At 40.4% G+C, this 120,000-nt stretch overlaps 1 protein-coding gene across 1 annotated transcript; it reads right to left on the reverse strand.

The window, feature by feature from the left end:
• Window positions 1–15,705: 15,705 nt before the first annotated feature.
• On the reverse strand, window positions 15,706–117,958 carry IQGAP1 (IQ motif containing GTPase activating protein 1). Its single transcript, XM_067697490.1, has 38 exons — window positions 117,796–117,958; window positions 115,894–115,993; window positions 81,889–82,045; window positions 80,348–80,425; window positions 75,480–75,556; window positions 69,465–69,532; window positions 68,270–68,383; window positions 67,527–67,705; window positions 66,535–66,619; window positions 62,047–62,210; window positions 61,146–61,221; window positions 60,165–60,328; window positions 59,787–59,947; window positions 58,102–58,226; window positions 55,975–56,138; window positions 48,910–49,000; window positions 48,571–48,738; window positions 47,492–47,634; window positions 42,329–42,499; window positions 41,536–41,619; window positions 41,361–41,432; window positions 41,196–41,265; window positions 40,619–40,827; window positions 39,751–39,906; window positions 39,351–39,514; window positions 38,473–38,697; window positions 34,821–34,961; window positions 34,644–34,728; window positions 33,304–33,536; window positions 32,568–32,700; window positions 31,443–31,545; window positions 30,572–30,707; window positions 30,088–30,175; window positions 27,212–27,424; window positions 25,938–26,104; window positions 23,953–24,075; window positions 20,182–20,290; window positions 15,706–18,017 (listed from the first exon to the last, which is right to left on the reverse strand). Exons 1-38 carry the CDS (start codon window positions 117,848–117,850, stop codon window positions 17,904–17,906), a joined length of 4,965 nt encoding a protein of 1,654 aa, XP_067553591.1. The 5' UTR covers window positions 117,851–117,958; the 3' UTR covers window positions 15,706–17,903.
• Window positions 117,959–120,000: the final 2,042 nt, after the last annotated feature.

Below are 120,000 nucleotides of genomic sequence, written 5' to 3' on the forward strand. Positions count from 1 at the left end.
CTCTATTTAATTTTTTAATCAAATAAATACATGTGGATTTTTTTTTATTTTTTTATTTTTTTTTTGCGGTAGGCGGGCCTCTCAGTGTTGCGGCCTCTCCCGTTGCGGAGCACAGGCTCCGGACGCGCAGGCTCAGCGGCCATGGCTCACGGGCCTAGCCGCTCCGCGGCATGTGGGATCTTCCTGGACCGGGACACGAACCCATGTCCCCTGCATCGGCAGGCGGACTCTCAACCACTGCGCCACCAGGGAAGCCCCATGTGGATTTTTTTAACAATTGTTTTACAAGGCATACAATTTTAAAAAGAAGTAATGCCCAATCCCACTGTAATAAGTTTTTCCTGCTGTTTTGTGATTATTTTTCAGTTTTAGATGTTGACTATTCATTTTCTATTATGGGAAAGGATGCTTTGGCTCTTTTGTGCCCCCAACAAAAATATGATTTTCCCTGCTCCCATTCTTTCAATGTAGTTATATGATAATTCTTGGTAAGTCAATATTAAGTGTTTACACAGTGTACTATAGTTCCATTTTTATACAACTTTTCTGAGTACTGCCTTTGTTTTTTATTTGCTTAGATTTCTCTCAACTCATTAGAAATGCTTTCCCAAACTCTGATTTATAGTATTTGGATTTTCAGCCCTGTCCCTCCCCTCTTCTGGTGCCTCTGGTCTTCTTTCTAAAAAGTTCCTGGAACTGTGAAAGACATTACTGAACCCATGAACGATCAGTTTTGGGGGGGAACTTCTCTCCTAGAGCACTTTGCCTTCCTGCTGCATCCTGGACTGGTTGCTCTCCAGGCCTGCTGCACTGCTATCTGCTGGCTGACCTCACCATCATCCTGAGGGCTCCCTTCATCTCCTGTCTTCTGACCTCTGCCTCCTGCATCCCAAGTTGTCCTCTTGCTCCGTGTACTGCTTCATGTTAGTGGAGGACATTCTCCAATAGTTTCCTGAGAAAGAAAGAATACATAAAAGATAAAATCCTTGAGAATTTGTGTGTATGCAGATGTTTTTATTTTTCCCTCAGACTTAATTGATATTTCGGCTAAGAATACTCTTCTTCATCGGAAATCCTTTTCATTTAGTTCTTTGAATGCGTTGCTTCACTGTTTTCTCATGTCCAGTGTTGCTGTTGGGAAGGCCACTCACATTCTGTTTCCCTTTCCTTTGTAGATGATCTGTTTGTTTCGGTTTTTTTTTTTTTTTGAGGGCTGTTATTGTTTATTTATTTTCATTCCCCCCGCCCCCCATTCTCTGAAGACTTTGTGTTCTGATATTTTATGATGCCGTGCCTTGGTGTGAGGATTTTGTTGTTTGTTGTTCATTGCACTGGCATTAGGTATGTGTGTAGAACCTGGACACTCATGCCCTTTAGTTCTGGGAAATTGTCTTATCTTTTTGATAATTTTCTTCTCTTTATTTTCTTTATGTTCTTTCTTTCTGGAAATTCTGTTGGTCAGTTAATGGATCTCCTAGATTGCTCTTCTAATTTTCTCATCTTTTCTCTCCTATTTTCTATTTCTGTCTTTTGTTGTTGTTGTTCTATTTCCTGATAAATTTTCTCAACTTTGTCTTTCAACCCTTCTGTTAAACTTTTATTTCTGTTAGTGTATTTTTAATTACTGAATGCTCTTTCCTGATTTCTGAAATTAAAAAAAATAGCATCCTGTACTCATTTCATGGGTGTGCTATTAATTATAGGTTATTTCTGTTTTTACATTTTCTTCTACTCCTTGTATTTTCTGTCTCTGTTTTGTCTGAGTTTATTTTTCAGTTTGTTCATTTTGGTCTCCATCTAGAGGTTTTCCTCAAACCTCTGGTGATCCTGACTCCATTCATAATTAAGACAGAGATACTAAATATGTATAGATTCCTTGTTTCTGGAAATTAAAATGTTTTTAAATAAATATTTTATATATTCTGTAGCAGAGATTGCTGATTGTCTCCCAATATTCATTCTTCCCTCCTTCCTTTATTAAAAGAAATACTGAGCTTTAGCTGGGTGCTTCACTGCCCAGCGAAAGTCAGCTAAAGACTACATTTCCCATTCTCCCTTGCAACTAGGTATGGTCATGTGACTGTGTTCCACCCAACAGATGTTAGCAGAAGAAATATAGGCAACTTTGGGATCATGCCCTTAAATGTAAAGGAGAATGGCCTTTTTCCTCTTCTTCTCACTGGCTGGAATATGGATGTGGTAACTAGATCAAGGGCAGCTATCTTAGACCATTAGATGAAAACTATGTGTTGAGAATGACAGAATGATGGTAGCAAAGGCACCTGGGTTCCCAGCCCTGGGGAACCACAATGTTAGCTCTAAACTGCTTCTAGACTATAACATCACTGAGAGATAACCATTGGTTTTGTTTAAAGCCCTGTTATCTTGGTCTTTGTTACAGCAACCAAACCAGTACCTGTTATACTTAAATAGAAAAAATTTTGTAAACATATCAAGATATGGTTAACAACAGTTGTCTTTGGGGATGTAGGGACTACTGGGAAACTTACCTTCTACTTTACACATTTCTAAATTATATGCAATTCTAAAGACAAGTGTGTATTACTAGTAAAATCAGAAAAAAGAAAGATGGTACAAATATCAATTATTTTTATTTTTTAAAAAATATTTATCTATTTATTTTTGGCTGCTTTGGGTCTTCATTGCTGTACATGGGCTTTTTCTAGGTGCGGCAAGCGGGGGCCACTCTTTATTGCAGTGTGCGGGCTTCTCACTGTGGTGGCTTCTCTTGTTGCGGAGCATGGGCTCCAGGCGCATAGGCTTCAGTAGTTGTGGCATGTGGGCTCAGTAGTTGTGGCTTGCAGGCTCTAGAGCACAGGCTCAGCAGCTGTGGTGCATAGGCTTGGTTGCTCTGTGGCATGTGGGATCTTCCCAGACCAGGGTATGAACCCGTGTCCCCTGCATTGGCAGGCGGATTCTTAACCACTTCGCCACCAGGGAAGTCCCTGGGGAGTTTTTAAAATTTGTTTTGTTTTGTTTTTTCTCTTGGGCAGTTCAGTTTCTCCCGCCTAAAGAATCTTCCAGTTGACTATCCAGGAGTATAAATAAACTGCTGGCATTCTGAGAGTCATGTGGGAAAAAAGAAGAGCTAAGGGTCTCACTATTTGATGTGTTGACTTGCTGTTACTCTCTCTGTTTTCAGACAGCACCTCACTCTAGCTTTTTCTTTGCCTCACCCTGAGTCCAGAACATCTCTGGCTCTGCTTCCCCAGAGTTAACCTCCTGTTTACACTCCTGGTGGAAAGGAGTCATCAGGTTGCTTTGAGCAGTTGGGGAGGAGATCTGTGTGTCTAACTGCTCCTCGTATACACTTTTGACCAACATTTGTATTTTCAGCTCTATCCTTCCCCTCTTCTGGTGCCTCTAGTCCTCTTTCTGAAGTTCTTTGGTGTAAATCATCTTGCTTCTTATTAGTTTTTCCCCTTTCCCCTGGTTCTCAGGCACTTTGGTTTCAGCTTTTTATGTTCTGCTTTGTCAATTACAATTGGTCCATGGGATGGGGGGAGGGGAGCATGGCTAGGCCTGCTATGGGAAAGCCCCTAGCTGGACAAAACTTAAAAGTTATACATAGAAGTGCTGGGAGGGTTTTAAAAAAAAAAATTAAAAGTAAAGGCACAGGCAAGGAGAGATTGCATAATTTGGACACACTAAGAATTTCAGGACCATGAACCTGGACCCAGAATCAGGACCCAAGTGACCTGGCTTGCAGAGTGGCAAAATTATTTCCCTATGTGCTACCGTAACCTAAGTTGGTTCCAAGTGCTGATATGGCAGCTCTGGCAGGAGTAGAATTTAAAACTGGGAGCTTTAAATTGAAGCTCCTCAGGCCTGTTGACCATTGCTACCGCCATCTGAGCATCCCCTAAGAGGAATAGAAGGGAAACTGGGAATCCACACTCACTGAGAGGTATAATTTGTCTAAGTCAGGGATTGGTAAACTTTTTGCTGTAAAGGGCCAGATAGTAAACATTTTAGGTTTTGCAGGTCATCTGGTCTTGTCCCCTTGTAACTACTCACCTTTGCCATCGTATCATGAAAGCAGCCATAGACAACACATACATAAATGGACATGGCTGAATTCTAATGAAACTTTATTTAACAGTGGGACAGATTTGGCCCATTGACTATAGTTTTCTGACCCCTAGTTGTCTAAGTTGTTCTCATACCTCTTCATTTTTCATAGAGATTGTAGGACTTCCCTGGTGGCCCAATGGTTAAGAATCCGCCTGCCAATGCAGGGGACACAGTTTCGATCCCTGGTCTGGGAAGATCCCACATGCCATGGAGCAACTAAGTCTGTGCACCACAACTACTGAGCCCACACACCACAACTACTGAAGCCCACGCGCCCTAGGTCCTGCGTGCCGCAACTACTGAGCCTGTGTGCTGCAACTACTGAAGCCCATGCTTGTAGAGGCCATGCTCCGCAACAAGAGAAGCTACTGCAATGAGAAGGCCGCGCACCACAACAAACGGTAGCCCCTGCTCACCGCAACTAGGGAAAGCCTGTGTGCAGCAACAAAGACCCAATGCAACCAAAAAATAAAATAAAATAAAAAAATAAAGATTGTAAGAGAATTGCTCGTTATCTGTGAGTATCAGTTATTTTCAGGTCAAACTCAGAACTTAGAGTTGTTTTTTTTTTGGTCTTCTGGTCTCTTTTGTTGCTGTTGCTCTTAGCTTAATTTCTGTTCCTTTGTAGACAATCTGTCTCCTCTCCTTGGTTACTTTGCAGTTTTGTAACAATATGTCAAGATATGGATTTTTTGTTTATCTTGTTTGGAACTCAGTATATTTCAATCTGAATACCTATATCATTTAGAATTAGATTTAGCTGTAACAGAAAACCTCCCAAAAAGTAACCTTAGACAATACAAAAATTTATTTCTCTCTTGTGTAAAAGTCAAGGTACTATCCTGTTGCTCTGCCATTCACACCCTCACCTTCATGATACAAGATGGTAGTATCTCCACGCTAAGCAGCAATACACAGGAGGGTGAAAAGAAAGGGAGAAGGGCACATGCATTCTGTATCTTTAAGGAAGGTTCTCATAAGCTGCTACATGAACTTCCTTCTATATCCATTCCATTGAACAGAACTTAGTTACATGGCCATACCTAGATACAAGGTAGACATGTCCAACTAAAAATCAGGATTCTATTATGATGGAACAGTGGTTCTCAAACTTTAGCATTCATCAGAATCACTGGGGAGCTTCTTAAAACACAGATTGCTGACCACCTTCTGAGGCTCAAATTCTTCTGAGCTCAGAAACCTCTGAGTTTCTGACTCAGTATGTCTTGGATGGTGGGGAGAATTTGCATTTATTTAATATAAATTTATTTATTTATTTATTTTTGGCTGCATTGGATCTTCGTTGCTGCACACAGGCTTTCTCTAGTTGCAGCGAGCGGGGGCTACCCTTTGTTGCGGTGTGTGGGCTTCTCACTGTGGTGGCTTCTCTTGTTGCACAACATGGGCTCTAGGCACACGGGCTTCAGTAGTTGCAGCATGTGGGCTCAGTAGTTGTGGCTCACGGGCTCTAGAGCACAGGCTCAGTAGTTGTGGTGCACGGGCTTAGTTGCTCCGCGGCATGTGGGATCTTCCCGGGCCAGGGATCGAACCCGTGTCCCCTGCATTGGCAGGTGGATTCTCAACCACTGCACCACCAGGGAAGCCCAGAATTTGCATTTTTAACAAGTTCTCAGGTGATGCTGATGCTGCCTGCTCTGGGACCTCACTTTGAGGACCATAACTTTTAGATGCCAGGAGAAAAGATACTGAAGAACAACTGGAAGACCCTGCTACATGTCTTCCAAGTGTTCCAGAAATTTTTCTAAAATCTCTTTAAATATTGTTTCTTCTCCATATTTGTTCTTTCCCTGTAGAAGTTCAGTTAGATGCATATTAAACATTTCCATTCTATCCTTCATGTCTTTTTACCTCCCTTTTATATTTTTCTACTCTTTTTGTGTGTGTGTGTGTGCTACATTCTAGGTAATTTCATCAGATCTATCTTTCACTTTACTAACTTCTCTTTTCAGCCATGTCTAATCTGCTGTTTAACCTGTCTATTGAGTTTTTTCTTCCTCAAGGACTGTTTTCCCATCTACAAACTCCATTTAGTTCTTTTTCAAATCTGCCTACTCTTTACTCAGAGTCCTGTTTCTTATCTTTTTATTCCTTCTTTTATGCCTTTAGTTATACTAATTTTATATTTCCTTTCAGCATGTAGTTCTATTATTTCAAGTTTGGGGAGCTCTAATCCTGTTTGTTGTATTTGCTGGCTCTTGATTATGATGGATTGTTTCCTAATGTTTTTAACTATGCTTTCATCTTTAGGAAGGTTCAATTATCTTACCCCATGGGGATTCTGGGTAGTGGAAATAGGACTCAAATATTGTTTTGTTTTGTTCCATGAGCTGCATGGGAATCAATTACTAGACCTGAGAATTTTATTACATAGAGACCATAAATTCAGCCCCTAAACCCATGTAGGGCCAAGTTTTTGGCTTTTCAAGGGGCTTCCCATCCCCAACCCCCCAGAGCCCAGACAGAGATAGTCAAGCTTCCTTATTAACTTTACCTGTGGTAGAGTTTACCCTTTCAGGCTGGGATTTTACCCTACTTACAAACTAGTACATTAACCTGTTACTACTTCATGGATGCTGGCAGGAGGCATGAGATGCCTGGGTCAGAGACACTGCACAGCCAACAGCATGAGCATCATTTTTGTGTCAATTCCTCTTGCACACCAAGTCCCACAGGGGTGATGCAGAAGGGCCCAGATGGATGCCTACACATGCAGTGGCTTCTGTCACAAGAGAGGAACCAACCTGCTCTTTGATTCAGAAGAAGGCATTGCCTCATCCCTCAAAGTTGCTTGCTGCAAACACAGCCCTGAGAAATGCCCCAGTAAAGAATGATCAGAGCTTTGTATTTGTGGCATAACCAGCCAGAATGTCCAGGAATGCTCAGGGCCCATAGAAGATCAAAATCACAGAGGGTGATTTTTATATAGGTGGTTTATGGGTCAAACCTTAAGAAATGCTGCCATTAAGAATGAAATCACAGAGTGAATCAAAGAATTACTGTGGGCTATGGTTTTCAAATGGAAAGTAATCGACTTCTTGGTATGGCAAACCCTCCCTCCACTCTTCTTTCGCAGAGACCAGAAAGGCAGATGCCACTTCCAGGGCTCCCTCACAGATGGGCCTGGCCACATGACCAGCTTGGTTATTGAGACTTAAGGAAAAGCCAATTGGAAAGCTTCCCAGAAAACTCTGGTTTTCAGATAAAAGGGACATATTTAGCTGTAGCTAGCCCTTTCTCCTTTATACTTTGAATACAGACATGCTGCCTGGAGCTATGGAGCCTTCTTGCATCCATGAAAAGAGAAAGCATAAAAACAAATTCAATATTCAGAAAAATAGAAAACAACCTGATCAGTGTTAGTGTTGTGAGTAGCTAAACAAACACTTGCAACTGTTTTCTTCTAGACTTATGTGAAACAAAGATAACCCTATTTGTTTAAATCACTGGAAGTCTGTTTTCCATTTCTTGCAGCCAATTCCTGATGCACTTCGGTAAAGATCCTCATTTCTTTTTTTCCTTTTTTTTTTAACTTTTAATGTTTTCATAATTTCAGATTCACAGAAAAGTTGCAGATATGTAAAAAATTCCCATATACTCTTTACCCAGATTCCCAAATATTAACATTTTACTGCACTTGCTTTATTATTTCTTTTTCTATATATATGTTCATTTTTCCTAAACCATTTGAGAGTAAGTTGATATGATGCCCCTTTATCCCTAAATATTTCAGTGTTTATTGCATAAAAACAAGGGTATTCTCTTACATAACCACAGTATAATTACCAAATCAGGAAATAATCTTTGATATAGCACTGTTATCTAATCTGCAGATATTATTTAAATATTTTGCAAACTGTCCCAATATAATATTATGGCAAAAGAAAATCTAGGATAACTCCCAATATTCAGTTGTCATGTCTCTTTAGTATCCTTTAATCTGGAACAGTTGTTCAGTTTTTGTATGTCTTTCAGACTCTGAAAAGTTTTGAAGTTACAGGCCAGTTATTTTGTGGAATGTCCCTTAGTTAGGATTTGTCTTGTATGTCCTCATGATTAGTTTCACATTATGCATTTTTGGTAGGAATAGCACAGGAGCAATGTTGCATTCATAGTTTATCAATCAGGATGCACACGATGTCAACTTGTCCTATTACTGATGTTAAGTTTGGATCACTTAGTTAAGATGCTCTCTGCCAGGTTTCTCCACTGTAAAGTTTCCATTTTTTCCATTAGTAGTCAATACAACTCTTGAAGGGAGACAGTCTGAGACCGCATAAATATTTTGTTACTCAATAAACTTGCACCCAACTAGTTTTAGCACTCATTAATGATTCTTGCCTTTTCCCCATTTATTTGTTTATATTAGAATGGGCTCATGAATTCTTATTTTATCCAATTAGGTTATAATCCATTACTATTATTATTTTTATATTTAAATTATCCCAGCTTTAACCCTTAAGCTGGCTTCTGTATCCTTTTAATATGCCCCCATCCATTTTTTAGTATTTTTTTCTTTTGGGGCACAACAAGATATTCTGGCCATCTTGTACTTTTTCTTCCCAGCCCCAGATCCAGCCACTTCTCCAAGCAGTCCTGGTTTCTTTTAGTGGAAAAGCATGTTTGGGCACTGGTTCTTTTTATTTTTGGAAGCTAGTCTTTCTGAGTTGGCTTTTTGTGAGAGGAATTATCCTTTAATTTCTGTTACATCATCCTTTCAGTTGTATGCATTTTCAACCCCTACCTCCAGATTTCCCCTCACCATCCAGATCTCAGTGCCTCTGTACCTATAGGAACTGGGAATGTGTTTCTCCAGGGACAAAGGCCAGTGACTGTGAGCAATATAGTGAGTTTAGCAAGCATACATTTTTACATAATCATATCAAATTTATTTTCTAGAAAATGGGGCAAATTTTAGAATAAATAACTGCAATTTAAGGCCAAAAGTGTTTCACAAATAATTTCACCAAACTCATATTGTTGAATGGGATCCAAAACTCTTTAGCAAAGGTGATATACAAATACATATTTTTGATTTTTTGTTTCCTAAGTAATATTTAACAGTTACTGAGAGCTTAAAGTCAGGTTCTATTCTAGTCTCCTCTTTTTCCAGCATTTCACAGAGTGTGTTCCATGGAACATGAGTATCAGAGATGGCTAAGAGGAGCTTCCTGAAAAGTAGGAGGGGTGGGACTGCATAGTCAAATACATTTGGGGAAAGCTAGGCTACACAAAGTTAAGCTGGTCTCTTGACTGTGGGATTTCTGAAAGCTTTTTTATTTTTACTTCTTTTTATTTTTAAAATTTTGGCTGCTCTGGATCTTCATTGTGGCGTGAGGGATCTTCATTGCAATGCGTGGGCTTCTCCAGTTGCGGCAGGCGGGCTCCAGAGCACACGAACTCAGTAGTTGTGGTGTGTGGGCTTAGTTGCCCCGTGACATGTGGGATCTTAGTTTCCTGACCAGGGATAAAACCCACATTCCCTGCATTGGAAGGTGGATTCTTAACCACTGGACCACCAGGGAAGTCCCCTCAAAGCTTTTTAATACATTCATGTGTGTTTTGACTTCTAAGTAGAATGGTGGGATACAGCATTTCCCAAACTTTCCTGATCATAGAATATTTCCTATAGAGCACTGGCTGTCCCAGTGTTCCACAAGGTTCCACTCTTCCAACATCCAGTAAATCAACTCTGCTTCCTAAATATCTCTAGAATTTACCTACCTCTTTTCATCCTAACAACCACCAACCAATTCAGGCCACCAAATCTCTAACTGAGACCTTAATTGGTCAACTTGTGTATCAGTCAGGGTCCCAGCAGGAAACAAATGGCACGCTGAAACTGGTAATTTGAAGAAAAGTTAATAAAGAAACAGGGCAGGGTTTATGGATAATGCAGTACCTCCCGGGTCTAGTTACAGCAGGAATCATTAGCATTCTGGGCCTGAAGGGAATTGGGGAGGGATTGCTTACTGCAATAGGGAGAAGGTACTTATTTAGAGAGAGCAGCCTGATAGGAGCTCTGGCCTTTGGTAGGGAGAGGCAGCCAATTCACAGTGACCTGGAGGAATAAATCTTAACCTCACCTTATTTTAGACCTTTATTTTCCTTGTGGTGCCTGTTGTTGGCCAAACCCAACCAGAAGCTGGAGGGAGACACTGATGCAGTCCATGAGGCCAGCTTCCCAGGGCACACAGAATGGAAGGTAGACGGTGGATCTGGAGGGACAAACAGGAGATAGCTAGCACAACCTGTCTTGAGTTTTGACTCCTTATCGCCATCCAGCTCCACATTTCTAAGGCCCAAATCTGATCATTTCTTGCTCTTCTTAAAATCCATCAATTGCTCCCTATTATTATTCTTGGAATAAAATCAGTAGTTTAGCACCAGCTCATGAGAGCTGCTGGTTAGCACCTTTTCCCAACTCTACATTCAGTGACCAATGGCGTCAACTTGAAATCAGCTATGGGGAGGTATTTACACCATGGAACTGGCAAATGCTACTAATCATTATTTTTTTCTTTCATAGAGCTGCATATTTTAGAATAAAAGCATTTTATTAAAAGAAAATAATGAATTCAGGAAATGTTCTTAAAAAACTATCTCCATTGAAAACACTTAGAAACAATGACCAACCTAATAGTGATGAGGGCTCCTAGCACCCAGACTATATTCTCTAAATACCCTTTCCCACTAAAAGTAACAAGGGCTCCTTGGAGAAACAGCTGATTCTGGGGTGATGGGGGTGGGAGGAATTGGGAAGTTGGGACTGACACACATATACTATTGATACTATGTATAAAACAGACAACTAATGAAAACATACTGTACAGCGCAGGGAAGTCTACTTAGTGCACTGTGGTGACCTAAATGGGAAGGAAATCCAAAAAAGAGGGGGTGTATGTATATGTATAGCTAATTCATTTTGCTATATAGCAGAAACTAACACAACGTTGTAAAGCAACTGTACTCCAGTAAAAGTTAATTTAAAAAAAAAAGAATTCTGTGGTGAGAAAAGTAACAAGATGTGGCTGGAACACTGGGGTCATGACAAAAGAACTCAAGAGTCTCCACTAGAAGGTACTTCTACTGGCCCAAGAGGGGACAATTTGAGCATGTAAAAAATTAAAAAAATATATGTATATCTGCCATGAGTGGATTGAAAGACATCAAATATATCAAAAATCTAGGGCTTCCCTGCTGGCGCAGTGGCTGAGAGTCTGCCTGCCAATGCTCAAACACAGGTTCGAGCCCTGGTCCGGGAAGACCCCACATGCCATGGAGCAACTAAGCCCATGCGCCACAACTACTGAGCCCGTGCTCTGGAGCCCGCAAGCCACAACTACTGAAGCCTGCATGCCTAGAGCCCATGCACCACAACAAGAGAAGCCACCACAAGTGAGAAGCCCACGCACTGCAACAAAGAGTAGCCCCGCTCGCAGCCAAAAATGAATAAATAAATAAATAAATAGATAAATTTTTATTTAAAAAAAATCTAGGAGTCATGTGATTGAAAAAAACAAAACCTCATTGGTCAACTTTAGTAGATGTTAGGGAACAGTCTTATTCTGAAAACTGGTAAATAAAGGGAGAGAAACAGCATTCATTATCTTTCCTGTATAGTCTTCAAGGTAACCAAATAATTAATGATAGGACATTCTTTTTAGAAAAATTCTGATAAATGAAGAAGGAATGATAGAATATCACCATTTTGCAACCCCTAATGAAATAAAAAATCTAGTCAGTCATTATCAGTGGCTGCCGAATCCATGTGATATATGATGAAAAGCTCATGGGAAACTTTATAACAAATGGGTCAAGCTGACATTTGAACCTAATGATCAGACTTTACATCTCAAAAAGATAAATCCCTGATGTGCTGTAACAGGAATTCTGAAATATTTTTGCCAAAAGGTTGAAACTGAGTCCGACCCACAACAATGTAATAAGAAACACCAGAATATAGAAATTCTATAGGATCAATATCAAATACATTACAAGACTTAAAAAAAAGAGAGAATTCATAGATTAAGGGATTTAAGAGACCTATCAACTAATAGATGTAATGTGGGGATCTTGTTTGGCACCTGACTCCCATATATGAAATGTTTAAGCAATTGTTAAGATGTCTGGGGAAATGTAAACACTGACTGCATATTCGATATTTCAAATTTATTTTTTAGGTGTGATAATGGTTTGGGGATTTTTTTTTTTTAAGTGTAAGAGTGTGATTTCTCACCCTTGGTACTACTGACATTTTAGACTAGGTAGTTTTCTGTTGATGGGGCTGTTCTCAGCATTGTAAGACATGCATTAGCAGGAACCCTCGCCTCTACCCACTAGATGCCAGTAGCACCCCCTTAGTAAGGACAGCAAAAAATATCTCCAAATATTGCCAAATGTCTCATGGCGGGGGGGGACAATTGCTCCCTATTGAGAAACGCTGTGTTAGAGATACATACCAAAGTATTTGGTACGTATACATACCAAAGTGGTTGAAATGATACTGTATCTGATTTGTCAAAATAACCCAAGGGAATGTGGGTGACTGTAGAGATATGAGTTTGACCCTGTATTGGTAATTGTAGAGGCTAGACAGTGGACACGTGGGAGTTCATTATACCATTCCTTCTGTTTGTATGTTAGACGTTTTCTGTAATAAAAGTTAAAAAATTGTAGTGCCAAAGGAGTATTAAAATATTTCTATTTTCCCAAAGCATCATTAGCATATTAAGTTAAATAAGTTGTCTCTAAGTCAGAAGGTTTATGAGTATAGTTCACAGTTATTTGATGTCTTAGTAAAGCCCCTGGCCTACTTCCTAAGTCCCAAGTCCTGAAGAAGTAGATGATCTAAAGACTGGATAATAAACTCTTTTCCAAACTAGGTAACTTTTTTTTTTTTTTTGGCTTTCAACAAAACTAGAGGACCTAATCATGCTAATCATGTGATAATTTTTTATTATAATTCATTGAGATTTGGGAGCTATAACTAAGGAGTCCTAAGAAGTGCGTGACATTATCACAAAACACCTTCCATTCCATATACTTATTATGACAGCAAAGGTTCTCAAAGCTTACATTTATAAAAGTGAAAAATAGGAAGAGAATTGGTCATGAGCCCTATCTCATTATAGCAAGTAATAATACTTATCCATAAGTTTTTTAAACCTTCACTTTAAGAACTTTATTAAGAAATACATTTCAAATGTCTTAGAATTCTTTGTCAAGATAATATATAAGATTACTTTGATCAAAAATGCATTAACAATAATTATGATGCAAAGTATGTTTCTGGATTGAGTTAACAGCCTTATGGTCACAGGAAAAAAAACATTTTAATTTTTTTTTCTGCGGTACGCACGCAGGCCTCTCACTGTTGTGTCCTCTCCCGTTGCGGAGCACAGGCTCTGGACGCGCAGGCCCAGCGGCCATGGCTCACGGGCCCAGCCGCTCCACGGCATGTGGGATCCTCCCGGGCCGGGGCACGAACCCGCGTCCCCTGCATCGGCAGGCGGACTCTCAACCACTGCGCCACCAGGGAAGCCCCACATTTTTTTATTACACATAATGACAGGATGGTCAAAAGTAAGACTTAATACCGCAAAAAAAAAAAAAAAAGTAAGACTTAAGCTTAAAAATATTACATTAGAATAAAATTCTGAGGGAAGTGGAATAGACACTTTTTTTTGTTTTGTTTTTTGTGGTATGCGGGCCTCTCACTGTTGTGGCCTCTCCCGTTGCGGAACACAGGCTCCGAACGCGCAGGCTCAGCGGCCATGGCTCACGGGCCCAGCCGCTCTGCAGCATGTGAGATCCTCCCGGACCGGGGCACGAACCCGTGTCCCCTGCATCGGCAGACGGACTCTCAACCACTGCGCCACCAGGGAAACTCTAGACACATGAGTTTTAAAGAGAAAAAAAGATGTCAAGTTTCCAACTGACGAAGGGCTTTGTTCATGTGCCTTTTAAAATAGGGGGTTCCATTGCAGTGTTCTACTGAGGAGTTTCCTTCTCATACACAGTGGGGTGCTATCTTCAATTATAATAATAACACACAAGTATTAAAAAATAAAATAGGGGGTTCCATTGGATACCTTTAAGAGTGAGGTAATTTTTACCTGGAATTTCACAATGTTGGCAATTACACATTATACAATTTAAACAAAAAATTTGGATGCCAAATTTAAAATGTGTGGAGGGGTGTACTCTTCTGATTCTCTTTGCTTTACACAGGTTTACAAGGCGTCTACAGCACTGCTGAGGCACCCCAGCTCCTTTCTGCGAGGCCTCACGGTGGCCACTCTCTTCGAGCATCACCCCAGGTGCTATCCACCTTTCTCCTCTTATTTTCCTCTCGTCCTGGTCTCCTTACTTAACATCGTTATACTTGACAAGCACCTTCCTAACTCCCTCGATTTCTTTGCAGGACAATGTAGAGCATGTTGTTAACGTGTATTTCAGGTTTCAGTAACACACGTACTCGATGGCATCTCCCCATTTCGGAATGAGGAAACAGGCTCTGAAGGGGTAACTTCCAGAAGGGCCCACTGCCAGGAAAGCCCAGGTTCTTACCACGTCTCTCTTCCTCAGAGGCCTGTGGGATCTCCAGCCATGCACACAAACCATCACCTCCAATTTTGCACTTATGTTTACTTTAGAATTATTCCGTTTCCCCCCCTTGTTTCATATTGTCACTGATTTTCCAATATAGTCTGGCCACAATTTAAAAACACAACAGGATGGGACTTCCCTGGTGGCGCAGTGATTAAGAATCCACCTCCCAATGCAGGAGACGTGGGTTTGATCCCTGGTCTGGGAAGATCCCACATGCCGCGGAGCAACTAAGCCCACGCACCACAACTACTGAGCCTGCGCTCTACAGCCCGCGAGCCACAGCTACGGAAGCCCGTGCACCTGGAGCCCGTGCTCCGCAACAAGAGAAGTCCCTGCTCGCTGCAACTAGAGAAAGCCCACGCGTAGCAACGAAGACCCAACTCAGCCAAAAAAATAAAAACAAAACAAAAACACAACAGGATGTTTCCATATGAATTTGTATGTTAAGTAAGGGTGCCCCCCGGGGCCGTACTTAAAAGGAAACCATTTTTCCTCCCTTTTGCTGCTGTTTACTTTTTCCATATCCAACTTCCCCTAGTCTTTTCTGGTGACTTGTATGTAACATAGAAGTCCCCTGAGGGACACACTATGACCTAGGGTGCTACTGTCATAAAACATTTAATGCTGCTGTAATTTGAAACTTCCAGCCATTAGCTGACATTGAAGTGTCCACCAATAATGATTAAAAACAATTTTGGATTATTAAAAAAAAAACTAAGTGACATTATGTTAGTTCTCCACCTCCCCCCAACCCCCGCCCCAGTTCTTTTTATGTGGAGGCTACTTCAAGCATTTTACATTTAAGAAGGCTAAACTCACAAGTTAAAAATTGCTTTGAGATAGCTGACTTGCGTTTGTTCGTTCAAAAAGACTATGAAGGGGTTGTTTTTGTTGTGGTTTTCAATTATTAAATCTCACTCTAGTTAACACTGTTTTGCAGGAACTGCTAACAATGACACTGAGAAAAAGAAACACAAAAACGAACAAATGGCCTTTTATTTCATACAAAGATACAAAGGAAATTGTGTACGGCAACAATCTGATGGGCAGTCCAAATTCTTGAGGGAGGAAATTCATGGTAAATGTCACGATGGCTGGTTGAAGAGAACGTCAAAGAAGGAGAGAGTTGAGACAGAGATTGCTATAGCTAATAAATTAAAATAAGAGCTACAAGGTTTCAATGCCATGACTTGAGCTCGTCTGGGCATCCTCAACACTGTTAACACGGTTAATTCTACATAGTTACCATCAAACTTCTTGAAGTGTATTTTGTGCTATTTTGCATTAGAAGTTGTGTTAAGGGAACTATATCCTTACAAATAATTGAAACATCATATTTTGTTAAAGGAGTTGTGAACTTTGCTCACTGTCTGTCATGGATGTGGCCTTTGGGGCATGACATGCATTTGGGATGAGTATCATCTTTTAAGGTAAAAGGGTTGACAATTTGGTTGGTCCCAGTTTTTGAGGCAATGCTACTTATATAACATCTTCTTTTAATCTGAGGAAAATATTTACTAAAAAATTGTCTTCCAAAATACAACAAAAAACAAGGTGAAGGTAGTGGAGACTCCTTCCGTGGCACTCCACACCTCACCTCTTCACCTGCCTGTGGGCTGCCTGGAGTGTGTAGACTCCTACAACTATTACATTTGCACCCGTGGACCTGACTGAGTAAACAGTCCGTCATGAAATCCACATTTCCAACACTTACATTTGTAATTGGGACACATCACATGATTTGTTATTAATGAAACAGTTTATTGGCTTTAAATATACATCAGTAAATTTTTAAATGTTAGTTTATGTTTTACGATAAAAGAATACTGAACCAAAACATCAGAGAAAATAGAGGCTCAGTAGCATGATTTCAATATATTTTCCTGAATAAAAAGATTTTTTTTAAAAGCATATGACTTAATCTAAGAATGAAAGCTTCTTAAGCTCAATGTTTAGAATTGGACTGTTTGTGATTAAATTAAAAAACTGGAGTTCATAAAATAAAGGCACAGTGTGGGCAGCATGAGAAAAGAAAAAGAAATAGGGAAAAATAGATTTTAATATCAAGTATAACATCAGTTGGCTGGTTTTGTTTGTTTTTGTTTCAGTCTATTTAAGGCAAGATTATCTCTCTGCAACCCTGCAGATAAATCCTAGTGTTTTACCTATAAGAAAGTTTTAAGAGTTCAGATATACAGATAAGCCAATTAAAAAAAAACCCTTTTCTTACAGTATTCTAAAGGCTTTTGAAGCATTATATAAATCTTTAAAATTCCTATCACCCACATTTTAAGAAATAAATCTACACTTTAATAAGACACTCTTAAGATATAAAACAGTTTTGAAAACAATTACATTCTACGCTAGGGCTTACCCATTCCTTTGCCACAGGGACAGAGTGGACTGTCTGAATCTAGTCAATCTCTGCACTAACACAAATGAGCAGGCGCTCAGACCATTCCGAATTTACCTAAATAGCTTAATTTTATCAGTGGGACTCTCCCATCCACTGAGGAGAGAACTGCCCAAATTTAATGGTGAAACTTAAAAACAATATCCCCCTCTTTCTAGCAATGCTTCCTTTGAACACAGAACAGTGACTTCTATTAGCTCCCGCCCATAAAGGAAAACAGAATGGAAGAGAACCAATGACTCCCCGTATCCTTCCATTCTACGGATGAGACAGAAATATAAGGAACTTTACTTTTAAATGACAACCTAATAACTATGGATAACCTGACATTTTAATTATGTGTCTTATATGTATGCATGTTATCGGTGCTAATAGCTTCCACTTCTAAATAACAAGAATTCAAATCCCACCATCCCTATTGCTAATTGAAACAAACACGAAAGCTTACAATATAGTAATGCAACCTCTAAGACTGTAACAACATGAGAGATTTCAGGGGAGTTCTCACTCTTTCCTAAGGGACAGAAGAAAATGCAGGAATAAGAAGGGTCAGACTAAGCCTGAAATACAATTTCCCTACGAACAAGGGGCAACAAATGTCCCATTGAGCAGGAGGGGTTAAACATGTGGCACTGGGGGTGTATCAGATTGAGGCAATGGTGTGGGCTGGGTGTTTGCTTCCTACGAGTAGAGGAGCACCCCTAGAAAGGTAGCCGAGAGGTACTTCTTTCTTCATCCTTCTGGGCTGGCAGCAAATGATCAATTACTTCCCGTAGAACTTTTTGTTGAGAAGGAAGATCAGGAGGTTGACATTTACCTTCGCTCTATCAAATAATTTCATGACTGCGACGCCTTCATACTGTAGTTGCAGCAGGTCCTGTTCAAAAAATCATTCTGACAGTTAATCAGGTCTGTGGAACAAGAAAAGGAAGGACACAATGTAGGGAGGGATCCAGAAGGAATGAGGCATGCCTTGTGTGCCAGGTATGAACTGGGGTGAGAAACAAGTCCCCAACTATGGAACTGCCTGCCCGCAGCCTAGTTCTTCTACGTGATGTGTCACCTGGAGAAGGTGATGGCATTTCAATCCGTGACGAAATATACTAACAACTGAAAACAAGATAAGGCCAGTAATGTCTCAACACCATCTACTAGAGTCTTAATTTCTATTTCAAATGACAAAGCTTTTATACCCTGAACGCAAGGGGAAAGAGAGGACTAAATGTTTTTTATGTGTTTACTACGTGTTCCACAACATAGAAGCACGTTAGATAGTGTCTTTTCAAGTCCTGTCAAAAATCCTACCAGGTATGATTATCTCAAATTTAAAGATGAGGCTTCTGAGGCTCAGAGATGTTAAATGACCTGCCCGACAGTACAGAGCTGGATGTGGTGAATCTGGATCTGACTGCAAAGCCCCTGCTTTCCCCACTACCCTCCACTGTCCAGAACAAATTGAGGAAATCTGAGTGGTCGCACCCCTAAACTTTGGAAGAGTGGTGATGACAAAGCAAGAGTCAAAGGGCTTGAAGGGATCCCGAAAGTTCAACCAATTCATCTTTTGGAAAAATCTTAGCAGCTCTATGAGGACGAGGACCCTGGTGCATCACCTGCACCTAACATAATACCTTGCACCTGGCAGTCATTCTGCACTTAATGAATTTGTGCATGGAGGAATACACTACCTGAGGCAGACTGGGCGGCCTACATGAACTTGGTGAAACTGAGGGAATAATAGGATCTTTTCTGTGTAAGGACTTGAGTTAGCTATGTGCATCACAAAATCATTTCACATCTGTACAGTCAATGTGTTTTGAGGGTCAACTGGTCACTAAGAAGGAAACAAAGAAATACTACCTGTCCTTAAGGAGTCTGCAGTTTGGAAGTTAAGAGGAAAATAAGTCAATGCCTGTGGTGAACAGGGGTTGTCTCTACAGGTTATGGAAGTGAAGGAGAAAAAAACTGTGGCTTTGCTGGTGGGGCAAGCTTTAGGGGTTGTAACAACGTGAAAGTCCTCAATAAATGATGGAAGAATAAGGGGTTGGGAGGGAGAGCCCCCATTTAAGGGAGATCAATGTGTGCAAGAGCCCAAAGGCACGTTCAGAGAAAGGCCCCTGCCCAGCTTCACGGAGTGCAGCCCTGTGTGGGTACCACACAGGGGTTCATAAAACTAACAGAGGCTGGACATTACCTAGGAATCCTTCTGATGCACTGACATTTTTCGATGCAATAAAGAGAGAGATTTCAAAATAAAAATTAGGGACAGTTATGTTACAAAATGATTCACTGCAGAATTCTTTTTGAATTTAAAATGGGATTCGGATGAATTCCCTGGTGGTCCAGCGTTTAAGACTCCGTGCTTTAACTGCCAAGGGCCTGGGTTCAATCCCTGGTTGGGGAACTAAGATCCCACAAGCCATGCGGCATGGCAAGAAAAAAAATATCATGTTGCATAATAGTTTCAGATTGGAAATCCAGGTCCATCATTTCTTTTTTCATTCTGATGTAGCTCACGCTGTTGTTTGTTATTTGGTCTGTGATCCCTATTTATTAAGTCAGATTCCAGTAAAAAGTTGTTTTCTCTTAAAAAAAAAAATCCTCAAAAAATATATAAATAAATAAAATGGGATTCAGTTTTACAAAGATGCAATTTACACACATCTTGTCAGAAGTACACCTTTAAGCCCCTATATCAAACCAAAATGAGAGAGGAAAAAATATATAAGATTTCAAGCTACTGAGAAGGTTTATAATTTTGTACTGTCAAGATATGTACCTAAGCATTTTGTTCAAGCCCGAGGTATAAGCTCAATTTAGTGGCAACCTTAAGTGTAAGCTTCAGATATGCTTTCTGAAGATTTACACACCTGCAAAAGCCCTCCAGCCTGTACCGCTCAAATTAGACACACAAAACTCCTCAGCTCACTCACTGCTGACTGTGGGCAGCTTTCCCCACATGGGTCTCCTTTTCAGCCATTCTCCTGACAAGAACACAACTACCTCACACCCAAGGCTTTCGGTTTTACCTGGTGCAAACCCACCTGATAATGTAACATAAACGTCTCCATCTGAACTCCCATGAATTTGGCTTTCACTTCAAAGTCTCCAACTTCTTCTGTTGGACTGATCTCAAAGATAACATTTTTAAACCTGTTGGAACACAACATCGTAAGGGTATGATTTCCGTGTTCTCATGTAAAAATATTCTGTGAAATGCAGAAAGGAGATGAATAAAGTCTTCAAGAGTGAAAAGGCATACAAAATAAAGGTGCAAAGTACTTCTGCAGGTGAAGCAGTGTGGGATTGCTACTCTCAGTACCATCTACTTTGGGATCTGGAGAGAAGGGTGGCAGCCTCTCCTGGCAGCATTTGCTTTCCACTGGAAGAGGAACCACTGAGGAAGGCCACAAATGGCCTCTGAAGGGATGATGTCAGGAATCATGTTGGCCTTCCATGTGGCCACTGCTGAAACCTAATGATAAAAGGAGAATCAAGAGGAAATTGGGGGCTTCCCTGGTGGTGCAGTGGTTATGAATCCACTTGCAGGGGACATGGGTTCGAGCCCTGGTCTGGGAAGATCCCACATGTCGTGGAGCAACTAAGCCCGTGCACTACAACTACTGAGCCTGTGTGCCACAACTACTGAAGCCCGCTCACCTAGAGCCCGTGCTCCGCAACAAGAGAAGCCACTGCAATGAGAAGCCCGCACACCGCAATGAAGAGTAGCCCTGCTTGCCACAACTAGAGAAAGCCCACGCGCACAGCAACAAAGACCCGATGCAGCCCAAAAAAAAAAAAAAAAAAGTAAATAAATGAGAGAACTAATTATGTTCTGCAAGTAAAATGTTTAAAAAAATAAAGAGGACATTGGGCTAGAAGGAGGAGGAAAAGATGCATGTTTGAATCCATGCATGTCTGAGGACTGGAAGAGGTAAGTAAACAAAAGGCGGGGGGGGGGGGGTGGAGTGAGGATGGTCAGAATGAAAAGAACCAAGAGAGGAGGTTTTCTGAAAGGAGTAGGTGCTACAGAATAAACCTACTGAGTACCATCAAATATAAACTACTATTACTGAAAATATTTAGGGTATCACTCACTCTGGACGCCTTACATGCCCAGAAGTTTTAATACACGAGAAGGTGGGAGTATGCTGTTCCCCAGGTGATCAAAGTGTGTCACCCCAGATTTCCAGAACTCAACTACAGAGCAAACTGATCTATTGTGAACAGCGCTGAGAACCATGAAGGATGCAAGAGGGCCACTAAGAAGCTAAACGAGAGGTTACAAAATCCATGTACTAAAACGCATTTTACTCAATAGGAGACCCTTTATAAAGATGTTTATTTTATGTGATAAATAATTTTATTTTAACTGGTTTGGTTTGTCATCTGTTTCCTAAGCCCATGGTAGCAAATTAAAAAGAAGAGTCAAATAACAGTAGGCACTTGAACAGTAGTGGCAAATAATGACAAAAAAGAAGGGAGGAGATGATAAATTATAAAACAGATTTGAAAAATGGCACAAAGTGGTCAACTAAAAAAAAACCTCAAAAGACCAAGGTCCCCAATTGAAAAAATGATCAGAGAAAACATAGATAATAAGCCCTGTTTAAACACACACACACAGGGACTTCCCTGGCGGTCCAGTGGTAAAGAATCTACCTTCCAATGCAGCGGATTCGATCCTTGGTCGGGGAACTAAGATCCCACATGCTGCAGGGCAACCAAGCCCGCGTGCCGCAAACTACAGAGCCCATGCACTCTAGAGCCCCTGCGCCACATCTAGGGAAAGAAAACCCGCATGCCACTGCTAGAGAGAAGCCCCCACGCTGCAACTAGAGAGAAGCCCTTGCGCCACAACGAAGAGCCCACACGCAGCAACGCAAGATCCCGTGTGCCACAACTAAGACCCAACACAGCCAAAAATAAATAAAATAAATATTAAAAAACAAATAAACACACACTAAAAAACTCAACCAGAATTCTAAAAATGCTACCTTTTAATCTATTAATTCAAAAATATCAAAAACTGTTTTATTACTCAATGATGGCAAAGAAGTAGTGAGGTAAGTAAGCACTTTCATACACATTTTAGACACTGCTAGAAAATATATATATGAATTAAAAAATTTTTTCAACTGCTATGGAGAACAGTTCCTAAAAAAATTAAAAATAGAATTATCATATGATCCAGCAATCCCACTTCTGGGTATACATCAGAAAGAACTGAAAGCAGGGTCTCAAAGAGGTATTTATACTTCCATGTTCATTGTAACATTATTCATAATAGCAGAAAGTGGAAGGAACCCAAATGTCCATCAATGGATGAATGAATAAGCAAAATGTAGTACATGTACACAGTGGAAAACTATTCAGCCTTGAAAAGGAAGGAAATCTGTCACAGGTTACAACATGCATGAACCCTGAGGACATCATGCTAAGTGAAGGAAGCCAGACACAAAAAGACAAGCATTGTATGATCCCACTTATATGAAGCACCTAGGGAGTCAAATTCATAGAAACAGAGAGGAGAATGCTGGTTGCCCGGGGCTGGGGGGGAAGGGGAAATGGGGAGTTGTTATTTAATGGGTATAGTTTCAGTTTTATAAGATGAAAAGGTTCTGGATTGCACAACAATGTGAATATGCTTAACACTACTGAACTGTACAATTAAAAAATAGTTAAGATGGTAAATTTTATGTTTTGTGTTTTTTACAATAAAAAAATATTTTTATACTCTGACCAAAAATTACATTTTTAGGCATCTATGATACAAAAAAAATAATAATAATCTGAGGCAGAATCAAAGATGTACATATAAAGGTGTTATCACATGTGTAATAATGTAAAAAGTAAAATCAACTTAAAATGTTCTACAACAGGTAAATGGCTAAATTAAAACTACAATATGGAATATTATGTGGTCATTAAAAAGGATACTTTCAAACTATGTGAAAAATGCTCACAATGTTATGAGGAAAAAGCTGGATACATGACTATAAACAGTATCATCCCAATTTATGTTAAAAAAAGTAGGAAGGTAAGTAAGTAATCATAGATAATCTTTATGTGAATAGAGGCACAGAAGAAAATATACTAAAATGATTTCAGTGGCTATCTTTGGCTTGTTGGAGTATAGGTGCTTTTTCTTTTTCTTTATGCTTTACCACATTTTCAAAGTTCAACAGTGAATACATATTATTTTATAATCAGAAAAATATAAAAGTTTTTTGAAGCAAAATTAAAAAAAAAATTTAAACAGACACAGTAACAGAAAGCTCAGCTGCCTGAGATCACAGGGTTGACTGAGCAGGTACTCAATAAAATGCTTGTTAATGGCAGCTGGGCCAGGACCTGAGGGAGGATGGTCAGGTCAGGTCAGGTCCATGAACCACATGTAAAGCAAGCTGGTGCTTCCCAGAAAAGAAGATGAGGGTAAGCCCCTGGTTCATGCCTCAAGTGGAATAAAGTACACTCCTCTTCTTGTTATTCTTTATTTATCCTTGGTTTGGGCACAGAAAAAAAAAAAAAATGGAAGGAATGGCTTCCTGCTTTAAAGAGGAAAAGTAGGATGTCCTAAGACAAATGTTCCACAAACAAGGAAAAGAAATACCTCTCTTCTATGACAGGCAAATTAACTCTGAGTATTAGGTCAAATTCTGTACATAATTAATTAATTACTTATTTTAATTAATCAACTATAAACACATATAAAATATAAAAATGATTATCCAGATAAGAGAAATAAAGTCAATAAGATAAAGATATGACAAAAAAATCAACATATAAAACAAAGTTAAAAAGCAAATACTCACTGATTCACTTGCAGGTCCTCAATTTCCAGAAGAACTCCTTTTTCATGTAGTCTTGCTGCCGTGTATTTTAGAGAAATCTTTTTGCTTTTCTTTCCTTTCATTTCCCTAGGCTTTTTGGAGACCCTGTAAAAATCACATTATGTCATTTTCTATAGGTAACTATCTACTATGAATCTTTGTTGGTAACTCAAGGATATGAGGTCAGAAAACAAACTTCCCATACACAAGCGTAAGTAACAAACCAATTCTAAAATGGCAAATAAATGCTAGGATTCGCCTAAGCAATATCTCTGCAAAACAGGGAAACATTACTAAATTGCTTTTGCCTTTGATTTAAACTATACATTTGAGAACACAGGATGAATTTGACAGTGTCTGAATCCTTCTGTGTCCCTCTCAGAACCTAAGCACCTAAAGTAAGTGTGAGGGCTTCTAATGCCAGCCTGAGGGAACTGTACTGAACCCCAAGGAAGTCACTCTAAGTCCCTTGGCTGTGCAGAGAAAAAATAAAAATAGTTTAGAATACGAAATTTTTAAAAGCATTTAAGCCAGCATAGCAATTACAGAGGAATGGGAGCAAGGAAAAAGAAACAGATGTCAGAAGGCTGTTGGGATAATCAAGGCGAGAAATGGTAAGAAGAGTAAGCAAAGGAAGAATACAGATGAATGAGAATGGTATCTGGGACTCTCAAGGGAAGGGTCTCAAGAACTGGGGCAGAAGAGCTGGTAGTTGTGTAAAAGGTAATAAATCCCTATGGCTGGCAACTGAAATATCTATCAAAATCACAACTGCACAAAAATCTTAACCCAGCAATTACATTTCTAGAAATCTGTCTTCAAAAACATGCCTACAGGGGCTTCCCTGGTGGCGCAGTGGTTGAGAGTCCGCCTGCCGATGCAGGGGACACGGGTTCGTGCCCCGGTCCGGGAGGATCCCACATGCCCGCAGAGTGGCTGGGTCCGTGGGCCATGGCCGCTGGGCCTGCGCGTCCGGAGCCTGTGCTCCGCAACGGGAGAGGCCACAACAGTGAGAGGCCCGCGTACCGAAGAAAAAAAAAAAAAAAAGGAACCAGGGATGCTTGGAGAAATAGCTAATTCCAAGCCCAGGGAGGGAAAAGTACAAATTGAACCAGAAACATCTTGTGCCACAAAGTCAAGAAGGGCTCAAAGAATGATGGGGACATTTCAAAAGGACACAGGCACCAACTCTGCAAGATGGGTTAGGTGGACCTGATTTTCACCACTTCACAACAGCCCTGCCTCACTCCATGAAGCCTTCAGGGAGGAAGAGGAAAAGCACAGACACAAGAGTAAGCAAGCTATAGAGAGGGGAAGCTGATGTGGCAAAATGTTAAGTACAAGTGAATCTATATATGGGTGTTTATTGTTCTATTCACTGAAACTTTCTGGGGTTTCAAAATTCTCAAAATGAAAAGTGTGGAGTAAATAATAAACTAACCCTTCTAATAAGCAGAACCTGTGCTTAATCACGTCGCCTCTCTGGATTTTCAATTTCCCTCCCTATAAAATGGGCAGGCTGAATGGTTTGTGGCCAGCAACAAGGAGGCTGCATCAGATCTTCCTTGGCAGCTAAAAAAAAATCATGGTCTGGGAGCCTGTGTCCAGGAGGTGTAGAGGCCAGGGAATCTAATTGTTTATGATGTTCCTTAAGTGATTTTTGAGGCACAACCTGGTTTGGGGGCCACTAAATGATCCCTTTCCTAGATTCTTTAATTTCTAGAGCCAAGAAGGTATTTTGGAACACAGGATGCTTAGAAATAGGCATCCTTGAAATCCTCCACATTATTTATTTACACCATACCATAACAAATGGGACTAGGAAATTACACAAACAATGAGAAGAAAAATAAAGGACTATTGCAATAAATAGATCCAGTGTGTTGTAAATAAAATTTTCCTATGTCACTTCAGTTGCCTCTACTTCTTTTTCCCCTAACATTGACTCTTCAAAATAAAATACTCACTTGCCCTTGCTGGCTAAGTTATCCAAGCAGGTTTTGATGTAGCTTTTATAGTAGTCCACCTGCTCTCCATAAAAGGTGGCCTTAGAGTTCAGAGCAGCGTATGTCTGCTGCAGTTTCACCAGTTCAGCCTTTCTCCTCTGTCGGTATCTCCGCTGATTCCGAATATCCTGAGACATAATTATTAAAATTACAGAAATAATATCATGTGCTTCTTGAATCATTAACACTAGAACCCAGCAGCGCTTAACTTTGCCTTGCTTGACCACACATTTTTAATAGACAGCAATTCTTTTTTTCTTACTCACCTCGAAATTTTTTAAAGATTTTTGCCCATATATCTGGAGAAAACCATAATTCAAAAAGACACGTGCACCCCAATGTTCACTGCAGCACCGTCTACAATAGACAGGACATGGAAGCAACCCAGATGTCCATCAACAGAGGAATGGATAAAAAAGATGTGGCACATATATACAATGGAACACCACTCACCCATAAAAAAGAACGAAATAATGCCACCTGCAGCAACATGGATGGACTTAGAGACCATCATACTAAGTGAAGTAAGTCAGACATAGAAAAGCAAACATCATATGATATTGCTTATATGTGGTATCTAAAAATGTTAGCAATTTTATGTTCAAAAATTAACAAAGAAATTCAGATCTCATCAATTTTTTTCCCCATTTCTATTTAATGAGGCAGGGAAATGTGTTACTTTTACAGACCTCCACATTCTCATAATTGACTTGCAAAGCTGGTTTAAACCTCTTAAATATGTTGTTAGGAGAGGGAGAAAAAGATAACTTTAATATAACAATTACCAAGCTTGCAGTTGTGCATGGTGTGATTTTAGGGCGACAGCAGAGAATGCCTAAACTTCTCAGCCTGCGCCAGAGCCCCTTACTTGAGAAGATTCACACAAATCAAGATTTGATGATCAACTTGATGTTAATTTATATTTCACAGTAATCATTAAAAAGATCTGGAGGAATTCTTTAAGGCCAAAGACAAACTGAGACATAGGAAGCTCTAATTAAGGTTTTCTCCCTACTAATTTAATTTAGGCCATGAAATAAGCCATCAAAGGGCAGGCTAGGACCTCATGTTGGAAGAGTCAGAAACGATTCCCCAGAAGAGAGGACTCTAATCTCCTCTCCTGAAGGTACACTGAACTGAAGGTACGTTGTCACCGGAACAGCTACTGTCTCCTCATAAGCCTCTGAGACAGCTTTAAACATGGCCAGGCCGTCACTGTCCCCCAAATGCCGTACCCTGGCAATGTCGTTGATCAGTTCCTGGTATCTGTTCTTTGGGTCCACGGTGCCAAGCTCTGCTAGCTTCTTCAAGCCTGACTGGATCTTCTCCTTCTTCTCCTGAAGAGTGAGGTTGCTGTCTTCCTTTGCAGATTTTGACTTTTTCATCTTGTCAGGAGTTTTGGCGTCACGGATAGCACGTCTCTGCATGGCCCTCTGGTGTTCTGCTTCCTACAGTAAGAAAAAGAAGTTCGTGGCAAGGTCTCCACACTGAACCACACTTGAATTTATAAAGCTCTCAAACTCTATTCTGGGGGACTTCCCTGGTGGCGCAGTGGTTAAGACGCCACACTCCCAATGCAGGGGGCCTGGGTTCGATCCCTGGTCAGGGAACTAGACCCCATGTGCATGCCGCAACTAGGAGTTCACATGCCACAACTGTCTGACTCCAGTTTATGCATGCAGCAAAGGAGCCTGCATGCCACGACTAAGGAGCCCGCCTGCCACAACTAAGACCCGACGCAAGCAAGCAAATAAGTATTTAAAACAAACAAACAAACAACTCTATTCCGGAAATAGAGGGGAACAAACTTACCCCCACCCCCGACAACTGACAAAGAAACTGCATGAAGCAGAGACAGCTCTCTTTTCATCTAGAAGAGAAACATCTATGAAGTCAGATGTTGGCTTCTTAGGGCTTCTTTCCTGGACAGGAGATTGGACTCCACTGGGTACAAAATCCCTCGTTTTTTCCCTATCACACTGGGGACATGGAAATCATTTAATTTTATTTGAAACCCGGCTTGATGAACGTTATAACCACACCAATGCAACACCAGTGGTCAGTAAATTCTTGCTAATCCTTTTTGCTACCTCGTCCCAGTTGAATCACGCTCAAGCCTTCCCTCTTTCAAACATGCTGCAAACGCCAGTAAAGAGACCCTTCTCATATCTGCTCTGTCTCCTAGTCAGCAACCAACGTTTGTCTGTTATGTTCCCACCCAACAAACGATCCACACTTGCTGTTGCAGTCTTTCAGCACTTTCCTCGCAGTCTGGCTTCTCTCACCAATTCTCGTTACCATTCCGCCCATCCCCAATTCAGTGCCTTTTCTTAGTTGTTGCCTTGATCATCTTCTCTGCACTTTTTCCTTGCCCTAAGCATGCGCTGGTACCTCCAAGTGGCCCATGGTCATTTCTTTGTAAGTGTTCTCTCTCAAAACTTCAATGATCACCTCTATGCTGATAGATCCCAGCATATGGCTAAGGCTCTGGTACCACATTTTGAACTGTTTTGTACTGGGGATGTTTACATTTGGAAAGGTTTGTAGTTCAGACTTGTAATTTTTCCCGAACTGGAGCAATTCCTTTCCCAATATTCCCTTTTCTTCTAATGTCAAAATTACTCTTCATCAGATAACGCAAAGAGCATAAACTGGAGTCAGACAGAACCCGATTCAAGTTTGGTTCTGCCACTACAAGTGAATGATCTTGGGCGAGTTATTTAACCTCTAGGGGTCTTAGTTTTGTCATCTGTGAAAGGAGGATGAAAAGACTCACCTCATAGGGATAGTGCAAGGATTACAGGAAAGAACACAGGTGAAAGCACCAAACTAATAGCAGATTCTCAGTAAAGACCAGTTCCTTCTTCCCTACTTCAAATTTCCTTCCAAGTTTAACCAGTTGCAGTTACTGGTTATGCCTCTTTTCCTGCCCATCTCACACAACTAATGAGTAATTAGTCACAGCATCTAAAAGCTGACAATTCATTTAAAACTGGTTTTCAAATAGTCCTCCCTGCAGCCTTAAGGGTTTCCCAGGGATGCCACGAGTCCTGGAGGGTGGGATTCCAAGGGCCCATCCCTGGGGCTGCCAGAGTAGCTCCAATTTTACCTCTTTTATATGTTGGGATTCCAAATACATTGTTACTTAATGAAAAGGATTCCCATGCTCAAAAAATTGAAAACGAATGACTTGACTTACTTTTCTCATTTTATAAACATGAAACAGAAGCCTTAAACGTGACCCATCCGTCCCTCCCCACTGCCGTGCCACCCCTCACCCAATTGGACCTGGAACCCTGTCACACACACAGATGACTCAACTACCATCTGCTCTGACAGCACTGCAAAATTAATCAATGTCAAATGGTCCCAAAGGTTACAAAGGCCCTTTACTCCTATCTCTCTGGTGCAAAATTCCTAAGTTTTGGGTTCTACATAATTTGTCCTCACGTTTAATTTCTCACTACTCACCCTCACCCACACCTTCACTCTAGATATGTAGGTCTGGTCACATCATGCTCTGCCCTCCCTTGTGCCTCTGTTCACGGGGACTCCCCGGTCTAGAATGTCCCTCTTGTCATACATGCATGTTCTTTGTAAGCTTGGTTCAAGTCCCATACCTCCCTGATGCTTTGCTCCTCACTGGACTCCTGCTTTAATTTCTAGCATTTTTAGGGCCAAAACCATAGTGAATTTTCAGTGGTTTTCTAACTGTTTCAGGGGCATATGTCACACGTCTCCAACTAAGTTCACAGAACTTAGGAGACACATTCTATTCTTTTCTCCTATCTACCAAGGCACTTAACAAAATTCTAACTATATAGTATTCAATAAATTACTGGGCAGACTCACTGATTCTGCCTCAGGTTAAATTAAAGCACACACACGGACTGCATGTAAGTGCCAGTGAGCTCTGTGCCCTAGAAAAAACCGCCTCTGGATTTAGGAACCAACAACTTTCTCAATAAGCCCTAAATGCCACCACATCCAGGCCCACCTTCCAGTGACCACCTCTCGCCACCTATGTCCCACCTCCTCAGCCTTGTCACGTGCCTATCACAGGAGCACCTATGCATCTTACTGTGGTACCTGGTAAACCCCCAAACTTTACCTGTTCACTGGTGGCTGGTGTTTCTAGGATTTCAGTCAAGGTCTCTCCCGGCTGGAACCGGATGACATCCACAATCAAACGTTTTGTGCTGAAAGGAGGTGTGCGAAGCATTTAAACATTAGCAGGTGTCCTACTTCCTTCGAATGGACCTCAACAGGAGCAGAGCAAACACTACCTCACAGAGTCCCACTGGGCAGCCCTAATGCAAGGTACGCAAAGTCCCAGGCTTACTTACACAGTTATGACAGCGTGAGTACCAAGGTTAGGATTTCCAAGCTACAAATTCATTTCAGCATCTTATTAGCAAATAAGGCAAGTAAGCCCTGTGTCAAGTATAATACATGAGGTGACTGGAAATGTATGAGGCTTAAATGGCTGAGATGATCATTTTAGGGATGAACAAGAGGACTCATTCACCAAGACCAAGGGACAGAAGGGATCACTGGGTTACACTTACTCCGTTCCTCCTCCTTCCAATACTCACTTCAGTAAGATGGTCCGAGCGTCCATTTCTGCATTCTCATCTCCAGGCACATCAAACTTGTTGGTCAGTGTGAGGGACACTTCTGTCTTAGCGAGTGCCTCCTTATTTGGGTCATTTAAATTGCCAGAGCCTTCTCCTAAAGTTTTGGGACGGTAGAAAGAATCAATACCGTAAACAGAGGAGACATTGGAGAGCAGATAATAATTCAAGTAAAAGATAATGCAAGTTTAAGAAGGTAGTTGAATAAGCCTATATGTACACTGTGGTGAGGACACCTTTTACTGAGAAATAAAACATCATGCCAAATGGTAAAGGCAAAGGATCCATAATAAAATAACTTAACAAATGTTTGAGAAATCATTTCAACACTGTAACATTTCTCTCTCAAAATACTCTGTTCAGGGACTTCCCTGGTGGCACAGTGGTTGACATTCCACGCTCCCAATGCAGGGGGCCCAGGTTTGATCCCTGGTCAGGGAACTAGATCCCACATGCATGCTGCAACTGAGAGTTCGCATGCCACAACTGAGGAGCCCGCCTGCCACAACTGAGCCCGCCTGCCGCAACTGAGGAGCCTGCCTGCCACAACTAAGACCCAGTGCAACCAAATAAATAAATAAATATCAAAAAAAATACTCTGTTCATTTCCTTTATAGGACTTATAAATTTCTAGTTACATGATTATATGTATCTATGCATTTAAAATGATCTCTTCCACTGGACTTCAGTTCCTAACAGATAGGGATCACATCTGTTTTCTTCTCTGATGTGTATTCAGAGCTTGAACAGTGTAGAAACAGAGGAGGTGATAATTACAGCACTCCTGCCAATCTCCTCTCTCAGCTTCTGGGCAGTTAAGTCAGAACTTTACCTATTAGGGACTCGATGGTGGGCACATCGCCAAGGTCATCCAGCAGCTCATGGATTGGATCATTGTGCTCCGGGGCAATGGCATCCTGGTGATCTAACAGGAGCTGCATCCAACATCCAGAGATCAATTCCATTTACACACTCAACCCACTAGCCCCCGTCCCCATCCACAATGCCTAACAGCACAAAAGAGGTTAGATAACAAAACTCCCATATTCAAAGAACTGAAAAACCAATCCTCAACAAACTAACCCAAATAAACAATATGATATATAAAGCAACACATTGGCCTGTGATGAATGACATATGTTACGACATATGAAGAGGAAATACTGGTACTCTCTCAACCTTACAGATATAAAGGATTTAAACGTACCCTATATAAGAAAGAACAAGGAAACTCACAGACTTCAATATCCAAGTCATCAATATTCCCTACAACCAGTTCAAATGACTCACATTCATACTTTTACTTAAAGTTTCCAGTATATAATATCTTTTAATTCAGAAAAAAAGTGCATCAGATCAACATTATCATTATTTTAGGGGTATTCGGCAAAGCCTTAATAAGCTATTACCCCAGGTGACGTCGTCAGAAATGACAATCCCTGAAATTTCATTTTATTTCCTTATTTCCTGTTCTATATGCCCCCAAGGGGGGATGAATTATAAAAAATTGGGGAGGGGGGAAGAAGTACCCAAGGGAAAAAATCACTCAAAGGTGACACAGAGGAAAAAGCTGGTATTCTAGATCATGTTAGAAAAGTAAGACAGAGGGCCAGGGTAAAAAAAAGGACCAATAAAAACAGTATTTTATCAAGTCACTATATCAGGGGTCACAATGGAGATTCTGAAGCCCAGCCATGGGGATTTTGATTCAGCTGGCCTGTGGTGGGGTTCAGGAAACTTCGTTTTTAATAACCAGCCCAGATGATTCTGATGCAGGTGGCCTGGGGATCACTTCAAGAAAGTTAAGGATAATAAGCAAAGGAAGATAAACAACAAGGCAGATGTGATGTCAGTAAGATCAAACTGAGATCTCTGGCTTCCAGAGATAGCAGGCAGCAGCCGGAGAAGGCAATTAAGACAGAGCAATGAAATTAAATCATTAAAGAAAAATACTTACAGTGTGGGTGTTGATGATTTCACCAATGGAAATGTAGATCACAGGTTTGGTGAGGGTCACTAAATCAGAGTACTCATCCACATTAAATTTATCCTGAAGCTCTGGGACATCACAAGCAGTTTGGAAAAACCGTCTGAAAATAAACACAGGAGCCAGGCCCCAACAAGTGACACATGTGTGAGAAGTTGACGAAGGACATCCCACAAAACTCTGGGGCAGTGAGTTCAAAAGAAGCCAGTCAAGACAGTTAATTCTAGAGAAACTGCTGCACGTTCGTTGTGCTTGACAGCCTTGGGACTGGCTTGGTTCTGGTTGGTTCTCTTTCCACTTCGTTTTAGTTCTACCCACAAGAACTGCTCAACCATAATTTAAAACAGTTCTCAAACACCTGCGTTGTTAGCAGAACCAACTTTCTAAGACAACTTCCCGAACTCGAACTCTCAACTGAATGTTTAATTTACAAATATTAAAAGCACTCTCCAATTCTTCTCTGGTTACAAAGTAACACGTGCCTAACGCAGACCATTGTTTCTACGTGAAGTACAGTCTATTTCATAGGAATATATTTTAATAGCTCACACATCCTCTTCATCATCCCCTGGAGCTCTGAGCACATGAGATGTATACAACACTGCAGTCCAGGGAATGTTGGGTGTGGTATTTAATCTTGTCTTTACCTTCAGAGTTAGAAACACGCCCACAGAATCTTTCAAGTACCTTGTCCCTTTCCCCTTACCTGAATTTCTGGTAGGACTGGGAAAGATATTCGTTAATGATGCTTAAGTGAGCATTATCTCCCAGAAACATCTTATTGGAAGCTGCATGCTGAAGCATCTTTGCAATGGAGCCAAGATTTCGGCGTTGGTCTGTGGTAAGCTGGCCTCCTGCTGACAGGTCGATGATGTCAAAGGCATCAGGAGCAACAATGGCTGGATTCATGTATCGATAGTAAAGCAAGTTACCAATAATCTGGGAACAGAGGAAAAAGAAATGGGTGTTAAAAACCATTCCACCAAGTAAGCCATAAATGACTTTGCTAGCAAAGAAAACCAGAAAATGTGGTCCTGTGAGAAAAAATTAAACACTACACACACACACACACACAATTTCCCTCAAGGCCTGAAACTAAAATGACCAAACAGCCCTTGGCTGGATGCAGAAAAAAAGAAAATGAGAACAGAACTGAAAATCACGACAATGAAAGAGTAGATTCAGAAGGTAAAAATGATAGACTTAAAGTCTGTTACTGAGCATTTTAGGGCAGCCTTTGTTCACATACCATGGCAGCAAATAAGGCTGCTGTCAACCACATGCACTTTTCATTTTCAGGCAGATGGGCTTTCATTTTAAGAAGCTAATGAACATAGCTAAAATAAATCCTTGAACACGACCTAATTAGCAGAGCATAACCTGTCCAACCCCCATCATCCTCATGCTGAAGACTTCAAAGGTGCACAAGTTCATGCCTCTGAAATTAAAGTCACTCAACACACATCTCTTCCACAGAAGAATTCAAGGACAGTCACAGCATTTCCCCTAGAGTTTCATTCAGAAAAAAATAAAATTAATTCACCTGAACAGAAAGTCTAGAATCGAGGCCTCACTGTAGGAAAGCACAGAACTAGGAGAGAAAAAAAAGCGTTCAGATTAAAAAAAAAAAAGAAGAAGGAGGGAAAAAAAAAAGGAGGGAGCATAGCTGAGTAAGAAAGAATTATCAGCAACAGCCTTAGTGGAAACAACTGTGCTTGCTACCATTCACCTGGCCACCAGCAGAGGGAGCAATTCTTCAGCGAAAAGATAGGACTCAAAGAAATGTATCTCAAGACAGGAAAATCCATCTTCTCTACTTGTTTGAGGTCTGTGTGCCATTCAAACAACACAGGAACTATATAGGAACTAAAAGAGGTATGATTTACTATTTACAAACACTTTCAAAATCTCACAATCAACGGCAAGCTACTGACAAAATCTAGGTTAAGGTCCTTAACGAAAGTCTAAGGTCAGGCCTAGTCTTAGAACTTTTTCCTCAAAGGGCTATTATTGGTAGGGCAAGAATGTGCCAGCTTTCAGTCTTACCTTCAGCAGCTCATCTTCACCAGCATCAGGGAACTTCTCATGTAATGAGTCCTTCAGCACTTTGGCAATGAAGCGCATCCCGTAACTGTGGGGTGGACAAAACGTAGTGAGAAGGGCCAGGGAGCAGAAGGCCACTAATTCTGGGCTCAACAGGGGGTCACAGCTGACAGCACTCACGGGATTTTGTCCACAGAGCTGATGATGGCTGACAGGAACTTGTCCGTCACGGCCCGCATGTTCCTGATGGAGTTGTCTAACCGTGTCCTGACTTCTTCATGAGCCAGAGCCTGCTCTGGGGTCACATCATAGGGTAGTTTGCTGGGAAAGCAGAAATTATCCCCATGTATGTTAGACCAACAGCCAGGAACAGCCTGAGGCGAGACTGTGTCTTTCATAAACAGAAAGACTCAGAGAGAGTAGATAATTTTGTTGTGCTCGTAGAGCTGGTAAAATGGTGGGGCCAGAATTGGGGCTCAGGTTTTCAACTGTGAATTGGGTGCCTTGAACTATGTGCCAGGCACTTGGGATAAAAGGTATTGGAGACATGAAAGCTTCTTGAGTCTCTCACAGTCTGGTGGAAGAGACACACAAATAAGTATCTGTAAACACACTGCACTACAAAGAAGAAGCTGACCAGAAGTGCTACAGTGCCGCAGAGAAGAGGCTTTGATTCAGACTGGAGGAATCAAGGAAGACTTCCATAAGGAAGGGACATATGAACTCAGGAAAAAGGGAGAAGAAAGGTCTTCTGGGAAGGAAGGTCAAATGCGAAGAAAGGGAAGAGGAAGGAGAAATGAGGGTGGAAGAGTAAACAGGGGCCAGATCATGGAGGGCCCTGTATATGATGCTAAGAAGTCTGGACTTTCCTAGAAGCCACAGAGAGCTATTAAGAGACAGATCTGAATTTTGAGGAGGATTGCTCTGATCCACCATGAGAAATGAACTAAAGATGGACAGTCACAGATGAAAGAGCTGGAAGACTAGTGCTACAGCCTGATCAAGAAATGATGAGAGCATGGGACTTCCCTGGTGGTCAGGTGGTCAGGACTCTGTGCTTACACTGCAAGGGGCGTGGGTTCGATCCCTGGTTGGGGAACTAGGATCTTGCATGCCACGTGGCATGGCCCCCCCCCAAAAAAAATATGATGAGGGCATGAACAAGGATGCAAGCAGTGGGGACCAAGGAGATAGATCTGAGAGAGATTAAGGAGACACAATCAATGGGACATGGTGACCCTTTAGGTACTGGTGAGGGAGCTGACAGTTACATATAGGAACTGAAGCCAGAGGAGCTGACGAGATCATTCAGGAGAAGACCCTGAGTCAGAAGGAACTGACAAGAGAATAGTAGATGTGCTAGAACACTGGGCCTAGGCTTAATCAGGAAGGAAACAAGGACAGGAGGGAGCTGAAAGACAAAAATGAATTGCAGGGGTCCCAGTGTGGTACTTTCAATGAGGTCAAAAAGCAGTAATGATTATCTTGGTGGCCTAAATCCAATCACAAGCATCCTAATAAGAGAGAGGCGGAGGGAGATTTGGTGCACACAGAAGAGGAGGCAATGTGGCGACGGGGGAGGGCAGGCAGAGACTGGAGTGATACAGCCACAAGGCCAGGAATGCCAACAGCCACCAGAAGCTGAAGAGGCAGGGAATGGATTTTCCACTAGAGCCTCTGGAGGGAACACAGCCCTGCTGACACCCTGATTTCACCCCTTTAATATCAATTTCGGATTTCTGGCCTCCAAAACTGTCAGAAAATAAATTTCTGTTGTTTTAAGCCATCAAGTTTGTGGTAATTCATCCCAGGAGCAATAGGAAACTAATACCAGCAAATAAGGACACAACTCCATTCGTCATATGGTGGCTGAATTACAAAACTAGTAGACTATGAACACAAAGATTCAGCAAAAATTAACAAAAGCATTCTGTCTCAAACAATTGGCTGTATTGAATTTATAAGGGCATTTATATTTTGTAAGTTATGTACTTTACATCTTTTATATCAGTAAAATATAACTGTATACGTATATGACATTTTAAAAAAGGTAGCAATGAACAAAGAGAATGAAAGTGTTGAACTAAATGGGTGTAGTCAGAGAACAGAATATTAAATTTCAAAGATTTTAGAGGTGAACACTGCCAAGAGGGACAACGTCCCAGTTTGCTATGAGTTTCGTGGCTGAAGCTCAAGGATCCGTGATGCTTACATGCTGCATGGGCTCCCACCACATACCACTACACCTCCCAGTTATCCACATTAAAAAAAATGTGTTAAAATCAATTTCCATTTTATGAAAAGCAAAATAAGACACATTTCTGATAGGCACCTACAAGAAAAAATCTTGAAATACCTACTGGAATTTTGATCTAAAAATGACCAACTCATGGACCGGCAGAGGAAGTATCTTAGTACCCTTGAGCCTGTGTCCGTGGGGCTCCCATCTAGGGATGCCCTGAGCTTCAGTCAAACCTTCCCAGTCAACTACTGCAGTTGGCTGACCATATTCCAGGATTTGGGCCTGGTGCAGGTCAAAACAAAAATGGATTTTCCATCACACCCAGCAACGATCTGACTCTTGGGTGACAGGCTGACACAAAGCAGAGAACCAAATCAGGGTTGGTTCCCACACGATTCCCAATAGGGGATAAGCCCTTTGTAGGAGTGAGCAGAATTTTCTGTTCTCTATCCAGGGTAACCTCCCCCTTTGCCTGGTGTCCAGGTACGTGGAAAGCAGCATTATTCAACATGTAGACCATTCCACCAATCAGTCCAAGACAGGATAAGGAGCCTGAGCCAGAATGTAATCAACTTCAGAATGGATACTTCCTTCATTGAGAAAGTCTTGCTATGGAAAAAAATGTCAGCTGAACTAAACAGTGTGTTTAGCGACACTGATGATCTACACTTACTGGCCCACAGATCAAACTCTGAGTAGCAATCATATGGAGAGCTACTCCTCCCCTGTCCTCACCCAAGGTGGATAAAAATATTTTAAACATTTTGGCCCTCTGAACTGTATTTTCCCAGCATTTCCCATATTCTACTGACACATTTTTCCTTTGGATGTGTTAACGCTGGTGGTGAAAACTACCGCCCTGGCACAGAACTCTCCTGGATTATGTTAATTTAGTTAGTCCAACTCTCAGTATTCCAGGGCAGCTCATCATTCGCCCACACCAGCTCCTCTTCCCTTTAATGAAACACAGGGATCTCACTCAGATCTGTGCGAGTCTTCCCATCCAACTGCATCTCTGCTGATGCCCAGTGTCCTTCCAGGTCCTAGACTCTCCCAAGCTCCTTCCACCTGACAGCATCCAGACATGAAGACTCTGCACCTAGCTCTTAGCAAGGCTGGCCCCACTGTACCCTTCAGGCCTCCACCATGTGATGGTTCACCTTCTCAGGGAGGCTCTCCCTAACCCCTCTAAGTTAGCTCCCTCTTGAATTCTCCATTACAGTTCCCTACAAAACATCACGAAACTCCCCTCAGTTTGCAACTTTATTTCTATGTACCTGTGTGTCATCTCTCCCACGCAATAAACTATGAACAGAGGGCAGGGAGCATGTCTTCTTCATTCATTATTGTATGTCTCATTCATTATCGTATTATTGTAGGTGTATCTAACACAGTGTCTGGCACTTAGTAAGTACTCATTAAATATTTGCTAAATAAGTGAATAAATTACCAAGTCAACTACTTACAGAAGGGGTTTCTAAGGAAAACCTATTTAAGCAATTACTAATTTATAAATCAAAGAAATGTTCACCGTTTAAAAAAGAGAGAGAGAAAATAATAAAAACATGAAAGGTGTTGTGGTTACCATACCTTGCCTCTCCTGTCTGAGACTCCATCTGATTGACCCAAGATTTGTAAATATCCACAGGGTCAGTTTTGATATTGAGAGATTTGTCATCCATAATCTCCTTAACCACCGGGGCCAAGATCTGTCTCAGCGCATTCTGGCCCCTGGCCCCACGGTTGAAACTTACAACCATCTTAATAACTGTAGGATTTCCTGTCACGATTTCTTGAATCTGATCTACTTTTGACCTATAAAACATAAATAAAAATTCAATTCAAACTAATCACAAATCTACCAACCTAAAGATCCTTCCTACCTAAAGATCCCATCTCCTAAAAACAGAAATATGATAGTTGGAAGGAAAGGGTTACAAGCTCTTTCTCTAGAAACACTCCCCAACGCTCATCTGAATACCGCACCTTCCTGCTGTTGTTGCAAACTCAATCATAGGAACATGATCAGGTCTTTCACTAGCTAAAGATGTGAAATCTTCATGTTTGGACCAGCTTTTAAAAAATTCTATCTTAATACAGAATATTCCTAAAACTAATTTAGCGAATCTCTATCACCTCCCCAGAAACAGCGACACTTTATATTAGTGTTTATTATATTAGCTTATAATTAGCATATTAGTTTATATTGTGTATATATTATTAGTTCATATTGGTATACAGTATATATATAATTAACATATAATTAATTTGTATTTTCAGTATAATTAGTTTGTGTGAGTGCATAATCTATATTATTACATTATAAAAGGTAAATGCTTCTTTAGAGTAAGTATCTCACACATGTCACAGTATTGAGAAAAGGCACAGGCAGGCCTGAATCTCAAACTATGAGCACCTAGGACGGTGGGGAGGGGTCCCATGTATGCCCTGCAGAAATCTGTCCGTACTTGATTTCCTCCTGCAGTGCTGTCTTAAACAGCCGCAGGAGCAGGTACTCCTCTCGCTGGTTGGATGCATAGTTGTAGAGTGTGAAGATTACAGAGTCCATGAACTTGGTGGACTTGTTCTGGGGCATCTGAAAAATCAGCTTCGCCAGATAGGTGGGGTTGGTCTGAAACGAAAGCAAGCGATAAGTAATTTCTAGATGACATGAAGGCTGGCACAAATATTCAAGATTTTTTAGCTTGAAGGATTAGAAAGTACCTGAGTAATAAAGAAAAATAAGATAGCCCTTTGCTCATCTCTCAGTGGAAATCAGAAGGACTTTCACAGAGATCTATGCATAAGGTTTTCTTGAGAAAAGTAAATTAACTCAATTTTACAATACTAATTCCGGGAGCCACTCACCTGCAGTAAATAAAACAGGTGTTGATATGCTTCCAACTTCTCTCTCTTCTCCTTGCTCAAAGCCTTGAGACCTCCCTTCTGTTTATTTAACATCATCATATCAGACAACTGTTCCTTATTTTTTTTGGTAAGTTTTTTACTGTGGGAAACCACGTCCTATAAACAAACACATATACATAAATCAAAAAGCTTTCAAAGATGAAACTCTGGGCATTATGCAAAGGTCTTTTAGCACCTAAAAACTTTCATGAAGGTCTACTGCACTGGCAGATCCCCTAAATATTTTAGAATCACTACACTGTACCTTATTTTCAGCACATCAATCAAATCCATTCCTACTTCCATCTTCCTATAAAGAACCTCATCTATAAAAATGTCCATTGATTCAGGAAACCAACTTCTAGGAATCTATCTTACAAAGTCTTAAACACAATAAAAGCTACATATACATTGAAACATTAACTGCAGTGTTATTCTGTAATAATAAAAGTTGAAAATGTCAAATAGTCTAGAAAAAAAGAGGTAACTCAGATTATTTCCTGATAAATTATTACACTGCCACTAAAAATAATATTTATGATGACTTAACATATGGAAAGTATCTTATCCTCTATATTAAATAAAAATGTAGGATATAAAATGATTGTTAGGGTGGTGGAATTATGGGATGGTTTTTATCTACTTTTCTCTATTTAAAATTTTGTGATTAAATCACTTGATTTCTTATTTAACTTAAAAAAAAACAATGTATGGCGTTCGCTGAGAAGAAAGCCAGCCTCCTACCCCCTCCCTGCAAGTCACCTAGGGAGAGACAGGGGTACCAAGCAGGACAATGTACCCCAAGGCCCTTACTGGCACTGGACCATACCTGTAGTGTAATTTTATTTTTCACTAGCAGTCCAATTTTGATATCCATGAGATTGAGGTCATTCTCCAGCTGCTGGTTAGAACGGATGAGGGTAATGACCTCTTCCCTCATCTTCATAAGATCAAGCTCCTCCTGAAAATCCTGGTCACTTTGGTCGAGCAGGTGGACAAATTTTCGGACCACAACCATAGGGGGATCCTCAGCATTGACTGACAGAAAGAAAGCATGTGTCAGACGAGGAATGGAAGCGTCAATAAAATGGAAAACATCAGCACTGTCTTAAAAAAAAAAAGCTCTATTCACACGTAAGATATTTGTTTATTTTTGAGATGTGCAAAGACAACCACCAAGTGCAGTCTTCCCAGTCATGCTATTGCTATGTTGTTATGTGGAAGGCGAATACAGCAAGCAACAAGACATCAAGTCACAGGTGAGCAATGGGGCTTAAGTCACAAACAGCACCCTACCCCCCAAGCCTTGCCTGCAGGACAAGAAAAGAGATCCGTGGAGAATACTCAGAACCTGACGGCTCTCAACCACTGCCTCAACTGTCCTCTGCTGAGCCACAGTTACTCACTGAGAGTCTTGTAGTCATCACGAGCTTTGTTTGCCCGAATAAAAGCCTGGATTTTGATAATGTCGTCCATCTAAGGAACAAAAAAAAGAAATTCCTTTGTTCTTCTGTCCACCATAAACACAGCAAAACTAACTCTACTGGTCCTTGTTACCCAAGGGTACTCACATGGTCTCGGAAATACTGTAGGCGATCTCTGTAGCGCTTTCTAGCTTGATGCATCCTTGCCAAGGACTGAATCTGTGGAAAAGGAAAAGGCGGTCCTGGAAATTAGAAGAGCCCTTCATCTCCACACATATCATGCTCACGCCCCACGCTGAGAAACCCTGCCTGGGCTACACACCTTTATAACTTCATCTTTATGGGAGCGCAGGTAAGCTAAGCGGTCCTGATACGCCTTCTTCTGCTTGTATCCTCGCCACTGCGACTGAAACCATCAAACATTACATGCGACACATTATTTCCCAAGGGTCAGAGGAAGTTAAAAGATTCTGTCTTGAGATACCATCCAAGTGCAATTCATGATGCAGCTTTAAAAAGGATCACGTCCACCAGTGACAGGGGAAGAGGGGCCTGGGCTGTACCTCTACCAGGAGAGCACACTGGCTAACTTCCACCTCCCTGATGTGAGCACAGCACTTCACACCTTAAAGTGCATCTGCACAGATGCTCTCATAGGCTCCTTACAACGAATCAGGTGAGGAAGGTAAGATAAATATTAGTATCCCCATTTATAGATGAGGACACAAACTCAGAGAAGAGGTTTACCACTACCTGGCAGTGCTGGAGCCATAATTCCTAACCCAGAATTGTTTCTGTGACATTGTGCTTCCCTGTCATTGAAGCAAAATCGCAGTTGCTTCTCTCAATATTCAAATCTGACACAAAGGAACAGTCTTAGAAGACAATGAGGTGCCCAAGAAGAACTGCCACTGAGCTGGACAACTCACCACACTAAACAGCAATGAGCACACATTGATTCCAATGGTAGGAGAGGAAGTGCTTGTCAGAAGAAGGACAAGACTAAGAGGTCAGAAGACAGAGGACATACTCAGACATTCGATCGTAGGAGCTGACTTTTTATTACCCCTGCTCTAGAAGCCCACTTGCTGTCTGCATAATAGGCTCTGAAATACCTGAATGCAGGTGATGGCAGGGATTTGTTTCTTTAGGAAATTTATCCTGGATCGGAATTCCTGCCGAACTAAGTATCCCCTGAAGCAAGCCTGCAGCTTGGTGATCAAGCCTTCGTTGGCCAGCCAAAGCTGTTCTCGGTTATACGCGGCAGTCACCCCAGAGATGGAACTCTGAAAAAGCAATGGTCACATGAGAAGACAAACACAGGTGAGAATGGACACAAATTTTTACACAGTATCACACAAACTAATGCTTAAGGCTTTCCAAGGCTATACTAGATCTTTAGCCAAGAAATGGGAATGCAGACTTCAGATCTATTTTTCAAGGCCAAGTTGTCCTCACATTCCCCCAAAAAGTCATAAACAAAAACTTCACCTTCTTTTACCTCATATGTTATTTCCTTTACTCACCTACCTAACACTGGCTGTGCCAGGAAGTGTGCTTGCTGATCTGGGGTCATTGCTGACAAGAAGACAGAGTAACAGGTGACAACACCAAGGCCCAGATCCCCTGGAATGACACAGAGGAGGGCCCTGCAAGGGAGTGGACAGACTACAAATCGTCTTGAGAAGTAGCCTAGAGTGTTTGAACTGTTACTACAAGCACTGGAGAACCAGAAAACTTTCAAACAGGAATAAAGCCATCAGATTTATTTTTAGAAAAGCAGCACTGTTAGCGGAGTAGCTGACAGATTAGCCTGAGTGGATGAATTAGGATGCTGTTATCGTATAATCCAAGTGGGAGAGGACCTGGCTTGAATGAGGGCAGGAGTGGTGAGAATGGTTAGTGAGAACACCTGGTTACCCACCTAATATCCATGATATATGGATATACCATGTATCCCCCCGTCCTTGGTATCAGAGCCTTGATTTTTTTTTTCCCTGGGCAACAACGTGTGCAGTTAAAGACTGCACTAAATTCTGGAAAGCACTGATCTAGGTTACATATTAGAATAATCCAAAAAATGAGAGGAGGTGGAGTACACGGTCTGCAAGGAACTGGGAGAGAATAAAATCAAGAGACAAGATAAATGATAAGTTTGGGAAAAGAGACTTTTCTTTTGGGAAAAGAAAATGATGAAGGATTCAGTGAAAATCCAGATTCACTGAAAGGGAGGAAAGTGGAGAGTGGGAGAACCAATTTGATGGTCACTGTTTTTTGTTTTGTTTTGTTTTCAGGGAGGTAGGAGGTTAGGTAACGTGCTGAAGTGAGGTAACATCACTCCTCTGTTTAAAATTCTTAGGTCCAGGAGCCTGACTCCAGACTATACTACAAAGCTATAGTAATCAACACAGTATGGTACTGGCACAAAAACAGAAATATAGATCAGTGGAAGAGGATAGAAAGCCCAGAGATACACCCACACACCTGTGGTTACCTTATCTTTGATAAAGGAGGCAAGAATATACAGTGGAGAAAAGACAGCCTCTTCAATAAGTGGTGCTGGGAAAACTGGAAAGCTACATGTAAAAGTATGAGATTAGAACACTCCCTAACACCAATACACAAAAATAAACTCAAAATGGATTAAAGACCTAAATGTAAGGCCAGACACTATCAAACTCTTAGAGGAAAACATAGGCAGAACACTCTATGACATAAATCACAGCAAGATCCTTTTTGACCCACCTCCTAGAGAAATGGAAATAAAAACAAAAATAAACAAATGGGACCTAATGAAACTTAAAAGCTTTTGCACAGCAAAGAAAACCATAAACAAGACCAAAAGAAAATCCTCAGAATGGGAGAAAATATTTGCAAATGAAGCGACTGACAAAGGATTAATCTCCAAAATTTACAAGCAGCTCATGCAGCTCAATAACAGAAAAACAAACAATCCAATCCAAAAATGGGCAGAAGACCTAAACAGACATTTCTCCAAAGAAGATATACAGATTGCCAACAAACATATGAAAGAATGTTCAACATCATTAGAGAAATGCAAATCAAAACTACAATGAGATATCATCTCACACCAGTCAGGATGGTCATCATCAAAAAATCTAGAAACAATAAATGCTGGAGAGGGTGTGGAGAAAAGGGAACACTCTTGCACTGTTGTTGGGAATGTAAATTGATAAAGCCACCAGGAGGTTCCTTAAAAAACTAAAAATAGAACTACCATACGACCCAGCAATCCCACTACTGGGCATATACCCTGAGAAAACCATAATTCAAAAAGAGTCATGTACCAAAATGTTCACTGCAGCTCTATTTACAATGGCCAGGACATGGAAGCAACCTAAGTGTCCATCAACAGATGGATGGATAAAGATGTGGCACAGGCTTCCCTGGTGGCGCAGTGGTTGAGAGTCCGCCTGCCAATGCAGGGGACACGGGTTCGTGCCCCGGTCTGGGAAGATCCCACATGCCGTGGAGCGGCTGGGCCCGTGAGCCATGGCTGCTGAGCCTGCACGTCTGGAGCCTGTGCTCTGCAACGGGAGAGGCCACAACAGTGACAGGCCCGTGTACCGCAAAAAAAAAAAAAAGATGTGGCACATATATACAATGGAATATTACTCAGCCATAAAAAGAAACGAAATTGAGTTATCTGTAGTGAGGTGGATGGACCTAGAGTCTGTCATACAGAGTGAAGTAAGTCAGAAAGAGAAAAACAAATACCATATGCTAACACATATATATGGAATCTAAGACAAAAAAAAAAGATCATGAAGAACCTAGGGGTAAGACGGGAATAAAGACACAGACCTACTAGAGAATGGACTTGAGGATATGGGGAGGGGGAAGGGTAAGCTGTGACAAAGTGAGAGAGTGGCATGGACATATATACCCTACCAAACGTAAAATAGATAGCTAGTGGGAAGTAGCCGCATAGCACAGGGAGATCAGCTAGGTGGTTTGTGACCACCTAGAGGGGTGGGATAGGGAGGGTGGGAGGGAGGGAGACGCAAGAGGGAAGAGATATGGGAACATATGTATAACTGATTCACTTTGTTATAAAGCAGAAACTAACACACCATTGTAAAGCAATTATACTCCAATAAAGATGTAAAAAAAAAAAAAAAATTCTTAGATCCAGGGCTTCCCTGGTGGCGCAGGCAGTGGTTAAGAATCCTCCTGCCAATGCAGGGGACACGGGTTTGAGCCCTAGTCCGGGAAGATCCCACATGCTGTTGGAGCAACTAAGCCTGTGCGTCACAACTACTGAGCCTGTGCTCTAGAGCCTGTGAGCCACAACTACTGAGCCCACGTGCCTAGAGCCCATGCTCCACAAGAGAAGCCACCGCACTGCAACGAAGAGTAGCCCCCGCTCACTGCAACTAGAAAAAGCCTGCGCACAGCAATGAGGACCCAATGCAGCCAAAAATAAATAAATAAAATAAATTTATTTAAAAAAAAAATCTTAGGTCCATACACAAAACACCAAGTAGGAGTGTCTCTGTGGAGGTTAGTTAGATTCTCAAAGGTGTACACGACCCAAAAAGAGTTAAAAATCACTCTGCTGGAAGATCACCCTGACTTCCTTCAAGTGGCCAGTCAGGTCCTTGCCTCTCTTCTCTGCCTCCTCCACTTCGCATGCCAGTCAAAGGACCACTCGTCCTCCCTGAAATGGCCCATGTTCCTCCAGTCCTTGATGTCCTTCCCCACACTGTCCTTTCTGTCCAGAATAGACTTCCCTCTGTTTCTCATCTGCTAAAATGTTATCTACGCTGTCTTTCTCCAGGATAGAATTAACTGCTTCCTTAATATTTCCTCTATTTTACTGTTATTAGAGCATCTATTTCTCTCTGTCTTACATTGCAGTACTCAGTTCTGTGCCTGCTATTTTTACCACAGTATTGTTAATAACTGGAAAGTAGAGACTCTGATACATCTTTATAGCCCCTCAACGCCCAACAGAGAGAGAGTTCAATGAGCTTAGTTAAATTTAATCACCTGTGAAACCATTAGCAGTGAAGATGAAACACTGGGAAGGTACGAGACTATAATTTCCCTCACAGGAGAACTTTAATAAACACAAGATAGAAACTCATTCCTCTGATATGTGGGTTCTGAAGAAAGGGACTATTTCAGTTTTTACGTATGTGAACATTCCATTTTTTTCTATACAGGATTTGGGAATAACAGCCCAATGGAAGTAGATAACCTTTTTAAAAGTCCTTTACTGTCCCTTCTCTCTAGGAATCTTTGTGTGTATTAACCATGTGTCTAATCATGACCCACAGGAGCCTACTGAACAACTTCCCTCAATATATTTCCCTCTCCTTTCATGTACATTAGACAACTCCAGTTTGATAACCACGAGCTTAGCACCAGGTAACGTTGGAAGTGCTCAACAGCCCGTCAAGGACAAAGTAAGTGGCCATTACATACAAGGACTGCAAACTTAGTACCTCACCTTAAAAACTAACAGTGGGCATAAGGTAAGTACACACACGACTGAAACAAATCCAAGTTGGTTAAATTCTAAATGAATACAAAGACTATGGGCGGGGGGCTTGAAATGAAGATGGAGTGGGGAAGGAAAAGGAATTTTAATAAGCGTTGTAGAGGAGGTGACACTTTGAGATGGGTGTGCCTGGAAGGATAAAATTTTGACAGATGTAGATGGCAGAGGAGGGACATCTCACGACAGCAGGAACTTTGTTTCGTTTATGACTATATCTCCAGTGTTTAGAAGAGGGTCTGGTACATATAGGAGGTATTCAGGAACTGCTGAATGAGGAAATTCTAGTAAGAGTGAACAGCATAAGCAAAGACACAGGATGAGAAAGAAGCACTTTAAAAGCTGCTATAAGAAAAAATGCTAACTTTATGTGAAAGTGCAGGTTATATTCTAACATAGTACAGTTGGAATCTGTGGAATAGTCAGAAAAGAGATTAAAAATGTACACTGGGAAAGAGTTAAGAGTAGTTGCATTTAATGAGAAGTCAGAGCAACTTTTTTTGTTCTTTGCTGGATCATCCAGTTTTCTTTAAAAAGCACACAATTCATCTGACTTAAGTCTATAATCCAGATGTTTTACTAATTTAGGCCTTAAGCACTCCCACTGGAAAAATTACTCCAAAGTAGTTTGTTATGTAGCCTTAATTTTAGTCTAGGGCTTCTGACCACATGCCCTGTTCCTCCTAAGTAATATTACCTCTAAAATACAGGTACTTTCCCTCAGCTTCTTCTTTTGTGAAGAAATGAGACCTACCTGGATCTCCTCCCGAGAAAGCTGCATAGAATTCTGCACAAAGTCTGGGGGTTCATCCCATCCTCCTGCCAGCGTCTTCAGATTGTGGTAATAATAATAGCCACCTTTTACCCAGTGCTTCACCCACTTGCTGTTATAATCTCCTGGCAGAAAATAAAGGAAAGATGAAAGAAACCCAGAGCCACACTCCCCACATTCACATGTCTGATACCACAGGATTGTTCTGGTAAGGGTTAACAAGCTGAATGAAGACCATTCCAAAACCTGTCCCTGGGTCTATGAGAGTAAAGAGCGATCCTAAGTCCCTCTTAAATTATGACTTTGGGGCTTCCCTGGTGGTGCAGTGGTTGAGAGTCCGCCTGCCGATGCAGGGGACACGGGTTTGTGCCCCGGTCCGGGAGGATCCCCCATGCCGCGGAGTGGCTGGGACCGTGAGCCATGGCTGCTGAGCCTGCGCATCCGGAGCCTGTGCTCCGCAACAGGACAGGCCACGGCAGTGAGAGGCCCGTGTACCGCAAAAAATAAATAAATAAATAAAATTTAAAAGCTATGACTTTGTAATGTCTCATTTAGCTCATTCATATCCACAGTATAAAAAGAAAATACCTATGAAGTCCAAATGGGGAAATCAACCTTGACTGCCTCTGTTCCTTCCGAAGCCTATACCTAAGTAAGACCTTGTGTGTCAGAAAACTATTCTGATAAAAGACTTACAGCCATTCAGCCTCTCTAGTTAATTTTAAAAACAGGGCCATGAAATGGGATGAAAATTCTTATCTTTATTCCCCTCTTTTTGCAGATAAACTTTTAAATATCTACAGGCTTAGGTAATCAGAACTACTAACACCCTATGAAAGATAAACGTTTTCAGAAAACTGACCTTTTTGTTAACATAGCCACCCTCAAGGGGAAGAAAAAGAATATTTTCAAAAATAGGAATATTATCTCCTTGGGTCTTTAAAATAAGCCTAATACTGTACTTCTGAATTTCCCTATAGCTTGTCCCTTTGCTCTACATCTGCCCTGTGATATTTTCAAGTTCTTACTTTCAGGGCACATATTCATTTACGCAAACTCACCTGCTGCCAGTTTTTTCTTCTTGGCTTCAGCAAGGTCACTCTGGTAAGTTTCACCACATTCGGGGATGACGCCATACAAGCCGACATCAGGGGAACGAAGGGCACTCAGTGTTTTTCCTACATTGCCCTTCTCCACTGCTTCATTAATGGCAAAGATTCCTAAGGCAACTATCCCAGAAGAGAATTGTTACTGGAATAGTTTAGAAGGTGTCTAGATTCACCTACTAGCAAACTGTTCCCCCTACATCTTTCTATCTTGGTCAAGCTGAGTTCTAAGATACGGAGCACCTCGCCACCCCCACTTTCCACCAGAGTAGAAATAAAACAACTGATACATACACTTTTGTGCTTCTTGGGTGTCTTTGTTGGACTGCCAGATTCCACCCTGAATTTCATCCAACCATAACACAGCTGACTCATCCTGGGTTTCCTACAAACCATTAAAAGCAAAACAATACTATAGTCATCAAATCAGGGTACGTCATGATGGCGGCTTCTGAGACTCAATTAGAGACAGAGGAAGAAGTTTCCAACATACAAGACACATGGAATAGTCAACTGGAAGAAGCCGGGCACCAAAAAACTGGTAAAGGGTTACAAGAGAAATATCACAGATGTAGGTGATGGATATAAGAAGATGGATTCAAGTTGTTCAGGAGGACAAGAGCTGCTAGAAGGGGCAAAACGTCCCAACTGGGAAGGGGCGTAGGGACTTAAATACTGTGACAAGCACCATGACATGAAGTACTTTTTAGAAAGCCTCCTTTGCCAACAATATTCAGAGGGAGTTAATATTCTCTATGACTACTGTTTTTAGGACTATCAAGATGTTATCACATGTGAAGCCAGGAGTCACTATAGGCAATTTAATCTTATCACCAGCTTATATTCTAAAACTTGAAAGTTATATCAGTTGTTGGAAACTTAAAAACACATTTTCACACAGAAACATAATAAATGGTGATTAGTTTTCTCAGCATGGCCAACAAAAGCCTCTCTAGTCCATAGTGTAGTTTGAGCTGAATACTAGAGGTGAAATAGAAGTGGAGTCTTTTTCTCCTTCTAGACAAGGCACCTCAGGTTTTAAAGTGTCCAGGTTGAGAGTCATGTCTGAGGCAATCTTGACAGACCCAACAAAAGTAACTGTTCCTGAGGCTTGAGCTAATAGCAATTGCGATAAATAGTAGCTCAAAAATCCATTGAGACTACTTGATGTAAATATAATTTGCCAAGGCACCAATGAGGCGGCTGGGATCAGTAACTATAACTGTGTTGCCAGGTGAGGTAGGGTCTGGGCTGTGGGGCAAAATGGAAAGTTTCACTGCCTTCTGCAGGCCCAGCAGTTGAAGTGCAAAACCTTAGAGGAGGCTTGGTTTTCCTCCTGCATTACTGGGGAGAGATACACAATATTTCACTCAGCAGAGCCAAGCAGTCACAAACCCCTGCAATTTATAAAGCGCCTTGGAGACAGGGTAAGGCCAAAGGAAGGCATCTGAAATCGAAAGATGTCTCTGTAATTCAGAGTTTTAGAAAGATCATTTAACTTACAATCATAAGAGGCACCATCCCAATTTAAGAAGCTCATATCTTGGGAAAGGAAAAGAGTAACCCGATAAATAGAATGCAAGAACAAGTCACCTAATAGCTGCAGAACTTAGCACTTTTCTACCACTGGTCAGCTTCTGTTACTGAAAATAGAAAATGGCCACACACAATTCCCTAGAGTCATACGAATAAATACTGGCAATGCTAAGCAATAGTTTCAATACGAGATGATACAATGAGTCAGCAACAACTTAAAATGAGAAGTCATAAGCTAGACGGCTGAAGGTGCAGTCTCCAAGAGAAGTGGCATAAAAACCCTTGCACCCCCAAAGCAAGTATTTCCACAGAACCAGGCCACTTCTGGCTCAGTTTTAGGCTAATGCACGCGTCAGACGGCTCTGAGCAGAGTCTACTGTAAGCAAAGCTTGGGGGCTTGGCACAACCTTCCTTGCATCCAGAGAAAGGCGCAGCTTATCATGATTTCTGACCATTCAGAGTTCTGTCTTCTCTGCCCCGGACAGACTAAAGCAGAAGGATTAAAGCAAACACTTCCATACATACTCCCCCCTAAGAAACAAGGTACAGAGCTGTGGTGTGAGAGGAGGAAAAAACAACAACAACAATGGAGCAGTACATCAGGGGAAAATGACATACAGAAATACCCCTCACCAGACTGAAGGAGGCAAGATCGGTGACATACACCTGCTCATCCCAGTGTGAGGAAAGAACAGGCTCTCTCTGCTCCAATTAGATCGAATAAGATGACAAAACCCAACATCCTCCTGTTAAAGTTTGCTCTAAAGATTAACTCAAATCACTCAGTAGAGAGTTAAAACCCTGAACGACGTATTGTGGAAAATACTGAGATAAAATAGATTTAATGTGAAAATGCTATATAAAGTATACTGAAATAACATCCCTAACAACTCTGACTGACACTTAGAAGCACACTGACTGCATTTTAGAAGAGGTAAAGAGATAGGGACCAGAGATAAGAACCAAACGAGTGGGCAATGACTAGAGGTAAAAGAGGTGGAGAAGCCACAAGATACGGCGAAAAGAAAGGGAAAAGAGATGAAAGAATGGCTACCATACATATATGTGTGTATATATTTGGAAAGCACAAACACACACACTTGCAAAGGGCACTTCTCACCCCTTAAAACCTCCTTAAAAGTCTCTCCTATTATATGTGGCATGGATGCGTGTGTCATGATTGATAAAATATTACACATATGTACTGATAATATATATGTAACATATTATAGATACATATATGTGTAACATAAATATGTTTTATCACTCATCACATATGTAAACTATGCTATATATACATATAAACCACTCCATACCTACCATATACACATGTAAACACACACACATGAATCTATACAACACATTTATCAACACAAGCACTGATCAATCAGAGTGGAGCCGAGATCTCATGGCCCCTTGCTGGTTTAGGTGTTAATCCTCCAGTTGTTCATAGCGGAAGTTCAGGGAAAGAGCTAGAACTCGGGGTGGAACACATTTGGGAGGCCTGGGACAGGAGCAATGTACCAAACAAAAGTATTCAATATTCTAACAACTGGTACAGCCATGTCAGTGCACACCAGCTGATTTTTAGCTACATGCATGTATGCCTGTCTGTGTACACTCAGACTGTGGGGTGGGGGAGGAGAAGCCAGACTTAAAAATCATTCATATTTGTAATTATAAAATGAGTTCCTTGAGAATTCCTGATATCTCTGTCTTGGCATTCAAACAATACTACCCAGTGACCAGTAATCTACTTTTAACAAGTATTCCAAAGGCACTAAATTTAAATGAAGAGAGAACTGACAATGGTGAAATCAGTAGAGGAAGGACCTCTGAATATCCCCTCCTACATAAAAGCAACAAAAACACTGACAAAAGTCATCAGAATCAACTTTTTCAAAACTACAGAAATGAACCAAAGGCTTGCAGCAATCAGAGAGAGTTTATTCAAGAACAGTTGACTCTCAGTAAGAACAGTGAGGCCTATGGCACTTAAACTGCCCTATTCCCATTTGTGCTCTGCCCACCCCCCTCTGCCCCCACCCCATAAACACCTACCTCCTTCAAAGCCCTATCTATTCCCACAGAACTGTCATTAGTTGCCATGTTAGGTAGTTCCCTGGAAGACCACAGCTAGGCTGTCTTTATTTGACCTGACTTAGAGCTTGCCCAGTGCAAACAGCCTTTTCTCCAGGGGTATTTGTCCAAAACAGAGGTAACTGCTTCACATCACGGATGCCTGGGGCAGTGGGTAAAAACTTAGGCAAATAATAGGTTAACCAAAAAGCTTAAAAGGAAAAGCTAGAGAATGAGATGTCCACAGAGAGCTTTGAAAAGCTCTGACAAATTCCTGGGATGGGAATCTAGAAGGTCATAGTGCATTATGGGCTATGCACATGCTCAGAAGAGATCTGATAAGGCTGTAAGCTCTGACCTCTGGCTGACCTTGAGGCTCTGGGCAAGCATGAAGTGAAGGGTAAAGCAAAATTGTAAACTGCCTGGCTGAGAGTCGAGGGCATGCCCCAACACACACAAAGGCCCTCAGCAATGGCTGGGAGCTTTATTGGTTCTAGGCATTTAAGGAAATTTCTGACTAATCATTAGCTGACCACTAGCTAACCAAGCAGAGACTTCAGTGGACACACATGACAAAGAATACAGACTTGAAAATCACTAAACAAACAACAGCAGAAACAAACAGGGACAACCATAAACACTGAGGAGGGGGTAGAATCTGATTTCCAAAGTTGACCCATTATTATTAAAATGTCCAGCTTTCAACCAAAAATTACAAGACATGCAAAGAAACAAGAAAGCATGGTCCAAACAGGAAAAAAACAGACAACAGAAACTGTCCAAAGTGAACTTAGTAGACAAAGACTTAAATCAGCTATCTTCAGTATGTTCAAAGAACTAAAGGAAACCATATCTAAAGAACTAAAGGGAAGTATGAGAACAATGTCTCACCAAATAGAGAATATACATTTTTTAAAAAAGAACCAGATTAAATTATGGAGTTGAAAAATATAATAACTGAAATGAAAAATTCACTAGAGGGATTCAGCAGATTTGAGTAAAGAGAAGATATATGCATAATGGAATTCCCTAAAGGCAAAGAGAAAGAGGCAGTTTACTTGAAGAAAATCTGAACAAACCTATAACAAATATAGAGATAGAATCAGTAATCAAAACATATCCCACAAAAACAAAACCAAAAATTCAGGACCATATGGCTTCAACGGTGAATTCTACCAAATGTTTAAAGAACTAATATCAATCCTCTACAAATTCTTCTAAAACATAAAAGAGGAAGGAACACTTCCCAATTCATTCATTCTATGATACCAAAACCAGACAGAAAGATATTACAAGAAAAACAGATCAAATTTAAATTAAGATCTTTTGCTTGCTAAATTTGGAACTCAGATGATTATTTTTAAAACTACTCCCAAGAGGAACTTAAAAGCCGAGCTGAGGCTTAAAAAAAGACAATTACACCTAAAGTATAGTCTACCCATCTGAGCACGGCACTGTTAAGCACATTTTCCTCTAACTCTCCCCTTCCTCTGCCTTTGATGAACTCTGAAAAGTTATTCCACAGCAAAAGGAAATGCTTCAAACTCTAGTCACATCCTCTAATAAAAGTTTAACTCCTATGATCCAAACAAAAGGAGCAGTAAGGCCCATCACATGCGTGAGAGCTGGTACAAATTATATCCTCAATCTACTTTCCTTTTTTAGACATGGACTCAGACCTAGCTTATTCTTTCAAAGCCCATTCCTCTGTCAGTTGGATCGGATATAAGACTCCTTTCGGACTAATAAGGCAGCAAAAAATAACACTACCACCACTGGCCTACAGAGAATCATTGCAGCCAGGCCCCAGGTTAGAGATTCTGAATTAGCAGAAATAGAATTAATGCTTAGGAATCTGTATTTTTAAAATGACTTTTCCAGCGTTCTAGTCATCAGTCAAGTTTGGGAAGCTCTGATCCAGTAAACTGATATCAAAGACAGGCCTCTATTTACAGCTTCCCTACAGCCAACCGCTTCTCACTTGAGTAAGTAAAATCAGTTAATGCCTTTGTCTAGATTTCCTCGCTACAAAATGGGGGTTGTGATTCAACCTTCACCACAGGATCAACTGACATGCATAGCAATGACCCTCTTTTTTTTTCTTTTTTTTTGCTGTACGCGGGCCTCTCACTATTGTGGCCTCTCCCGTTGCAGAGCACAGGCTCTGGACACGCTAGCTCAGCGGCCATGGCTCACGGGCCCAGCCGCTCCGCGGCCATGTGGGATCTTCCCGGACCGGGGCACGAACCTGTGTCCCCTGCATCGGCAGGCGGACTCTCAACCACTGCGCCACCAGGGAAGCCCAGCAATGACCCTCTTAAAAGGAACCTGGTACTTGCTACACTTATATGTTTAGGACACAGTAATGTCAACTACTCTCATGACAATGGAATCAAATGAGATCTGTCAACATTATATTATCCACAGCTCCTCCCCCACAACCCAAACTTCTAGAGCCCACAAGGCTGTCGGTGTACAATAGCTCCCTTAACACAAAAGCCCTGATCTGTTTTACCACTTTTGGCTTCCCAGAAGGAATCTGACCCCCTGAATTAAGAATTTCTTTTAGGGCTTCCTAAAGCAACATGGCAACTTCCTATTCAGCAAGAGGACTAAAAAAGGAGTAAATCTCATCCACTTCCTCAACAAACTAGCTGAGAGGCAAGACAAACTTTTTAAAAGATGGGTTTGTATTACAATTACTTTGGAGAACAGATTCATAGCAGCATTATCCCTAATAGCCACAAAGTGGAAACATGATCACTGACTCATGAATAAATAAATAAAATGTGGTACAGCCATACAATGGAATATTATTCAACAGTAAAAAGAAAATACTAATACATGCTACAGCTTGGATAAACCAAGCTAAGAGAAAGAAGCCAGTCACAAAGGACCACACATTGTATGATTCCATTTATACGAAATGTCCAGAATAGACAAATCCATAGACAGAAAGTAGACTGATGGTTACCTAGGACTGGAGAGATTGAGAGAAATGAGGAGTGACTACCTACACAGGTTTCTTTTGGGGGTGATGAAAATGTTCTAAAATTGATTGTGGTGATGGTTGCACAATTCTGTGAATAGACGAAAAAACCACTGAATTGTATACTACAAAACAGTGAGCTGTATGGTATGTGAATTATATCTCAATAAAGCCATTATTTAAACTAAAAAAAAAGAAACTTTACGGCACTACCTACTAAAGCTTAACATATGTATTCCCTATGACCCACAAATTCCACTTCCAAATGTATACCTAATAGAAATGCATACATATATTTACCAAAAGACATGTGCTAGAATAAATCAGGATAGTGGTTTATTCCTGGGGAGTGGGGAGGTGAATAAGGATGTAAGGGGATATAAGGGGGTTTCTGTTAATGCTTTTTATAATCCGAGCACCAATTACATAGGTATGCTCACTTCTGAACATTTATACAACCGTACACTTAAATAACTGACACATTTTTCTGGATCTTATATTTCAATTGAGAATTTCTTTAAAGAGACATAAGAGATGTGTCTATAACCATAACAACAAAGGACAACAAAAAAACCAAATATGTAAAATAGCATAAGCTTCTGGAGGGCAGAGTCTATGACTCTTATGTGTCCCTCCAGTGCTCTGAATCTAAGGGTGCCCAGGAAATAGTCATTGAGAGAACACCCCTACCTCTATCTCCGTTCTAGGAGGGATGGAGTTCTCGGAACAAAAAGGAACAATTTAGTGCCACTCACCTGGGCTTTCTCTCTCTTTGCTCTGATCAGCGTGTCTTGGTAATGCTGGGCCACTCCTGCAAGGACCCCCTCGAGTTTAGCTGCAGGAATCTGCAGGGCCTGCAGAGTCTTTTGGGCATCACCTTCATCCAGGGCTTCATTAATTAAACCAATGGCTAAAATCCCTAAATATGAATGGACAAAAGGTTATTTTTTAGATTAAGAAATTGTATAAATAAAACAGTCTTTAAACATGGTAAGTGACCATAAATCCTCTATCCAAGAGTTACCATGATTCAAACTACAATTTGTCATCCATAATATTAAACAGCATTTAAATCTTTTTCCTTTAAATTTAGTGGTTTTTTTCAACTAAGTAAACTCCCTTATATCCATATTCCTATTGAAATCTCAAGTCCTTTTGTTTTATTTTTACTTGCCCTAACTTAAGAGTGATGAGGATTTTGATGAAACTGGCTTTATAAAGGATAGCTTTCAAGTATACTCCAATGTGTGATCAAAACCATTCTTGATTCACGAAAAGTCAAGAGTTCAAGGGATCTTAAAAGTCACCTAGTGGGACTTCCCTGGTGGCGCAGTGGTTAAGAATCTGCCTGCCAATGCAGGGGACGGGTTCAAACCCTGGTCCAGGAAGATCCCACATGCCGCAGAGCAATTAAGCCCCTGTGCCACAACTACTGAGCCCGCATGCCACAAATACTGAAGCCCATGCCCCTAGACCCCATGCTCTGCAATAAGAGAAGCCACCGCAGTGAGAAGCCCACGCACCACAACGAAGAGTAGGCCCCGCTCGCTGCAACTAGAGAAAGCCCGCACACAGCAACGAAGACCCAACGCAGCCAAAAAAAGAAATAATTAAAAAAAAAAGTCACCTAGTTCAACATTTTTATAGAAAAAAAAGATGAGTCTTAGGAATCTCCTCTCCTACACCACACAGCAAACAAGTAAGAGACAGAGAATCAAAGCTCAGGGTCTCCTACTCCAAGGGAAGACTCTTCCCACTAAATCACTGAATATTTCTCACAGGAAACACTAATTAAAACTAGAAATAGTCACTCCTCAGGTATCTCATCCAACTGGACTACTTTTGTAAAGACTCTGTTGTATAATAAAAAATTTGGCTGGTCTTTGTCCCTGGTTTCTGGAAAGGAGGCTCTAAACCCTTGGAATTTCCCAAGCGATAGGAGTATCTTCATTATCCATAGTGGGCCCCTAGGACCACACCTGAGTTTATGCCAACCAGGTGACTGCTGGTGGGCCCCTAGAAACTTTTGGGATAGGGGCTGGTCACGCTGGAAAGACCAACCATGTGATTAGAAGATTGGGGCTTTGAGCCATGTGATCTCAGAATATCAGCCCAGCTATTCCAGGGAGGAGAAGCAGACTGGAAATTGAATTCAATTACTTGGCCAATAGCTGGCCATAATTCAATCCATTATTTGTATGGAACGAAGCCCCACTAAAAACTCTGGATATCCAAAGCTCAGGTGAGCTTCCCTGGTTGTGATACTCATCAATGGGCTAGGAGGGCAACACACCCTGAGGATACAGCAGCTTTGAATTTGGGACCCTACCAGACATTGCCCTCCTGTTCTCTTCTTTTGACTCATCCTGATTTGTATTCTTTACAATAAAACTATAACCGTAAGTATAGTGCTTTCCTGAGTTCTGTGAGTCATTCTAGCCAATTATTGAACCTGAGGGGATAGAGGGAACCCCTGAATATATAGCCAGTTTTTCAGAAGTGTGGTGACCTGGGAACTCCAGAGATTAAGGCTGGTGTCTAAAGTGAGAGGAGTCTTGGGGAGGACTGTGCCCTCAATCTGTGCAATATGACCTAACTCCAGGTAGTCAGTGTCAGAACCACTTCTTATAATAGCATTTAAAAATAACAGATCATGTTCAATTCGCCTCCTGAAAATTTTAGTTCTTATTACATACTTATCTAATCATAGCAGTTGCCTGGTGTTTCGAAAACAATATACAACTGTAGCTTTTTGAGACAGATTTTTTTTTTTTTTCCAATTTCCAAAAATCCTCCCGGGAGTAGTGTTTAGAACCAGCTCATGGAATCACATTATCTGTAACTGTGACATTATCTGGGGGGACGGGAAGTAGATTACTCACTCTCATGTTCCTCCTGCACCACAAGATTCACATGGTCCACACAAGCTTGGATGTCATTCCACGTAATAAATTCATTATTCTCTGCGTCTGCTTGAGCTTTCAGTTTCATCAGCTCATCGAGATACCTGCTCCATTCCCCCAACAAAAGAGACAATGAAGTGCAACATAAGAAAAGGGACCTTCAGGATTATTTTGGTTGACAGGAATGAGAAGACATGGGGGCAAAGGATCCAAGGAACAGAGATAGCTAAGGAACCCCAACAGCTTGATGTATTCTAGAGGTCAGCTTTGGGACCGAGGAGTTACCTTGAGCAAAGTGTAAAAATGCAAGGATATCACTTATTCTTAACGGCCTATTTATATTACATGTTCTGAATTCCAAGTAAGACCAACTCTGGAGTCAGTGGCAGCAGCTCAAGCAATCCCTCTAAAGACAAGAAAACAAGGCCATACACCAGCTAACAAACACAGAAGGAATGACAGATCAACAAATCACCATTCAGCAACTCTTACTGAAAGTATATGGAATTAGGCAAGGATTATCAATTGGGGTTAAAAATATTAGATGAATGGTTAATGGGGAACTGGACATTTTGATGCTGCAAAAGGTACAAAAATGATTATATTCTGGGGATTCCCTGGTGGTGCAGTGGTTGAGAATATGCCTGCCAATGCAGGAGTCATGGGTTCGAGCCCTGGTCTGGGAAGATCCCACATGCCGCGGAGCAACTAAGCTTGTGTGCCACAACTACTGAGCCTGGGCTCCAGAGCCTGTGAGCCACAGCTACTGAAGCCCGCAGGCCTAGAGCCCATGCTCCGCAACAAGAGAAGCCACCTCAAAGAGAAGCCTGTGCACCGCAACGAAGAGTAGCCCCTGCTCGCCACAAACTAGAGAAAAGCCCACGAGCAGCAACGAAGACCCGAGGCAGCCAAAAAAAAAAAAAAAAGTTACATTAAAAAAAAAAATTATGTTCTGGTGATAAGGGAGAAAAATAAATATGCAATTGGAGGGATTAATGTCCCTTAGTATCTCTAATGGTGGGGACAAGCAGATTTTATATGCCTCTTGATATGAGAAAATATGAAACACACGTCGCCAAAAATATTTAATTGAATCTTGACAAGTCTTTAGACCTAATTTACAATTTACAGGAATAAACCAAATATTAGGAAGCAACCAGAACTGAAGATGGGACATTTTATAGGACAACTGGCCCCATCTCTTTAATATGTCAGTGTCATAAAGAAACGGACAATGCTAGATTAAAAGATACCAAAGGGACACAATAATCAGATGTTAACATGTGGTCCTGGATTGGATCCTGGTTTGAACAAACCAGCTGAAAAAACAAACAGTTTTGGAACAAGAAGTACGAAAATGGACTAGGTTTAGAAAGTATTAAAGAAGTACTGTTGATTTGTCAGGGTATAAGAGTGTTATTTTGGCTATATAATATCCTCATTGTTTTAAATAAGTATACTCATAAATTTAGGAGTGGAATGTTATATCTGTAATTTACTACAAAACCTTCAGCATAGTAAAGAATAAAATGTATCAAAATAGAAAAAATAAAAGACAATCACACTGAAGTCACAATGCCTGCAAAGAAAATAAGAGTGTTGGCACACGAAAGACAGAGGTGACAGCTACCTAATGGATTCAACCCAGCACTCTGGGCACCCACCTCTGGCAGTTTTCTTCTTCAATATTGGTAAGGCCTGTAACTGAACTGCTCAACTGTTTCCACACTGTATTCATGTCTCCGGATTCCAGCGCCCTGTTGATTACGGCCACCGATGACAACATCTCCACTGCAACAGAGAGCTCAGGATGGGTGAGGCTATGCTGTACAGAAAGTGAGGGGGGAAAGAATAAGGAAAGACATTCTGGAATACCAAGGGAGGTCAGAAGTTTAATAAAACCATAACGAGTCTAAGTTTCCAGTAAAACAAAACAAACAAAAAAAACCCCTCTACCTAACTACACCAAGAAGTGGGTATTAAATTTTAAATTCACGTCCACTCTGTTTTGCTCACAAACAGCACAGGTTCAGTTAACTCACCTGAGGACTCTGTTGCTGCAGGGTAGCCAGTTCCTTCTGATAAAGATCGGCAGCAAATGGAAACACCTGGGGCAGCTGGGCTTCGGGATTCATTAGCTCCATAACAGTCTTCTCAGCAACACCCTTCTGGATTGCAGCATTGATCGCTGCCACTGCTGTCAGTCCTGGGTAGAAAACAAAGAGGTCACAAAGGCAGCTGGCTTTGAGAGGCCCGAGGGGAAGCAGATGCCAATTTTCACAGAAGAAAGTTATATTCTGTGGATAAGCTATTAGCCATGACGTTTGAAGTAGAACTTTCATCTTTAGAAAACAGCCTCCTTTGTATGAGGGTGAACTGCATGGTATGTGAACCACATCTCAATAAATCTGTCTCTAAAAAGCAGCCTCCTCTTCTCCTCACCCCTTTTTTCTTTCCACTCCAAATCATCCTGTCTGCCACCACTACGCTCTACCTAAGACATCCTTCCCCTACAGAGGGGAGCCTGGCAAAGAACTAGCTTGTTAAGCTGCCATTCAAAGCTTCCCACAATCTTTCCAAGCCTTTATCTTACACAACTCAGCCTAAAACATCTACAAAAATTTTATTCTACCCACTGTTCCATAATACATCTTTCACCTTCTGTCCCTCTGCTCACACTTCCTCTTCCCCTGTTGCCCCATATTAGGAACACCCTTCTCTCCTGTCTCTCAACATACAAATCTTGCCAATCAATCCCTAGTCCTGTCTCCTCCAGATGCTTCCCTAACCAACCACGTAAGCACGAGCTTCCTAGCCAAAGTGAGCCTACGCTGACTCCGGTTCTACTTTTAAAACCGGAGGAACCCTTCTGCCACCAAAGGTACCTGGTAGTTGACTGCAGCTAGTAGCCTTGGGGTGGGGTGAGGAATGACAGAATCTAACCTCAGGTCCCTCAACGACACAAAGCCACTTTCCTCCCCTACTCAGGATCTCAGTGGACACGCAGCTGAGAGGACTCTTACTTCTCTGATACTGCTGGGCAGCAGTGTTTGCGGCATCCACTCCAGACTGTAGCTCCTCCTTCTGCAGGGCCTCAGCCTGACCACCATGAGAAAAGCAAAGAACACTTAGGTAAAGATGACTCCTGCCTAGGCCTCCGGGCCTTCTAGTTCTCATATCTCAACAGCAGTCACTAGGGACAGAGAGCCACAGGCATAAGAGACAGCTTCAGGCTACACACAGCCAAAGCGGCAGCCTGAGCGAGAGCCGAATGCCCTTGTCAAATCTCGGGTAGAGTGACTCTCCTGATATAAGCACATTAAAAAGATATATTTTGTAAAGAGCATCAAAATGTTCTGAGATAAAATGTTTGTAGAATCATTAGCACATTAATGCTGCTTTCTCTGGCCAATGCTGAGGATTTGTAAAATGTATACTTGTCCTTATTTAGAAAAAGAAAAAAAAAAAAGAAATCCCCTCATATTTGTTCTCAAAAAAGAAAACCATAAAGTCCCACACAGTCTACTCTTACTGCACATTAAGTACCTTCCCAGTGTTGGCCAGAGGAAACTCATCAGGTATGGTTTTTTAAAAGTGGAAATTCCTGAAGTAAGAATAAAAAATTTCAGGTTCTCCCCAATGGCTTTTAGTTGGGGATTTAAGGGACTTCAAGTGAAGGGGTGGTCAGATTCACTTGCCGGGATGGGCAATGTTTATTTTAAAAGACGATTTACAACTCTAAAAGCAAAAGAGAGCTGAAGACAATGTGTACTTTACCTGAGTATACTAAACAGCCTAATTCATCTGCAGGAGAAAAAGTTATATTAGGGGGGAAAAAAAGCCCCATATATACCTTGACACAACAGCATGGGATTCAAAAGGATGTATATAAACTCTTGCAGGTGCAACTCAGGGTACTTTTACCTCTCTCTTCTGCTGTCTATCACTGAGGAGTTGCTTGAGGTACCAGTCACTATTCTGCTGCTGCAGTCCTCGAAGGCCCAGCGCTGGTGACTGCAGAATCTTGAACAAGGCCAGTGCAGATCCCTGCTTCAAAGCCAGGTCTATATTCGCTAACGCAGCAAACACTGAGGAGGAAAAAAGGCAAACGCTTAAGAAAAAACTATGTTAACATTATAGCCTAGAATATTTTTTCCTTCCTGAAAACCAATCCCAGTTCCAGATCAGGGAAATATAATTAGATAGCTTTTATTCTGGAGTATCACAGAAGCATTAGACTTTGGGGTTGGAAGAGAACCTTAAAGTCATCACATCCAGGGGTTCCCAGGTTGTTCAGATTTAACAGATTCCTGGACCACACCCCAGGCCTACTTAAAAGCTTCTAGATGCAGAGAGCTTGGCACCAATATGGGCAGCAATATAAGAGGCACCAATAACACATGCCTAAATTCCCTCTAAAATGCCAAGTCATTATCCAGACTAAACTACTATACAAGAGAAGGTATCCCACACAGCAATTTACTACATCTCTGGACAATTCTGTTTATAAAAATTGTTAAAGCTCCCACCCTAGAGTTGATACTTGAATACATCCAACCCCCTTCCCTGTGACTGTCTACTCCTGACTAAAGAACCTTAGTTCCTCCAACCATTTCTTATACAGCATCATTCTGAATCCCTTCATTATCCTGGTGTACTCTGGTGAATGTACTCTGCCCAAAGCAGTGCTTAGACATCAAGGCTGGTCTGACTGCGTGGAGTGGAAGGGGCTCTCTACACCACCTCAATATTCTCTACTTCTAGTCACAGAACCTGACGTCACACAAGGGCTTTATTATCCAACAGTAAAAATGCAGACTTTCCTTCATCTGAAAATGATAACAAAGATACCCTCCTCATAAGATTAAATAAAATCATATACATGAAAGTACTTTTATATTGTAAAATAAATAAGGTATTATTAAGTTGAAAGTCAACATATCGTACTTTCTGATTTCAGAAATGACAGCCACTGGAAAATCATAATTATTGTATTATTTTCAGCTTTCCTATTTTAGAAGAGAATATAGAGTTCGCCCTCCCATGTCCCACCCAGGAATGACCATATGATTTTACCACCAAAGTAGCAAAAAAAAGTCAATAATAAAATACTAAAAATTAAAATATTTGGGGCATAGCAGTATTTATCAATTTTAACTGTTTTCATTAGTAAAGAAACAAAAAGAAAATTAATGTAAGCTGTTATAAAGAAACAAAACAGTGCAAGAGAAAACAAAGTCTCAAACTAGAACTAAAAAATAACACCAAGAGGTGAAAGGATGAAAAGGTTAGATTCCTAAGAGACTGTCTCCTTCTTCCCAACATTCCCCTGCAATTCAGCTCACTGATCACCACACGAAGGAGGTGAGCAGCTCCTTGAATCATGGCTGCAGGTCTATGTGGCCATTAGCCAACTAAACAAGCATTTTTCAACAACACAGACCAAGGCACCTGCTGCAAACACAGCCATGAACAAAGCAGACAGGTTATCTCCATCTTCAGGAAGTTTTTGTAGTAGTGGGGGACAGAAAACAAAAGCAATATAGGTAACAAGCAGGTTTCCTCTACGTATGCAATGCAGAATCTCAGACTATCCATCTGCAAAGGCATCTGGTCAATTATGCTTTTACTAGAAATGTAAACTTACTACTTAAATATGTAAATATTTAAATGAACATTTACTAATACTATAAAGTTTACAACATTATTTAAACACTTTCTCCCACTATGCTTTAATTACCTAACTCTAATTTTCCTTATCCTACTTAACAAAAAATAAAAACTTTTTCTCATTTTTAACTATCTGGCCTGCAGTTTTCTTCTGGGGCAGCGTGAATGGCTTCTCAAGCCCTAGGGAAAGAATCTTATCTGTTATTACATTAAGATGATTCCCAGGACCTAAAGTCCTTCTATCTTCCTACCATACAACTTTCCCTTGTCTCAGACTTTCTCTACTATTAGGAAAAGCTTGTCCCCCTATGGGGAATTCTGCCTTATCCTCACCTTCTTAACTACCCTAAGAATCCCAGTGAAGGTTCAGATACAAACCTCGAGGAAAAGTCATCATTCTTTTCTTTATTCTATGACTGTACTTCACACACCTTTGGTTGCCTTGAAATTACTCACTGTATTGTTCTAACCAAGTTGCCCTGAAATTATTCATTTGACTATTTACCTTCCTCACTATACTGAAAGCTGTTTGAGGGAATTTTTACTATTTTGCTCCTCTGACCACATGAGAACAATATGCATGAAACACTTTAAAAATATATACATATGTTTCTCTCCTTATAAGTTTATAACGGACTCTAATACAATTAGCCAGGTAGGGCTATAAGGCTAAAAAATCCCAGACAACATGGTAGAGAAAAAATCCCTTAGTAAATAAAAGAGTATTTTACGCGGTGTATGCAGCAGGAAATGTGCTGGACTTTCTTCTCACACAGAGAACTAACTACAAGGGCATTCTGGTTTATACTTGCTGACTTAAGTAGTATTCATACAGATACAGCACAACAAATCACCCATACGTGAATGGAACTATCACTCTGTTCAGAAAGCTATTATCCTAAATGAGCCAGAATGGAACAGAATACAAAGACTCCTGGTCAGGATTTAGAACTCCCTATCACATGGAGTTGGTAAAATCTTATAAATTCACTCCAGTTATTCAGAGTATTAGTTCAAGTGAGAAACTGGGATCTCCAAAGGAACGAAGAGGACACTGATTACTTTTACTATTATTATTATCTTGATCAAGATAAGATCAAGTCTGGTTGAATCAAGCAAGGTTTTTTAGTTCTTTTGGTGAGTCTAACCCTATTATTCTAGGAATTATGAGGATTTGAAAAGCAGAACTCAGAAGTAAACTCTACTTTAAGTTTATAAATGTGTCAGAAACAAAAAGCAAGCAATTAAGACAATACATAATTAAGAACAAAATTGTGTGGTTTAGCATATAAATGCAGTAGGACATGTGAAAGGCAAGTATATTGTGAGCTAGGATGGGCACTGAGGTGAGAACTGAGCTGAATCTTGAATGATGGGTATAATTTGGATTAAGTAAGAGATGAGGCGTGAGGGCATTACAATGGCGAGATTACATGATTAACAAAAGTGATAATAATATTGTTTACTGACTGCTTACTAAATACCAGGCAATTGACATACATTATCTCATCATTCGTATAATGATTCTATGCCACACATACCCAATTCCCACAGCTATTACTACGAGGGCAAGAGATCAAATCCCAGTTCTGAACAACTCCATAGCCATTTTTCATGAGTCATGAAATAAACAATGAATATGGGAGACAATTAGGCACATGAGTTTCTATAGAGTTATATGCATAAAATACTACATGAAGAACTCCACCAGGCTAGGGATCTGCCTTTTGTCTGGCAAGTAATAAGGAACTAATGCAGGTTCTTTTGAAGAAGAGTAACAAAATGAAAATGACACTTTTAAGAAATTAGTTTTTCAAAAGTGTGCAACATACACAAAATCAATATGAACAGTACAATCTCATTTTTGTTTAAATATATGTTTTGAAGGATATGTTAAAAATATCAAGAGTGGTTATCCTAGGTGATGGGGTCTAATTTTTTGTTTGTTGTTTATTTCTGGATAACTTGTATTACTCTTTAAAAGAAAAACAAAACTATATAGGAAAATAGGGACTTCCTTGGTGGTGCAGTGATAAAGAATCCACCTGCTAATGCAGGGGACACGGGTTTGATCCCTGGTCCGGGAAGATCCCACATGCTGCAGAGCAACTAAGCCCGTGCACCACAACTACTGAGCCCGCGAGCCACAACTAGTGAGCCTGCACGCCACAACTACTGAAGCCCGTGTACTCTAGGGCCCGCATGCCGCAACTACTAAGCCCGTGTGCTGCAACTACTGAAGCCCATGCGCCTAGAGCCCGTGCTCTGCAATAAGAGAAGCCACCACAATGAGAAGCCCGTGCACCGCAATGAAGAGTAGCCCCTCTCACTGCAACTATAGAAAGCTCATGTGCAGCAACGAAGACCCAACGCAGCCAAAAATAAATTGTTCTTTTAAATTTAAAAATAAATAAATAAAAAAAAACAGGAAAATGAAATCCCTATTCAGATTTAGGTGTCTAACACAGGGTGAAAGAGTGAAACCGTAGCCAAAAAATCCAGTTTGTAAGTTACAGTAGATGAATAGATGGAGGAGTAGGGGCCTGTCTGAGGACAATGGTAGCCCAAAGAGAAGAGGTATGAACACAAAAGACTTAAGTAAATGAGTAACAGTTCCTAAGCAAACCCATGAATGTCTGAAATAAACAAACTTAAACCATGCCATAGGTCCAAGAAGAGATCAACAGCTGCCACATTATTCTGTAACATTCTTTTAGGTGCCTGATGTGGGGACATACTTACTGTTGACTTTATTTATATTGCCTTGAATTTCAGCTTGAGTGAGCAGCTCCTCATAAACGTCCCTCTCTCTCTCAGAGCTTTCTGTCTGAAGATGAATAAGAAAGTGTAACTAAATTAGCTCAGGTCTCTAAGAAGACCACAGAAATATATTTGTGCTCCTCCCCCACCATTACAGAACCAACAGCAAGTAAGGGTGTGGCTTAAAATCCTTAATAAAGAAAAGAGCAGAATGCTACACAACTGTAACTAAACACATAAAAAGCAGATCTGGGCTTCCCTCGTGGTTCAGTGGTTGAGAGTCCGCCTGCCGATGCAGGGGACACAGGTTTGTGCCCCGGTCCGGGAAGATCCCACATGCCATGGAGCGGCTGGGCCCGTGAGCCATGGCCGCTGAGCCTGTGCGTCTGGAGCCTGTGCTCCACAACAGGAGAGGCCACAAAAAAAAAAAAAGCAGATCCACTTGTAAATAACAAGCCCAGGGGTTCTTCCAGAGTCAGGCAAGAGAAGGAAGCACTGGTGAACCCTGCCCTGCTCACTTGTGAGTCTGCATCCTTGCCTCAGACCTGAGCAGAACAGGTACATCCAGGGATTAGATCGCAGAGCCTGTCACTGGTTTGCACAAAACTCAAGAAGGAAGCAGAAGTCAAAATAGAATCTAATACCAAAAGACTACATACTGGGTAACTCCATTTCACTTATATAGAATTCTAAAAAAATAAACTAAAGTGATCGAAAACAGACTGGTAGTTGCTGGGGTCAGGGGTGGGGAGTACGAGGAGGTACAGACTGACTGCAAAGGGGAAACGTGGGAACTTTTGGGGTGGTTACACATCCATATACATTTGTCAAAACCCATCAAACTGTACACTTTAAATGGTTGAATTTTACTATATGTAAATTAATACCTCGATAAAACTGATTTTTAAAATGGAGTCATATCAAACAGTGAAAGAATATAAATCAGTTAGAAAGATCAAATGTTCCATTTTTACCCTGTTTTTAGCATTTGTCATTTTGTCCTGCTTGGCCTGGTAAAGTACATCCTGGTAAGTGGAAGCCAGGGGCTCTTCAAGGTTCACAAGCATGGCATTGGGATTTTTCAAAGCTGCAAACGTGTCAGCTGAAATTCTATGGTCAATAGCTTCATTAATGGCAATAACGGCAGCATGTACTAAAAAAAAAAAAAATTCAAAACATAGAACACTAAGGTTATACAAAGTAAAGGATATACATTACACATTCAAACACTGCAACCCCCTATCACAGAAAGAGGCTCCTTTTCATAGAGGGAGGGGTTAGAGGACCCCCAGATCTTCAAGCCCAGTCTTTTTCCTCTGATGCACAAACCCACAGCTCGGCCTGTGATCCATGTCTGAAATGCTGAATCTGAAATCTTAACAGGGAAATATTCATAAGAGACTCTGAAAGGAGCCTCTGAGCATTTGTTATGGAAATGTTCACCTTAATCATCACGTAAACACCATCAGAAAATAAGAAACTCCAAAAGGCACTGAAATGTAGAATTCACTTTCTAGTGCTTTTATTTTAATCAAAATCACTCACTTATTTCCAAATAACAATAGCATAGATAACTGTATGGTAGTGTTTAAATCTATATCTACTGACCTAAACTTGCTAGCAAAATTCCTAATGTCTAAGACCATCATTATAGTATTAATCATTAAAAGTAGTAGCAACAATCCCATTTGAACCCACAAAATTTCTCTCTTCTTACATGCGGCTTCATCCACTGACAGTTCATTAGCCAGAATGCCCCCGATCTTGCTAAAGGCAGGCATCTGGATCCCATACTTCTCCAGTTCAATCTTCATGTTGTTGATTTCTTCTTCTACAGGGAAAAATTAAGACCCAAACAAGCAAGTTAAACACCTTTCCATAACAGAGAAGGAAACAGATTCCTCAACTACAAAATGTATTGGATAAAATGACATCTACCTCTTAGGGTTGTTAGAAGGATTTAAATAAGATAATATATGGAAAGCACTTAACATGATACCCGGTACATAACATGCACTCAATAGACACAGTATTATCAAGAGCATCAGAAATAACTATAACATGAGACTGGCTCTATTGAAAATAGTTCTCCCAAACTGCTACTTATGGCATTCCCTATAATGAACTTACGAATGGAGCAGCTTTAAAGGCAGCTCGAACAAGAAGTGAATCACAAGCCAGTTATCTGTCTTTACAATCCAAATCACTAGCTACTATTACACAATTTCGTTTCTAAGGCAGAAAGCCAAATGATAAAGAAAACAACATGTAAGGTTTGGCCCTTGCCCCAAGTCTGGGGAACAACTTCTCTGGAAGGAAAAATATCACAGATAAAAGTTTTATTTACAATTTTTAAAACTCCCCGGCCTACAAAAGATTTGACTCTATCTTACCCCTAACCAATATTACCATTGTTCTTTTGCTCCCCAAGCCCCCATCTCTTCAAGCATCTGACTATAGCAAACACCCACCCAAATAAGCTAAAGTTTTAAAATTAGTAAATTGTCATCTTTGTATCATCTCGCTCCCCTTCCCTTGCCTACAACTGGTGCTCACTAGAAGGGAAGGGGCAAGACTGTTATAAAGATTTTTCACTGTACATGAACCTTTAATGTTACATGTTAGTATTATATTATTTTTTACATACTATACGTTAATATTCTTTCTAACTTACATATAAGAAAACTGAGAATTATCAATCATACCCATGTCATAACTGAGAGAACAGAGCTTGAAATTCCAAGTTTAGTGGAAGAAGAGGAGAAGCAGGAGAAGCAGGTTACTCATGCTTTTTTTTAATCTCTGTTGGCACAGTGTTTTTAAAGCCGTACGTCTTTAAGATTTGCACTGTTGACTCTCCAGGTTATTTCCACATAAATCAAGCACTTCCTGCCAAGTTTGTAACTTCTTACCTGTGAAGTCAACCTTTCCATATAGGTCTTGAATCTGAGGAGCCAGGCCTAGTTTGAACAGGTACAAACTGGAAGATATAATATGCAAAAGAGTCAGGCCTCGCAGCTGAACCTCCCTGTTGCTCTAAGTTCAAAGGGGAAAATCAGCATAAAGAACAGAAACACTCTGAACACAGAGACTCCCAGTACTCTACCATATTCCACTTTGCAGTTACAATACTTTACCTCAGAGCCTTTTTTTAGTTTTACATAACAAGGAGGTCCTTAAAAAGTCACATAATGTAATGCAAAAAGCACTGGACTGGGAATCAGCAGATGCAAGTTTAAGTCCCAGCTCCAGCACAAATCCAATGTGTGATTAGATATTAATATAAATGTTAACATAATAAATATAAGTGAAGTCTCTTCACTGTTTACCTTCCTGTGATCAGTAAGTTTTAAGTAACAGGACATTTTAGAAAAGTCTCATAAAAATGATTCAGACAGCAAATCTTACTTAAGCTGAATTCATATTATTGATGGAAAAGTTTAATTCAGGTACTTTAAGAGTTTTAAATAAAGTATATATTATAAATCTTTACTCTTTAAATAAAAATATCCTACACTCTAAGCTCCATGAAGGCAGGGACAATGAAAGTCTTATTTACCAATGCCTACCCAGAGCCTGGCATATATTAATAAATATTAATCAATATTTCACAGATGGATGGAAGTCTGTAACATGAGTTAGATTAACTGGATTCTAAGGCTCTAGCAGGTCAGAATCAATAAATTAGAAGAGATCAGAAGGGTGACTTCCCTGGTGGCGCCGTGGTTAAGAATCTGCCTGCCAATGCAGGAGACACGGGTTTGATCCCTGGTCCGGGAAGATCCCACATGCCATGAAGCAACTAAGCCTTTGCGCCACAACTACTGAGCCTGCGCTCTAGAGCCCACGAGGCACAACTACTGAGCCCACGTGCCACAACTACTGAAACCCACAAGCCTAGAGCCCGTGCTCCGCAACAAGAGAAGCCACCGCAATGAGAAGCCTGCGCACTGCAATGAAGAGTAGCCCTGGCTCGATGCAATTAGAGAAAGCCCGAGCGCAGCAACGAAGACCCAACGCAGCCATAAATAAATAAATTATTTATTTATTTATTTTTAAAAAAAAGAAAAAGAAGAAGAAATCAGAAGGGCACTCCACAGGGATTAACGTGAGCAAGACACTGACAGCCTATCAATAAGGGAGGAAATAAAAAAATATCTAAGAAATAAATCACAGAAACTCAATAGAGCAGTCTACAGTTTTTGCAGATAACCTATAAACCTCAATATTATCCAAATACAAATATGTATCATGCATATTGCATTCACAGAACTGATCAGAACCCAAACTGCATATAATAAACCCCAATGCATAATCTAAAAAAAAAAAAAATCAAGTGTTCTAAAAATACATTAGAATATATATATCCACAATAACTAATCACTTTCTCAGGTAAGTGCAAATATAAATCATATGTATATGATTAAGGGCTTTTCTTTAGAATAAAATGCGCAAGATGGAAATACATGAAGTTCCTCTCTGCAAAGATTTTACATCTATTCAATAAAGTTTCCAAAGCCAAACAGTTAACAACTTTCTATACACATTTTACCTTATATACTTTCCCCACACAATGTTCCATCTGCATTCTAAATTAGTACAAATATTTTTCTCCAGAAATTTCTTCCTCTTTTATTCTTACTTTAAAACAAGAAAGTGGCTGCCACACTTTAACAAAAGCTTGGGCATGTCACTTTCACAGTCCCAAGAACAGTGAGTTAGCTTTTAATGTCTTTCAACAGTAAATTAAAGGTGTTACAATGATATCACTAGCTGCTATAAAAAGTAGAGGAGTGGTAAGCAGAAAACAGATGGGCATCATCTTTCTTTTATCTCATTTTAATTATTAGGAATATTTTAAGGATATGCTGGAGTTTTAAATGGAATCATAATGGCCACTTGGATCCTCTTATCCAGCATCCAAAGTATTTAACCTCACAGCTAAAACTTAAAACTCCTAACAATAAACACCACTTTCAATCTTTGTTCCTAGTCTCCTATGTCTGCTTACAAATAAGCTGTTAGGTACCTATAATAGTCAGCCTGTAATTGAGCTCAGATTTCTTTTTCTTTTCCTATCTAAGATACACTTTATAGCAATGAGGAAAAGGAGGTTGTGTTAGCCTATCTGGATTCCAATTACTGTTACTGATTGTAGAGTAACCTATGAAAGAAAGTTTTACAGTGTAAACAGCATTATAAAACACCCCCAACAAGCCTTGGGGAAGCACCCCTAATCAAATACACTACTTTTCTGCAAAGAGACATATGAATAATCATATTAAGTAGATAAACATTCTAAGTAATCTCAATTAATACTGATCAGATCTTGCCAACAAAGGAGTTTGAACTAAACCAAAACTCATTTTTCAGATCTTTCAGCATGTTTTTTTGAATTTAGGATAAAGGATTATGGGCCAATTTAATCCCAAAATCAGTTCTTAGAAAGATAAAGCATCAGAGGAAATGGAAAGGAAGTATACAAATATATTTGAAATAATGGAGAATTAGGGTCTTATCTGAGAGTGGAATGTAATCTACAAGAGTAATTTAGTCTCACTAAAGTACAGTAACTATCTCTGGAATAATGCCAGTCAAGACTGAGGGAGAAAAAAAAAAGATGGCAGGAAGGGAGAAAACAAGAAGATAAAGCTTCTCTATCACTGTTGATCCAAAAGGGAAACAGTGCCTCACCCAATACAGGTAAGTGAAGTGAGGAACCTGCCTTGAACACTGCTGTGTAAAGGTAAAGAAGAGGCTCAAGCAGTTACAAACACTTCCTACATACCCTCCAGGAAAAACACTGTAAGGGAGGAAAGAAATCATAAATCACCAACCAGAACACACTGCTGTGTATATACTTTCTAAGCACGAACTGCATATTGAACAGAAATCGAAAACAGTAGCAGGCTTCCTCCCTTTCTCATTTTGACTCCATCATTAGAAAGGCAGTTAATTCTTCAATCTGTCTTCAGAGAATTTGAGGGCCTGGGACTCAGGTTACATTGCAGAGAGTAGTGGCTACAGAACTAGCAGAGAGGAATTCTGCCAGCTTAGTTGCTGTGCCTGCCAAGTTCAGATATCCATTGTAGGTACAGCCTTCACAAGGTTATCAACATAGACTTCACAGAACACTAAGCCAATCACAATACTCAGAATTTAGCTGATTTTGGCTCAGACATATGCATCTGAAATTGCTACATTCTGAAAATTCTCCAATATATCACCTATTCATAAACAATTTTTTTAAAATTCTCATTTTACCATTGTTTGTCCAATGTTATGCTATGTACCTTGGAGGGGGAAAAAAAGTAAGACATGACTTCTGTCCCTAAGATGCTAATAAATGTAATAGGGAGAAAAGATATGAAAGAAGCAATATATAACAAACAAACAACAAAACGAAAATCACACACACAAAACTAAACCAAAAAAAAAACAAAACAAAAAAACCCCCCAGAGGTTTAGAAAAAGGAATGAGCTGAGGTCATTTGAGAAACTTCACCAAGAATGTGGGAACTGAGCTAAAACTTGATTGGATAAGCAGAGACAAACATGAAGAGCCCTTCGACAAAGTACCATTTCCTTTTTCATTTATAGGACAGAAAGTACCCCCTTGAGCTGGGGGAGGGAGAGGGAGATTTGTTATAATGTATAATTTTGACACACATTTATTGTGATTATAGGCTAGGCATCTAAGTGTTGATACTAAAGACACATGGATAAAGAACAAAGGAAATACTTCTTGTCCCTAAGGAATCCACAAGAAAGCAAGTTATAAGAACAAACAGTAGCCAGAGTACAATGTAACAAGCACTATGCTTGAAGTAAGAGGTATGTTATAAAATGCTAAAGGAGCACAAAGATGGTAAGTAGCTAATTCTGCCAGAGAGGGAAAAAGTAAGAGAACATATTAATGGTAGCATTCTGAGGTGGCACCTGGAGAAAAGCATACGTTAAACCAAGGAGAAAAGGCATTTCAGGGCTTCCCTGGTGGCACAGTGGTTAAGAATCCGCCTGCCAATGCAGGGGACACGGGTTCGAGTCCTGGTCCACGAAGATCCCACATGCCGCAGAGCAGCTGAGCCCATGCGCCACAACTACTGAGCCTGCGCTCTAGAGCCCACATGCCACAACTACTAAAGCCCAAGCACCTAGAGCCTGTGCTCCGCAATGAGAAGCCTGCGCACCACAATGAAGAGTAGCCCCCGCTCGCCGCAACTAGAGAAAGCCTGCGCACAGCAACGAAAACCCAATGCAGCCAAAAATAAATAAATAAATAAATTTTAAAGAAAGGCATTTCAGGCACAGGAAACAGCAAAACCAAAGGCAAGAGTACATAGCCTGTTTGTTGAAAATACTAGAACATAGGTACGCAGGAGAGAATGGCTGGAGGTGAGGCTAGAAAGGAAGCCTCAAAATATTTTATGAAGCGTCTGCTACCATTAGGGCTGTTTTGGAAAGAGCTCTGACAGCAGCATGGCAGATGGATCAGAAGGGAGAGAGCCTAGTGAGGGAACCCTCTAAGGAGGTTAATGCATTCATTAGTCCACACAAGAGATCTATTAGTCCTCAGTTATATTCTCTCTTTTATGGGTTTCACACTGATTCCAGTGATACCAAGGATCTGGCAAACATTTGATCCAGAAACTGGAGACAACAGGTTTCTTGTGGGTCAATGTATATATTATACATTCATACATATAATTAACATTTATTAAGTACACATACAGGATGCTATATAAGAAGAGCAGCCCAAGAAAAAAATCTCATCCTCATGTCCCTTCTCATACTTACTTCTATCATCTTCTGCTTTAGGCCTACGGCCATCAAGTAAATTTGCACCACTCTGAAGTACTATACTACTAGCACCTACACCTCTCCCATCCCATCCTCCATCCAGACATATCACCTCTTCCCTCCAATTTAGTAGTTCGTTCATTCTAAGAGCTGAGGACCTGAAATTAAGTCATCTTCCAAATTTACTATGAAGCTGTGATAAAATTATACCTTGTTTCAGTTCCTATTTATTATTTTTGCATTGACATAAAAATTACTTAATGAACAAATGACTTGTCAAGGTCCTAGATAACTTAATAAATTATGAATCAACCATTTGATATTTGCTGGTATTATTTGAAGATGTTGCCAAAATTTAACTGTACTACCAAAGAGTATCAAGACACAGTGTATTTAGTAAATCAGTTTATCAGCTTGAAACAAAATGAGAAATAATAAAAGTTTTCAAATGTATGTAGTTTTTATAATTTTTAAGAGACTTTAATTTAAAAGAAAGGGACTACATCTCAAGAGAAATGCATAGTTCACTGAAACACTAGATCAATAATGAAAGATTATATTATGTTTTTAGAGGAAGATTTTTTGTTATTATAGGAATAAATAAATCCTTTCTCCCTAGAAGAACACAGCTGTTTCTCACCATTTTGTTAAGATAATAGTGCTCTATTCTATTTGAAAATTCTGAAGGAAATGCAAAAACTTTTTCATCATACCCTGGACAACAAGCTACACACTCAATTCAGATGTGACTCCTAAACTGCTTTTTTTTAAAATTGAGATATGACCGACATATTATATTAGTTTCAGGTGTACAGCATAATGATATGATCACCATAGTAAGTCCAGTTAACTTCCATCACCACACATAGTTACAAATTATTTTTCTTGTGATGAGAACTTTTAAGATCTACTCTCTTAGCCACTTTCAAATACATAATACAGTATCATTAACTGTAGTCACCATGCTGTACATTACATCCTCAGGACTTATTTATTTCATAACTGAAAGTTTGTACCTTTTGACCACCTTCACCCATTTCGCCTACTCCCAAATCCCCGCCTCTGGCAACTACCAATCTATTCTCTGTATCTATATACTGCTTATTCTACCAAGAAAATCTGATTACCTAAGTGCATGGATACAGTAGATACATCTTGGCATGTTCTTTCGATCATAGATGTCTGTAGTTTCCGGATAAAAAATCTAAAGAGAAATAAAAGAAGTAGAGTAAGGCATCCATCCACTAGAGTTCATTTAATCATTCAACAATCATGAATAATACAAGTAAAACTTTGGACAATTAGAAAACATTGTCAGCATTTGGCAAATAACCTCATTAGGGTGAACAGACATTTCATTATAAGTAATGTAAGGAACAAAATGATACAATACACAGTGAAAAGCACTACTTGGAAAAGACTTATTTGGGTCAACCCACTGAATTTTACTAAGTATGTGAGAGTGAGTTACTTACTGCAGACACAGACATGGGCAAACAAAACTCAAGTTCCAGTCCAGCTTAAATCAGTGGCAAGTGTATGAGGCTCTGAAGGATTGCAATCTTCCTAGTTGCTATCTAGCAGGCCTAGATTGAGTAATAATAGCTCAACAATGAACATTTACTAAGTGCTTCACTATGTGTAAAATCACTACATTTAGACATTGAAAAAAACTACAAAATATTAAAATGTGTTGTAATGCTTGGGGGAAGTAGAAAGATACACAGATAAAGTAGGTAGAATAGAGGATGTATATGGGAATGAGAGAGATGGGGAGTTTTCCTTGGTAGCATGTACCACAATTAATCAACTATGTGCACTGAAATTATCTGACTCCTCCAATAGACTATAAGCCACATGAAGGCAAGGACTAGGTCTATATTGTTCACTGCTGTATCTTCAACGCTAAGCCCAGAGTCAAGGTCATGGAGGGAGCTCTCTATGTTTGATGAATTAACGAATGAGGTAGGATAGGAACAGGGTAAGTTTAGATGGAGAATTGCCTTGAATTTCAAGACCTTTTCTCATGGTAATGTGGTACTATACAACTCAATCTGTAATTTAGAGGAATAAAGGGGTAACAGTGGATTAGAGAAGTGAGACTGGATTATGAAGCGATTAGAGGAATCTGGATGAGCAATAAAAGGCAGTGAGAAGAGTACTATAGCACTTTGTATCTAACTCTATTATAGAACTTAACACATTGTGTTTAATTACTTGTTTTTATGCTTGTTTTCCCCCACAATACCTATTGCTCCTGATGAGGAAGAACTGTGCACCCCCAAGAGAAATGGGGGTCTTTTTTGATAATTTTTCAAACTTTCCATGCTCATTTCCTAAGATTGAAATGTCTTCTCCTGAACGGTGAAAATCATGGTCAAAGTCAGTCACCCTCCCAAAAACAGTACAGAATACATTTTAGAAAGCAATAGAAAAAAAATAAGGTTGGGAGGGAGGATAGAGGCAGATTATGAGGACCTTGAAAGTCAGACAAGTTTGAACTTGATATTCAGGCTTTAGAGAAGTCCTAGCTTTGGAGCCAAGGCTAAAAACAACCTCAGGAAGATCTGACTGGAGACAAGACACAGGATACACCGAATAGTGAAGAGATTGAAGCTGAGAAAGCAGGCTGGGAGGTTGTTTCAACAGATAAAAGAGACATTGCAAATAACTGAGGAAAGCTTGGGGAAAGACTGCATTTAGGAGTCCAAGGTAAATCCAAGGTTTTGAGACCGGATGACTGGGAACATAATGACATGGTACCATTTATGCAGAGGAGAGGAGGTTCACTTGGGGGAAAAGGTAGGTTTAGTTTTACATATGAGAAACTGTAGGAGATAGAAAGCTATCCAAGGGGAAATGTCCAGCAGCCAATTGAAGAAACTGTGTTTACCTTATAGCAAAGAGTCTTCAAAACAACTGAAACCATGTGAATGAGAGAATGTAGCTAAAATAAGAATTGCATCTTAAGGAATGCCTGCCACTAGGATGTAGAAGGCAGAATAATTGAAGAAAACAGAGGACTATTAGGCAGATTAAAAACAATTTTAAAAATCAAAACAACAAAATGTTTCATGTAGGAGTTGGCCAACAGCACCAATTATAATAAAGAGTCAAATGGATAAAAACCAAAAAATTATCCTATTAAGTCTCTATAATTTGTATGTACCATATAAAGAGATTAGGGAAGATATCCCAATAAATACTATTATTGTCAATTATCGATCACATGTTATATTATGAGCAAAAACACATTTTTAGGCTAAGTATCTTTAGTCTACATTACTCAGAAGTCTTCTGGACTTAAATCATATAGAGCAGACATTTCAAGGGTAATAGCCATAATAATCCTATTGTTCCTGATAGCCTCAACAGTTTGTTGAGATTGTGGTCCAGGACAATGCACCACTGTTAGTAAACAAAAAAGGTAATAAGATTAAATTATTAAAAAGGCATTTTGTAGTAACAGTACTGTTAGCAATAGCAAATATTAACAAAGCTCTTAGTACCATTCAAAAGAGGTTAAATTGTTATTGCCCATTGGGCATACTATATAAAAAACAGGAACAGGAAGTTACAGGTGCATAGAAAGGCCAAGTAGCTGTAAGAACTTGACGTATTGCATTTCCTGACATTTGTGGGGCTTAATTCTCAAACATACCAGTGCAAGGAAGAGAACTTCAGCACTTTGCTCTGAAAAAAAGAGGATACAAGCTAGTCTGCAAAGACTTAGCTCTGAATTTACTCAGTTCAACAGGTATGTATGCAACAGTGAGCTGAGCACTCTGCTAAATGCCAAGTGTTCATTCCAAGTGGTTTCAGCCACTTTCTGATACTCCACATCTCATTTCTTTTTAATCTTTCTTTGGTTACAGAAATTTATACTCCACAGAAACATATAAAGAAAATAAAAACCACCCTTTAACCCCATCACACAGAAATGAAAACTATTTCTCCTTGCAGATTTTTCCCAAGAATACTCACTTTATTTTTAGACAAAAATAGTGATCTCATTTTAGCCAGAACACAAGCTCTTATAATCGTAGCCTGTTTTTTTTTTCACTTAACACATCACGGTTATATATATATAGATTGACATCATCCTTTTCAACGGCAGCACTAGTATTTGACTGGCTGTAACACAATTAATACCCTGAGTGAAGGAATATGTGGTTTGCTATCAATTTTTTCTATCATATGCAATGCTGAAAAATCCTTACATATACATTTTTTGTGCTTGTCTAATTTTTTCTTTCTTTTTTTGAGCCGGTGGGGTGGGAGTGGGGATAAATTCCTAGAAGTAGAATTCTTAGGTCAGAGGATAGGGGGGAAAAAAAGCTGTCCATGCCTCTAACAGTGACACTGTATCAGGGCCTCTACGGATTCAAGGTAGGACTAGGTAGCTAGATGTATGATCAGGCCACCCAAGATGGCTATTCTCTTGCTCTCTGTACATCTCCTGCTCAACCAGTCCCTGCTTCACCTATACCCTACTCATATGGCTGACATTCCCTCTTAATTATACAGCCTAATCAGTAAATGTTAGTGATCTTTACATCAGAATGGCTCCACTATGATAGCTTATCAAAGGGAAAAACTCTGCCCAAGGGGCTATGAGGGACATGCCCCTCTGCTGCTTTCCCTGGTAACTAACTGATGAGCCAAACTGACGTCAATTCCCCCATAACTGGTAAACTCCTCCTCCCCCTCATCCCCACCCCCAGTAGCAAAGACTGCTGCCGTGTTCTGCCTGCTGTCTGCCGTCCACGGTAGGGTGTCACTCCAGAACCCTGACTCGGACAGCTGAGATCCCCTATCTAATAAACCAGTGATGTCTCTGTTGCTGTCTCCGGACTCCTCCCTCATTCTCAAGGCAACTACAAGGCTTGCAGGCCTGCAAGGTGCAGCCCAACACTTGAGATGGCAATTTCATTAAGAGAAGCACTAAATAAACTCTTGAGCAAAACACTCAAGGATGCACACTCCCGTATCAAAACTACAGCTATCATTCCAAACTCATTAAATTGTATACATTAAATATGTATGGTTTTTCTGTAATCAATTACACCTCAATAAAGCTGTCAAAAAAACAAAAACAAAAAACCTACAGCCACCTCCAAAACCAGATAAAAGACGTAAATCTCATTATACTGCCTCTACAATTTGAAATGTAAAATAAACCCTTCATATTACCTACAAATTTGGTTATTCTGAAGCTGGAAGATGACATTTCTAAAATATTTCCTTATGTTTCCTAAAGTCAAACTTGAATGTAGCAACTTTGTGAATAAAATCCACTGAACTGTACTCTTTAAAATGGTGAATTTCATGGTATATGAATTTGTTTGTTTTGTGGGGGGGAGTCACATTGCTCAGCTTGCAGGATCTTAGTTCCCCAACCAGGGATTGAACCCAGGCCCTGGCAGTGAAAGTGCCGAGCCCTAACCACTGGACCACCAGGGAATTCCCTCATGGTATGTGAATTTTTTTTATTTTTATTTTTTATTTTTTATTTTTTATTTTTATTTTTGCAGTATGCAGGCCTCTCACTGCTGTGGCCTCTCCCGTTGCAGAGCACAGGCTCCGGACACGCAGGCTCAGCAGCCATGGCTCGCGGGCCCAGCCGCTCCGCAGCATGTGGGATCTTCCCAGACCGGGGCACGAACCCGTATCCCCTGCATCGGCAGGCAGACTCTCAACCACTGCGCCGCCAGGGAAGCCCTGAATTATAATGTTTATAATTTGGTGTAGTAAAAGTAACTGACATCATAGGGAATTTCTCTAGGGTGAGGTGAAGCAGGGATGAGAAATATAAAAGAAAAAGAACAAAGCTATTTCCTAAAACAAACTGAAGAGATCCTTTAGTATTAAAATATAGATAGATAGATAGATATATTACCAAAGAATCAATTGAGAATAATTTTACAGGTAGAATGAGAACTGTTATGCCAAACAGCCAGAACTAAGCCAGAACAATGAATATCACATAAATTACCTTAGGCAATCCAATCTCACCCATGGCATTCAACCACTGAATCACATTATCAGTGTGTCTAAAATGGAGGCCAGTTGCCTAGAACAAATAAAAGACCATTAGGCACTGTTTGGCAATATTGAAGCAAATACTAAATAAATACTCTGTATCAATAAAAGTTTCCCTGTAAGACTTTACATGGTCCCCTTAAACTTAAGGTCTGTCTGTATCATTACACATTCTAATCTCCAAAAGCCAAATCCACATCTCAGCTCTCCTCAGTTAAGAACCATCTGGAGAATCTTCCTGTGTACAGTGTGCTCAGCAGAACATGGTCTTTGGAATTCAATTATGTTGGATTCAATTCCTGACTTGGCTATCTATTGGTGACACTGGGCAAGTCACTTCACCCTACTGATTCTGAGTTTCCCCATCTTTAACACCTACTTTATGTTTGTTGGAAAGATTAACTGAGAAAATGTACATAAAGTACTCAGTGTGGTGTCTGGCAAGTAGAAGATACTCCCCAAATGAGGTATTTTCATACTACACATATAAACATCCCCCTCTTAACCTCTACACCTGTTGTTTTTTAGGAAGGTTTACCCTCAAGACGGTTAGAGGTGTAGGCTATTGTCTTTACTGTTGCTGCAGACTGCTCTGTCTGCCTGTTCTGCACACATTTTTTAGAGTCAACAGAACAGCTCAGGAGGTGTCTTCAGAATAACCACTTATTTAAAATTCAGCATATAAGTCTTTGCTTTTTGATGAAGAAAAGTTTCTATTTGGGATGTTAATTTTGGCTTAAGACCTATACTTTCCTTGTTTTCCTTTTAATTTAAATATTAAAAAGCCAAACAAAAAAACCAACTCTTTTGATTCTGTCTTCATCCTTAACTCATTCTGAGCTCTTGCCCAATTCTTACAGTTGACCCCTCTTACATTTGCTCTTGGTTTTGCAATCTTCCACTATCTTCTATACTCATCCTTTTTTCAGATAAGAGCTCTTAGGAAAGCTCCCCACAGAAACTCTGTGAGCAATGGGAATTCGGTCCTTGTCAACATCCCAACTTAATTAAAGCAGTCCTCTTTTTGAGGGCCCTGGGCCACAAGAATCAATCACGTATCTCAATTTTCTGAAATCGGATCACTGTCCTGTTTTACCTTAAACTTTAATATCATGGGGTGATTTTCTTCCCCCAAAGTTGCTATTGCTTTCAATTTGCCAACAAATCTCAGAGCTTGGTTAAAATTAGACTTAAAGTAGTAATTCCCCTAGTTACTTCCTCTACCTTCTAAGAAATAAAAAATTCATCAAGGACCATGAAAATTTCTAGATACAAATTACTCATTAGAATTGCGCCAGAAATACGGACAGCTGAAGTTCTTTTACTACTGTATCTTGACTTTGCACTAAATTTTCTCCACTCTGCCAGGTATTTTATTTTGTTGGAACAAACACACTTACACATATTTCTCAGTAACTCTTTCACAGGATATAGTATGCTAAACTTCTCTCTCAAGTTTACAGAAATTTAAGCACCAAGCAAGGATGGACTCACCTTGTATCTGGTCTGCTCTCGATCATAGATCTTCTTCAGTGACACCACTTTAGGGGAGAAAAAGTTTCCTAGTTTGGCAAGATAGACCCCATTCCGAAGTCCCTCTTCCAGTTCTGTGGTGGGAGGCAGGTCTTCCCCCAGGCATGCTTCCATCCACCTGCACAGAAGGAGGGAGGACATGACAAAAGAGAGGGAAGGTATGAACCCCTCCCCTCTTCAGAGATTTCAAGCTTAATTTCCATTCTCCTTGGAAAAGTTTAAGTTGAACATAAGCAATAGTGTTTGAAGACTCAATTTCACACACATCCTTGTTCTGGCCCAGTCAGATCTCAGAGGCAGGGAACTTAGGAAAATTTCCAAGTATAAACGCCACCCTCTTCTCCACCCTACTTTCCTCTCCTGCAGCAAGAGAGCCAGCTGGCTCCCCAGGTCCTAAATGCCCCACGAGCCTCAGCCCAGACTGTCTCCCTTACTCCTTCAGTTGCGCCTTAAGAACTCCTAAGAAAAACCTTTTGTAACTGAAGCCACCATCTCTCAACTGTTCAGAAACTTACATTTGCAGCTGAGGTTCTTTTCTGGTTTGAGAATTCAGCATCCATAGTGAATTTCTAGGTTCAGATTTTAAAGTTGTTTTGGGGTTTCCAAAATAGTCAATCATCTCACCTAAAATACTTAAGGAAACTCCAATGGAAGCAGTAAAAGTGAATTCTTATGTGTTTTTTTAGAGGGGAAAGGAAGTTGTAACGGAAAACTATATTGTCCCCCTCGGACACCTCTCACAAGATTTCAGGGAATCCCAAGATAAAACAAAGCCAAGTTTATTTGCATGTATTTTCTACCAACAGAAATGCAGTTAACTAAAAAAGTCATTTAGGGCAATGGTTTTAAACTTTTCTTTGAATCACAGAATCCTTTGACTATCTAAGGAAAGCTACAGATCCTTCCCCCCCAAAATGTATATATACTTAAATTTAATATATAATTTCAGAGATTTCATTGACCCCGGTTTGAAAACCCCTAATTTATAAGTACGCTACTCAAATTTTACAAGGCTACTGTATCCCCAAATTCTTTACCATTCTTTACACGGGTTGAGGGGGACCACTAGATGATGCCTGGTCTGTTTCCCTAGTAATAAATCTTTGAAAAGCCAAATGGGGAAAGAAAAAATCCAGAGATACAGGAGACTGAAGTAAAAGCTAGATTTACTGCCAAATGGGACAATACAAGAATGAAACATTTATAATGTTAATTGATACCTAAAATTTAAAGACAAATAAAACTGGAAGCCACATTTAAATATGCCATATTTTATACACACATACCCCCATGAAAATTTATAAGAAAACTCTAACAATACCAATAGAAAAATAGACCAAATAATATATAAATGTATTTATAATCCCATTTATGTGTGTTTCTATATAATTCTTTACATTAATAAAATTGCCTGAAAAGATATACAATAGAGCTTGAATTTACATACTTTTAAAATTATTAGTTTTATAATTCAGAATAAAATTTCTTGTATTAATTCTATCTTTTCAAACTGAGATTACCACTCAGAATCTTTAAAAAATAATGAGGGAACTCCCTGGAGGTCCAGTGGTTAGGACTCAGTGCTTTCACTGCCGGGGCCGGGTTCAATCTGTGGTCAGGAGCTAAGATTCCCACAAAAAAAAAAAGGAAAAGCAACAATGTTCCTGTTTTTCTCAAGTTCTATAGAATAGTTAACTCAACCTCACTTTCAAATCTATTCTACTTCTAAAGCAGCTAGCATACTGTCTGACACATAGTAGATACTTAAATAAATACTAGCTGGATAGATGAATGGGCCAGAGAATTTTCTGGTTATTTCCTACACCCAATGATATTAAGTTTTCTCTTCTGGCTTTTCTTTTAGGTAGTTGAACTGAAATGTCATAAGGGGAAAAAGAAGAAACGAATTAATTTTCCAGAAGAGTTACCATAGTAACTAAATTAGATATCAATTTGTAGCAGCTACAAAATCCAAACTATTCTCCTCCAAGAGCCTAAGACCATAGGACAATGTGGAAAAGAACACAGGTCAATGGTATGGAAAATAGCTGTAGTCTAAGGACACATCTCATGTAATCGTCCATCCAATATTTTACTGCTAAAAAGGATACAGCAAACAGCTCCTGGCAATCCCTGCTCTCAGGGGACAGTCTAACTTATGTTCTCATTAACAGGGACAAACCTAGAATAAATCTTAAGCCCAAAACATCCCTTTACCACATAACAGTATGAAGAAAAAGTTATTTTCCTCTCAAAATGGGGAAGACTGTGGATAAACAACACAGTAGTGCTTTTGGCTTGAATCAGAGCCAGCTACCAGGGCTGTTTAGGTTCTCCTCTCCTCTGAGATCACTGGATTAAAATCAGAGTAAAAGGAGGGACCACAGCCACATCTCCCACAATCCTTTACCTTCGCCTTCTCTTGTCTAACTGCTATAAAACAGTCCTGACTGATGACAAGACTCACAAGCTTTCTATAGCGGAGTAGAATACCCTAAATATCACACAAGTGTCAGGCCTGAAGAAAAGCCACCTGTGATCTGGTGGAAAGGAATAAGCAGAGAGGGAGAGCTAGAGGAAACAGGCAAAGCACAGAAGTGTCTCTAAACAACCGCCGCAAGCCCAAAACTGCCCTCCAATTCCCTGTGTGGCTCACCCTCCATTCTAAGCTCTGCTCCACAGCAGAGAATCACCTGGTTTGTTTATAAGAATAAAGTTAGTTAAATTAGGACCAAACTGCTTGAAAAATTAACAGCATTAAGTAGGATGCTATATCACTAGATTCTTAATCTCAGCATCAGTTTGGATTCTACTATAATTCGGAGAAGATGCAACAAATTCTCCTGTCCTTCTCTACAGCCCATCTGAGATTCCCCCTCTGCCACAAACTCACAGCATCACAAAATGTGAGAGAAAGGAACTGAATGAACTTCTAGGGCAAATCCCTTTGGGGTTTTCCCCCCCTATATAAAATCTATCCATTGAGGAAAATTACAAAACATTTCTCAACATTTTATGAATATTTTTCATGTTACTATACAGTTTCTCAAGACTTTCGAGTTACATTAAAATTCTACCAAATGCTAATCAGTCACCTATGTTGGGCATTTATATCATTTCTAAATGTTTTCAACCATTAAATAATTCTGCAAGGAACGTCTTTGTACACAATGTTCTTCCTTATTTAGAATTAATTCCTTTGGAAACTCCAAAACAAAAAATGTTATTGCTCAAAAGCTTACCCAAAGGCTGTACCTATTTGTACAACTCTCTCATTTTACAAATAAGAGTAAGGCCTATCAAAGGTTACCTGCTAGCTAGTGACAAAGGTGCGATAAGAGGGCCCTGATTCCTAATTTAGAATCCTTCTCACTAAACCACTATTGCTCTTACCACATCACCCCCAAAGCCTAACAGAGCTGAGCTCCACAGGGCTGTCTAAACAGGACCAAGTTTCAGATGTCCCATGCAGGAAAAAGGCTGGTATCTCTCCAAGTTCTGTCCACTTAATAGGGTTTTAAATATTTCAGTTTAACTGTAAGACCACCAGTAATTCTCAACTCAGACACAAAGCTTCCTTATAAAACTTAAGCATTTAAATTAACTTTATAAATACACTTAAGAATAAATCTATGCATTGATTCTTATCTTACACCAGGCACAAAAATCCACTCAAAACGGATTAAAGACTTGAATGCAAGACTTGAAACCATAAACTCCTTTAAGAAAACACAGGGGGTAAGCTCCTTGACATCAGTCTTGGAGATGCGTTTTTTGGATTTGACACCTAAAGCAAAGGCATCAAAAGCAAAACTAAACAAGGACGATTATATCAAACTAAAAAAATGCAAGACTTGAAACCATAAACTCCTTTAAGAAAACACAGGGGGTAAGCTCCTTGACATCAGTCTTGGAGATGATTTTTTTGGATTTGACACCTAAAGCAAAGGCATCAAAAGCAAAAATAAACAAGGACGATTATATCAAACTAAAAATAGCCTCTGCACAGCAAAGGAAACCACCAACAAAATGAAAAGGCAACCTATGGAATGGTAGAAAATATTTGCAAATCATATATCTGATAAGGGGTTAAATCCAAAATATATGAAGAACTCATGCAACTCAATGGCAAAAAAACCCCTAACAATCCAATTTTTAAATGGGCAGAGGAACTGAATAGTTTTCCAAAGAAGACATACAAATGGCCAACAGGTACCTGAAAAGATGCTCAACATCATTAAATCATCAGGGAAATGCAAATCAAAACCACAATGAGCTATCACCTCACACCTGTTAGAATGGCTACTATCAAAAAGACAAGAGAAAGTGTTGGTGAGGATGTGAAGAAAAGGGAACCCTTGTGCACTATTGGTGGTGTAGACAAAGAATGTCCTCTGCCATTTCAGTAAAACAAAGAACGTTGAGGCCATCAAGCCATCAGCCACTGCAGCGGCCCATGACGGTGCACCCTAAGCGGAATTCAGGACGGAGAAAAACAGGTTGCCTGCCACCAAGCCATGAACCTCTACATCCAGCCCCAACGGTATACCCTGAGAGGATTCAAGAGAGAGAAAAAAAGAATACTGGCTCTACATAAGGTGAATATCAAAGGAATAATTTCAATAAGCCCAGACTCTTGCATCTTCCTGGAAGTAGAAAAGCACTTAATTCATTAACTTGAGATGTCTGGGTTTTTTGTTTTGCTTTAATAGCAGTAATCTTATGATGGTCTGACTACCTGGTTTGGGTTTTGTTTTTTGTTTTTTTTCTTCAAAAAACTCATTTATCCTGGTTCCTCCCTTACCTCTTTGGAACAGTCCTTCAGAGCTATCTGAGAGGCTGTCTCCTGGGCTTTAAGTCCTCATTAAAGCTGCCGAATAAAACGTAATTCTCAACTTTTAGGTTGTACATTTTTTTTCAGCCAACAGTGGGAATATAAATTGGTGTAGCCACTATGGAGGCAATATGAAGGTTCTTCAAAAAATTAAAAATAGAACTGCCATATCATCCAGCAATCCCACTTCTGGGTATACAGACATCCCTGGGTATCAACAGGGGATTGGTTCCAGGACCCACGTAGATAGGTACCAAATTCAAGGATGCTCAAATCCTGTACATAAAATGTCATCGTATTTGCATACAACCTAAGCACACTCTCCTGTATACTTTAAATCATCTGCAGGTTACTATAATACCTAATACAATGTAAACGCTATGTAAATGGTTGTCAATATAATGTAAATGTTATGTAAATAACTGCTGCCAAGCAGCAAATTCAAGTTTTGCTTTTTGGAACTTTCTGGAATTATTTTTTCCCTAAATATTGTCAATCCACAGTTGATTGACTCCACAGATGCTGAACCTGCAGATATGGAGGGATAACTGTATAGTCAAAAGAAATGAAAACAGGATATCGAATATAAATCTGCACTCTCATGTCCACCGCAGCATTATTCACAATAGCCAAGATATGGAAACACTAAGTACCCAGGAATGGACGAATGGATAAAGAGGTTGTGGTATATGTCTACAAAGAAATATTATTCAGCCATGAGAAAGAACGAAATCCTGCCATTTGTGACAACATGGATGGACCTTGAGGGCATTATACTAAGTGAAATAAACCAGACAAAGAAAACCAAGTACTGTATGTATCACTTAAATGTGGAATCTTAAAAAAAAGCCAAACTTTAGTGCTTGCCATGAGGTAGGGTGTGGAGAAATTAGGAAGAGGTTGGTGAAAGGATACAAACTTTCAGCTTTAAGATGAATGAGGTCTGAGGATCTAACATAAACCAGTGACTATAGTTGCTAACATTATATTGTATAATTAAAATATGTTAAGAGAGTAGAACTTAAATGTCCTCACCAAAAAAAAAAAAAAGATAAACATGTGAGGTGATGGATATGTTAACTACATCCTTTCACAATGTATACATATATCAAATCACCACAAAGTACTTATTTTAAATATCCTATAGTTTTACATGCTATTTATACCTCAGTAAAGCAGAAATTTAACAAATAAATCAATCTATGCACAAAAGAAAAGTCCCTGGTCAACACAATTCTCATATTACCAATTCTCATGTTTAAAACTGTCTTAATAGTCATAGAACTTCACAGTTGGAAGGCTCATTAAAGCTCTTCCAGTCTACCCCAACTCCTCCACTCCCCTCTCACCTTCCACTCCCTCCCCCACTTTAATGCCTGAATGCTTCCAAAACATCTTGGCCAAATCATGATGTAAGCTGACCCTGAACACTGATGCTGACATGGAAATCACACATTCAAGTTAACCCATTTCATCTCAGGATTCCAGTAGCCAAAAAGTTTTTATTAAGCCAGCAGTTAGCTCCCCATTGACACCCTAAGCTGCCTTCTGAAGCAAGACAACATATGGAATTAAAATATAATGTGACCAGTACTGGCCAGGGACTTTTAAAGACGTGGATTTATATCCTGTCCCTGTTACTTATCAAGACAGCAAGTCACTTACCCAGTTTCTTCATTCGTTAAAAGGGAATAACAATATTTTCCAAATAAGGCTGTTGTTGAGGATTAAATAAGATTACACGTGAAATACAGTGCTTAGCACAGTGCTTGGCTGGGTATTTAAAAATTTGTGCTTTTCCTCCTTTCCCCTCATATGATGAGTCACATGCTGACACTTTTGTCAGTAAAATGATTCCAGTTCCTTCAAGTACTCTTCATGAAAAGAGAACAGCACCTACCTCACAGGACGATTGTGAGGATTAAAAGAGATAACACACATAAAGAGTTAAGAACAGTGCCTGGAATAGAGTAAGCGCTCAGAGCGTTAGCTGATATCACTACTAGTGTTAGACATGACTCCCTGCCCCTCACATCTTTCTCATTCATCTCTGAACACTATGCTCCAGGTGTGGTCTGACTGGCCTGAAATGGAACCGGAATATCACTCCTTCATTCTGAACACTCCAAAACCACAGACAAAGCCTCAATTAAATTATTTTACAACACTTTTCCACTCAACAGAGATTCTTAGTATTTTTTTCCCCAAATATGCAGCTGCTAAACCCGATCTCTACAGCTCCATATTAGATCCATTATTTGCACTCATCTCTACTATGTTTCTTCATGTTTGATTCAGCCCATTGTCCCGAAATGTCAACACCTTTTGGGATCCTCATTCTGTTACCCAAAATACCAACTTCTCTTCCAGCTTCACATTATCCACAAATATTAATGGGTTTTAAAGAATGACGAGGAGGAGTTCACCAAATGGCCAAGGCAGAGAAGGCCTCTAAGCAGAAGAAATACCATGTACAAAGGCAGGGAGGGCCGAGAAAAAATGGTGGGTTATGCAGTAGTTCAGCACTGTCATTGCTAGAAGGGAAAGTAGGAGGTGAAGATGAAAAAAAAGAGCAGGCTGGATGGTGCAAGGCCTGTTTGTCATGCTAAGAAACCTTTCCTTCTGTCATGAGAGACACTGAAGGATTTTAAGCGGGAGGTGATCTGATCAAATCTGTTTCAGAAAATCACTGTGGCAACAATGTGGGGTTTTAAAATTTTTCAAGTACGAATGTTTCTACGAGTACAAATGTTTTAACAAAGAAGTCACTTTAAAAAAAAAGTTCTGAGAATATTATACCAAGTGGTGAGACCAGCACACCCAATCTGTGAACAGGTCTCGCAGCCACGACCACAGATAGAACTCAGCAACAAAACTCTTATATGAAGGAAACGGAGAATAGAGTTGTTAGTCCTTCCTCCCACAAAAAGGGATTAAACTTTCAACATTTTCTCCTCCTCAAGTTTAACCCTAGAACTGCTTTAACAAATCTAACTCAAATGAAAATTACTAAAAAAAAAAAATTTTTTAAGTGACATCTGATCTGAAACACAACTATTAAACAGGAAAACAGTAACATCTGAATGGTTCATTTTCTATAAATAACACCAAAAAAAAAATCTCTAACACCACCTGGCAGATACTAAGTTAAATACTTTACATGTATTATTTCACTTGATCCTTGCAAAAACCCCATAAGGTAAGTAGTATTACTATTCTTATTTTACTGATATAAGAAAACTATGGGCTCCTCAAAGTAAAGTAACTTGTCCAAGATTACCCATCTAGTAAGTGGCTGAGCTCACACTTGAACCCAAGATGGTGTGATTCTAAAGTGCAAACTGAGGTGCTACATTCCAGCAATTTATTCAAAAATAATAAAAGCTACTACCCTCCTTAATACTAATAAAAGCTCAAGTTCTGGAGCTGGGCCTCCTGAAGCACCCTAAACCACAGTGCATGACCTCATTAACAACACTTACTCTACCAAGGACCAAGAGAGAGGCCTATAAAATATTAAACATTGAAGTTGACACAATTAGTGTGAAAAGTGCTTATATAAAAGTCTATCTTTAATATAATTGCATAATAATTCTTATAAATAGTCCTGATACAGCTTTCATATCTAGTGTATTTTGATAAAGCTTTGTTTTATTCATATTTTAAATCAATTTTCCAAAAAAAATCTACTCTGACAGCTAAATATCCATTTAGGAAACATTTCTAACGGCTCACTCTGTGCAACACTTATCAGTGGCATAAAATGCGCTAACTACCTGGAGATCACCCTCTGGGAACAGAGATGCTTAAACGACTAGCTACAATAGTAGATGATATTTGAACTAGGCTTTTAAGATAAATTGTATTTAGAAAGGTGAAAATGGGAAATAAAGACATTTAAAATAAAGGAGAACAGCATAAAAAAGAGGGCAAAAAGGCATGAAAACAAATGGCATATTTAGGGAATGACAAATCACTGTGGTAGAGGAGTAGGAGATGTACCTGGAACAATAGAATTTTAATCTGCAGGCAATGGGAACCACAAAAGTTTTTGAATAGAAGAGTAGCTTGGTCAGATCTGACACTTAGTATGGTAACTAGGACAACAGCACGGAAGATAGAGTCAACAGAGCAATATTAGGCAACTACTTCAGGAATCCAGGTGAGAGACAATAAGGTCTCCAACTAGGGCAATGGCAGAAACAGAAAGAAAAATGATGAGTAATTTCAAAGGAAGAATTGACCCCATTTGACAATCTGTTAGATGGCTGCGAGTGGGGGTTAGAAGGGCACTGAGGAAGATGAGGTTTAACAGACAATTGGAAAAGAAAAGAAAAACAAAGTTAGCTCCTGACCTCACATTTTGCTACTGATTTTAAACATCAAGCGGATTAGAGATTTTAAAACATAAAAAAATGAAAGGAGGAAAAAAATATAAATGAATGGTTGTATAATCTTGAAATGAGAAAGGCCTTTCCAAACAAGACTGTGAGGCAGAAATCATTTTGAAAAGGGGGAAATAAACTGTCTACACAAAAGCAGTTGAACTTCTACAAGGAAATTAAAAAAAAAAAATTTGAAAGATAAGCTGGAGGGAAAATTTGCAACCTATAACAAGGGGCTAATAATCTCTCATAATCTTCATTTTTTAAAATTTTTTGTCTGCACGGCATGCGGATCTCAGTTCCCCCACCAGGCATTGAACTTGTCCCCCACCCCTCCTGCACTGGAAGCGTGGAGTCCTAACCACTGAACTGCCAGGGAAGTGCCCTCTCCCATAATCTTTATTTTTTTTTTAAAAAAAAATAAAGCTTTATTTATTTATTTATGGCAGCATTGGGTCTTCGTTGCTGTGCGTGGGCTTTCTCTAGTTGTGGCGAGCGGGGGCTACTCTTCGTTGCGGAGCGTGGGCTTCTCATTATGGTGGCTTCTCTTGTTGTGGAGCACGGGCTCTAGGCACGCAGGCTTCAGTATTTGTGGCACCTGGGCTCAGTAGTTGTGGCTCGCGGGCTTAGGTGCTCCGTGGCATGTGGGATCTTCCCGGACCAGGGCTCGAACCCATGTCGCCTGCATTGGCAGGCTGATTCTTAACCACTGCGCCACCAGGGAAGCCCTCCCATAATCTTCAGATGCATATATATATATTTTAATGCTTGAAATAAATGACAAATATTTTCCTAGGAAAATGCACTAGAAACACAAACAGGCAATTCACAAAAGAATATAAGTAGCCAGCAATTATGGGAAAAAATCTTAATCTCACTACTAATCAAAGGAATGCAAATTAAAGTAACAATAACACCATTTTCAGCTAGCAGATAAAAAAGGCAAAGATAAAAAAGAATGATAGTAACTTATTATTGTCCAGTATGTGGGGAAACTCAACGTTCTCACACTGTTCCACAAGAAAATCTGGCAACACGTACCATCTATAGGAAACTTGCAAGAACTTCAGTAAAAGGAAAAAGGTTGTTTTGTTTTTAAAAGATGATTTGGTGACTTGTGGCATGGATGACTAAATAAAAGATTATGCCATTAAACAAGGCTGGGAACACAAGAAGCAAGCCAGAATGATAAGTTCATGCCTGAAATATGTTCAGCTTGAAAGGTCAATGATACATTTAGGTAGAGACATCCTACCGGTTGTTGGAAATACAAGTCTGAAAAACTCAGGAGAGAGACCAAGTTTGACCAGGGACCCAGATTTGAAAAGTGGCACCAGGACTTCCCTGGTGGCGCAGTGGTTAAGAATCCGCCTGCCAATGCAGGGGACATGGGTTCGATTCCTGGGCCAGGAAGATCCCACATGCCATGGAGCAACTAAGCCCAGGCACCACAACTACTGAGCCCGCCAGCCACCACAACTACTGAGCCCACCAGCCACAACTACTGAAGCCCGCATGCTCTAGAGCCCATGTGCCACAACTGTTGAGCCCGTGTGCTGCAACTACTGAAGCCCGCATGCCTAGAGCCCGTGCTCTGCAACAAGAGAAGCCATTGCAATGAGAAGCCTGCGCACCACAATGAAAAGTAGCCTCCCTCTTGCCGCAACTCGAGAAAGCCCATGCACAGCAAGGAAGACCCAATGCAGCCAAAAAAAAAAAAAGAGAGAAGAAAGAGAAGCGGCACCACAGGAGTGGACGAGCTCCCTAGAGAAAGACTGTAGAGACAAATTTTAAAGTTCAAGGACTGTGCCTTGGAAAAACACCAACACTTAAGAGGCGAATATTACAGAGAAAGAACAGTTACTATGGTAAAAAGAGAACTATGAGAGAATCACGTGATGGTAAGCAAGGAAGAAAAAAATTTCAGGAAGCTGGGAGAGGTCACCAATTTCAAATGCTGCAGAGAGATGGGTGGCAAAGAGAAAAGGATATGGCAAATAAGGAAGAAGGTCATCTGGGATCCCAATAGGGGGGAGTCTCAGTGGAGTGATGAGGCAGGAGGATCAGATTACTATAACTAGAGAGGTCACTAGAAGTAGGGAACTAGAGACAGAAAATGTAGAGTTCTTCTTCAAGAAATCTAAGAAGGGAAGAAGAGAAATTGGGGGGATAAAGAAAGGGTTAGTCTGAAGTGGCGGTATGTCTCTGTCTCTTTTTTTAAATAACTGAAGAATAGGCACATATTTGTGCCCTGCAAGAAAAGAATAAGGAAGAGGGACTAAAGACACAAGAAATAAAGGAATAAAAAAGAAGGTTCTGAAGAACACAATGGGCAGTTATCTATGAGAAGGAACATACCCACTTCTTCCTTGAGAAAGAGGGAAGGAAATAAGAATGAGCAAGAATGACGTACCTAACTAGCCTCTCTTGAGCTTCAGTTTCCTGTCTGTAAAACAGGATTAGGAACAGCACCTACTCTCATAAGATTGTTGTGAAGACTGAGATAACGTATAGAAGCACTAGTAGGCTCTAAATAATGGTAGCAACGTGTTTGTGTACGCGTGGGGGACAGCTAGATCCCAGAAATAAACGTACTTCTAGAGCCTGACACCCAGTAACTTGCGTAATACCTATCTACTTTGTCTTATTGATATCATTTGTCAAAGAGAGCATATACTTGACCCTACCCATTCCACCACTCAGCAAGACAAAAAATGACTATTCAGAGAACTCTAGTGTGATAAGCCTTAAAACAAGCCCAGACCAAGAGCATATGGAGAAAAGAATCAGGGTGGGAATCTGAATCAGGTGTCTGTGAAACCAGCTGAACAAGTCCTGCAGACCACACGACTTCAGTGGTTTCCCGGCTCTGTGCAATACAGAAGGGGAACATACCAATGCCGGAACTGACTACTCCAAACCACTGAGATTCAGTTCCTCCAGGAGCAGCTCCGCTGGCACCACACCCAGTATGCAGAGCAAACGCCGCCCCCACCCCCACCCCCGCCGAATGTCAGCATTACTCACTGCTAAAAACCTCCCAAGTTGGGCCATCTTTCCTTGTAAATAGGATTTTACTAAGTCGCTAACACATTTGAGTACCATCTAGGCACTGGAAACAGCCTAGTAATTTCAATACAGTGCGGCAAAAACAAGTCTTGAGAAAAAAGACTTTATTATTCAATAAAGCATTCCTCACCATATGAAGAGGGAGGGGAATGAGAACTGGTTTCCCAGAGAAAATGACATTTATGCCTTGAAGGACGTGTGTGTGTGTGTGTGTGTGTGTGTGTGTGTGTGTGTGTGTGTACGCGCGCGCATGGGGGAGAACATGTCAAGCTAAAGGAAGAGAATGTACAGACCTTTTGGATTTCAAACAGGAAAGAAATGATTAGATCTGATTTAAAAGATCACTCCAAGCACAACGGATTAGGAGGGGGGACTATTAAGGGGTGCAGAGCTACTAAAGAAAGTACAGCAGTAACCCAGGCAAGAAATGACAAACGCTAGTCTTCCAAGCCATACAAGCAAAATGAGAAATCTTGATAGTATCTGTTTTAAAAGAAACTTCTGAATATGAATTAAACCAATCTGAACAGCTATAGGAATTGTGAGAAACAGAAGGGATTTTTTTTTTCTTCATCTTAAGTTAACTTAGTTAACCTCTGTGTTTCTTGATACCTAAAACAGACCTGTCTGTCCCTGAACAAATCATTTCACTCTGCTGAACTGGACAAGGTATGTCAAGTTTACTTGCCAATATTAAATGTCTAATTGTTATCATATTTCAAAAGGGTCCCTCGTCTTATTAGAGTGGTAGAAACTAGACTATGGTGATGGTTGCACCACTTGGAAAATTTACTAAAAATTGTTGACTTATACACTGAAAATCAGAGAATTTTATGGTATGTAAACGGTACCTCAATGAAATTTAAAAAGAAAAAAAAGAAGTCCCTGAGTGACTAGGATTAACTTACTTCCAGACCAAGTATTCAGAAGCAAAGCCTAGTGAAACATTACTGTGTTCAACCTATACACCCACCCACCTCTACTTTACCATAAATCATGAAGCATGAAACACCTTTTAACACTAAATGGAAAAAAAAAAGACTTCAAAGTGAGCTCAAGTCTCAGGCTAGTCACTGCTGGTTGTGGGCAGCTCTTGAGGAAAAAAAAAAACAGGTGAGAGTCCTCTACTAGGTGGAAGACAGGCACATATTTCTTTGCAAAAAACCACTTCTCTGAGTCACTGCCTACTGCAGCAGCTGTCAGAGCCCAGGGGAACAAGGAGAGGCTGCAGAGCGAAAACATGCCAAAAAGTTAATTTTCAGATCTAGTCGTTAGTGAGAACGTATCAGGAGGCGGGTTAACTGTTGAGTATGAACCTCACTAAGGACATATAGCCCTTGCCCTCCAAGCCTCAGTCAATTAGGGAAGAGAAAAAAATAAAGCACTTACAATTTATTGTGAAAAGCTATACTAAAGATACGTGGGCGGGGGAGGGGGGACGATAGAGACACGAGAGGAGCATCTAACTCAGACCTGGGGTAAGGGTGGGTGTCCAAGTAAGCTTCTTGGAGGAGGAGCTGCCTGAATTTTTCTTAGATCGGCAATATATTGATACAGGTCAAAAATTTTTAAGTATAAAAAGATACCCAGTTAAAAGGAAGAAAATCTCATGAAGTGAATAGACAAGAGTGTCGTATGCTGCATAGATTAAGTAAAATAAGTACTGAAAATTTTCCAATGGGCATAGCAATTAGGTCAATGGTGACCTGAGCAAGAGAAATTTCAGTGGGAGAAAGGAGGGCACACGAATCGCATCCATGTGAGTTAAGATTTTAAAAGTGTATATAAGGAATAAAGACAAGTTTTCCTTGAAGGAAAAAAGAAGGGACAATAATCCTAGACAGGGTCTAGGATTGAGGGAGTATATCTGGAATGGGTGAGGATGTTTATGTGCGAAAGAGAAAGAACTGGCAGAAAACAGCTCAAGTTATAGTTAAGAAAATAATACTGGACAAGAACCCTAGGAAACAAGGAGGGGTAGGATCCAGACCACAGAGAGAAGACTGAGTCTTAAGAAGAAAAATTGTTCTCCCGTTGCTACAGGGAAGGAGGTCAACATTGCATGGTAAACGAGATAAATTTGTTAGGGCCAGAAAAATGGAGGGAGTTTGTAGAGAAAATTGAGGTCATCAAGTTGTGATATGGGAAGCTAGGGATGGAGATGCCTACTAAGAATAAAGGTTGATAAAACTTTTGATCAGCCCCACCCATCTCTGACAATTCAAATGTTACTTCCAAAAGGCACCTCCTCCATGAACTCTTCCATAATCTACCACTGGAAATAATCTCTTCTTCCTCCAAATTTCCTCTAGACTTTCTTTTTTTAATTTATTTATTTATTTATTTATTTTGCGGTACACGAGCCTCTCACTGTTGTGGCCTGTCCCGTTGTGGAGCACAGGCTCCAGACGCACAGGCTCAGCGGCCATGGCACACGGGCTTAGTTGCTCCGCGGCATGTGGGATCCTCCCGGACCGGGGCACAAAGCCGTGTCCCCTGCATCGGCAGGCGGACTCTCAACCACTGCACCACCAGGGAAGCCCCTAGACTTTCTTTTTAATGGTTTTGTTTTTAGCTGCGTTGGGTCTTCGTTGCTGCACATGGGCTTTCTCTAGTTGCAGCAAGGCGGGGCTACTCTTCATTGCAGCACATGGGCTCAGTAGTCGTGGGCTCTAGAGCGCAGGCTCAGTAGTTGTGGCGCATGGGCTTAGGTGCTCCACGGCATGTGGAATCTTCCCGGACCAGGAATCGAACCCGTGACCCCTGAACTGGCAGGCCAATTCTTAACCACTGTGCCACCACGGAAGTCCCTCCTCTAGAGTTTCTTACAGCACTTTGCATCTCTTTACCTCTTAATGTTACTTAAGGACATAAGGGTGGAATCCTTTTCTGATTTCTATTTGAAGCATGGTGCTCAATAAATAACTGCTGAATGACACAAACCATCCTTTCTCTCTTGCTTGAGGACCACAGTCCTGGTCTCAATTACAGCCAAATAATAAAAGAAAAAGAAATTACCCTAAATTCTCATCACCACCAATACTGAAGTTCTCTTAACCACCACAGCCCCCACATTCCACACAACTTTTCACGAATTCAGCAGAACAATATTCCTGAGCATCTACTTTGTGAAAAGCACTGTGGAAGGAGCTGCTGTTGGACACCAACAAGTAGAAAAAGACGGTCTCACTAAAGAGACTGTCTAAAGGAGCACAAAAAAGTAAGACAAACATACATACAGTTATGCTGTCCCTTCTCTGCCATATAATTTCAGACTATACTGCAAAACTCAGCCATAAAATAATCTCTCCCTTAGATAAATTTTAACACATTAACTGCTTGCATCATTTCCTTGGCAATCTATATTGCCTTGTGACATTAGTTAGATCTTTCATCCTTCGATGGTGAGTAACTTTTCAAATGGTTATACCCTGACTGTCCAATTAATCCATAAGTCCCCTAAGGGCAGGATTGGGTTATACTTTCACATCTTCTCCAGTTCTACCAGAGGGTCCTGAACAATGGAGGAGCTCAGAAAATTTTTACCTGTTTTATTGTATTGGAGGTGTTTTTCCCGACTTTTTTAGCTGTGTCAGAAAAAAAAAAAGAGCAATGGAATATTATCAAGTCATTCAAAATAAAAATACCTTTTAATAACAGGAAATGAAAATAAAAACTATTTTAAGTAACTTGAGAAAGCACTTAGGTTAGAACATAATCTTCCATTAACCATTATACAGTCTATGCTTGAAAATCTGCAACATGGGTTTTCTCAAAGCAAGTTTTTGGGGAATTTTTTTGGAAACCTCTTATTGCTATAAAGTTTTTCCTCATATTAAGCAGATTTCCATTGCCTAGTTCTGTTCCTCCGGTACCACATATGATAAATTGAACCCCTTTACCATTTTTCAGGAATTTTAAAATAATATCGGCAAAATATTAACAGTTGAATAAATTCCTATACTGGATGAGAGGTTGATCTTCTGAGATTCTATGATTCTATATTCTCTCTAAATTTTTAAAATTTTTATTTATTTATTTATTTTTATTTATTTTATTTTGCGTTGGGTTTTTGTTGCTGCGCACGGGCTTTCTCTCTTGCGGTGAGTGGGGGCTACTCTTCTTTGCTGCATGGAGGCTTCTCTTTGTGGTAGCTTCTCTTGTTGCGGATCATGGGCTCTAGGAGCACAGGCTTCAGTCGTTGTGTTACTCGGGCTCAGCAGTTGTGGCTCGCGGGCTAAGTAGTTGTGGCTTGTGGGCTCTAGAGCGCAGACTCAGTACTTGTGGTGCACAGGCTTAGTTGCTCCGCGGCACGTGGGATCTTCCCGGACCAGGGATCAAACCCATGTCCCCTGCATTGGCAGGTGGGTTCTTAACCACTGTGCCACCAGGGAAGTCTCAATATATTCTAAATCTTGTTTCCATATTAAATGATCTGTTCAATAATTCCTCATACCTCATAATCTCTAGACCCTTTTTAATCCTGAACATGCTCATCCAACATGCTCTAGTCCTGGAGCAACAACCAAGTCTCAACTAGTGGACCAACACCCACTGCCTGGAGTGGCTCCTCAGGTAAGGATTCTGATCTATCAGCAGTGCCTGCCATGGGTGTGAAGGAAGCCCACCACATATCTATCATCCCTGCTCTAGACTAGCAAGGTCCCTCTTAAAGTATGGCCTCCAGAACTGAAAACCAACTTCAGGTAGCCTCTCATCAGTACAGAGGACAATGGAACCATCGTTTCCTTTGCTGCATATACCACATTTCTATTAGTGAGTTAATAAACATCTCAGTTTTGTTTCATTTTGTTTTTTTTCCCCACTAATCCTGTCCCTACTAATGCTACTTCTCTCTCTATCCTGTATTTAGACACTCCATTTTTTGAACCTCAATGCAGGATGACACATTTCTCACTATTAAATATCATCATTAGATTCAAGGTATTTTGAAAGCAAAATCTTTCATGCAGTGTATTAACCATCCCAGCAACACAACTGAAGATTTGATCAACATACCACTGATGCATGCATAAGTCCCAACACAAATGTTTTACTTGTAACATGACCTACTGAGCTTTCTTTGAATTAAGGATCTAGCAGCTCGGGCTTCCCTGGTGGCGCAGTGGTTGAGAGTCCGCCTGCCGATGCAGGGGACACGGGTTCGTGCCCTGGTCCGCGAAGATCCCACATGCCGCGGAGCGGCTGGGCCCGTGAACCCAGCCCGTGGCTGCTGAGCCTGCGCGTCCGGAGCCTGTGCTCCGCAACGGGAGAGGCCACAGCAGTGAGAGGTCTGCGTACCACAAAAAAAAAAAAGTTCTAGCAGCTCCTTTTTCTGAGCTAAAATGTATGTAACATAAATTCACCATTTTTAACATATTTAAAGTAAGCAATTCAGTGGGTTTTAGTATATTCACAATGTTGTGCAACCACCATGACTATCTAATTCCAGAAAATTGTCACCACCCAAAAAGGAATCCTTTGCCCATTAAGCAGTCACTCACCATTTAGCAGCTCTTTTTGAATATGATTTACTCATCTGGCTACAAATCTTAATTACATTACAGTCTAGTCCACATTTATCCAATCTGTCTGCAAAAGTATCACAAGACATACTTTCAAATGCCTTAATGAAATCTAGACATTACTCCGTTTCTCTGATTCACCAATCTGGTGAGTCTGTCCAAAAGGCAATGATGTTACTGTGACAGGGCCTTTCTCAGGGAGTCCTGGTTGACTCTTAAGCACCCCTTCTTTTCTCTCCATAAGCCATCTATTTGACAAAATACATGCTACAGAATTTTGCCAGAAACTAGTTCACTAGACTAGATTTTGTGGTATCTTCTCCTTTTTAATAACTAGTACATTTTCAATCCCCCATTTTAAAAAAAAACACACTCTTGTTCTTCACAATGTCTTAAAGATCACTGGCGAAGTTCAGCAATTACACCTACCCAATTAATACAATAATGGCTTTAATTTAAGCTCTATCAACCAAGAACATGAGAACTCAATGGAGAAAGGAAAGAAACTACAGATAAAACATAAAACAGTTAATTTAAGAACTGACCATGAACAGGTCTCAAATTCTTAGCTGAAACAGTCCCACAGATCCAATATTCTGAGAGAGCTCCCAAACAAGTATACCCTGGAACACTAGTCCTAAGAAAGACGACCTGTGAGGAAAGAGTCTGATAGTAAACTAGGTTGGAGGAATATTGTTTACACTATCCTCTCCCTTGGAGATTCAGAATTTACAGCCCATGACAGTCTAAACAGTCCACCAGCTAAATAATATGTTTACCTTGGTTTAATCCAGTATTTCTGAAACATATTTGACCACCAAAAGCTTTCCTCCTTAATGAGAGGAAATTAATAGAATATGCCTCAAAAGTGGTTAAGAATCCACCTGCCAATGCAGGGGACATGGGTTTGAGCCCTGGTCTGGGAAGATCCCACATGCCATGGAGCAACTAACAACTAAGCCCATGCGCCACAACTACTAAGCCTGCACCCTAGAGCCTGCGAGCCACAACTACTGAAGCCCGTGCGCCTAGAGCCCATGCTCCACAACAAAAGAAGCCATGCAATGAGAAGCCTGCGCAACGCAAGGAAGAGTAGCCCCTGTTCACTGCAACTAGAGAAAGCCCGTGTGCAGCAATGAAGACCCAATGCAGCCAAAAATAAATAAATAAATAAATTTATTTACAAAAAAATAGTGATACAGAAGTCAGCTACACAGTTTTCAAAAGTTCTTCAAAACTATACTCTCCTTTAACACAAAGAATAAATTGTTAGTTTGACAAGTCTATTCATCTCTTCACAGTATATATGTCAAAGTTGTTCATCCAAAACCTGTTTTCTCAATGCCAACTTCATTACACTATTAATCTTTTAAACATAATACAACTTGCTTGAAAGCACTCTGGGGACTTCCTTGGTGGTCCAGTGGGTAAGACTCCATACTCCCAATGCAGGGGGCCTAGGTTGGATCCCTGGTCAGGGAACTAGATCCCGCATGCATGCCGCAACCGACTCTGCATGCTGCAACTAAGAAGCCCGCATGCCGCAACTAAAAAAAAAAAAGAGAGATCCTGCATGCCTCAACAGAGATCCCGCGTGGTGCCACAGCTAAGGCCCAGGGCAGCCAAAAGGAAGGAAAGGAAGGGAAGGAAGGGAAGGAAGGGAAGGAAGGGAAGGAAGGAAAGGAAGGAAAGGAAGGAAAGGAAGGGAAGGAAGGGAAGGAAGGGAAGGAAGGGAAAGAAGGGAGGGAAGGAGGGAGGGAGGAAGGAAGGAAGGAAGGAAGGAAGGGAGGAAGGGAGGAGGAAAGAACTCTGGAAACTTCTAGCTAATTTTTCTAAAAGGATATTTAAGCCATATGTTTCAAAAAATCTCAGAAGTTGAAGCTGCCTTGTTCTGAAAATAAAAAATTAAAAATTAAATCTCAGTTCATAGACCAGAGAGTTTGGCAAATTCCAGAGCACATTTCATAAGAGAGCCATTGCTGGTGCTCAATATTTAAGATACTATCCAAACACCAACTAGAGAAAAAAAAATAAAGCAGGAGCTCTACCTCACTCTTCACACCAAAATAAATTCCAAATGGATCAAAGGGTCAAATGTTAAAGTTCTTTATATCCTAAAAATACTAGAAGAAAGCCTGGGGGAATGTTTTTGTATAATCTCAGTATAGGACTCTCTAAAAATGATACAAAGCCCAAAAGCTAAAAATAAAAGGAATAGAGACATAGATGTGGAGAACAGACATGTGGACATAGGTAGGGAAGGGGAGGGTGGGATGAATTGGGAGATTAGGTTTGACATAAATACACTACCATGTGTAAAACAGATAGCTAGTGAGAACCTGCTGTATAGCACAGGGAGCTCAGCTTGGTGCCCTGTGACAACCTAGATAGGTGGGATGGGAGGGAGGTCCGAGAGAGGGGATATAGGTATACATATAGCTGATTCACTTCATCGTACAGCAGAAACTAACACAACATTGTAAAGCAATTATACTCCAATAAAATAAATAAATAAATAAAAATAAAAGATTTAGTAAAATCAGATGTTTTAAAATTCTAAATTATTTTAAACACCTTAAAATCAAAAGTTAAAAGACAAGCTAGAATAATTATTTACTACACATAAATCCAAAGGATCAATCTCCTCAGTATAAAAAGAGCTCTTACATCAGTAAGACCAATAACACAACAGGGAATGAGCAAAGGATTCTGCCAAAACAGCTGACAGAAAAGGAAATACAAATAGCTTTTAAACATATGTAAAGATGCTTGGCTTCATTCAGAGTAAGATAATCTGAAAATGAAACTACAATTAAAATACCATCTTCACCTATGAAATTCATAAATATGACAAAAAAACTTATGATACTCTAGGTCAGTGAAATCATAGGGAAAGCAGCCCTCTCATGTATCATTGATGTACATATAAACTGGTACAACCTCCAAAGAGAGCAAACTGACAATATTTATCAAAACTAAATGTAGATATTCCCATTAACTTAGAAATTCTACTTTTAGAAATTTAACCTAAAATACTCACAAGTGCAAGATGGCACACATACAAAGTTGCTAACTACAACACTACTAATAAGAGAAGAAGCTGGGGTGGGGGGGAAACGTCCACTGATGGGTTAAACCCATACACTGAAAAACTATGCAACTGTGAAAGAAAAAAAATGAAGCACTATAACATATTCATGTGGAACATGTTACAAGATGCAAAGCAGAATGTACAGTGCTATCATTTCTATAAGAGGAAACAAAAGGTATTTGTATTTAGATGCACAGACTCTGGAAGGATATACAATCATAACAGTGGTTCCATCTGGGAAGATCTGGGTGCCTGGGAAACAGGACTAGGGAGACTTTTTTCTTTTTTTTTTTTTTTTTTACTGAATATCCTAGCAGAGCCTCTGAATTAAGTGTCATATATCCATATATTACCTATTTTTAAATGATTAAGAGAAAGTTTTAAAAGTTGAGACCAAATCTACCTAAAACACATTTTTGTGGGTAATTCTCAAGTTTTTAAAGGAAAACTCCCAAAGTCAAGCCACTGTCTAGCACTACCTCTTCAAACTAGCAATGATTAAAAAGCACTCTCCAAAGTAATGACATAGTAATATGTCTTCAGGGCAGAAAAACATTTTGTTGTAATAGTCATGTAAGTGGTAAGTAACTTTTGTCTCCTTTTAGCTGTTTTAAAGATCATCTGAGATGTATGTTATTTGTAATAAAATGATCTGCTATACCACAAGACTTTTTCTATTAAAAAAAATTTTTTTTCAGCCACGCCTTTCAGCTTGCGGGATCTTAGTTCCCTGACCAGGGATTGAGCCCAAACCCTCGGCAGTGAAAGCTTGGGGTCCTAACCACTGGACCACCAAGGAATTCCCTTAAATTTTATTTTTATATCATTTTTCTATTTTTAATGATCATAGGTATTTTTCCTTTTCAATTTTTCCTTTTCTAATTTTGCTCCATTCCCTCTTTTTACACTTCAGTTCCTCTGCTTCAATTTTAAAGGAAGACTAATTAATCCTATTGAAGAAAATATCCTTAGTTTTTTATGTTGCTGATTAATGACTCCTAGCAACCGGCTGATACTTTCTACCTTATGGATAAATACCTATCACAACAATAGTATTTCCTTCTACTACAAAAGTCTCCCAATTTTTCTTAAAGCCAGAGTTCTCTCAGTCCGCAGACATCTGCCCCAACAGAAGCCAAGCCCTGGGCTGGCAGCTGCCTCTCCAATGCTCCTTCTGCTTTTTGTTATGATTTCCAATGAGTCAACAGGAAGGTATTCAGAATAAGGAAGAAATAAAGGCCTTGAGGCAGGCCTTTCCTCCACCCACAACACCAAAAAATACAATTCTTGCCAAACAATCCAAGGCAATTTCCAATGCCACTCCTGTCTGCATGAGGTCACTACTGAAAAAACAAGCAATTGGGAAGAAGGAATGCCTTTCTAAGCTGAATCAAAAATAGGTGCTAGAAAGAAGAAAACCAACCAGGCACTCTCTAGTCTCCCCAGAGTCACTGTATGTAACCATATAACCTCTACTGCATCAATTTCCAACTCCAAGAGACCTCTTAGTGAGCAGGAGTTAGGTCAAAAAAGTTAAATATACACATTTATCACAGACCAGTTATGTTTCTAGACACCTATAAAAATCACTTAGATTTTATGTTTACTGTATTTCTTGTAAGCATTCATGCCCAAATTTTTCATCAATCAGTTAACTGTTACTTATTTATGTCTATCACTATCTTTAGCTCTGCAGTGAATAAGAAAAAGTGTAAGACAGAGTCCAACAACTTGTTAGACACAAAAATACATGAGACATGGGACTTCCCTGGTGGCACTCCAGGGAAGTGGTTGGGACTCCGCACTCCCAATGCAGGGGGCCCAGGATTGATCCCTGGCCAGGGAACTAGATCCCACATGCATGCCACAACTAAGAGTTTGCATGCCGCAACTAAAGGAGCCCGCGTGCTGCAACTAAGACCCAGTGCAACCAAATAAATAGTAAATAAATTTTTTTTTTTAAATACATGAGACAAATCAGAGAACTGCCCTCATATAGGCAGAGTGGCAGGTAAAAGAGACTGCAATTAGAAGCAGGAAACAGCTCACATTCCCTCACCCACTTGACAGCTAGGCAATTGTTTAATGTCTGGGAACTAGGTGACTTAACTTTGGACTTAAATGCTGTCCCTTTAGTGCCTGTAGAGGTTGACAGCAGTAGTGATGGTGTCACACAGACCTGGGCTTGAATTCCACAGTTACATGACCTTGAAACACGTGATACTAACTCATTTTTTTCCTTCTTTAAAATAAAAATAATGCCTATCTCACCATAATGTTGTATGTAAAGTACATCATCGTTCTGTTTAATTACTGGTAGATACTGTTGCTGTAGTTATTATTTTTAGAAGCACAAGTAGTACTGCAGTGACAGACTGATCCAGGGAAGAGCAAAGGCTTTGGAGTCTTTGCCAAGCCTGAAATCTGGATCTATCACTTAAGAGATGGACGAGTCAACCTCTCTGAGCTTTGCTTTCTTTTCTGTTAAATGTAGATAAGAATAAGCACCTCATGGGACTTCAAGAATAGCTAATTAGACAATGCATATGAAGTGCTTAGCACAGTGCCCAGAACATGATAAGTGCTCAATAAATGGTACTGATGATGATGATGATGAAGGAGGAGAGAGGGGAAGGACACTGACCTTGGGTCAGACAGGTAATATTGTATATCATGATGTCCTTGCAAATCGCAGGGTTGGTTTTTGGTTTTGGGGGTTTTGTTTTGTTTTGCTTCCTCTTAGTTGGTGTAAAGGTATTTGAAGTATTGAGGTTTATATAATAAAATACCTTATTGAAAAATAGTTCTTCCCAATGTACAATTATATGGAAGAAAATTTTTAAACATTCAAACTTAAGCAAGTAGACTTTCTCTTCAACATAAACCATTAACCAGATCTTTCATTTATATGTTTAAGATTTTTTGATTCACACACTGTCAAAGCACAGGGATCAATGAGATTACCAGAAGCTCTGTCAGAAGAAAAATCAAACAGCAGACCTGATTTGATCAGGTAGGCAATGGGACCTCTGCATTCATGTGGCACTTCACTCAGCTTGCTCAAAGATATGGTCTCTAGGCAACCAAGTCCCAAATTAAACAAACAACACCAGTCATATGAATCACTTCCGGATGGTCTCACTTTGCCTACTAGCACTTTTTTACATAAATACTTCCTGTGAAAGGGTTTATTTAGCAGCCACAATTGGAAACAACCCTGAGTCCATCAAATACCACATGGCTTAAAAATGTTCAAAACAGGTCCTGCTACCAAAAGGTATCCCCATTGCTAAACTGTGAAACTGAAGGAATTATACAGAAATCAGAGACAGATCATCACGCAAAGCCAGAAAAATCACATCCTAGAACAATGCCAACTTAGGCCCTCAAATATATTTTTACTGTTTTTTCAATTAGGAACATCAAAATATATAAACAATTGTTGCTTTGACATTTAAGACTAGAAGAAATATATGCTAGATTAGGTCAAACTGATGGTCCACTTAGCCCACCCAGACTTTCCTAACCTTGACTGGTGGACAATCCAGTTAACACAGATTTCCTATGGTGACATGCACTCCAAGACTTAATGAAAAAAAGGGGAATTGGTAAACAACTCTCTTGGCTACAAGCTCCTTTCATCCACCTGAAAAGGATCCTGTATGTGTCACACTATTCTTCATGAGCTAATCAGAGACCGTTTGATCTATTAACAAGAATAGAGAGGGAAAAGGAGTTAATAGTCCAAAATAAAAATTGCAATAGGACAAAGCAACTACCATTAACAGAACCAAAGAGGAAAATCAAGTTAGTCAAACAGAAGATATATATGTAGGACACATATCTAGAAAGCTGACTTAAACAAAATGAAGATCAGCCATAAAACACTGTGCAGATCTAACCTACCAACAGGCACCCCCAAGACAGAACTACTGAATTAGAACCAATTATTAAAGATATAACAACTTCCTAGAGCTAAAATAAACAAAAAAGATATGTCAAAAAATAAAATAAAAATAAATAAAAGTCAAGCAGTATTAATAATCCCTTAAAAAAAAAGATATAAATCAAGAAGAGTCTCCACAGCACAGGCTAAATTACTAAGCCGGTATCAACTCTAATATGTAACATGGGGAAACTTTTAGAAATAAGAATTTTTACAAGTTTCAAACTGTGAAAAAGTATTTTAAAAATGTTACTTTTCATGGAAGTAAAAATCAAGCTAGTTTCAGATGTTGTTTCTCATTAATAAGTACAAGAAAATGAAGTCACACATTTCTTCAAGAAAAATGAAGGGAATTCCCCAGTGGGCCAGTGCTTAGGACTCTAAGCTTTAAGAGTGCTTTAGGGCTTCCCTGGTAGCGCAGTGGTTGAGTCCGCCTGCCAATGCAGGGGACACGGGTTCGTGCCCCGGTCCGGGAGGATCCCACATGCCGTGGAGCGGCTGGGCCCATGGGCCATGGCCGCTGGGCCTGTGCGTTCGGAGCCTGTGCTCCGCAATGGGAGAGGCCACAGCAGTGAGAGGCCCGCGTACCACAAAAAAAAAAAAAAAAAAAGAGTGCTTTAAGTGCTTTCATTGCCGTGGGCCCAGGTTCAATCCTTGGTCCGGGAACTAAGATCCCACAGGCTTCATGGTACAGCACTCCCTACCCCCCCACCCAAAAAGAAATACAGTTCACCATAAAAGAATAAAAAGTCTAGAAACAGAACTTTATGTAATTTAATATTTGACATACTAGATGTCAGTTGCTAATAGGTAGTAAAAGATTATTTTTAAGTAATATCAGAATAATATAGAAACACCATGAAATTTAAAGACTTAGACACTTAAAAAATTAAATAACTATATCATAGGAAAGTTAACAGAATATAAAACTTCAAATTTTAGCAAGGCCTTACAGAAATTAAACTATCTAGATAGAAGAAATTACAAAGAGAAAGATTAACACTTAAACTGCATAAAATTTAAAACTTCCATACAGTGAAAGAATAAAATGGAAAATCAAGAAAAAATGTTTGTAGCAATACCACAGGTTGACACCCATATTATAAGAGAGCTCACAAAAGTCAACATCATGACCCTAGAAGACAGACAAACGTCATCAACAACTTGCATAAAATAAAGATGGTAAACAAATATATGGGAAAATGTTTACTCTTTCCAGAAATCAAAGCAATACAACTTTTGGAATAAGCCTAAATAAATTATGGACATTATGTATCCATTGAAAATAGTAATTAAGATGACAATACAGCAATTTAAAAATCTAAATTCATGATAATCATTATCTAAAAATTATATACTAAGTTTTTCCTTTTTCTTAATCCATTCCTTTTTTATTATAAAATTCATGATCATTGTAAAAAGCATTTAAAATATACGGAAAAGCATTAAGTAAAAAGGAAAAGTCTTCTCATACCCTCCAATCCCTAGAGGTATCCTCTGTTTCTGGTGTTTCCTTTCAGACAACAGCTTAAGTATGAAGTGAAAAAACTAAGAGCTACCAACATTTAGAATCTTGAAAATGCCCAGAAAATTCCCCAGAAAAGTTTATGAATGCCTCTTCATCTTCATATTAAATAAATCTGCTTTTGCCCCAAGGACCAGGATAAAGAATACATTTATCGAGTGCCTACTGTATTTCAGACACTGTGCCAGGCACTTAACCCTGTCAGCAACTCCCTAAAATGCACAGTATCTCCATTCTGTAAAGTACAAGCTTAGGCTCTACTCCCTAAGGTTAAGTAACTTGCAAAACCAGAATCAGAACTTGCAGCTGCCAAAACTGAAAGTCCTCGTTCTTTTCACTTTGCGTATCTCAACAGTCAAGATTTTCAAAGACGTTTTATTCAGGCTTTTAAAATTTGTTTGACTTCATCACAAGTGTTATGAGATTACAGTAATATGACTTTTCTTAGTTATCACAGCAGCTACTAACTAGTTGATATATACCAGAAACTGCTCACATTTCTCAACTGTAAATTTTGCTAAGTGTCTCAGCTACACTGTAGAGTCGCTTTTCCTGGCTGCTAGGAACACATCCCCCCACTTGTAACACTGTAATAATATGAAAAAGCACTCTTGGTTTGAATCACTTTTAACACTTTTAAAGACAACCCACTTCTTACCATAGAGTCTGTCCAAGGCAGTTGTACTAAGTTTCACAAAAAAGAGATTTTCTATTATTCAACATAGTTTTTGGAAGACCTAGCCACAGCAATCAAAGAAGAAAAAGAAATAAAGGAGCACAATTGGAAAAGAAGAAGTAAAACTGTCACTGTTTGCAGATGAAATGATACTATAATAGAGAATCCTAAAGATGCCACCAGAAACCTACTAGAACTAATCAATGAATTGGTAAAGTTGCAGGATACAAAATCAATGCACAGAAATCTCTTGCATTCCTACACACTAATGACGAAAAATCTGAAAGAAAAATTAAGGAAACACTCCCATTTACCACTGCAACAAAAAGAATAAAATACCTAGGAATAAACCTACCTAGGGAGACAAAAGACCTGTATGCAGAAAACTATAAGAAACTGATGAAAGAAATTAAAGATGATACCAACAGATGGAGAGATATGCCATGTTCTTGGAAGAATCAATATTGTGAAAATGACTATACTACCCAAAGCAATCTACAGATTCAATGCAACCCCTATCAAATTACCAGTGGCATTTTTCACAGTACTAGAACAAAAAATCTTAAAATTTGTATGGAGACACAAAAGACCCCGAATAGCCAAAGCAGTCTTGAGGGAAAAGAGCAGAGCTGGAGGAATCAGACTCCCTGACTTCAGACTATACTACAAAGCTACAGTAATCAAGACAATATGGTACTGGCATGAAAACAGAAACATAGATCAATGGAACAAGATAGAAAGCCAGATATAAACCCACACACCTATGGTCAACTAATCTATGACAAAGGAGGCAAAGATATACAATGGAGAAAAGACAGTCTCTTCAATAAGTGGTGCTGGGAAAACTGGACAGCTACATGAAAAAGACTGAAATTAGAACACTCCCTAACACCATACACAAAAATAAACTCAAAATGGATTAGAGACCTAAATGTAAGACCGGATACTATAAAACTCTTAGAGGAAAACATAGGCAGAACACTCTTTGACATAAATCACAGCAAGATCTTTTTTGATCCACCTCCTAGAGTAATGGAAATAAAAACAAAAATAAACAAATGGGACCCAATGAAACTTAAAAGCTTTTGCACAGCAAAGGAAACCATAAGACGAAAAGACAACCCTCAGAATGGGAGAAAATATTTGCAAACGAATCAACGGACAAAGAATTAATCTCCAAAATATATAAACAGCTCATGCAGCTCAATATTTAAAAAACAAACAACCCAATCGAAAAATGGGCAGAAGACCTAAATAGACATTTCTCCAAAGAAGACATACAGATGGCCGAGAAGCACATGAAAAGCTGCTCAACATCACTAATTAGAGAAATGCAAATCAATGAGGTATACAACGAGGTATCACCTCACACCAGTTAGATTGGGCATCATCAGAAAATCTACAAACAACAAATGGAGAGGGTGTGGAGAAAAGGGAACCCTCTTGCACTGCTGGTGGGAATGTAAATTAATAAAGCCACTATGGAGAACAGTATGGAGGTTCCTTAAAAAACTAAAAATAGAACTACCATATGACCCAGCAATCCCACTACTGGGCATATACCCAGAGAAACCCATAATTCAAAAAGACACATGCACCCCAATATTCATTGCAGCACTATTTACAATAGCCAGGAAGCAACCTAAATGCCCATCGACAGACAAATGGATAAAGATAAATGGATAAAGAAGATGTGGTACAGATATACAATGGAATATACCTCAGCCATAAGAAGGAACGAAACTGGGTCATTTGTAGAGACGTGGATGGATCTAGAGACTGTCACACAGAGTGAAGTAAGTCAGAAAGAGAAAAACAAATATCGTATATTAATGCATATATGTGGAACCCAGAAAAATGGTACAGATGAACCAGTTTGCAGGGCAGAAATTGAGACACAGATGTAGAGAACAAGCATATGGACACCAAGGGGGAAAGCGGCAGGGCGGGGTGGTGGTGGTGTGATTAATTGGGAGATTGTGATTGACATGTATACACTGATGTGTATAAATGGATGACTATAAGAACCTGCTGTATAAAAAAATAAAATTAAAAAAAAAGAGATCTTCATCTATGTCACCATTTTAAGAGTTAAGAATAAATCCCACCCCATACTTCTCCTTGATAATCATAAATACATGAATGCACCCAGCTTGTAGTCCCAAAGTACCATTAAAAAGCTACGTTTTTTGTGGCCCCTTAATCATACTGGGTCTCACGAAGCGATTAGTTTTCTCATCTGCAAAAGGAAAGGTTGGGTCAATCTAAAAATGATTCTCCTCAATCTCTTAGTGATATTCCTTCATTTGAGAATTCTAGAAGCTGGTGGGCAAGCTTCTAGTTAAACGTCTTTAATTTCTCTTTTCATGATCACAGTGTGCCAACCTAGATATATCCAGATGTTACTGGAATTCTGATTCCACTTAGAGGAGAGGAGATCTGATGAACCCATCCTGGAAAATGTTCGATGCCAACAACAAAGACATACGCACAAAAGAGAATTTGTTCTCAAGAGCTGATTTCTTTCCAAGATACTTTTTCAATTCCCCTAAATTACAGAAGGTAAAGTGCCTCTACTTAGTGTTAAGCTCTTGTTAACATCACATGGTTTTTGACAGTCTCCAGCCAGCCACAGGCTTCACTTTCCATCCCTTGTGGGGGGAAGGGTGTGCCCTGCCCTGTGAGCTGGGGTATGGACACTGAGCAGGAGGAAGGTGGCCCATGACAGGCTCAAAAGGACATACCAGCAAGCCTCTGAAAGAAGGAATCCTAAATTAAACTCGGGGAGTGCTAGAATTAACCTTCCTCCTGTGACCTTTAACCTAACTCAATTTTCTCCCATTTCTAGTACTACTCATACATTCTCCTCCTCTGCAGACTGCCCTCTTCTGCCCTGCCTGTTATGTTCTCTTCTTGGTTCTTTTCACCTGAACCTTCTAATCTTTCTTTTCTTTCTTTCTTTCTTTATTTACTTATTTATTTATTTTTGGCTGTGTTGGTTCTTTGTTGCTGCTCCTGGGCTTTCTCTAGTTGCAGCAAGCAGGGGCTACTCTTCGTTGCAGTGCGCAGGCCTCTCATTGCAGTGGCTTCTCTTGTTGGGGAGCACGGGCTCTAGGTGCGCAGGCTTCAGTAGTTGTGGCTTGCGGGCTCTAGAGCGCAGGCTCAGTAGTTGTGGCGCATGGGCTCAGTTGCTCCACAGCATGTGGGATCTTCCCAGACCAGGGCTCAAACCCGTGTCCCCTGCATTGGCAGGAGGATTCTTAACCACCAGGGAAGTCCCTGATCTTTCTATTACTTCTTCCTGTCCAAGACCTGAGCACCTACCATATCTCACATATTTAAACCTCACCTCTTTCAACTGAGTGAAAATGCTATTTACCTCTACTATACAACTGCTCTTTAGCCAAAACAAATGTAAAGTCCAATCAGAACAGGCAAAAGGATAAAACTAAACCCACATTTAAGCATAAATACATAATTTAAGATGTCTTGCTTTATAAAGTCCTTGGTCTGCTCTGCAGCCCTTAGCATAAAACCCTGAATCCTTAGATGATACTTCATTAGACCAATAACTTAATTTCCATATTTAAACTACTCTCCAAACAATATAGAAAAGCAGAATCTCTATATTTTCTATTTCGCAAGCATTCCCAAAGTGCATACTTTTATAGAATCACTCCTAAATTTTCCTGCTTAACCTCTTAGGGAAACACAAATTCACAACACATTCTCATTTCTCTACATACACTCTTACTTATACTCCCTGTCTACACACATTTATATGCTCTCCCTCTCTACACACTCTCCTCTCTTCCCACAAAAGAGCTGTTACAGGTACAGGAGAAAATGGAGTGCCCTAGGATACACAATGGGGCCACTGTGCTATAAGGTGGAGCTTTTAGTGGGAGGAGTAGCAGTATTATAAATAGAACTAAAGAGGGGAACTTTTTCTCCCTTGGATCTCTTCGATCTTTCTTCCTGGCCTTGGAGTGGGTGTAAATTCCAGACCTTGGGACTCCTCCAACTTGGGAGGGGTGGAGGTTATGAAGGAAACAGGATGGGGCCAATCCAAAAAGGCAAAATGGACTTGTGCTAGAGGGTAAAGAGGGGCCTCAGAAGCACACAAGGTACAACCCAGCTCACCAGGGTAGAAGACACAACTGGGAGCTGAAGTTACAGCTAATAAGGAAGAGCATGTGATTTGTCTGCAGTGCACCTTGAACACTTTTTAGGGGTGGCAACAGCCACATCAGGTGGCCAGGAGGGACCCCGGTCTTCTTTTTTCAGTATGACATTCCCAGGCTTCTTTTCCTAGCCCTCTCTAGTTGTAAAGTCTAAATAGGTGCTTCCAAAGTTGATTTTCTAATCAAAGCTTTAAACAAAAACAAAAAAAAATATCACTGCATCCAGATTTTATATGATTGCCTCCATAAAATAAACCAGGCACATTGCCTTGATGCGAGGCCAAAGCGCAGATTGTACTAGGACAATATGCCGCTATTATGCTCTCCCTTATAACCAAAAGTATGGAAAATAAAGACTATCACAAATGTCTCACTGCCTTAGTCACTTCCTAAGTATGCAGAAGCACCCAACGAAAAAACGTCCCAGGGGATCATGGTCCCTGGATGGATTTTAAAGGAAATGGGATATTCTTCTATTCTGGGGAAAAAAACACCTGACAGAAAAGAATATGCTCTGGAGTAGACGGAAATGAAATGCTCTTGTAGTACAGCGCTTGAAGAAGGAAATATGATAAAGGACATCATCCTATTCAGGCTATCATAACCTAGCATAAGGTAGAGTTCTAAAATGTTTTCAATCTCATTTCTCTACTCGGGGGGTCCATCAGAACCGCTAGAAGCATTTAAAATATACAGGTATCTGGACCTTCCAGCCTAGATCTACTGAACCAGAATCTCTGTGGTAAGGCTCAGATAGCCTTTTTTTTTTTTAAAGTTCCCCAGATGATTCTAATGTACACACCTGGTTAAAAACCATCGTATAAAATGATGAAAACTATTCTTCAATCAAGAAAACTACAAGTAGACTCTGGACACTCAGGCCTCAGTTTCCTCACTGAAATGAGATGGCTGAACTAGATTAGTAGTGGAACTGGGGAATTCCCTGGTGGTCCACTGGTTAGGACTCTGTGTTTTCACTGCCGAGGGCATGGGCTTGATCTCTGGTCATGGAACTAAGATCCCACAAGCCGTGTGGAGTGGCCAAATTAAAAATAATCATAATCATAATCATAATAGTGAAACTGAATTAGTGGTAGCAAGGGGATGTCAGCCAAGATACCCCCTTTAAAAAAGGGAATTTTACTGCGGAAACCCAATATTAAAAGCAGAAAAGCTTTTGACAGGGGGAGGAAGCCCTTTTCTCTCACCCCTAGGTCACCCCAACAAAGACACCAAGACTCCACAGAGCCCAAGATGGTCTCTCATACCAGCTACAGCTTTCAAATTGTTTACCTTCCAAAACTAGATCTAGTCCATAATTTAAGTAGCAGAGGACTTTATATTTTTGTTCACGGGATCCTTACAAACTTTGTATGAGAAACATCCCCCTTTCTACTAACACATTCACCTCCTTCGGTCTAAACTTCCATTTAGAAAAACAAGTGTTATTACCATTCTCTCCACCTAAATCATCACTAATCTCCTCACAACCCTCTCCCAATCTAATGGAAGGGCTTTAAGCTCAGAAAAGAAGCCCGGATTCAAGAAGATGCACCAAATGCATGTTAGTGGTATCCCCAGGAATGGAAAGGAGAATGGGACCAGGGAGGTGCACAAAGGGGACTCCAACTGTGTCTTTTGAGAGAAAAGGGAAAAAATCTGAAGGGCTAACATTTGCTAGTTTTGGAATACATGGATGTTTATTGTATTGTTCTCTGGACTTTCCTGTAGCGTTTAAGATTTTCAAAACTAAAAAGACAAAACAAGACAAAAAACACTCTTGATTACTAGCACCATTTGAAACATCCTTGATTTTCATTAGACTTTAACCACAAAATCTCTCATTATCCCTTGCTGGCCTTTTCCACCACAGCTCACTCATAGGGGGCTTCCCTGGTGGTGCAGTGGTTGAAAGTCCACCTGCCGATGTAGGGGACATGGGTTCATGCCCTGGTCCGGGAGGATCCCACATGCCTCGGAGCGGCTGGGCCCGTGGGCCATGGCCGCTGGGCCTGCGCGTCGGAGCCTGTGCTCCGCAACGGGAGAGGCCACAACAGTGAGAGGCCCACGTACCGCAAAAAAAAAAAAAAAAAAGCTCACTTATAGGATACATGATCTGTAATTACATCTATCTACCCTGGGACTTTGCAAAGAAACACAAGCACCAGAACAAAAGAAATGAACTACTGATAGCAAATCAACACTCTAAGAATAAGACCACAAGGTCTTCGAGCATCTGAAAAAAGAAAACAGCAGTTGTACATTTACTTCACAAAGAATGCAGAGGACGCTGCCTTTGGTAAACAGACTTTGAATATTGCCAAATGCATGGACCCATACCCAGAGCACTACCAAGCGGAGAATGGACCCAATTCATATATAAATCAAAACCAGTGAATAACTGGTGAAACATTAAGGCCAAAAACTTCAAACCTTAAAATTGCTTTTCTTCCCTATAGCTGGTTGTGCCCAAAACATGCACCATAAGCATAAAACTGAACAACACAAATCTGGAAATTTTTCAGTATACGTAGGTGCCCATCAGACTGTTTCATGATAAACTGCCATCAAGGCTACTTGCTCCCATGAAAAAAATATCCTACCTGTACTTACTTATTCCTTCAAACTACCTGCCTCTCACAGTCACACCTACAACATACTCAGAGATCTTTATCTTTGTTCACACCAGATCAGCTCCCTTCTCCCAATCTTCTCTCCAGCCAACCTTTACCTCTTTGCTTCTTCCAAATGACAAAGGTACTCATAAGCCACATTCTGACGTCTCCTTTCATCCATCTCCTCTGCAGTAAGTCTCTCATTATCCAGGACCGCTAAAACATGAAAGAAAGAATGTAAGCGCAAGAATCTGTACCCTTCCTGAGAGATAAAAGAATGCCATAGCATCAAATTCCTGCTAGTCACCTAGAGAGTCAGGGTAACATGTGGACAGCCAGCGGTACTATCAATACAATGACTTTCCTAAGACAGGAACCATGGGGTTTCAACTATATTCATCCTAATCTTTGTTTAAAAGTACAATATTATGAACATGTACTAAATTTCAGTGTGACTTAAAAAATACTGACTTGAGATTCTGGTCCAAATTTGTGCTGGTCTATCTGCCAGACTCTCTCTAAATCCAGAGCTGTTCATGGTCTTTTTTTCCCCACTCTTTTATGAATCACTAAAGCCAGCAGTCATTGAGAACTAAGTGGCAGTAATTGTACTATGCATTTTACATGCATTCTTTCATGGAAGTCCCACAACAATCCTGTGATTATCACTCCTGTTTTACAAATGAGGAAACTGAGGCTGGTTGACCTTTGCCCCACAGCTAATAAATAAATGATGGGGCCTGGATTCAAATCCAGACAGTCTGTCTCAAGAGCCTATAAGATTAACTTCAAAGCAATCTGCTTCCTTTAATGGGCACCCAGGATATGGAATAAATTCCTAACTCCTGCGGTTGGCATTCAATGCCTTTCCCAATTTAGCCCCAACTACTTTTGGTAACTCTTCTCCCTCTCCCTCCTCCCCCTCCCACCGCTGTGCACTCCACACCACTCAGTTCCCAACACACACAGTGCTCGTCTACTCTTCAGTACCTTAGTTCCTGCTCTTCTCTCCACGTCCTGTCTCTTGCCCCACCCTACCCTGTCAAACTACACAGCATCCTGCAAGGCTCTGATCAAAGGTCCTATCTGTGTTCCTACTGCCTTCCCCAAGCCCCTCCTTCTCACCCACATTACTGTTTAAGCCTAGTTAGTTCACACGGCATCTTTATTTCTATCCCTCCTTATTATCATTAGATAATACACCTGCCCGCCTCTCTGATTAAAACGTTCTTTGAAAGCGGGACCTGCTCTTACTAATCTTTAATGTCACAAACGTGACACAATACCTCGCATGTAACTGCTGAGTGAAATTATCCTAAAACATAACATCATTCGCAAGAATATAAAATAAAACGGAAAACCTCAAGACTCTAAAGAACTCTCCTTTGGCCAGTGGTAACTATCCCGCCTGCAGTTCAGTGATGTCCCAGGACAGGGACAGAAAATGAGGTTCGGAAAATGAGGAAGTCAGAGGTTTGGGGTTTTTTTTTTTTTTTTTTTTTCACTTTTGAGATCCTGACGAGGGAACTAAGCCCGAGAAAGCTGAAGTGACTTGTCCAGGGCCGCACCTCTCAGCTAGCCTAGGGCCGAGGAGGTCTGGACCCTGGGTCTACCTCGCAGGCAGCACTCGGGCAGCACCTTCCCAGGAAGCCCGAGAAGAGCCCGCGTCTCGGGTCTCCGGTCCCCGGGACACGCCCTGCACCGTCCTCCTGCCACCTCACCCTAGGCCGTCTCCCCAATCTCGGTCGAGCTGGGAGTCGGGAGGCGCTGGGTGAGGCCCTCCAGCCGCCGCGCCCGGGACAAGGCGGGGAGGCCGTCTGGGTCCTCCCCGCCGCCTCGGAGACCGAGAGGGCGAGGGCTGCGGGCCTCGCCGCCCGCCACCTCGCCGCACCGGCTCTTCCGGGTCCGCGCGGCCCACAGCAGCCCTGCCCCACCCGCCCGGCGAGCCCCCGGGAAAACGGCGCCTCAGAGGCAGCGAGCCCGCCCCGAGACCCCAGTGCCGCGGAGCCCACACTCACAGCCATAGTGTGGCCGAGCCACACCCAGTCCGTCAACCTCGTCCGCTGCGGACATGGCGGCCGAGCCCGGGTCTCAGCTCAGGAAGCCGCAAAACCTTGGAAGCGCAGGCGGCGGCGGCTGCAGCCCCTGCAGACTGCTCGAGCTGCCCCGGTCCCTGTGGTCCCGCCCCGCGCTGCAGGCCCCACCCTCAGACCCCACCCCAGCGGCCCCGCCCTGTCGCGCCGACCGCAGCGGACGGAAGGAGGCGGGGCCTGGGCCTCCTGACCCCGCCCCTAGCCCCGCCCTGCGCCCGCAACGCCCTCAGGAGGCGGAAGAAGGAAGGCGGAGCCTGCCCGCCAGTTGTACTCACTGTCAGCGCCGCCCGACGGCAAGACCCGCCCCGGGCCTGGATCCTTGCCCTAGCCGGCGGCCGTCGCATCCGCACCTCTTCGCAAAGACCGCCAGTGTCCGTAGCTTGGAATAAAAAACGTGGGCACTTTACCTTCCCCTGCCTGCCTAGCCAAACTCTTCTGCACCAAAGGGCTCAAGGAAGGCCTCTTTTGAAGTGGCCCAGTGTCTTCTTGCGGACACATGCAGGACCCAAACTCCCGTAAGGGGCCGCACAGCCTGGCAATCTGGACGCAGCCTTCTCCCGGATTCGCCAGCAGTCGCCAGAGTTGAACTGCTTAACCCCGCTAGCATTTGAGAAGTGGATATGCTAAAGCAGGAGAATTGTGTTTGTCCAAACTTCCTTCCCTTAGATTCCTTGCCACTATTCTTTGCAAGTTCTTCTTTTTAGAGGACTCTTTGCCCCTTTTAGGGATGCGTCTTCCCCTTGCAACTTGTGGCCTGCCCTTAACAAATTGGTACTCAATGGAATTCCGTCCTCAGCCGTCTTCCGTTTTTTCTTTGCCCACTCTTTCTGAATAACTTTATCCACGCTCACCTTAAACTGCTGAAGAGCCCTAAATATATATTTCAGACCAGACTTTCTAGAAGCCCCAACTCATTATTTTCAGCCGTGTAATGGACATTTTAAACCTGTGAATCCCGCAGACACTTTAAAGTTAACGTGTCGAACACTGACCCTGTTCCCGTTATTATCCTATTAATAGTGCTCAGTTCCTCACGCCCTACATGCAATCGGTATTATTACTGAAGTGTCTAGCTTTTGTGTCTGTCTCCACTGTGATTACATCATCTCCGTTCTCCCTCTGCCAAACAACTCCCCGCAGTCACCCGCGTGTTCTTTCTAAAGTGCAAATACGGTCGTGTTCTTCCTTTTCAAAGTCTTTTCCTAATATTTCCTTCAGGATATGGTCCAAATTCCTTACCATGCCAAATAAGCCACTTCACAACCTGACTCCAGGCTGTTTGCTCTAGCAATTTTCAGTTTATCCATTCTTCCTTCAAAATAGTAAAGTGAAATACTTGAAAACCTGTAAAAACAAAACACCCCCATTAAAAAATGGTCAAAGATTTGTTACAAATTCAGAAATTAGTTCTTTCTTAAGCTTTTAAGTTTAGCTTGCAAATTTTATTATTCTATTTATAAGTCTAGCATATTTTACCAATCACTTTGCAGAAACTTAGAATAATTTTTGGTCCCATTCACAAACTTAGTTAATTCAACATCTTCCGACATTTAAAATTGTCTATAAACTTAATCTATTAGATTTTCATTTTAATGTCTTCAGGTGTTTAGCCTAGAATCTTCTCAAGGCTTAGTAATCCTTATAAATCAAATATACTTACAAATATAATGAATTTAAAGTTTTCTTAGATGACCCAGTTCCATGTGTAAGCAGTAAAATTTCAACTCAAACCTTAAGTCTAAAACTAACTCAATTATACATTTAAAATAAGAGTCATAAGACCATCACTCTAATAAGCCAAATTTTCTTAAACATTGCAAGTGCCTAAAAAGTGAAATATGCACATATTTCTTCTAAACCCCAACATATTAATCACATAGTTTTTACCCCCATTAAAGCCTTTTTGTGCTTAATTCTAAAGCTTCTGAATTGAAAGACACAGAACTGCTAAGAAAGACAGTTTCAGTCTAGTTAATTAAGATTACTCTTGATCAGACGTTTTTTTGTTTGTTTGTGTCATTCCCCCACCACCACTCCACACCGAGCGGCTTGTGCGATCTCAGTTCCCTGACCAGTGAGAGCGCTGAGTCCTAACCGCTGGACCGCCAGTGAATTCCCTGATCAGAGGTT

The sequence above is a fragment of the Pseudorca crassidens genome, chromosome 1, assembly GCF_039906515.1.
Source record: "Pseudorca crassidens isolate mPseCra1 chromosome 1, mPseCra1.hap1, whole genome shotgun sequence".
NCBI lineage: Eukaryota > Metazoa > Chordata > Mammalia > Artiodactyla > Delphinidae > Pseudorca > Pseudorca crassidens.

What these genes read in the sequence shown, in the direction of transcription:
- IQGAP1 (XM_067697490.1), bottom strand. Translation starts at nt 117,850, where the DNA reads ATGTCCGCAGCGGACGAGGTTGACGGACTGGGTGTGGCTCGGCCACAC. An exon ending in CAAAGAGAGAGAAAGCCCAG is followed by an intron (nt 49,001 to 55,974) that starts GTGAGTGGCACT and finishes AATGGTTTGTAG; the next exon opens with GAAACCCAGGATGAGTCAGC. An exon ending in GCTCGGACCATCTTACTGAA is followed by an intron (nt 30,176 to 30,571) that starts GTGAGTATTGGA and finishes ACCTCCTTTCAG; the next exon opens with CACAAAACGTTTGATTGTGG.